This window comes from Fringilla coelebs, assembly GCF_963513975.1.
Source record: "Fringilla coelebs genome assembly, chromosome: 18".
NCBI classification, from domain to species: Eukaryota; Metazoa; Chordata; class Aves; order Passeriformes; family Fringillidae; genus Fringilla; species Fringilla coelebs.
The window spans coordinates 7400697-7537360 of NC_140044.1; the positions used below are offsets into that span (position 1 = coordinate 7400697).

At 53.0% G+C, this 136664-nt stretch overlaps 9 protein-coding genes across 13 annotated transcripts in view; 7 read left to right on the plus strand and 2 right to left on the minus strand.

Moving 5' to 3' along the window:
• Nucleotides 1–943: 943 nt before the first annotated feature.
• Nucleotides 944–7918, plus strand: XKR7 (XK related 7; the record flags this gene model as incomplete). Its single annotated transcript, XM_084218027.1, has 3 exons — nt 944–1368; nt 6684–6883; nt 6966–7918. The coding sequence occupies 3 exons, from the start codon at nt 944–946 to the stop codon at nt 7916–7918; spliced, it is 1578 nt and encodes a 525-aa protein (XP_084074153.1).
• Nucleotides 7919–11681: 3763 nt separating this feature from the next.
• On the plus strand, nt 11682–15484 carry CCM2L (CCM2 like scaffold protein). The gene is made up of 10 exons (XM_084217887.1): nt 11682–11845; nt 12108–12275; nt 12562–12645; nt 12736–12919; nt 13233–13684; nt 13766–13901; nt 14025–14088; nt 14301–14448; nt 14630–14768; nt 14960–15484. The coding sequence occupies exons 1-10, from the start codon at nt 11816–11818 to the stop codon at nt 15238–15240; spliced, it is 1686 nt and encodes a 561-aa protein (XP_084074013.1). The 5' UTR covers nt 11682–11815; the 3' UTR covers nt 15241–15484.
• Nucleotides 15485–16884: 1400 nt separating this feature from the next.
• HCK (HCK proto-oncogene, Src family tyrosine kinase) lies at nt 16885–26632 on the plus strand. Its single transcript, XM_084217725.1, has 13 exons — nt 16885–16969; nt 18376–18505; nt 18892–18934; nt 19206–19305; nt 19449–19547; nt 19686–19789; nt 20180–20329; nt 20620–20772; nt 21096–21278; nt 21692–21768; nt 24064–24217; nt 24429–24560; nt 25157–26632. Exons 2-13 carry the CDS (start codon nt 18377–18379, stop codon nt 25357–25359), a joined length of 1527 nt encoding a protein of 508 aa, XP_084073851.1. The 5' UTR covers nt 16885–16969; nt 18376; the 3' UTR covers nt 25360–26632.
• Nucleotides 26633–26811: 179 nt separating this feature from the next.
• TM9SF4 (transmembrane 9 superfamily member 4) lies at nt 26812–42610 on the plus strand (the record flags this gene model as incomplete). Its single annotated transcript, XM_084217906.1, has 18 exons — nt 26812–26901; nt 31940–32053; nt 33501–33600; nt 33972–34140; nt 34219–34348; nt 34742–34865; nt 35688–35806; nt 35919–36030; nt 36451–36521; nt 36960–37092; nt 37598–37679; nt 37756–37831; nt 38169–38252; nt 38433–38608; nt 38921–38984; nt 39528–39647; nt 40161–40250; nt 40571–42610. 18 exons carry the CDS (start codon nt 26812–26814, stop codon nt 40718–40720), a joined length of 2004 nt encoding a protein of 667 aa, XP_084074032.1. The 3' UTR covers nt 40721–42610.
• A 5109-nt stretch (nt 42611–47719) lies between these two features.
• PLAGL2 (PLAG1 like zinc finger 2) lies at nt 47720–54623 on the minus strand. The gene is made up of 4 exons (XM_084218009.1): nt 54557–54623; nt 53985–54094; nt 52199–52587; nt 47720–51406 (listed from the first exon to the last, which is right to left on the minus strand). Exons 3-4 carry the CDS (start codon nt 52459–52461, stop codon nt 50185–50187), a joined length of 1485 nt encoding a protein of 494 aa, XP_084074135.1. The 5' UTR covers nt 52462–52587; nt 53985–54094; nt 54557–54623; the 3' UTR covers nt 47720–50184.
• Nucleotides 54624–54663: 40 nt separating this feature from the next.
• POFUT1 (protein O-fucosyltransferase 1) lies at nt 54664–59568 on the plus strand. The gene is made up of 7 exons (XM_084217917.1): nt 54664–54847; nt 55069–55190; nt 55303–55485; nt 56058–56170; nt 56785–56977; nt 57193–57435; nt 57869–59568. The coding sequence occupies exons 1-7, from the start codon at nt 54688–54690 to the stop codon at nt 58055–58057; spliced, it is 1203 nt and encodes a 400-aa protein (XP_084074043.1). The 5' UTR covers nt 54664–54687; the 3' UTR covers nt 58058–59568.
• Nucleotides 59569–60012: 444 nt separating this feature from the next.
• On the plus strand, nt 60013–71902 carry KIF3B (kinesin family member 3B). Its single transcript, XM_084217856.1, has 9 exons — nt 60013–60054; nt 63300–64738; nt 65310–65411; nt 66072–66194; nt 66307–66425; nt 66654–66767; nt 67240–67345; nt 67553–67731; nt 68309–71902. The coding sequence occupies exons 2-9, from the start codon at nt 63356–63358 to the stop codon at nt 68403–68405; spliced, it is 2223 nt and encodes a 740-aa protein (XP_084073982.1). The 5' UTR covers nt 60013–60054; nt 63300–63355; the 3' UTR covers nt 68406–71902.
• A 1529-nt stretch (nt 71903–73431) lies between these two features.
• On the plus strand, nt 73432–91386 carry ASXL1 (ASXL transcriptional regulator 1). Its single transcript, XM_084217774.1, has 12 exons — nt 73432–73533; nt 78156–78238; nt 81289–81397; nt 82472–82592; nt 82667–82761; nt 83098–83191; nt 83471–83623; nt 84014–84177; nt 84275–84371; nt 84800–84905; nt 85317–85932; nt 86645–91386. Exons 1-12 carry the CDS (start codon nt 73474–73476, stop codon nt 89516–89518), a joined length of 4572 nt encoding a protein of 1523 aa, XP_084073900.1. The 5' UTR covers nt 73432–73473; the 3' UTR covers nt 89519–91386.
• A 5890-nt stretch (nt 91387–97276) lies between these two features.
• NOL4L (nucleolar protein 4 like) overlaps nt 97277–136664 on the minus strand; it is a gene marked incomplete at its 5' end in the record, with an annotated part of 58969 nt that continues 19581 nt past the window's right edge. Inside the window, 9 exons of one of the 5 annotated variants that reach the window (XM_084217958.1) lie at nt 97277–98157; nt 100938–101139; nt 101400–101522; nt 101610–101801; nt 101881–102066; nt 102469–102740; nt 113984–114125; nt 130299–130408; nt 134750–134861. In XM_084217958.1, the coding sequence (XP_084074084.1) occupies nt 97958–98157; nt 100938–101139; nt 101400–101522; nt 101610–101801; nt 101881–102066; nt 102469–102740; nt 113984–114125; nt 130299–130408; nt 134750–134861 (1539 nt within the window). In that variant the 3' untranslated portion in view covers nt 97277–97957. Of the gene's footprint in view, nt 98158–100937; nt 101140–101399; nt 101523–101609; nt 101802–101880; nt 102067–102468; nt 102741–113983; nt 114126–114918; nt 115016–117134; nt 117173–119634; nt 119864–120083; nt 120184–130298; nt 130409–134749; nt 134862–136664 lie in introns of those variants that run through there. The other 4 variants (XM_084217961.1, XM_084217959.1, XM_084217962.1 and 1 more) reach the window with 4 other exon arrangements.

The window sequence follows — 136664 nt, forward strand, 5'->3', positions numbered from 1 at the left end:
AGCGGCAGAGCCGGGCAGCGTCAGGGCTCTTGTGCGCCCAGTACCAGTGGCCTTGGTACTTCACTTTCAGGGACATTCCCAAGGCTGGGGAATAACATCTGTAACTCTTTCACGAGTTCATTTCGGGAACAACAATAGCCTGCTACCAAACCCCATCATTGGTCTTCTCAAAGAGGATACAGCTTCTTTGAGCAGCCTGGTCGAGTGGAAGATGTCCCTGCCCTTGGCAAGGCGGTGGCACAAATTCCTCTTTGAGGTGCCTTCTAACCCAAACCATCCTATGATGATTCTGTGACTCTCCCTCAAAGCAGGGCTCAGGTCCAGCCCAGCCAGTCCCTGCTGGGACCCTCTCTGGCTGCGTCGGGCAGGGTTTTGGTGGTCTGTGGTCTGTCTCAGCCCAAGGGGAGAAGAAGCACCCACACCTCCACCCACCCGGACCTCCGCCCAAGCCTGGACTCATGGGCACGGTCTTGCCGGGACTGAGCCTCGGGGCTGGGGGGCCGCGGGGCTACCCAGGAGCTTCCCGGGAAGCTCCGGTACTCGGTGGGCTGGGAAGGGGCGGTCGGACAGCATGGACAAGGCGGTTTCGGCCGGGACGGGGTGGGGTGCACCGTGCGGGGCTCGGCGGGTCCGGGCGGTCCCTGCCGGCGGGGACCCGGGGGTGGGGGCCGGCCGGGGGAGGGGCCGGTTGCCCTTCCCAGCGCGGGGCGGCGCCCGGCGGCACCGAGCGCTCCTCCGGGACCCCGCGGCGCCGGCGGGGGGGCGGCTGCCCCTTCCGGCGGGGGAGCGGCGGGACCCGCCGCGGGCTCCCGGCGCCGGGCGGGGGGGAGCCGGTGTCGGCGGGCGCGGGGCGAGGCCGGCGGGGGCGGGCGCTGCCGGGGCGGGCTCCATCCCTCCGGAAGTCTCTCCCGCTCCCTCCTTTCTCCTCCTTTCCCCCGACAACATGGCCGCGAAGTCGGACGGCGGCGGCGGCGGCCCGGCCGTGCTGCTGGAGAGCCCCGAGGGCGGCGGCGGGCGGCAGGAGGCGGGCGCGGAGCCCCCGGCGCGGCGGTACCGGCTGCGGGACGGGTGCTGGGTGTTCTGCGCGCTCCTCGTCTGCTTCGCGGACGGTGCCTCGGACCTGTGGCTGGCGGCCCATTACTACGTGCGGGGGCAGCGCTGGTGGTTCGGGCTGACGCTGCTGTTCGTGCTGCTGCCCTCGCTCGTGGTGCAGATGCTCAGCCTCAGGTGGTTCGTCTACGACTTCGCCGCCAGCACCAAGGACAGCGGCGGCGGCACCAAGGACAGCGGCCCCCGCGGCTGCTGCCGCCTCTGCGTCTGGCTGCTGCAGGGCCTGATCCACCTGCTGCAGCTGGGGCAGGTCTGGAGGTACGGGGGTACCCGGGGCGTGGGGGTGCCTGGGGGGTGGGGCCACAGCGGGGATGGGGCGGCTGCAGGGCCTGATTCACCTGCTGCAGCTGGGGCAGATCTGGCTGTATGGGAGGTATGGGAGAACGGCGGGCATGGGGGTATTGGGGTAATAAGGGTGCTGAGGGGATGGGGATGCTTCTGGGCTTGACGCACCTGCTGCAGCTGGGGCAGGTCTGGAGGTATGAGGGCACCTGGGGGTGAGGGTGCAGGGGGCTGGGATGGGGCTGCTGCAGGGCCTGATCCTCCTGCTAAAGCTTGTGCAGGGCTGGGGGTATGTAGGGACGGGGGCACATGGGGGTCATGGAGCCAGGCGGGGCCTGGAGGGAGCGGCACAGTGCAGCAGGGACATGGGTGGGGATAACGGCATGGAGACTTCAGGAGGAGTTGGCAAGGCATGGGAAAATGGGTGGGGATGGAGAGGTGAAAGCAGGGGCCCAGGCAGCTGGGGAGGCACAGGGATCAATGACTCTGCGGCCCCAGAAAGATGGGTGTTGGAGAAGAGCTCTCATCCATGGGCACAGGGGGGTGTGGGTAGCAGCTGTGGGTGTGGGTAGCAGCTGTGGGTGTGGGTGAGGAGCCGCAGCCCAGCTCGATGCCACAGCCCTGCCATCCCTGCTGCCAGGTGGTGCTGGGCCTGTTGGGGACTTGCCTGGCCGTGGCAGTGTGATTCTGGGGGTATGAAGTGACTATGCTGGGCCCTGAACACCTCAAGGCTCCTGTCCTGATCTCACTGGATATGTGGGGTGGTGGGCAAGGAGGTGCTGGTGGTTCCCAGCCTGTCCAGGCTCTGCTGCTGCCCCATCCCAGTTCTGGAGACAGGCTGGTGGTGTGGGCATTGCAAGCAGCAGACAGACAGGCTGGGGGAGCTCAAGGCCCTTCATCCGCCTCTCTGCAGACCCCCCAGCTGCACAAGGTGATGTTTTCTTGGCACCTTCCCCCGCTGTGCCGTGGGCCCAGCCCCACGCCCTCCCAGCCCCAGCCCCACGCTGGGGAAGAGCCGGGCCGGGCGCCGGGCGGCTCTGGAGGAGCCGGTGCCGGGAGGGCAGACAAAGGCAATGCCCGGAACAATGCCTGGAGCCGGCAGCACTCCCTGCTCGGGTTTCCATCCTGCTTCCCCTCCCGAGTGCTGTAGTAGAGGCTCTTTGCTCGTTCCCTCTTGGTGTCTGCATGTTCATTCCTCTGCTGCTCCTTCTGGGATGCTCCGGGGTGTTTAACTTTGTTTGACAGTGCAGTGTGTGCCGTGCTCAGCACACCTGCCAGCCCACCTGCCCTCCCCCATGCCCCTGACAACGGGACCACTCTCAGGGTAATCTGGCTGCAGGGTGGGTGCAAAACCTGCTTTGGTGTGTGAGGGGAGCTGCTGAGGGAAAGGACAGGAGCTCTCTGGCCCTGCCTGCAGCTGGCGTGAGCCTGACACACCTGATCCCGGCCCAAGCTGGAGCTGAGCCGCAGCCGGGGGCTTTGCTCCTGGGGGTGTCAGTCCTGCTCTTGGATCGGCTGTGCCATGGAGACTCCTAAGCCAATTAAAGCGGTAACTCTCAGCACTCACCCTCCAGGACATGTTGGTCTCAAGTAGCAGCTGAGGCTCTTTCTAATCTCTGGATTTGGGATTAGTTGGGGTGACCAGTTAAATGCAGTTCGTTAAACCCATTAGTGGGGTTGGATCCGGTGCAGGAGGAAGTGGCAGTTAAAGAAGTGTTGGATAAATGCTGTAGGTGAAAGAAAGGATTTTCTCTGGTCAGAGCACTCTGCCCCTTGCCAAACATCTCCCCCTTCCTGATTTACCTGCCTTCTCCCTCACCTCTGCAGATGTCACCTCTACCAACCTCACTGCACAGCCCCAAGCCACACCTGTGATAAAGACCTCCAGTCCCCAAAAAGAAAGCTGCTTCCCACCTGCAAAATCAGCTCTGAGCCCTGGCTCTGTGGTTATTCCTAATGAAATCTGTTGAAGTTAGCATTCATTGGTATGTTCATGGTGCACATGCATAAGCTCCATCACGGGTGTCTCCAGAGATGCTGCTGACCATGTGCCCGTGTAAGCAGCAGCAGCAAGGGCCTGTCCCCAGCTGGTCCCACACCACCAATGTGCTTGTGGGCCATGCTTGGATGGTTTTGCAGCTCAGGAATTGTTATCCACTCACAAAGTCCCCAGCTTCTTCACCAAAGCAGCTCTGCAGGGCAGGGATGCTGCTCATGCCAGTGTCCTCCTGCCTGGAAGTGTGCCAGGGTCCCCTGCCACCTCCCTGGGCTGGCAGCTGGCCAGGGTGTGCTGCAGGTCCCACTGGGCTGGGGACAGCCCTATCAGTGCCTGTGTCTGTGTTAGCCCAGGGTCACATATGGTTTGGCTGCCTGGGGTCACTGGGGCCAGACTGGCAGTTCCCTCTCTTCCTGAAAGCCCCCATCAGAGTGTGTACCCCCATCCTCTGCTGGCCTGGGGACCCAGTGCCACCCCTCAGTCCTGGTGCCAGTCTGGTAGCAGTCCAGGAGGGCAAGGCCATCCTGGCCAGACTCATGAGGGGTGGCAGAACTGTGACCTGCAGGTTTCCCCACCACTCTGCTCCCTAGATCATTGATCTGTCTGTGTGGGGGCAGGAGCCCTCCCAGCCCTTGGGGCCCCCAGCTTTGGGATGTCAGCTTGTCCTCCTGCAGGACCCAGTGCTGGCAGTCCCCACCTGGCCCTGGTGCAAAGGACAAGGGGTTTTTAGGGCCAGACAAAGCCTTTCCCTGAGCACAGGTGCCCTCAGGTACTCCCATCTGCCCTGAGTAGCCAGGGTGTCATGGTTTGATGCCAGGGCATCTTGGGGTGTGGGGCTGGTAGGGCACAGTGGGTGCGGTGACATGGGCACATGTGCAGCTCTCCCTGATGACCTGACTTGGTAGGATGTGTAAGGGATTAAAACAGCTGTAACTGAGAAGCAATTTTCTCCTGGTTTAAATACAGGATTAAGGGATGAGATCCCAAATTATCTTCCCAGAAAATCACACTTCCCTTTGCTCACTCTGGGACCAGAGGGTCCCTCATCCTTTTCCATCTGAGGATGATGATTAGGGGATTTGTTTGTAACCAGAGCTGGGCTTTTCTCCTCATTCATTTTTTCCAACACTTGAGAACTGGGCTCAGTAGTTGGGAGTTGGGGGCAAGCAGTGACACTGGTGACAAATCCAGCTGTAGTGGGGCTCTGACAAAACCAGTGCCCAACCAAGCCACCACCTTCCTGCTGCAGGGTTTTTGTTGGATCACTCTTTGCAATACAAAGGAGGGAGCAATTAGCCCTGAGAGCTCTTGCTGTCGGTTTCTGCCTCATCATCAGTTTTTTTGAAAATTAAATGATTTTTTTTCAAGTGATTGATTCTGTGTTTCCCGTGCAGCTGCCGTGGCGCAGGGCTGGGGAGCGCCCGCCGTGCTGGCAGCGCCGGGATCGCTCGCTGGGCTGAAACACCATGGCATGATCAAATGCAGAACAAATAAGAATCAACATTTCATTCGGGAGAGTTGATGGGAGATGAAATCTCATTTTAATGAGACCTATGGAGCTGGCAGACAGAGGGATAATTGCGCCCTTGCTGAAAGCTGGGGAGGCCACGGGTCACTTGTTGAACAGTGCAGGACCCAGGGCTGGGGCTCTGTAGTGTGTGTGCTCTGTGCCGTGGACAGTGGGATCACTGATGAGCCCAATTATCAAGACTAATTACAGGGACAGGATGAGGTCACCAGCTCCCAAGCCTGGTTCATGCATGGGCACCCTGAGACAACAGTGGCACCCTACAGCAGCCAGGGCTTTACGTTGCTTACCCTGTTGTTTCCCCCTGTGCTGTGCCTTCCACCCCTGGGCTGCCCACTGCTTTGCTCCCCACCAGAGAGGAGGGTCCTTCACTGGACCCTTCTGAGGGGCCGTGGCCCTGGTGGCACCACAGTGACAGCGCTGGCCTGGCTGCCGTGAGCAGGTGGCACTGGGATGCAGATCTGTGCCAGGGGCCAGGAGCCAGGTGGCCACAGCCTCTCCCCACCCCAAGCAGGGAGGGACAGGCTGCAGCAAAGGCTAAAATTAGGTGCTGCCCCGGAGGTGGAGGTTAAAACGTCACTTTGACACCAGCACAGAGAAGGCAGTGGGGGCTGGGAGTGGGGCTGGCAGGACAGAGCAGATGGCAGCAGGGTGTCCTGAGGGCTCGGTGGCCCCAGCTGATGGCCCTCACTGTGCTCTCCGGGCTGTGCAGCCCCGGGGGTGGGAGCACTCTGCTGTCCCTGCAGCGGGAGCAGGGCTGGCTCCTGCCTCCTCCTGCTGACGGATGAGCTGAAAGTGCTGTGATCAGGCTTTCTCCCATGCTCTGGGCTGATGGAGTTGTCTGGCAGCACATTCTGGAGCTGATGGAGAAGCCATTGCTCTGCCAGAGGATTTTATTCTCTGGGAGGAATCTGTGGCCTGATGTCCTCCTGCTGCACCTGTTTTCCTTCTCACCCGGCTCCCTTCTCCTCCTCGCCAGCAGAGCCCTGGCCGTGGTGCAGGCAGGACTGCCTGGGGAAGCCCTGCCTGGCCAGCCCTGCGTCCCCTCCCGTGGTGCCAGATCTGGCCCGGTGCCGTGGGGAGGGTCCCTGGTGGCGGTGACTCAGCCGAGCGTGCGTCGGTGCCACGCACAGCTCCGCTTACCCCCGGCCGACCACCAGATGGCCGGGGCCAGCGTGTGGCTGAGCCCGCAGCCCTGCCAAGAGCCCAGGCAATGCCGGCATGAGCGCCAGGAGCTTCCTGTGGGCAGCACGGCACAACCAGCTGGTTCCTCCATCCTGACCAGGGCAGGAGGAAGCAGGGTGGGCTCTGCGCCAGCTGGGACCAAAATATCCCTTTTGAGAAGCAGCCGGATGTGGTGCTGGGTTGGGGCAGCCTGAATCCATGGGTGGCTGGAAAGTGAAGCTGGGGATGGGATCCCTGTGGAGGAAGCCAGAGCCTGCATGGGTGGTCAAGGATTGGGGTGATGGGTGGCTAGGAACTCTATGGCTGGGTGGGCAGCGTGGTGATGTGGTGGGGCTGTGGGGTGCTGAGCTGGATTTGCACAATCTGCCCCTTCCCAAATTGGAGCCCGAGCCTGGGACAGGGATGCATTCTTCATTGCTGCTGCCCTGCAGCTCCTGGCACGCCTGGCCTAGGGGCCTTTCTGCGGTCCCAAATCAGCAGGAAGAGGTTGGCAGTAGTCACAGGGCACTCCTGGTGTGGACAGAGTGGGGTGAGATCACATGGCAGTGTGGGCTCACCTCACCCTTGGCCTGCCTCGCACAGGTACCTCCGCACACTGTACCTGGGGCTGCAGAGCCGGTGGCAGGCCGAGCACCGCCGCCGCCACTTCTACTGGCGGATGATGTTCGAGAGCGCGGACATCAGCATGCTGCGGCTGCTCGAGGCCTTCCTCAAGAGCGCGCCCCAGCTGGTGCTGCAGCTCAGCATCATGGTGCAGCAGAACAGCATCGAGCCGCTGCAGGGTAAGGGACAGCGCTGGCAGGGGACAGGGTGTGGGGAGGGAGGTCCCTGGCTTCTGTGGGCTCTCATGGCCGCTCCCTGCAGGACTCTCAGCCTCGGCCTCGCTGGTCTCGCTGGCCTGGATGATCGCGTCCTACCAGAAAGTGCTGCGGGACTCGCGGGAGGACAAGATGCCCATGTCCTACAAGGGCGCCGTGGTGCAGATCCTCTGGCACCTCTTCACCATCGCCGCTCGTGCCATCGCCTTTGCTCTCTTCGCCTCCGTGTTCCAGCTCTATTTCGGCATCTTCATCGTCACCCACTGGTGCATCATGACCTTCTGGATCATCCAGGGCGAGACGGATTTCTGCATGTCCAAGTGGGAGGAGATCATCTACAACATGGTGGTGGGCATCATCTACATCTTCTGCTGGTTCAACGTCAAGGAGGGTCGGAGCCGCTACCGCATGTGCATCTACTACATCATCACGCTGTCAGAGAACGCCGCCCTCACCATCCTCTGGTTCCTGTACTACGACCGTAAGGCCACGTCCGACTTCAACGCCTTAATCCTCGTCTGCGTGGTCAGCTCCAGCTTCGCCCTCGGCATCTTCTTCATGTTCATCTACTACTGCCTCTTGCACCCCAACGGGCCCATCTTCAGCCACCGCTCCGTGGGCTGCATCTTCCGGCAGGAGCCCCCCCCGGTGCCGGGGTCCCCCGTGGAAGCCGTCACCAGCCCCCCTCGCTCGCTGCCGCGGACTACAGGGGGCGAGCGGGACGGGGCGCCGGGGGAGCGGGACAGCTGCGTGCCCGTCTTCCAGGTGAGACCCTGTGCCCCGCCGGCGCCGGCCGCCCGCGCCCCGCGGACAGAGGGGCCCGTCATCCGCATTGACCTGCCCAGGAAGAAGTACCCGGCCTGGGATGCCCACTTCATCGACCGGCGCCTGCGGAAGACCATCCTGGCGCTGGAGTACGCGTCGCCCACCACCCCCCGCCTGCAGTACCGCACCCCCGGCGCCCCGCAGGAGGTGCTGGAGTACGAGACCACCGTGTAGGTTGCGGGGCGTGAGGCTGCGGTGGGAGCGCCGGTGCCACCTAGGCCACCCTGCGTCTCCAGAGCTGTTTGCCTTCCTTTGGGTTTGCCGGCGCTGCCGTGTCGCCATGCCAAGCATCTCGTGGGCGGTGGCCGGGGAGGTCTCTTGGTGCTATCCCCTCCCCGTGCTGCCTTCCCGCAGCCCAGACCCGACCCACCCGACGGCGGCCACCCCACGCCCTCCAGGGCTCGTCCTTGCCAAAATACCTCACCGGTGCCTGAGCCCAGGCGGTGGGTGCTGTGGCCCATATCAGCGGTGCAGGATGGGGACCGGGGGCACCCTGGGATGGGGGCCGGCAGCTGCCAGGGGCACGGTGGGGCACGGTGGGGCACGGTGGGGCACGGTGGGGCACAGTGGGCAGCACACAGGTGCCTGTGCCACGGCAGAGCCGTGGGGATGGAACATGGCTGCACTGGAGTGTGCATGCGGCTTGTGGCCCCCAGGGAGCTGGGTCAGGGACAGCCGGGATCCATCCAGTCCCCCCCCATGTCTCCCACTTCCCCCAACTCTGCCACACCAACCCAAAGTGAGCCCCTCCACATCCATCCTCAGTCCCCCTGGCTCAGGGTTGAGCCATGTCCCCGACTCCATGGGGTCTCCACTATCCTGTGGGGAATAGACCCTGGCCTGGGGGGGGCCCTCGTGGGGGGGCACGAACCTTGCACCCCTGTTTTGGAGCTGGGTCCCCAGCTGAGGCTAGGATGGCTGCACCCCATCCTCCCCCCATCCCCACAGGAACTGCTTCATCTCATTGGGTTTGTTTTCACCGGAATGGTGACATTTTGTGTGACATTTTCTACCTCCGCTGGGGCTGGGGGTGGCAGGGCCTGGCTGGCACCACTGAGGGGTTTGTGCGGGGCCGCCGGCGTTCCCCGGATTCCCCAAAGTGGGATTCACCCCCAGCCGTTCTCCTCTCCTGGGCTGGCATCCCTTCCCACCCGGGAGCATTTCCATCCACTCCTTCATCAGTATCACCCCCCTCCAGCTCTGCAGTATAAACCTGAGCTGGGACCCTCCGTCCCCTGACCTCACCCGGCGTCCCCCTGCCTGTCCCCTGCCTGTCCCCAGCCCCTGCCCCGCCTGCCCCCGTCTGCTCCTGCCTCCCCAGAGCAGTGGGGCTGCTCGGGCTCTGGATTTGAATGTCCCTGGTCCTGCCCAGATCCACCGGCCCCCACCGAGGGGCTGTGCTGAATGTACCCTGTGACCCCTGAGCCAGGACAGTCCCGGGGCGGTGTGTGTGTGTGTGTGTGTGTGTGTGTGTGTGTGTGGGCAGGGGCTGGCAGGGGTTTGCAGGGCAGGGGAGCTGTTGGAACCCCCAGCCTCGTGCTGCCCCCCTTGCCCCCCACACTCACGGCCCCTGTGCCTTCCCTGCATCCCCTGTGCCCCTGCCATGGCTCCAAAGGGTTCTGGCTCTGGCTGCCCCGAGCCACAGTGCCAAGCCCTGCCCGGGCTGGGGAGCGTGGGAGCACTGAGAGCCCCTCTGTGCCATGGGGCACCATGTGGGGCACTGGAGGTTAGGAGGAGTGGGATGGGAGAACTGCACCTGGAAGCTGTTGGGATGTGGGGTCCCTGAGGGCCAGTGTGGGTGCCCGGCCCTGTGACACAGCCGGGCTGGGAGGGTGTGCGGTGGCAGTGGCGGTGGCATCACTTTGCTTTTGTTTCCCATTTCTTGGTAGCTGGGGTGACATCAGGCTGGGCTGGCCATCGCTGGGTTCACTGGTGCTAACTGGTGCTAACTGGAAGCCTTGGAAACCCTTTAGGAGGAGGGTGCAGAGCATGGCTGGGGCTGGGCAGTGGGCTGAGCCCCTGCCACCTGCACGGCTCCTCCACTGCCGTCACGGCAGCCCCGGGGGTGTGCGCTGCTCGGGCTGGGGCAGCCCCCGGGGGTGTGCGCTGCTCGGGCTGGGGCAGCCCCCGGGGGTGTGCGCTGCTCGGGCTGGGGCAGCCCCGACATGGGGCGGCTCTAGGGCGGGGTCTCTTTTCCTCAGGGAAGGTAGGGGCAGCAGACAGGGGTGCCAGGCTGCTCCGGGAGATCACCGCTGCAGGCATCAAGCAGTGTCACCGCAGCGCCTGAGCGGTGCCCAGGTGGTGGCAGCTCCTCCCTGGGTCCGGCTCGCAGGGGATCTGGGGAAGGGCCATATGGGGACTGTGTGCCAGCACGGGGCGGCTCCTCTGGGCTCCCCCTGCCCCTACCCCCGTCCACCCCAGGGCAGAGACGCCATTTGGGAGTGCCCTTCACGCCGGGGTTTGTGTGGGGGACCCCAGGGCCACGCTGGTGGGTCAGAGGGACACTTTTCTATGCACTCAAGCCACGGTACCCTCAGCCCTGGGCTGCTCTGGGCAGAGGAGTCTGGCCACGTGTGGGGTTCGGGGGGACCCCTCAGTCTCACTCCTGCCCCAGGCCACCCCCCTGTCCCCACCCAGCCTGTGCCACAGCAGCAGCCAAACCCAGAGCCCTGTCCCCCCCCTGCCTGCCAGGGCGGCAGCGCCTGCCCGCTGGAATGACAGGGGACACGACCGGGGGCCAGGATGGGCACAGCTCCAGGGGTGCTCGAGCTCCCACTGGGGATGGCGGGGTTCTGGTCCCTGAGGGTGTCACCCAGGGGTGGCAGCAGGGCTGCTCCAGCTTCAGGGAGTGAGAGAAGTTCGTTCTGGCAGGGGCTGCCGCGGGGTCTCAGCCACATCCCTGCACCCCCTGGCGCTGGGACCCGGCGGCTGCTGTCACGTACTGTAAATACTCTGTGTGCCACCTTCTTCTCTGGGACCCTCGGCGCGGGCGGGGGCGAGCGGGAGGCCGGGGTCCGTCCCGAGACTTTTTTGTATACCACAAACTTTTTGTATATTTTTAATTTTGCTGCAACATGAGATATTAAATTCATTTCAATAAGCCCTGCCTGTGGGATCCTGTCCTTGTCGGCACCTCCAGCTCACAGCTGGGGCTCCAAAGCCGGGCAGGATGATTCCTCTCTGTCCCGGACTGCTCGGGGACATCATTAGCAGAGCAGGATGGCTGTAGCAGCGCTGCCTGCCTGGTGTCGGTGGCCCTGGCCGGTTCCTGTCCCTGGCGTGGTGGCCGGCAGGGAAGGGGTGCACAGGCAGGATGCCGCATCTCGGGGAGGAAGCTGACGGACATGGCCACTGCCGGGCCAGCCTCCTCCCTGCCCCTGCCGGAGGCCCCGATCCCCCGGCCAACCCCCAGAACTCACGGTGGGTTCAGACCCCGCGGGCAGCTGTGGGGATGGAGTGCTGGAGGCTGTGGGCTCCTGCCAGTGCCGTTCCCAGTGCCAGGGCCCCCTGTAAGCAGGACAGGATGTGGGCAGCGAGGTCTGGGAGCCCCCAGGGCTGCCCCATGAGGATGAGGCTGATGTGGGGCCATAGGAAAGCAGCCCCAGCCCCAGGAAAGAACCCCGCAGTGAGGGGCAGGAGGGGCTGCTCCACAGCAGAGTCCCACAGGCACCATCAGCACCTGCTCTGGTCCCAGCACCTGCTCAGTCCCGTCTCAGCCCACTTCAATCCCAGTGTGCCAAATCCTACCCCCAGTCTCGGTATAAATGTGAACCCCAGCCCCTGTGCCAGCACCAGCACCAGTCCAGGTCCCTGTTCCAGTCCCATCTCAGCCAGCTTCAGCCCCTGCTTCTGCCCAATTAACACCTCAGCCCCTATCCCAGTCCCGGTCCTGTCCCAGTCCCAGTGCCAGCCCAGTCCCAGTCTCAGTGCCAGCCCAGCGCAGCCCAGTCCCAGCACCCCCCAGGAGAGGCAGGAACTCACATCCCGACTATCCTGGTGGAGTTTCCGACACAGGAAAGCGCCGCGGCGCCGAGCGGGGCAGAGAGGGCGGCCGCAGCACCGCGTCCCGCCATGGACAGCGAGGCCAAGAAGGGGAAGAAGGTGCGTGGGGCTGGGGCTGGGGTGCGGGGGGCTGGCAGGAGGGTGGGAGCGGGTGAGATGCACAGGTTTGAGAGGCCCCGCACCCCTCCCACAGCACGGCGGGGTGAACTGGAGTCACCCAAATAGTGCGAAGGGCCAGCAGAGCGGTGCTCAGCTGTTGTCCCCCCCACTCCCTCGGGTGCTGGGGGCCACGGACCCCGTGTGTGGGGGCCGGGGTTGGGTGTCCTGTGCTGACCCGTCCCCGTGCCCGTTCCCCCGCCAGGGTTTCGTGTCGCCCATCAAGCGGCTGGTTTTCCCGAAGGCTGCGCGGAGGGCAGCGCTCCGCAGCAGCGTCTATCGGCGCCCGCTGCACTCCGTGCCCCTCTACCCCCCCGACTACCTGATCGACCCCCAGATCCTACTGCACGACTACGTGGAGAAGGAGGTGAAGGTAAAGGGATCCCCAAAAGTTCCCGGAGTCGCTGCTTTCTTGGGGTGGGGTCATGAGGCCACCACACCATGCTGAGAGCTACACACAGAGTGGCCAGAAGGGTCCAGGTCCCCTCTCTGCCCAGACACCCAGGGAGGAGGGTGGTGCGCCGGCTGTGCAGGGAGGACCCCCTAACTGCAGCGTCTCCCCGAACCCCACGGAGATGTGTTCTGACCTTGGGGCCGTGGGCCAGAGGGAGGGTGCATGCCCCAGCCTCCCCAAGCTGCCCTGGCCTTTCCCTCCCCAGTTTCTAGGTCATCTGACATGGGTGACATCGTCCCTGAACCCCTCCAGCCGGGATGAGGTGCTGCAGCTCCTGGACACAGCCAGGGTAAGAGGGGTCCCCAGCCCCCAGAGGGTGGGCACCGTGTACCCCACCCTGCCGGGTGCCCCACACAGCCCCCGCTCTCTGTCCGTGCAGCAGCTGAAGGAGCTGCCGCTGCAGACGACGCCGGAGCAGGACAGCATCCTCAGCCTCTCGGCGCGCTGCCTGCTGCTCACCTGGCGCGACAACGAGGAACTGATCCTGCGAATCCCCACACACGAGATCGCAGCGGCCTCCTACCTGCGCGACGATGCCCTGCACCTCCTCATCCTCAAAACCGGTGCGGGGGTCCGGCCGGGGGCCACCAGCCGAGCCCCGAGTGGCTGTGAGGGGCTGGAGCACAGCGGGTGATGGGTGTCAGAGTCTATCAGGGCGGCAAAATCCCGCATTGTCCCTGTCTTGGCGTGTCCGATCCTCTCCTACATACAGAGTCCCGGAGGGGTGACCCCAACCCACTGGAGCTCCCACATCCCCATCCCTCTGCATCCCACAGCGCTGGAGGGACAGGGAGGCCAGGCCAGGGGCTGGGGACCAGGCAGGGTGGGCAGCGCAGCCCCCCGCCCTGACGCCCTGTCTTGTCCCCGCTCCCCCAGGCCTGGGAGTGGACCCGGTCCCCGCCGGGACACACCCCGAGGTGGCCCCTGCCGGCTTGCCCGAGGCGTTTCCCGCAGAGAAGCGTGCGGGGGGCTCGTGGCCGGAGGGGCGGCTCGGGGGCCCGATGGAGCGGCGGCACACCATCTGCAGCCTGGACTGGCGGGCGGCGCGGGGCGGGCAGGAGGGCCGGCAGGGCGGCAGCCTGGAGCGGCGGCGGGGCGGTAGCTGGGAGCGGCGGCAGCGCGGGCGGCCCTCGGGCAGCTGGGAGCGGCGGCAGCCGTGCGGCGGCAGCTGGGAGCGGCGGCGGGCCGGCACCGCCGGCGGCAGCTGGGAGCGCGGCACCGGCTTCGGCAGCTGGGAGCGGCGGCACGCCGGGAGCAACCCCCTGGACCCCCAGGAGCCCTGCCCTGATGCTTACTCCAACCTCATTATCCTCGCCGTGCCCAACAGGGTGAGCGGTCCCGGCGTGTGCCACCCACCGGCCGCTCGCCCACCCAGCGGCACTCACTGCCCGCGTCCCTTCCCGCTGCAGGATGCCGGGGAGGAGTCCTGTGCGCTCATCTGCCAGGTGTTCCAGATCATCTACGGCGACCAGAGCATCGAGTGCGTGGACCGAGCCGGGTACCACTACACCTCCACCCCCACACGGCCTTGGCTCTCCAGCAGGAGTGAGTGGCTGCGGACAGGAGTGGGAGCATCAAGTGGGGTGTCATGGGGCTGACGGGTGGGGGTACATGGACACATCGTGGGGGGTTTGTCTCTGCTATGAGGCCTCAGCTCTCCCTCCTCAGGCGAGAGCTGCCGCACAGATGGGACATACGGATACGATGCTGACTACAGCTGCTGCAGCTCCTTGTGAGTCTGGCTCCCCCAGGGTGCCCTTGGACTGGAGTGGGTCCCACCAGACCACCAGGGTGCCCCTGGGTGGGTACCCCTGCCCTCGGTTGGGTGCCAGTCCCCACTGCAATGATGCCCCAGCCCTATGTGATGGCGTGTGCTGTGCAGTGGGGGGGGGCAGCTGGGCATACGGGGGGCACAGGGACCCACGGACCCGTGTCCTCCCCCAGCAATGGCTCCCACGAGACCTTTGAAGCGTATTACAGTGGCACCTCCTCACCCTCCTTCCACCGCTCCCACCACAGCCTGGCCACCGCTTGCAGTGGCAGTGACCAGAGCGGTGTAGGGCTGGAGCAGCTGCAGGACTACATGGTGACGGTGAGGGCACAGGGACAGGCACAGGGACAAGCAGCAGGCCAGCAGTGCCAGCAGCTGGGGCAGGGGAGGAGGCAGGTCTGAGCTCCCTGTGCCAGAGAGCAGCAGTGGGACACAGGGTGGGAGGCTGGGGGCTGTGTGCTGCTGGTGTCCCCAAGCCAAACCCGTCCCTGTGTCACCACAGCTGCGCAACAAGCTGTCACCACAGGAGATCCAGCAGTTTGCCATCCTGCTCCGTGAGTACCGGCTGGGCACGCCGGTGCAGGAATACTGCACGGAGCTCCTGCGCCTCTATGGGGACCGCAGGAAGTTCCTCCTCCTGGGTGAGTGTCTGCAGCCACCCTGGTGTCACCCTGGTGATGTCTGTGCATCCCCTGGGGACATGGGGCTGGCTCTGGGTGTGCTTCAGGGGATGTCAGGACCCTGTTGCTTACTGGGGGCAGGACGGGACAAACCAGTAGGGCTGGCATTGCACTCCCGGGCAGCGTCCCGAGGCTTACGGTGCCTCTGACAGGAATGAGGCCCTTCATCCCTGACCAAGACATCGGGTACTTTGAGACCTTCCTGGAGAGCATCGGGATCCGGGAGGGCGGGATCCTCACCGACAGCTTCGGCCGCATCAAGCGCAGCATGAGCAACACGTCGGCCTCGGCCGTGCGCAGCTATGACAGCTGGTCCCTGCGCTCCGAGTCCGAGTCCTTCAACCGCATCATCACCGACATCACCCACGACATCGAGGCGCTGGCACGGGATGAGGAAGAGGAGGAGGAGGAGGAAGAGGACAACTACCTGTGAGCCAGTGCCAAACCCCAGCTGTGCTCTCTCTGCGAGCTGATGTGGAGATGCACCTCCAGGACCAGGCTCAGCGGGTGCCCAGCTCTGCCCCAGAACCAGGGAGGGTGAATTTGTCACCGTGAGAGGGGACAGGCTCTGCACTGTCCTGTCAGCTCTTGTCAAGGCTGTCGGAATCACAGGGCAGCTGTGGCTGTGGGGGAGACACATGTGCTGTAATTTCTGCAGATTTCAATTAATTAAATGCTGGGGCTGGGAGCAGAGCAAGTTCTTCCGTGGGGAAAGGCCCTGCCGGAGTGCAGGGGTTGCTGCGGTGTGGGGGTGAGCTGAGACAGGGGGCTGCTGGGCTGGGCTGGGCATCTGCCCACTCCAGTGTCACCTGGAGGTCACCACCAGTGTCAGGGCGCTGCCGGCTGTTCCTGGCTGGCTCCAGGGGATGCTCAGAGCAATGGAGGGGGTCAGCAAGAATGCGCTGGGAGAGGAAAGGGCTGGTGGCCGCAGCTGGCCCGCTGCTGCCTGCGACGTTTGTGCGACACTCGTCCGGCCGCGGGCTCCGGGTGTTTCACAAAAGGAAGTTCCTGCCCCGGACCCGGCTTCCTGCGGTCCCGCCCTGCAGCCCCTCCGCCGCCGGGGGACCGGGCCGTGCTCCCCGCCGCCCGATGGACCTCAGCTGATGTTCCCTGGTCACCGTACCCGAGCCGATCCCCCCATGCCACTGTACCCCAATATCCCACGGCCGCTGACCCTTGGCTGATGGCCTCGAGCCAACATTCCCTGGCCCAATGTTCCTTGGTGGGGGCTACGGGTCGGCGCTGCAGCCCCAGGGTGGTGTGCGGGCAGCAGATGCTGGGGCTACCGGAGCAATTTATTTTTTCTACAAAAAAAAATTTACATATGCAAACCCTCATGAGGTGTGACGCTCTCCCACCCTAGCTGCTTCCTCTGAACGCGAGCAGCCCATGGTCAGGGTCACACAGGACCGTGGGTCTCCTTGCTGATGCTGCCTCCATCCCGAATTCGGGGGTGGTCCGGGCAATCCAGAAGAAAGGCTGGAACACTGCGGGGCTGTAGGGCGCCGAGAGGAGCTTCGGCACGGGAATAGCAGGGCCGGCAGGGACACCACAAAGCCAGGAATACCTGGACCTCTCTGAGCTGTGCTTCACAAAGCCAGTCCCATGGACCCCAATGTGTCCTGGACTCCCTCATGTCCTGCAACCCCCCACGGTTGTGCAGGGCTTTCTTTTCTCCTTCCTGGGGACAGAGATCCAGGCTGATGCCGTGTCCTGTGCTCCCCCCGTGCCCCCACCCTTCATGGCCCTGCACCAGGCGGGGAAACATCCTGGGGGCTGCTCCGGGGAGCGGAACCCAAACCCGTCCGGTGTCCCGGGGACGGCAGATGGACAGACGGGCTCCGGCATTCGTCGGGGGTCCCTAAGGGCAGTGGGGTCACGCAGGGCTGGGATGTCCTCGCGGGTGCGGTTCGTGGGATGGTGGTCTCCGTTCCCAGCCCGGCACGGGAGGCACCGGCCGCACCTGCCCCGTCGGACTCTGAGTCGGGGGCGGGACCTCACCGGGAGGGGCGTGGCCGTACCGGGCAGGCGGCGGGAGAGCAGCCGGGCAGAGAGGAGCGGCAGCGGCGGTGGCAGCGGCGGTGGCAGCGGCAGCCTGGGCTCCGCGACGGGGACTGGGAGCAGGACCGGCGACGGGGACGTGCCCCGGGGCGACAGCGAAGGTGAGAGCTCCGGGGTCGGAACCGTGAGCGGAGCCCCGAGGGCAGCGAGGGAGCCCCGCAGCCGGTCCCGGGCAGCCCGGTGGGTCCGATCCCGCCCCGGGCCGGTCGCGGTGAGAGCGGCGGACCCTGGGTGACCGGGATGAGGCGATGGCGGGAATCTCACGGGTCCCGGTGCAGCCCCGGCTGGGCACAGTGTAGCCCCGACGAGGGGGTCCCTGCCGGTGGCTTTGCAGGGGCTGTCGGGGAGCGAAGGCACGGGCAAGGGCAGCAAGGGCAGGGGGCTGCGGGCAGCCTTGCTTCGGGAACGAGGGCATCCTCATCCAACCTGGTCCTCATGGCTGGGAACAACGCATGAGCCCTGGGACCTGGCTCTCCAGGGTGGGACACATCGGGAATGCCAGCTATGCCACAGGAGCCAGGGGGAATGACCCTTGGACTGCCCGGGGTATTTGTGCTCTGTAGGGCTGGATGGAATGGGACGGGAACATCAAATACCGGCAGGGGTGATGGTGTGAGCCACGGCTGAGTTTCAGCTGGGCACCAATGGGTTTGCCAGGATGGATCTGGTACAGTCCCCAGCCTGTGCCCAGCGAGGGTGCCACTGCTGCTCCTGCTCTGCCCTCGGGAGCAGGGCTGACCCAGGCTTTGGCAAGCAGGGAAAGACAAGGAATGACCATGGGCTGTTGTGGAGGTGACAGTGATGTTCCTCAAGAGCTGTGCTGTGCACATCGAGGGTTCAGCCCTGGGTTTCCTCCTTCACTGGCACCTTCTGCTTTCTCTGCACCTAGGTCTCCCTGGCCAAGGGAAGTACATTTGCAAGGGGTTTACCACTCTTGCTGCTTCTTGCAGCTTTTTTTCCCACTGAATTTCTTGGGGTGCTGGAGAAAGTTGAGCATTTGTCTGCCCTGGACTGGCTGTTTGGGGCAGCTCCCACCCAGCAGAGATCAGGGAAGCAGAGTGTGGAGTGCTGACCTGTCGTGATGGGGGGGGCATGGGCACCAGAGATGCTGTGTGGGGACCCCCAAGCTGCAGCAGAGCTCACCATGATCAGGGCCCCTCTTTGCAGAAGATGCTGAGTGTGCCTCTCTGCTGCCATGGTGCCCAGTGCTTGCATCCTGTCCGGCACCCCCCAAGGGCAAGGAAGCTGCTCCATGGCTGCTGCTGTTGTCTCCCCAAACTTCACCTCCAATAACATCTCCAGGAGTTCCCTTTTCCCCTGGCGTGTCACTGGGCACCCCAGTGCTCTGTAGCTGTGAGAGGAGCAAGGTTTCCCTGTCACAGCAGAGCACTGGGGTGGGCACTGGGGCCCTGTGCTGTGGGAGCTGATGGGAACAGGGCTGGACTGGGGCTGGAGCGGGGCTTTCACCTCTGTTGCAATGGCCTCACTTCCCCTTCCTTGTCTGCAGCATGGGTTGTGTGAGGTCAAAGGAAGCTGGTGTCCAAGAGAAGATGATAAAAACTGACCCTGACCCTGATCCTGGCCCCACCATCCAGCAGGGCCACTATGTGAGGGACCCCACGGCCACCAACAAGAGGGTGAGTGAGGAGAGATTTCAGGGCTGAGCTGTCACAGGGGGTTCAGCCCCTCTCCTCAGCAGTGCCACCAGCACTGAGAGTGGAGCCAGGTGAGGGCACTGGCAGCGCCCTGGGACAGGGACTTGGCTATGGGGTGGGAGCCCAGGCCACACTGAGACAAAGCACAGAGTGGAGCTGATGGGAATCCAGGTATTATGGAGAAAGGGAGAAAAAAGGAAGGTGCTGGGAGGGGGTGGAGATGCTGGTGCTGGGCAGGTTGTCGTGTCAGGCGGTGCTGGTGCTGCCCCTCGGGTGCCCTCCTGCTCCTGCCATTGCTGTTGGAGACCCCATGGAAACGGGTCTCTGCCACCTGTGATGTCACTCTGTGGTTTTGTTGCACTTTCCAGATCAACAATGTCCCCAGCATGGCTGTGCCCCTGCCCGAGGATGGTAGGTACAAGGGGGCTGCAAGTGGGTGCAGGGGGTTGGAGTGTGTGGGGGCAGAGTGGCCAGATCCTCTCTGACCTAGGGGTGAGCACTGCCAGCCCTGGAGGGAAGGGAGCTCTGGGCTCCCCTGCGGGGCCAGACGTGACACGATGAAGATGGAGGTGCTGGGTGCTGTGGGGGTCCTGGCCAATGTCCTGGCCAGTGTTCATGGCAGGAGTGGCTGGGCACCCCCTCCCAGCATGGGGAGGGTGCCCAGGGAGCTCCCTCGCTGCAGGTCAGGGGGACAGCGTGGTGCTGGCGCTCTACGACTACGAGGCCATGAACGCTGGGGACCTCAGCTTCCAGAAGGGCGAGCGGATGAAGGTCCTGGAGAAGTAAGTGCTGCCGGCAGACCCTTGCCCTGGGTCTCCTGATGGCTGGCTTGTGTGGCCCTGTTGGGATTGTTCCTGGAATTTGCCCTGGAGGAGCTGCTGGTACCCAGGTGCCAGGAGCCAACACAATGCCACTTCTGCCACAGGTCAGGGGAATGGTGGCAAGCACGGTCGCTGGTGACAGGACGTGAAGGCTTCATCCCCAGCAACTACGTTGCCCAAGACAACTCGCTGGAGACAGAGGAGTGAGTCCATCCCTGCATCCCAGATCCTGGCCCCATGCTGTCCCGCACTTCTCCGCTGCTGTCCCCACTTCTGCCTCCTGTCCTGCCCCCAGCCCTGCCCCACTCCAGCATTCCTGGGTTTCCTTGGCTCTGCTGCAGGTGGTTTTTCAAGGACACCAGCCGGAAGGATGCGGAGCGGCAGCTCCTTGGCCCTGGGAACATGATTGGGTCCTTCATGATAAGGGACAGCGAGACAACGAAAGGTGTGGAGGGGTGTCCATAGCACAGTGGTGGGGAACAGCTGCCCAAAGGACTTCCCTCATCCACCTCTGCCTGAAAGAGGAGCTTCTCCCCAGCCCTGGAGATCTGCTGTGCTGCAGGGAGGGACTGGGGAGCCCATGCTCTGGCTGGAAGTGCCCCTGCAATGGCCCGTGGTGCTGGCACATGTCCAAATCCCAGGGCAGGGACAGGGGGATGTGTCCCTTTGGGGCTGCTTTGGGTGTTTGGGTGCTGGCCTGGGGCTGAAGCAGTGGTGGCCGTACAGTGGGATGGGCACTGCTGGCTCTGTTGGGCGATGGCTCTGTGCAGCCAGGATGGCCTGGAGCAGCAGGAATGTGCTCCCGTGGGAGGTGCCAGCTCTCCCCTCCCTGCAGGCTCTTACTCGCTCTCGGTGCGGGACGGGGACGAGCTGCGGGGCGGGGCAGTGAAGCATTACAAGATCCGAACTCTGGACAGCGGCGGCTTCTACATCTCCCCACGGAACAACTTCAACACGCTGCAGGAGCTGGTCCAGCACTACAAGGGTGAGCCCTGGGGTGCCCGGCCCCCCTTCCCAAATGGGACTTTGTCTCTGAGCCAAGAAGCCGGGCAGCTGGGGGTGTGCAGAGGCTGAGGGGGTCCTGCCCATCACCCCTGGGCTCTGACTGCAACATGCAGTGACTTCCAGACCTTTCCCCTATTGCCATGGCTGGCCTGCTGGCTGTCACAGCTGTAGTGCTGGTGTCCCTGAACACCCACAGTGGCCAGAACTCCCCCTTGAAGCACAGTGTGGCCGGTGAGACAGGCTGGCTGATGGCCCCGGATGCTCCCTCAGGTCAGAGCGATGGGCTGTGCCAGAAGCTCACCCACCCCTGCCGAGTACCCAAACCACAGAAGCCCTGGGAGAAAGATGCCTGGGAGATCCCTCGGGAGTCGCTGAGCCTGGAGAGGAAGCTGGGAGCCGGGCAGTTTGGAGAAGTGTGGATGGGTGAGAGTCAAGGGGAGCTGGCTGGGAGGATGATGAAGATGATGGTGAAGGAGGAAGGGTGGGGGATGTGTGAGAAGGTAAAGGGATGGTGGGGTGGAAAAGGAAGGGAGGGAGTGACCTGAAGGAGAGAAGCAGAGGGACATGGAGGTGACCCTCCCTACCTTAATGCAGGGCCTGTTTGGGGCTGGGCATGTGGGGACAGTCCTGGGCTGTGTGTGGCCTCCAACCTTCCCACAGCAGCTCTGTCTGCAGGGCTGGGACTTTGGCTGCAAAGCCCAGTTCTCCCAGCACAGTGGGGGAATGATGTGTTGTGCCACCCCCAGCCACCTACAACAAGCACACCAAGGTGGCAGTGAAGACCATGAAGCCGGGCAGCATGTCCGTGGAAGCCTTCCTGGCGGAGGCAAACCTGATGAAGACTCTGCAGCACGACAAGCTGGTGAAGCTGCACGCAGTGGTCACCAGGGAGGAGCCCATCTTCATCATCACCGAATTCATGGAGAAAGGTGCAATCTGCATCCTGAGGGATGTCTGCAGGCACTCACATTCCCTGGGACGGTGCAGGATCAATCCTTTCCACATCCCCAGGCTGGGCTGTGGGTTCTGCACCAGCTCCCCGGACTCTGGGAGCAGCTCTGGCTCCTGCTACAGCTCTGGAGCAGGGTGCTGTGAGGGGATGTGGTGACAGCCCCGGGAGAGGAGGGACACCTAAGAGGGGACAGAGGAGTAGAAGCACTCTGCAAGGCAGGAGGGAGCCTGCACTGATGCTCTCCCCTCAGCCTATCCATGGGAGTGGGATGGGGGATCAAGTGTGTTTCCAGAGTCCCCTTGTCCTCCTTGGCTCCTCAGGACCCTGTGCCACCCTAAGGGTGGGTGCAGCCTCCAGCTAAACCAACAGCCCTGGCACCTTTCCCTGCAGGGAGCTTGCTGGATTTCCTGAAGAGCAATGAGGGGAACAAGCTGCCTCTCCCGAAGCTGATCGACTTCTCTGCCCAGGTAAGGAAGGAGCAGACCTTCCCTAGCTCTGAGTAGCCCTTGCTCCTCTAAAAAGGATGAGTGAGGAGCCTGGGAACTTACCTGGAGCTTGTGCAGGGCCAGCCAGGAGCCTGGTCTGAGCAGTGCTGGGGATGCAGTGAGGTTTTCCTGTGGGCAGCCACTGCCTGCTCACCATCCCCATCCCGCTGACCTCACAGGAGCAGGGCTGTGAGAAAGGAGAAGTGGCAGCTTCCCCCTCACCACACCAGTATCTGCAGCACTCAGCTAGCCCACCTGCACCTGAGCAGTGCACAGCAGAGCTGCACAGATCCTGGAGAGGATTGGCTATTGACTTCTATGTCTGCCACGGTTCCTGTAGCCCTCACAGCCCATGGGCAACTCTGCTTTGGGGAGAAAGTGGGGATAAGGATGGGTCTTAATTCCACAGCTCACATTTGCACCTGTTCCTTCTCTGGAATGTGCTGGTGCTCGTTGGTGTGGCCCAAGCAAGCCCAGGGCAATGTTATCAATTTCTATAATTGATAAATATTGATACTGGTAACTATAATTTCTAATTTGCTGCTGCTGTGTCAGTTACCTGCAAACCTTACCTGCACACTTGGCCAAAGCCCCACAAACCCAGCATGGCCACACACCCAGCCCATCCCACCCCACCCCAGCACTGCTTCAGGACAGCACCCACGGGGGTGTGAAACCCTGTGGGTTTAACAGGAATCCTGCAGCATGATCCTGTGTGCTCCCTGTACCCGAGGGGCTGAGCCAGGCACGATTCCCAGTCTCCTGGAGGGAGCATAGCAGGCTGTGTTGCCCCAGGGGAATGCCTCTGGGAGGGCTGTGGTGCAATAAAGTCACCAGAGGGCTGTCACAGCAGGGGAAGGCAGCTGGAGAGGCAGGAGGACTCAGAGATAATTATTTCAGGGACATTTTCAGGAGCTGACTTGGAGTACAGCAGAAGGGGCTGTTAAACACCTCACTCCATGTGCAACCATTTGCAGAACCACTGAGTCCCTGCTGCTTCTGCAGTGCCCCTGGGTGAGGACTGAGCCCAGGGACCCTTTGTGCTGAGCTCAAATATTACATAGAGGCACCTGAGCAATGGGAAAGCCAGGATGGGAGCCCTGTGGGCTGAGACCAGGTCAGTGGCTGCTGGAGCTTGCTGTGCTGGGGTCTGTGCATCAGCTGTGCACTCCTGCACCATCTGTTTCAGCAAGCTGCCTCGTGCCAACCCCAGCTCAGCCCACAGCTCCGAGGGGCTGCTCGAGGAGCTCTGGGGAGCAAAGGCTGAAGGGCTGTCATGGGCAGACAGCAGCCTGGCCCCTGTGCTGGGGCTGAGTCACTGCGGGCAGAAATGCATCTGTGGTCATGGAAATGATCCTTCCGCTCTTGCCTGCTTACTTCTGTATTTAGTGGGGAGAGCTCTGTGAGAGCTGCACCTCACCCACAGCTTGTGTGGGAGTGATAAGGAGGGGAGGGTCTCCCCTCCGGCTGCTCCAGCCCCTTCCCATTCTGGATTCTGGTCACATCCAGGCGTGGTTAACAGGACAGCTTTGGGGTGTGGTTGTGCACACACCGGGTCTGAGACTGAGTGCAGCACTGAGTGCAGGGACTTCAGAAGGCACAGTGGTGAGGGGGGATCGTCAGGGGCCATCACAGCCATCCTGTCCACAGGCAGAGGTGACTTTTCCAAAACTAGTCTGGAAGAACTCAAACATCTTCCCCTATGCTTTTCTGCCAAGGCTAAGGAAGCTCTGGAATGCTGACCCTCGCTGCAGCAATTAGCAAGCCACTGTCGGGGGTATTTGGAGACTGATCTCATGTCTTCCCTGAGTAGAGAATTATTTGCTTCTCCTCCACAACCTCATGGCTGTGGATGAAGCACTTACACCTTGCCCTGCAAACACTCACAGACTCTGGTGATCACATGATTTTCTCACAGCAGCTTAAAGGTGTCATGTTGGGCTGGTCACCCAAACCTCAGCCTCTTCTGTAAGGGATTTCCTGCTTGGAGAGGAGTTTCCATACAGGAAAGTCACAGAATGGTTTGGGTTGGAAGGAACCTTAAAGCTCATCTCATTCCAACCCCTTGCCACAGGCAGGGACACTTTCCACTAGACCAGGTTGCTCCAAGCCTGACCTTGAACACTTCCAGGGATGGGACATCAATCTCCTGCCATGGCTCAGCCTCCTTTCACCCTTTTCTGAGTGCTGACCAGAAGCAGTTGACTTCTTTGGTGCTGAGAGGGTGTGTGTTATTTCAAGCAGCCTGTTTGCATTTGCCTTGTTCCCCTGGGGCAGATTGCAGAAGGAATGGCTTTTATTGAGAAGAGGAACTACATCCACAGAGACCTGAGAGCCGCCAACATCCTGGTGTCAGCAGTGCTGGTGTGCAAGATTGCAGACTTTGGGCTGGCCAGGGTCATCGAGGACAGCGAGTACACGGCCCGGGAAGGTGCTGGGGGCAAAAGGTTGGGGGGTCCCTTAGGGCCACTTGCCACCATGGTGGTCCTGACCCTGGGAGGGATGTGCTGGGTACATGGGCTCTCTCATTTGCATCACTTCACTTGTTCCTCTTCTGTTTGTTTCTTGTTCCCCATATTTCACCACCCCTTTCTCAGCAGTTGGGGTTGGGCTCATGATTCCCATTGGATCTCTTTGCCCAGGTGCCAAGTTCCCCATTAAATGGACTGCACCAGAAGCCATCAACTACGGATCTTTCACTATAAAATCAGATGTCTGGTCCTTTGGGATCCTCCTGACTGAGATCATTACCTATGGACGCATTCCCTACCCAGGTAAGGAGGTGAAATACCTCCTCTAATCTGATTCCAAAAGATACATTCCACCTCCAGGGCCCCATGCATGTGACCTGAGCTTCTCCAGCTCCATGAGAAAACCCTGTAAATCCTTATCATTAGGGACCACCCTGCATTTTATACTAATAATTATTTTGGTACCTTTTTTCAATAAGGAATGACTCTGTAAATGCTACCACAAATGGACCATGAACGATCTGGGCTGGCACAACAGGCTGTTCTGAGGAGCAGCTCTGCCCTCACACTGACTTTTCATTGGAAGCAATGGCTCATCACAGACTTAGCATTTTAATTTATACAAAGTGATTTTAATTTATACAAAGTGATTATAAACCCCATCTGACCTGGGGCACAAAACTCCATCCTACAATAACACAGCATCTCCTTTGTCCACATGTTTCCCTGACCAGGAACAGCAGTTCCCCCTTTCCATAAACCACTTTTAGCCCCTCTAACCACTTTTCCCTTCCTGAAGACATTGCCCAAACGGAGAGAAGTTTAGTGTTTGGGGATTTTATGACTTTTAAAGACACCAGTGATAAAGCAGGTGATGTTCTCCTGTCCCTGTTTCCCAGGGATGTCCAGTGTGGAGGTGATCAGGGCGCTGGAGCGTGGGTACCGGATGCCCCGCACGGATAACTGCCCCGAGGAGCTCTACGACATCATGATGAGGTGCTGGAAGATCAGACCCGAGGATCGCCCCACTTTTGAGTACATGCAGAGTGTTTTGGAGGATTTCTTCACTGCCACAGAGAGCCAGTACCAGCAGGAGCCCTAGCACGGGATGCTTGGGGCGGACACTGCCAGCTCTTCCCTGTCTCACCTGTGCCCTGCTTCTCCTGCCAGCCTGGCTCAGGAAGCACAGCCTTCCTGGACTGGCTGGGCTGGAGGAAGCACATGATGGAGGGAGAAGAGACGTGGCCATACCTTGTGCCTTTCCCAGGAGCCTCAATGTCCATGGGGCAGTGGCTCCAGGAGGTGCTGGCTGGACATTGGATGCCCAGACCCCAGGAGGATGGACAGGGATGGGGCCAGGCCTGCTTTTGCTGCAAGGAAAAACCCAGATCAGTATTTTTTTAATCCTTCTGAGATTTTATCACATTGTTCTGCAGAAGTAGGTGCCTTAGCGTGCAGTGCCTGTGCTCCCTGTGTGATTGATCCCGGGGGACTCCCCTAAGGCACGCTGCAGTGCAGCCCCTGGGCTCATCATCAGCACAGGATCCTGGGGTTTGGATGTTGAGTACCACGGAGCCTTGTCCTCCTCTCTCCCTCCTGGGTTTCCTTCCCCAGTATTTTCATGGCAGCCCCTGTGCAGAGGGCAGGTTTCCTGAGGCTGTGCTGCAGGGGCAGATGGACAGAGACAAGGCTTTTCCAGGCCATGCCTGCATGGATCCGATCCCCCTCCACTTGCCTTGGGAGGCACCTCTGGAGCCCAAAGCCACTGTGAAAGGGGCCCTCTCCCTCACAGCAAAGCTTACAGGTGGGACTTCTTGTCTGCTGGGGCGTTTGCAGTGTCAGCAAGGGCCAGGTGCTCCCTGCACACTCACTTGATGTTATTGTTTATTTTTAGTATTTCATTAGGTTATTTGGGGAAAACGAGTAAACAGGATTTTTTAAGATAGCCGTGTACCTCTTACAACAGGGAGAGACTGGTGCCTGTGATTATATTTTTGATACCAAGAGGAAAATGCCGGCACTTCTGCTTCGGGGATTTTTTTTTTTTTTTTTTTTTTTTTTTTTTTTTTTGTAATCAATAAAATATTTATCAACCTTTCCTCTCCTGGCCGTTCCTGCTGCTCCGCAGCCCGGGCGGGGGAGACGCGGATAAGCTGGGGCCCGCAGCCGGGCAGACCCGCAGCGCCCTCTCAGCATGCCCCGAGCCGCGGACCGCCCGGGTGGGCCCAGAGGGACCGGGAGGAACCGGGAGGAACCGGGAGGTTCGGAAGGGTCCGGACGCCTCCCGGCCCCGCCGCCCTCACCCAACATGGCGGCCGCAGCGTCGCGCTCGCCCTCCATGCAAAGCCCGCCGCCCTCAGCAAAGATGGTGGTGCGGATCGCCCCTTGCCCGGCCGGCTTCGCGGGGCCGGAGACCCTCTGGGGACCGGAGCGGAGACTCCCGCCCCGGCTCGCCCGGCAGGAAGGCTGTGCCGATCCGGGGCTGAGGTGGACCCGGCCTCGGCAGCGCGGAGCGTGCCCGTCCAGCCCGGTCCTGCCGGCCGCCGCGGTCGCCATGGCGATCGGCCCAGCAGCCAACCGCGCGCCGCTTCCGGTGACGTCAGCGCCGACACGTGGATCCAAGATGGCGGCGTCGGCGGCGATGGTGAGTGCGGCGGGGCCCGGCCCGGCCCCGCGTCCCGCCCGCTGTGCCCGGCCCGGCGCCGCTCCCGGCGCGGGGCTCGCTTCGGGGGCTGCGGTCGGATCTGCACCACGCTGGGAGGGATGCGGGCCCGGCCCCTTGGCGGAGGAAGCTCCCCTGTCCCGCCCGGGGCCTTGCTGCTGCCCCGCGTCTCCCGGCGGTGTCACCTGTGGAGGGCAGGGCTCGGGCCGCCGCTCGGTGCCCAGGGAACCGGGAGAGCTCAGCGAGCTCCTGTCCCGCCTGCCCCGCGCTCCCTCGGCAGCAAAGTTGGCTCCCTTGTGCGGTTCACGACGGTGTCGGGGCAGGAGGGGCCGGGCGGGGGCTCGGAGCTGTGTGGGTTGCAGGGAGCACCGGCACGTCCTTTGCCTTCCCTTCCGAGCTGTCAGCCTGGGCCCGGGGCTGGTGCCAAGCACGGAGGCTGTTGTTCTGTGTGGTTTTAACAAATGTTTGGTGGTGGTTGTCGGGTCCGGGTTTGAGCAGCTGCTTCAGCTTCCCGCGTCCCAGCGTCCCTGTTATTACTATTGAATTATTCCTTGAATCCTCAGAGAACTGAAGGTGTTCCTGGTGAGCATCAGTGCCACCTCACAGAGCAGAAAACGAGCTGCTGAGACATTTGTTATCTGCCTTGAAGTCCTGTAAGAGTCAAACGGATTTCCTCCCTGCTTTCATAGGAGGGTATTTTTGTGGCAATGCATTGCAGGAATAGCGGTGTGGATAAAGGATGTGTGCTGATACAAAGGTCGCTGCTGGCTGGGCTGTGAGGTGACTCATGGAGAGACTGGGAGAGCCAAGGTTTTCCTTTAATTTGCTTTAAGCATCTCCTTACCCTGCTGGCTTTCCCCCAGGCAGGGGGGAGGGAGTGCTCAGCTGGCTCTGAGAGCTGGGGATGGTCCTACTGGGAATTTCCTCGTGGCTCTCCGTTGTGTGAAGGGCAGAGGAGGCTTCCAGCAGCTCTCCTGGTGTCAAAGGAGCTCTGAAGTCAATGTGAATGCAGCACTTGTCTCCTTCTGAAGGGCTCTCGTGGCTCCTCCAGTGCAGAGTGAGCAGGGCAGGGATGTAATAAAGATGAGCTTATCCAAACAGGTGTGAGGATCATGCAAGGAGGCAGCCCTTGGAAAAGGGGATGAGTGTCAGGGTGCCATTAGCACTGTTCTCTTCTGCTAACGTGCCTGAGGGCAGAATGAAGGTTACAAGTGTGAGAGAGCTTGTTGGTTTTTATTTTTTTGCTCCCACAGAGTAGTGGGTTGTGGCTTTCCTCCCTTACTGACACCATTTTTAAAAAGTTTCAGGAAGTGGAATGGAATGGGAGAGCTGTGTGAATCCATTTGGACAAACAAATGGGTCTGCACAGGTTGTTTTCCCTGTTTTTCTTCAAAGCTATCTTTGAAAGTTAACAGCTCTTGATTATGGCTCTTTGATGTCCCTCCTGCCTTTCTCTGCCAAAAAGAGATGGGACAATTCATGATATCCATCACTGTCACTTCCTACTTCCTTTTCATCTCTTTGAACAAATCCTATGTTCTGTTCTTCAGTTCCTATGTGGATTGTGAAACTCTTAAGACCTAAACCAGCCCTGGTACACCACTGGCTCAGTTCTGATGCTTGAAATTACTGCTGCTTGAGGGTTTCTTCAAATTGTTGGCAGTAACCTGGGCATGGATGTTCTGGGTGCACATGGCCAGGCCATGGACCCTCTGGAGCACATTGGAGCTGTTGCAGAGTGCCCCAGGGAAGAGCTGCTGTTTCCCCTTTCCCTTAAATAAATGTCAGACTCAGGCAGTGGTAGCTGGAGCGACCACAAGTCCTAGGGAGGGACAAGTGTGGTAATAACTGTTTTAGGGCCTCTTCATGCTGGGTCAGACTGGGGTTTAGAGAACAAATCCTCTGTTTTGGCAGCATGGTTTGTGAGCCTTCTGTGAATTCGCAGAAAGTGGCAATGCTGTTTTAAGTCTTTCTGAATAGGATAAACCTGGGGTTGTCTGCAAACCCCAAGACTGGTGATAATTATCCAGAAGGGCCTTCTTGGAGAGGGTTTGTGTGTGAACTTTTGATCTGAGGGACAGCAATGGGTGATTGTGCTCCTGCAGTTACTTCTTTTATTGAGATCATATTCTCCTAAGACAGGGTGTCTCTGCATGTCTGCATATAGGAAAATATCAGGCTTAGGCAATGTGAACTATTTTTCCTACTTGCAGCTAGGTTTTTCTCAGTCTGGGGTTGTGCATATTTGTTGTGCTACTTGTTGCACCATTACACGATTTCCTGGCACCTCAGATGCAAGATTGTCATTTGAGGGGTTTTTTTGCATGTTTTTGAAATGTAAATGGAAAAGGCTGTGAAGCTCTGTGTCCTGTTTACTGGAAGTCTGGGCCTTGCCAGGGCTCTGTGACTGAACCAAAACAGAGCTCCCTCCTGGAAGTTCTGACCTGGCACAGGAGAGCACTCAGCTTGCAGGCATCCCTTGTGTGAGATAATCACCTGGCCAGGCCCATGAGTTACACAGATGGTCCATGTTGCCATTTCTAACCTGCTGTCTTTGTTTGGAGAAGATGAGGCACATTGGTCAGTACAAGAACAAAGGTCCTGATGAGTAAGGCCACTGGCTTCAGCTTCTCTGTGCTCTGCCAGCTCAGAAACCTGCAATGGGCATTTCCTTCATATTTCACTTCCAAAGCTTTCCCCACCTGTTGCATAGCAGCTTCCCCCTTTCTTGCTACCAACTGTTCTTTCCTGGCAGGGCTTTACAGAGTCACCCTCTTGTCTTTCCTGTTGCTGCCTGAGTCATCATCATCTGTATGCAAAGACAGCCTGATTTCTGCCAAAATTGTCATCAAGAATTTCATCTTCTGCATGCTCATATGTCTTCTGAGTGTCTGCCAAAGTTCTGTCCTGGTCTTTTCACCTCCCAGCCTGCTGGGGCACAGGTGACAGTGGTGTGGTTCTGGTTTTTGAGTAACATTGTGTAGGTTTGTCACTTCAGTGACAAATGAGATAAGGGCTGCAGGTTGTTGGGAGTGCAGTGGGGGACAAGAGTGCAGGTTCCTTCCACTGCTTCCCCTGTGCAGGAGACATTTTCCTACTCTATGGAGAGCCACTGAGCACTCCCTTTAAAATTGGAAAGGCAAAATTTAGCGGAGCACAGAAAATAAGCCCCATTTTGCCTGAAGGCAGATCAGTATTGAATGTCAGGCAGTTTTAACAAGAGTGTTTCCAAGCTGGGGCTTTATGCCTGCTCCAAGTGTATTTGGCTATGCTTAGAATAGGTCTGCAAATCCCCTTTGTAAGCAAGACAGATCACAGAATCACAGTGTGGTTTGGGTTAGCAGGGTCCTTAAAACTCATCTTGTTCCATGGGCAGGGAAACCTTCCACTATCCCAGGCTGCTCCAAACTCCATCCAACCTGGTCTTGAGCAATTCCAGGGATGGGGCAGCCACAGCTTCACTGGACAGCCTGTGCCAATGCCTCACCATCCTCACAAGGAAGAATTTTTTCCTACTATACAATCTAACCCTACTCTGTCAGTTTAAAGCTGTTCCCCCTTGTCCTGCACTCCATGGTCTTGTGAATAGTCTCTCTCAGTTTTTCTTGTAGGCTCCCTTCAGGTACTGCAAGGCCACATGTATTTGATGATTCAGTATTCATATTTTCTGTAGGTGCCTAGCATTTACATCTTAAATACATTTTAGACTTTCAACCCCCTGATACTTCTGCCTTTTTTTTTTCCCCATCCTGCTCAATTCCACTAATTCTGGATGCTCTGGTTGACCCTTACAGGTGTCTGGGCCCAGGTACTTTCCTTGCCTTAGAATGAGACAGGAGGAAGGTAATGAAGAAGGGGTGTGGGAGCAATAAACACAAATATTTTTATTTTGTTTTTTTCCCCCAGCCTGAGGAAGGATCTCCATGATAGAGCTGCTGTTTGTCACACCTGGCCTGTGGAGTGTTCCCTCTGGTGCTGTCAGACTGACTGATGGCACTGAGGACGCACAGGGACAGTAGGGACTTGGTTTCTTACATCTGCAGCATTAGCTCAAGAGTTGTCCCAAACCAAACCAGGTTTTGTATGGTTTTCCAGTGGTGCCATACACACGGGGAGTTCAGGAGAAGGGACTGAAGCCAGCAGTGCTGTGAGATTATACCAGAGCTGATGTCCTAATCCAGGCAAGCTGCTGCTGGCTAATACTCTTTAAAGCTCAGTTTTCATTTCACAGCCTTCCTGCCCATGCTCAGCTGGGTTACCTGAGGTAATGGGAGGGGCTGAGGAGGCAGCAAGGTGTGTTAAATAAAGGTTTGCTGTGGCTCTGTTAGGGTGTAGGTTCTCCTGGAGCCCCCATAGAGCTGATTGAACCTTCCAGCCTGACTTGTCACCCTGCTCCCTAAAAAAGGGCTGAAAAAGTGATTTGCCGCATTACTGAGCTGTGCTGTGGTCTGGAGGGGTGAGGAAAGCAGAGTGGTGATGGAGCAGGAGGGAGTGGTGATGTGACTGTCCCTTTGGGTGCAGTTACTGGGGTCACACCTGACTCCACAGTAACTGATCTTCTGCAGGTAGTGGCCTGTGAGCATCCATCTGTAATCAGCTCCGGGGCAGCTGCTGCTGTGCAGCGCTAACACACATCCAGAGCTAGGGCTACAACCCTCTTCTCTACTAATCCTTGGGAGTTTTCTAGCACAGGGAGCTCAGTGGGGGTGAGCAGAAAAGTAAAGGGATGGCCTGCTCAATGCCCCATGGTGCAGATAAAAATGGCATTTTTCTTGGGGTTGAGCAAAGCCAAAGTTTTCCTAATTGCAGATGAAGAGGCAGAGACACGCTGAGTGGAAAGTGACTTGATGAGGGTCACAAAACAAAGCTAAGAACAGCTTGTGTGAATTAAATTTCTATTTAATCACCTGACTGTGCGGCCTCTCTGATGTCTGGGATGAACATTTCCAGTGCTGTTATCCATCTCTAATATTGTTCTAGTGTTTCTGTTGTATTTTACTGTTCCTTCTCCTTTTTACAGGAAAGGCTGAGATATGTGCTGGGCCTGCTGTTGATGCTACACGGCACAGACTCATTCTATGTACCCGGGGTGGCTCCCATCAACTTCCACCGCAATGATCCCGTAGAAATAAAGGTAGGAGAAACTCAGTGCTGTTAGTCTGTTTGGTTTGGGGGGTTTTTTGTCTCTTGGGTTTTTCCTTTTTTATACCATAGCAGCTAAGATGGGCTGCAGAGTTAAATTTGGGGATCCTGTTGCTCTAATTTTGTGTTCAGATATGTCCTCTGCTTCACAACATTTGGGTCCCAACATGATTCCTGTTCTTGCCCCTGATCTCTTGTACTAAATTCCTTCAGTAGTCGCACCAAAGTCCTCAAGCTGTTGCTCTGTTTGGGAAAAGGGTGCCTTTCTCACTGTGGCTTTGAAATTAATTTAATTTCTCCAGCATTATACTGATTCTAAAAGTGCCTTTGGGTGGAAGGTGAATAGTGGAATAAGGTCTGAATCAGACCTTCTCAGTACCCAGTTTGCTCATGTGCTCTGAGGGAAATTCATGAGAAGCTCTTCCCCAGTGGAGGTGTTTGTCCTTGAGCCTTGCAGATCTTTCAGCCCAGCCTTGCTGAGAGCTGTTCCTGTGCAGCATTGCTGATACTCAATGATAGAGTTGCTGCAACTATCCACGAGGAAGGCAGGCTTTGCTTTCAGACATCAGTGATTTATAGCCCATTTCATTTATTTTTCTTAAGCTGTGGCCTCTGTCTCAGCAAATCCAGCACCCTTGGGGCTGCTGAGGTTGGCTGCTCTCACGTGAAGCACCATGGCACAGTTTTCTCTTTGGCCACAGGCTGCCAGACATAGGCTATTTTTAAGCAAATGAGACTTGCCTGTGGGTACAGTAAGCTTCCCAGAAGAAGAGGGTTTTGGAATAGCTGTTCTCAAAGGGATTTCAGGAGCTAAATGCTTCCTCAAGTGCTTAGGCAAGTCAGTGTGTTTGCCAGCACTTTTCCAATAAACAAGCTTGGCTGTGTTACAAAACACTTCTGTTTTTCAGAGCAACTGTGGTCTTGGCTGTTGTAGTATGTCTCTGCACTTCCCTTGTACCCTGTGATTTGTGGAAATTCTCCAGGAATGTTTGTGGTTGGTCACCTTGTCTTCCCAGACTGATGGCTCTCTGGCTTTCCTTTCTGAGATTAAAATTGCTGAACTCTCCATAGCACTGGAGGCCAGACCTCTAGGTCCAGTGGGATATGAATTTTTGTTTGAGGAAATCTTGTATGAAATGTGACTCTTGAATCTCTTTTGAGCTCTTTGTTGTTTCCTAGGACTCCACTGAGACATAAATTTGTGAAACCAACATGTTTTGTTCTTTGAGTGTTTCTCTGTGAATGAGTTGCTACTGGAAGTCTCTCAGGAACATCTGTCTCTGTTACTATTTTTAATATTAGTAGTAGTAGTAGTATCTTCTGGAAGTGAGCTTTATGGAAGGTGTCTTGAAGTAAGAATCAGCTTCTGGATGATGCTGAGAGGAGAGGAAATTATCTGGAGTTTTTCTCTGGGGATAATCCTTCCATTCTTCCTGCAGGCTGTGAAGCTGACGAGCTCCCGGACCCAGCTGCCCTATGAGTACTACTCACTGCCCTTCTGCCAGCCCAGCAAGATCACCTACAAGGCTGAGAACCTCGGTGTGTACCTGTCAGACAGTGGGGAGGGGGGGTGGTGTTTATAGGGGTAAAAGCAATTGCAAGTGTCACTTCTGCTGAGCTGAGAGAAGCTGCTTGCTCTGATTCACTGCATGCTGGCTGGCTGAAAACGGCAGTGTCCATGTGTTGGACAGAGGAACTGCCTGTCCTGATGGAGAGCATGTAACCTGCTTCATAAGCAGGGCTTGATGCTTCCAACAAAGTAGCTGTACTGACTTGCAATCTTATCCTTGCACCTGGGCTAGCAAAGGAGACTTGCTGTGGTCCCTCCAGCTGCACAATACCTGGCAGCAGGATCAGCAGCAAGGAAGCGTGTCAGTCTCCAACCCTGCCCGTATTTTCCTGTTTTCCAGGTGAGGTTCTTCGAGGGGACCGAATTGTAAATACACCTTTCCAGGTTTCCATGAATGTGGAGAAGAAATGTGAAGTTCTGTGCAACTTTCCCAACAAGCCAGTGACTCTGACAGTGGAGCAGAGCAAGCTCATCGCCGAGCGCATCAGGGAGGATTACTATGTCCACCTGTGAGTCACTCAAGCATGGGTTTATGTTGGGGGGATTTGGTGCTGTGGACAAATTTGATCTGAAATCTGTGTTTTCAGCATTGCTGATAACCTCCCTGTGGCAACACGGCTGGAGTTTTATTCCAATCGTGAGGAAGAGGAGAAGAAGAAGGAGAAGGATGTGCAGTTTGAGCATGGATACAGGCTTGGGTTTATGGACGGTAACAAGGTAGAGAACTGAGGTGCTATGTGAGGGTGCCTGGAGGAGATCTGGGTGACCTCTGTTAGAGGTCTGCCAGAGAGTATCAGAATTGGGAATGCAACCAAAAGGTTTTATTCATAGTGGAAATATGAGAGAGGGGTTTCTTGTGGGCAGAAGAGGGTGGCTGGGAAGGTGGGAAAGCCAGGAGTCCTTGCTTTTATTCACTGTGTAACTTTGGACAGGCTCATGCAGTGGCTTCCCCTCAGCAGAGCGAAGGCACTGTGCCCCCAAGCCTGGCTGATCTCAGTGTTGGAGTCTTTAGTTTTCCCTCACTGAAGCTGTTTTCTGTAGTTGTTGCTTCTCAGCCTTGCCTCTTCCTCCCACAGGGTGCTGATGTTTTATTTTATGTCACTCTTTCAGTTCTACCTGCACAACCACCTCTCCTTCATCCTTTACTACCACAGAGAGGATGTGGAAGAGAGCCAGGAGCACACCTACAGGGTGGTGCGCTTTGAGGTGATTCCCCAAAGCATTAAACTGGAAGGTAAGAGACCCTTGAGGAGGGGAGCAAGGGGGAAGAATCTCCTGTATGGACAAAAGGCAGATGCCTGTGATGTTTCAGGGTGCCAGTTGTTGCTTCACAGGACACAGAAATGAGTCTAAATTACAAGAATAATAAACCACTTTGTTATTAAGGAAGTACCAACAATAGAGACGTATCCATGAACTGCAATCCATGGAAAATCAATTCCTGTAAAAAGATCTGAATTTGAGGTTTTGGGGTTGGATTTTTTTGCACTGTGTCATCTGGTATGAGGCATGTCTGGCATTCTAGCTCTTGCTGTGGCACAGATCTCCCTGACTGGGACACTCTGTGCTGGTTCATGGACACACAGGATGTTTGGAACTGTTTCTGGGGGACTGAAATTTAAAAATAATGCTTAGGGGAAAGCACTCCTACCTCAGTGAGCCCAATGGAAAAGGGTGTTTAGAAGGGCAGTTGCTCATGGTGTGGATCACCCCACGCAGCTCCCATCTGGCAGGGCAGGCGCTGCTACAGAGGTCTTGTTTCTCACCATATCATGTGGAATAGAGGATTTTTTCATGGTCTAGATCCTTGGCTTCAGAACCTCTGGCTTTTATCCTTCCAGTTAAGGAGAGCCCTGTGCATAGCTTTCCTGAAAGCTTGTTAATGGTGCTCCACTGCTGGTCAGGAGAATAGTTTTGCAAACTGCAGAGCAGGTGAGCAAGGAGCAAGTGCTTCCCCACCTGGAAGTACTGCAACCCAATGCCCGCAGGGTGATGCTCAGTGGGAGAGGTGGTGCATGAGGGAAGGGCTCACTGTGTGCTCTGCTTTCCCCTACAGACTTGAAGGCTGATGAGAAGAGCATGTGCACCCTGCCTGAAGCCACGGGCTCTGCCCCTCAGGAAATAGATCCTACTAAAGAGAACCAGTTGCTCTTCACCTACTCTGTGCATTGGGAGGTGAGGCAGTACTGGGGAGCTGGCTGGCAGTGATGCTCCAAGTGTCTGTCACTAGGGTTGTGGAATACATTGGGAATGTGCTGGTGTGAGAAGAACTCTCCTGTTCTTTCAGGAAAGTGACATTAAGTGGGCTTCCCGATGGGACACGTACCTGACCATGAGTGACGTGCAGATCCACTGGTTTTCTATCATTAACTCGGTTGTGGTCGTCTTTTTCCTTTCAGGTGAGTGGATGTGTGGCGAGAGGAAGGCTTTACCATTATCTGCAGGGAATTTTCTTTAAGCCTTAGCTGCAGGTGGCTCAAGGAGCACGTGGCCATATCTGAACCTGGTCAGAAGGAGGAGGAAACCAGTTTAAAACCTCTCAGTTCAAACAGTGTCCTGTGGGATCAGGCAGTTACCAGCCTTTCTCATACTGGGGTCATTGAGGGAGTACAAAAACCCACAAGAAAGCCACAATGCCCCATTTTCTGCTGGAAAACTGTCTTCCCTGCTCCTTGGGGTTTTGTTTCTGTCTTTGCTGATGACTCAAGACCTCCTCTCCCAGCCAGAACAGAGTGTTGGTGGGAGCCATGTAGTTGCACAGCATGAGAGCAGCACAGCCATGTGGGAGCCTCTGAGCTGAACTCTGTGCTTGTTTTCAGGGATTCTCAGCATGATCATCATCCGGACTCTGCGGAAGGACATTGCCAACTACAACAAAGAAGATGACATTGTATGTGTTTGTTCCTTGGGCTGGGATTAGAGAGAGGGAAGCACAGGCCAGGAGGGATCCAGTGTGCAGACTTGGCTCTGTTGTCTCTTCCCTTGCCCCTGTTTTCCTTTGAGCCCTGGCCATGGGATGGGCAGTTGTGTTCTGCTGTCACACACCTTTTTCTGCCTGAACAATCACATATTAGTTAGAATGTCCTCAGACCTAAGGAATGACTGCAAATGTAAATGTAAAAGCTCTGTAAATGTGTGTCCTGGCACTGACAATTCAGGTCTCAGCTGTTTTTAGCCCAAGAGGAAAGAAGTTTCTTGGCTAGAGTGGTAAAATGCAGTAGAAAAACTGGATCCAGGAAAGTTAACCTCTTAGGCTGGCTGTGGTAGGACCTTAATTTCCACTAGTGTATCACATCTAAATAACCTCCTTTTTCTGTTGTTGCTATAGGAAGATACTATGGAGGAATCTGGTTGGAAACTTGTGCATGGAGATGTCTTCAGGCCTCCACAGTACCCTATGATCCTCAGCTCTCTCCTGGGTTCTGGAATTCAGCTCTTCTGTATGATCCTGATTGTCATCTGTAAGTGGCACGTGTTGCACAGGGTGGCTGTAACACAAATGATGCTCAAGGATGTTTGACTTCACCCTGTGCTCACCTTAGCTGGAGTGAGACCCATGAAGCTGCTTCCTGTTGCCATCAGCCTGGGCTCGGCACTGCAGAACTGCCGGATGACATTGCCCAGCTGAACGCAGCTTTGTGTGATTTTATTTCCTTTGCCAAGCTGTGAGCCCTGGCTGATAGTGGGCTGGGGGACTTTTGCACAGGTGTGCCTTGCCTGCTGAGCTGCACCTGCTCCCATCCCTGGGGAAGCTAAGGCTGAAGCATGGTCTGTAGCTGAGATCAAAGCTGTGCCTTCCTCTCTGGCCGGTGCTGGAGGCTGTGGATATGTTATGCTGTGAAGGAAATCAAGCTGTGCAGGGATAGCAGGCAGCTGTGGGCTGCAGATGGGACAGGCCCCTGTCCTCGAGCTGCTGCAGCACATGTCCCTCAGAGCTGCTGTTCCTTGTCCTATTTCCCTCTGCAGTTGTTGCTATGCTGGGGATGCTGTCGCCTTCGAGCCGGGGCGCACTGATGACAACTGCCTGCTTCCTCTTCATGTTCATGGGGTAGGTGCCTCCACAGCTTCCCCCTGCGCTGTCCTGGCCCCCCCAGCATTTCATTGACTTCGCTGTTTCTGTCCAGGGTTTTTGGTGGATTCTTTGCTGGCCGCTTATACCGGACTCTGAAAGGCCATCGATGGAAGAAGGGAGCCTTTTGTGTGAGTCTTGGATGTTCTGTGCTGTTTATCCAGGTTTGCTGATGGAAAAATCTGTGGCTAAGCTCCACACGTTTGTGGTAGGTGGACACAATCTGGCTGAGGTGCACATTTGCTGTGGGTTGAGTCCTTGTAGCTGTACAGAAAAAGCGCCACCAGAGCATGTACTAGAGCAAAGAGGATTGTCCAAGATCCTCCCCACAGCCCAGCTCTGTGTCCTTGTCCTGTAACAAAAGGGACACTTCTCCACATGTGCCTTGTGTCAGGGATGGACTTGTTCCGTAGGAACATCTGGCTGATGAATCAGGTGCCTTCTCTTATGCTGTGGTTCCTCTTGCAGACAGCGACGCTGTACCCAGGCGTTGTCTTTGGCATCTGCTTTGTCCTCAACTGCTTCATCTGGGGGAAACACTCCTCTGGTGCGGTAGGTGTCACCCTCAGCCTGGGCCTGCTATGTGGGAGAGGGTCACTGGGCTGATAGGGACCCACTTGGCTTCCCAGACCTTTCCAAGTGGTGGCTGGAGGGTTGGCTTAGCCAATGACATCAGCCCCCAGGGTAGGAGAGCTGTCAGCCTCACTTCTGTGGCTCTTGGTGTGATTCCAGGTGCCTTTCCCTACCATGGTGGCCTTGCTCTGCATGTGGTTTGGGATCTCCTTGCCCTTGGTCTACCTGGGTTACTACTTTGGATTTCGCAAGCAGCCCTATGACAATCCTGTACGGACAAATCAGATTCCCAGGCAGATCCCGGAGCAGAGGTGGTATATGAACAAATTTGTGGGGTGAGTGATGACTGTCTGGGAAATTCGGTGAGTTAAGTCCCTCTCCCTTGGGCTGCTGAGTGTCACCTGCTGCTCTCTGGACGTGGACAGATGGCAGATGGGGTTCCTTGAGACCACATTGATCATTTGGATGTGGTATGAGGGGTACTTGTGGTAGTGCTCAACAGTGGGAGCAGCTGTGCCATTGCCTGCGAAATTTAGTAATCTGGAAATGTAGAGCCTTTGCTTGGTGTGTTCTGTGTGCTTACAAGGAATTTTTAATGTCCAGACAGTTATATTGTGCTGCTTATGGTTTTTGTTTCTGCTCTGTAGGATCCTCATGGCTGGTATTCTGCCTTTTGGAGCCATGTTCATTGAACTGTTCTTCATTTTCAGTGTAAGCATTTAACCCACTTTCCTCCTCAATGGGATTCTTTTCATGCCAAAACTTTTGAAAGCTGGGGCGGGGGGGGGGCTTCCACTGGAGCAGTCTCCTATTCCTGTGTTCTCTAAAGGGGGGAGCTGGTTTCTTCCAGGCCATTCAGCAGTTTCCAGGGAGAGCTATGGGACTCTCCTGGTGGTTTTGTGGTAAAGACAAAATTTGCCGTAACATTACATCAAGGAAGGGTCCTGGTCTTGAGACAGTCACTGTTCTGGTGCTACCCATTTTTCATCTTGTATGGATGAGGAAGAATTTGCTGTTCCATTGCTTGGGAGATGCAGGGGAATGAATAAGCTGTCTCAGAGGTGTCCTTGTGCACCTTTTTGCAACCTGAATCCTCTGAAGTGACGTTGTGAAATGCATTAGATCTGTGGTTTCATCTAGGTGAGGCTGAGGGGGCTCCTCATTTTCCCCTGGCTGGCTGCCAGAAGTTAGTCCTATATTCACTGACTGATCACAGTAACATGGAAATCAATTCCTGCTGTGTGTTTATTTCAGGCAATCTGGGAAAACCAGTTCTATTACCTTTTTGGCTTCCTCTTCCTGGTGTTTATAATTCTGGTGGTATCCTGCTCCCAGATCAGCATTGTCATGGTGTATTTCCAGCTCTGTGCTGAGGTGAGATTTCCATGTTTGTAATTTGGGTAGCAGAGAGTACTTGCTTCTGGAAAAGCACAGATCACATTATTGCTGCTGGTCAGCAAAGATTAGTGTGGTCCAGCTTCACAGGTGTGATTGTCCCCACTGTCTCTTCACTCTAAAGGGAATTAAAGCTCCTTGGTTATCTGTTAGGCTGGGAACTGTGGTTTCATACCAGGAATTTTGCTGGGCACAGGGTGTTTTGAGCTGTTCCCAAACTGTTCCGTTCCATCCACGTACAAAACAAAATGCAGGACCAAAGGTGAGCCACGTCCTTGGGGCAGCAAGTGCTTTGAGCCTGACTGTCAGCATCACATCTCTTGGTTTGGAAACATGTTTGTGACAGAAAAAATTCCCCAGTCCCAAATTGTGGATTTCCTTTGAAGGAAGATGGGTGGTGTTCTCCCTGTCCATGAATGGTCACAGCTTCCCTGAGGCAGTGCCTGGGGAGAAGAAAGTCAGGGGGATAATGAGGCTCTTTTATCCTGACAGGATTACCGCTGGTGGTGGAGGACCTTCCTGGTGTCTGGAGGATCTGCTTTCTATGTGCTGATCTATGCTGTCTTCTACTTTGTGAACAAGGTATTCCTCCTGGGTGGAAGTGCCTTGTTTTTGGGGGTGACTGTGGGATTTGGGAAAGGAGATGGTGGGCCTGCTGAGTCCCAGTCTGCCCATGCCGGCCCAAGGCAGTGCTCAGAGCCCTTCCAGACAGGAGAGGGTGTAGGTGCCCCAGGACTTGCACAGAGCAGCATTCCCTGACCCCACCTCAAAGGGGATCTCCTTTCAGCTGCACAAAAATGAGTTTTCCTCCCTTTGCCAGAGCTCTCCTTGCAGAGGTCACTGGTTGGTTTGTCATCTGTGTGTGTTATTTTGCTGACTTTTCTCGTCCTCTTCTGTTTCAGCTGGATATTGTTGAGTTCATTCCCTCCTTACTGTACTTTGGCTACACTGCCCTCATGGTCCTGTCCTTCTGGCTCCTGACGGGCACCATTGGCTTCTACGCAGCCTACATGTTCGTGAGGAAGATCTACGCCGCCGTGAAAATCGACTGAAGCTGGAATCCCCCAGCAGGAATCAGACACCTCTGAACACGTGTCCTCCCGGGGGGGACAGGGACATCTTCTCCCAGCTCTTTTTAAGGAAACAAAAATCCAGTGGGAGAGTCACAAGAGAAATAATTAACTCCTCGATTTGGAATGTAACTTTGGCACAGTGTACATGGATTCTGGGCTACTCTGCGGGGAAAAGGGGTCTGTAGATACCTTACATTTTAACTTTATTATCCTGTTCCATATTTGAGGGAGTTTTTTAGCAGAGAAATATCCCTCTGTATAAGTAAACCCCCTTTTTGCTAATCCATCCTTTTTTTTATGTTGATGATGAACGGATTTGAGACAGCAGTGGAAACACTTGTGAAAACGTTTTCTTCCAGCCCCTGGGGTGCTCTAGGATTCAGGGAGACTCTTCAGACAAGTATCAGACTGGGTTTTTCTCCTGCCTTCGTGTCTGCACGGAAGAGGGAGCTTGACTATGGCAGAATAAGCGGAGCCTCAAGGCTCACCCAGCGGGAGTCCGGCGCACTCCGATCCAGAAGTCCCGGCTTTGGCTTGTTTACAATTTGCTGGAGGTGCCATTCAGAGCCTGGGAAGTGCAATTTCACCCTGAGAGAGCTTGAGCAACCTTCGGCATCGCTCCTCCCTCCCTCCAGCCTCGGACAGCACAGGCCTCTGTGGGAGGGTGGGATTGCCTCTCCTGCAGAAGGCAGGACAAAAGGTCCTGGTGGAAGTGACGTGGTTGTGCTGGAATACAGGACTGGAAGGATGTGTGAGGTAACTACCAGAGTTTGTTCTGTCAGTAGCTCTGCTCTGGATGAGTGAGGAATCAGGGCAGGCTTCTTCCTGGGAATGCACTGGGATCCTGAAGAGCCCGCAGGGGATGGCTGTGGTGCCGTGGTGTTAGTGCCAAGTGATCTGAGGCAGTGTTGGGCCCGAGCTGCCCAAAGGCAGTGCAGGCCATGCTGAAGGGGCTGGCACAGGCAGGTGGCCCCATGAGCTGTCCCATGGCTGGGAGTGGGGCTCTCTCGCTGGCCCTATGCTCTGACTGCCCTTGCTGCTCTCTGCTCCTCCTCTGAAATTCTCTACCTCCAGGGAACAGGAAAAGTGTACACCCTATAGCTGTATTTTGTTCTTCTCCACAAAAAACAGTCCCAGCTCTCCTGGATAGCTGACATGGGCTCTTCTTTTCCCATGGCTTGATGCCTGAATCGGACCATGGGAATCTCTTTTTGAAAGAGGTTGAAGTTGGGTTGTGGTTTGTTTGGTTTTTTTTATTTTGGTCACTTCAGTGATGTTTATCAGTAAAAAGGTTCCACGTTGCAGTGAAGGCTCCCTCCATCCCCAGACTCACCGGATTCAGCCAGAACTACAGAGGAGAGGTTTTTTTTAGTGAGATCTATGAAAATTTTTCTTCTTGGAGTAAGGTCTTCCAATGACCAGCTGCCACAGGTCACATCATTCCAACCCAAAGCTGTCCAAAGCCCACCTTGCTCCCAGGAAGGGCTTTGGGGCCTTTTTAAACCCCAATTGCCATAAGTTTCCACCAGGTCCATGCAAGGGCCTGTGTCCGTTCCCATTGGCCCTGCCCATCATGCCAAAGTCTAATCAGCCAGGAATCATGGATGGATAAAAGGAGGAGGGGATGTGTGAGCCAACTGTGCTGTGGAATCCTGTGTCAGTTCTGATTTGAGGCCCCTCTCTGAGATTTTCATTGATTTTTTTTTTTTCTTTTCCTTTTTTTCTTCTGCCCCTGCCCCAGTGGAGAGGCTCAGCCAGCATTGATTTCTCTCCCTTTCCTGAAGTGTTTTCTCTGTATTCTTTGTAATTTTTAATTAATGTATGTATTCTTTGTGTCCTATTGTAAATAAATCTGCCATTGTCCTGTCATCCTGCTCTCTTGGGTTCTCCTAAGCCACTTCTGGACAATTTCTTTTTGTAACACTTGGCCTGTTCAACACCGTGTGGTCTGTGATGTGTGGCTTCAGCCAGAAGCAGAGCTTGAAATACTCTGCCTTTCTTTGTAATATTTTTCTCCTGGTAAACTAATTTTCTCCCAGTGTGGCATGCCCTGAATGCTGCCTTGTATTGTGATCATGCCACCAGTTGAGGCATTTGAATCTGCTGCTGTGCTGCTGGGTAAGATCACTCGAGCAACTCGTGTCTGGTGTGGGATATGTTGTTTGATGTGTGGCATGATGGGCAGAGTGGCAGAACTGTTGGATGGCAGTGCTGGGCAGGGCTTTAGGGCTGCAGAGGGGAAAGGACAGCTCAGAAGGGAGTTTGAGGAGTGCTGCTGCTGCAGAAGCTGAGCCCTCAGTGTTGGCTTCCAGCTCCCTTGGCTTCCCAGAGCTTGTGTGTTTCTGCTGGGGGAGCGTGTGTGGCAGGAGATCAGTGAGCTTCTGCTGGAGTGCTGGCTGAGGGAGGCAAAGTGAATTCCCTTTTCCTGGGCTGGTTTGCCCAGCAGAGCAATGGATGTGATCCCTCCAGATTACAGAGTCCAGTGTTGGGGGCTGCTGAGTGTGAGTGAGACCAGAGCTGGCAAATACTTGAATCAAAACTCAGAAATCATCAGAATAATCCCTTTTCCCTTTAAAAAGGCAAAGGAAGCTTCAGCTCCAGCACCAGGACAATCCATGCTGAAGTTATTTCTCATTTTTGGCAGATGAGTGTATTCATGTTCTGTCACAGTCCCCAATGCCAGGGGAAAGCTGCTGAAGAAAGGTCATGTTTTAATGGTGGCTGAATTAGGAATGAAAACTAGAACTGAAAAGTAGTTCATTCTTAGACAAGCACCTAACACGGATCGTGGCTGTCAGCTTTTAATCCATGTTCTGAAGGAGAATCCCAAGAGGGCCCCGTGTGCTTTGCCATGTTTCATCTTCAAATGCTGCTGGTGCCTGCAGCCAGTTGTAGCTTAAGCTGAGGTTTGGTCCTGGTTCTCCTGCCTCTGGGGAGCAGAGCATGTTGGGGTTATTGGAGGGGGAGTGGGCTGAACTTGTCTGAAATGCTGCCACATGGGCTGGAAATTTTAGTGAAACCAAGCGACCAGAACTTTCTGTCTAACAAACATTATTCTCCTTGACAGGGGATAATGGTGCCTGCTGTGGCTGCCTCCCCAGTGGGGTGCTGGGGTTTTTTTCTTGTGGGTCTAGTTCTTTGCTTGGCAGAAATTTAAAAACCTCTGTGGCTTCATGTAGGGAACTGTGTCTTTGACCTGTCTTATGATTCCATCCTGTCTTAATCCAACCAAAACCCAAACCCCCCAAGAAGACACCTGGGGTAGATCCAAATGCTTTTAATAAACAACTTCATTATAAAAGATGCTTTCAATTTGAACTTCATTTTGCAGGAGCTAATTTTAGCAATGAACCATACATTTCCTAATGGCACTTAATTACAATTTAAAAACCTTGTTTACAGCCCCCAAAACACTCCTTTAAAAGAGGTTATTCACTCTCTAAAAGTGCTAGAAAGTTTGTTTTTAGAAAACCGGTTGAGCTGTAACAATGGGAAGTTTCTGGCTTTGGCAGCTGTAGCTGCAGGGAGGGAGGTCAGGCACGGGGCCTGTCCAGAACCAGCACAAGAAGAGACAGTGTGAAAGAAGGGACACTGGCTTTCCCATCCCCTCCCATGGCTGATCCCAAACCCTTCACCTTCCAGTGGGATGTGTATAGGCTCCTGTGGGAGATGGCAGAGCTTGTGCTGGGAGAGGGTTCTTGGCATGACTTGTGGCTGCAAAGGCCACTCAGTAGCTTTTCTTCCAGCAGTAGTTTTGGAGCTTGGCTGCTCCCAGGGGTTCCACAGGTTCTTCTTTGTCTTTCTTGTAGCCACCCCAGGTCTCAAGAGTACATCAGCTGACAGCTCTGTGTTCTTCAATATCCTCATTCAAGGCAAACGCTGGTTCAAATGTTACAAAACAGTCTTTCTAAAAATTGCTCCTAGATATCAGGAATCACTAAAGTGGGAAAGCTCCACACAGCATCAAGGCTGAGGCACTCAGAAGGGTGAGGAGATCTCAAACTCCAGAAAGGCTTCTAGCAGAAGTTCAGGCTTCTGCACCCTGAAGTGGGTTCTGAGGGCTGTGAGCCAAGCTCGTGTTACCTTCTTGCAAGATACTGACCACAGAGGAGAAGGGCTGCAGGCAGGTCCCTGGCATGTTCACCTGGACACTCAGCCAGCCTGGCCTGTCCCAGGTGTTGGAGGCTGTCCCTGTCCTACAGGCTCTGAGCTGGCCCCAGTCCACTCAGTACATTCCATGCTAAGCTGGTTATCCCCTTGCACAGTAGTTCAAAACAAAGACACAAAAGCGAGGGATGGTTGGTTTGTAACAAGACACTTCAATGTTGAGGATTCTTCCCCCAGCTGAAGAGCTGACCTATTTATAGTAATAAAAAAATTAATTCCAAATTCCCTGGTTATCTTTTGCAATGCTTTTAACTTCCCTTGTCAGTGTGATCTGATCCAGAGAAGCTCCCTGTGTCATGTATACTCTATTTTCAGGCTGCTATTTAGGCACTGGTGGAAAGGACCACACAGAGTGAGGAAGGTGCTTCAACCACAAGCACAGAGTGAGGAAGGTGCTTCAGGCTCCTCCTGCAGCCCACCTTTGCACATGGAAATAAAATGCACTTTGAACAGGAAAGTCAAGCTCATCTCCTGCTGTGGGTGTGTGAGAAGGAGAATGTGATCTGTTTTCTGGTCTCATTTCTGAGCACCAGTTCTGGTTTTGCTCGACCTGTTTGCATGCTAGTGTGATTAGTGGTGTGTGGCCTGTGGGAAGATGTAGAGCTGGCTCCAGGTAGAGATTGCAGACTGTACCCCAGGAGAAAACTCCTTACCTGCAGCCACAAGAATAGCTGAAACGTGTAGGATTCCTAGGGGATCCCAGTTATTCACTAGAAGGAAATAAGTCCATCACTGGGAATAGCCAGAGGTGAGTCTAAATCTGAGTGAGTGGGAGTGTGGCATGGATTGTGCAGCAGGGACAACAGAACCTGAGAGGTGGTGGGGAACAGGAAGAGTGGTACTCCAAGGCAGCTGGAAATGGCATCTCCCTGGCAGCTTCCAGCTGCTTTCCAGGAGAGGCTCATTATAGCTGTAGTATGTTATGGTAAACAGGCATGGAAAGGGTGAGAGGTGCCAGAGCTGGGATTGGGGTGAAAAGAATCTGGGCTTCCCAGATCCAGCAGACCAGACTAAACCAAACCACCTTCTCCTACTGCACAGGGGTCAGCCAGGAGGGGATTCAGAGCTTCAGGTGGCAGCTCCCATCTCTAGGAACTGGGAAAAATATCAGAAGTTATGAAAAAGACACAAATTTTGGATGAGGATGGAAAACTGAAGTGGTTCTGTTCAAGTCATTCATCCACTTCACAGCTCAGTGGCAGAATAGCTCCAGGGCTTGGGCAGGCAATTAACTAAAAATAGTCACCTGAGGGAGAATTCAGTCAGCCTGACTAACTGGGATTAGAGGATAAGCAAGAAGGTAGGGTGATGGGAAGCACATCTTTGAAGATTTATTTGTGGAAATTTTAATTGCAGGCAGCAGAAAATGCCTCTGTGGGCTTGTTCTGTCCAGAGAGCAAAGGTGGTACAATGGTAGAGAAAGGAAAAGGGGATTTTTTCAGTAAACTGCAGGAAATCTTCCCAGCAGCTGCTGTTCACCTGCCAGCAAGGAAGGAATTAAAGAACAAAGAGCTGAGCTCAACAAAAGTACTGAAATCATCAATCTAGCAGAGGTGAAAAAAGGATTCCAGTTGAAGTGACACCATTTTTCAACACTGAGGCTAAAGAGCAGCAATGTTGTGAGACAGAGAACGGGGTCTGTCACAACATGGTGTGTGAGTATTCTGTCATGTGAAATTCAGTGGAAGCAAATGCAAGATAACATGTTGTTCCTTCCTACAAATGGATTTTGAGTGAGGTGTAATCCCAGGGGAAAAAGAATCTTCAGCCCTTCACAGGGTTCTGGTGATCTGAGCCTGGAAGGATGGGCAAGAGTTAACCCTCTGGTGCCAGGGAGTGGCTTGGCTCTTTGTTAGCTCTTATTTCTAGGGGATATTAGGTCCTTGGCTGAGAATCCAGAGTCTGATTTATAAGGGATGACAAGTTCATGTCCTGTCCTTTTACTAACTGGAGGTCTATGGGTTTCTATCTTAGTTGACTGCACTGTTCATACTACTTTGGACCCCCACCAAGCCAGCCCTTTATTTAATTAAACCCTCCTGAACAATTATGTGCTGTACTTGCTGCCCTTGAGCTCTGGTGCAATCCTCATGGTACAGGTGTGCCAGGAACAGAGGGATCACAGTGGAATGGTTTCCTGGGCTCTGCCTGCCTGACTCACAGCCATGTCCTGGACCTGCAGCTCCAAACTCGTGGTCCAAAACAAAAACTAAACCCAAACTCTTTCTGAGATGATTTTTTTATATCACATAACCAGCACAGTGGCTGCCACAAAGCCCTGTACATACACCACAGAAGAGACTGCAGGCTGTGCTGCAGCAATCCCCCTCACAGCATGCCAGAGTTACCCTTGTCCCTCACCTCCAGCTGCAGTAGCAGGAGCTTGGCTAAGATGATTTCCACTGACTTGCTACATATGTCCTAGTGGACTGGGATTCCAAAGTGCTGTAAGCTTGGATGCTCCAAGTATTTTCTTATAAACAGGTAAAAGTTTTTCACTGTAATTTGTTCTGTGAATTGCATATTTCAAATGGAATTATTCTCATTAGTTTTAGACTGACTGGTAAAATACCTTCAGATTACAAGCTGTTGTGGTAGAGGAACTTTGAATCCATTTTCCTGTGCAAACATCTGGAATCAGCTCCAGTGCTGTCTCTGACCATGCTGCCCTTGCTGGGTTAGATTTTCCTTGCATTGACAAAAGTTACTGCAGTTCTGCTTGTTAAAGTAGCTGTGGAAAGCAAATCACACATGCAAATCATAGCAAAATGAATTCCATTTATTCTTTGACAGACTACTGGTAGGAAAAAGATGCCTGGCTCTAAGTTTAGCTACCACTGCTAAAGGAATTCCAGTGATGACATCTGTTCAGAGTACAATGCAGGCAGGAAGCAAAAAAGCTGAATGTTCTGCAGTGGGAGAAGGTGTGTGATGGCATTGCATAAATCTGATAATCCTCACTGGCAGTGAGTGATCAGTTCTGACCATTTATTTCTCAAAAAATAATAATCCTCTCAACTGAAGACAGGGATAAGGCTTGCATATAATTGATAACAGTGTGAAACTCTTTAACTTGCAAAGAGCAAAGCAATAGAAGACAGGCCTGAGGTATTCAATGCTGGTAAACAGACTGGCTGCAATGCCCTGTTTACCTTTGCTAGGTTAGAGAACAAGAAGGCACTCGTTGGACTTGGAAAGGCAACATTTTCCAGTGGAGAAAAGGAAAAAGTACTGCATTCAACTCGGGGAGATCATTGCCACAGGATATTGCTGAGGTAAATAAATCTTATATTACATTTTGATACAAAAGTCTTATTTGCAGCATTGCTGGCTAACCTAAAACAACCGATCTATGTTCTGGAGAATCAATGGATTGCTAAAGAGTCATTCTGGGAAGAATTACTAAGCTAAATTAAAAATAAAATTCTGGAGTAAAATGGAAGGGGGACAAGCCTGTGACCAAAAGAGGCACAGCTGATGTCACACAGTGGGATCATGGCTCAGCAGGAAGGAATCTGCATCAACTGAGGTGGATGTGCTCTGGGGAGACAAGGGAGGACAGCATCTGGCTTCACCCAAGGAGCTGAGATAACAGAGTAGAGGTAGATTTTGCATATCCTAGATTTATGGAGAACAATATTGACAGATTTCCTGGTTTATATTGGCCTACAATGGTTCCTCCATGCTGAGGTATGAAGATCTGCCCGTCCATAGTCACAAACATGCACCAGTGCAGAGTGACCTCCGTATGTCCCCATCTGCAGTATAAGTGCCCAGGAGAACAGGAGCAGGAGACAATACAGGTGCTAAATGACACCAGCAGCTGGCTGCCTCTTCCCAATATAACCCTTCCACCCTGGTAGGTAGACAGCCCATGGAAGAGTTGAAGAGGTAGGGCAGGGAGCAAGGGAAGCAGGACTTTAACTTCAGGAGGCAAGGCTTGAGCAGGAGAGAACAAAAAACGCCAGTGCAACCAAATCCAAAGTGAAAAGTTGACTGCAGGCCCCAAACCTCAGCATTTGTTAGAACTATTGGTGTTGGGAGAAGTGCTTCAAATACACTGACAGTGTGTACATGAAGCTGGGATCAATTTTTCCCTGATTCTTGCATGTTATCACCATTGAGGTTAAAATATACCTTTGAGACTCCTTCCTGGATAAGCCAAAAAGGGTGCTGACCTCAAAAAGTGGTTAAAAAAACCCCTAACCCCAGAAACTCATACTCTGTTCCTCATCACAAGGGAAGCTATGGAGCAGGGCCTGCAGCCTGTTCTCACCCACGCCTGGTACGCCAGTGCTCGATCTCCTGAGCTCCTCACCCAGCTCTCTCACGTGCTTTGGTTTCCAGATCTGTTTGCCTGGGGGAGATATTTCAAAGGGCTCTGTCCATACACCACACACCAAGCTAAGCTGTGAGAGCTGCTCCATCCCCTTCACTCGGGACAGCCAGCAAGAAAAGGCAGGAAGCTGCTGCCTACAGGGGCAGAGGCTGAAGTGGTCCAAAAGCAGTGTATTTCCCCATGGGGGAAGAACATGATAAGTGAAGAGAAATCAGTGCAACCTGACTTCGTTGTGTAAACAGTGTTCTAGCTACACCAGACATGAACCCAGTGTATTCTGGTGCCTCCTATTTTTGCAATGGCAGAAACAGATTTGTGTTGTGTAAACAATGTTCACCATAACGAGTTTATCCTAACAGCTCCAAAGAGGCGACGTTGAATTCACTATGTAAACGGGCTTGTTGCTTAACACTGATGTGGAGTAAGCTGTGTTGGGTGATGGGATGAGAGGTAGCAGGGAAGGACAGCCTCTTCCCCATTGGCTTCATACAGAGTGGTATCATGACTTCTTCTCCATGTGGAGTTGTTGGCTGGTTTGCCAGAATTGCAGTGTGTGGTAACATGAAATGGAAGCTGGACTCTTCAAAAGTTTAGCCCAGGATGAAAGAGTCTCAACTCCTTCTGAGGGACAGTCCCTTCCCAGAGAGGAATACAGCTCCAGCATTCTCAGGGAAGGTCAGTGCTAAGCGCGGCTCCTGATTCACAGATTAAAAATTAGATAAAATATATCCAGTCTATCAGCTGAAATCTTTCTGCTGTACAGGACTGGGACTTGCACGGGTTCCAGTCTACAAGTGCTCCCTCCGAGATCAGAAACCTCCTGTCTGACCCAGCTCTGCCAGAGCTTTCACACCCCCAAGGAAGGAAGAGTTGTGCGTTTTTAAGGCTCTCCACAAAAGGGTGACTGAAAGATCTGTTCTCCAGTGCTATTTCCAGCTTATTGGAATGCCTGGTGGAACCGTGGCAGCGTGGTTGTGCTCAAGCTGGAGGTGAAGACGGGGGGCAACGAATGAAGGGGCCCAAAGTTCAGCGAGGCCCCGGCTCCGGGAGACTCTTGAGGTTGATGTTGCAAAGTGGTGAGCAGTGGCTGCGCCTCCCCCTGCGAGTAGCCCATGACCAATCCCCCCGACGAGACAGGTGGATTGCAAGGAGGAAGGTTTAGGGGAAGGAAGCCAAGAAGATGAGAAAAGTCCATGTTAGCAGCACAGAGAGCCTCTGAGAGGTTAGCAGGGCTCTTGGAAAGCAAAGCCTCATCCAGGGCAGGTGGCTGAGGCGAAGAGGACTGAGGATCACCAGATGAGAGAGACAGACTGCCAGGGAAGTCTGACAAAAAGCTGTCCACCTCTACTTTGGGTAGTTTCTCAGGCAAATATGAGGTAGATCCAAGCTGATACTTTGGAGGAGGTTGCGGTGGGGAGGAGATGGGAGAAGAAGACTCCAGAGGATAGCTCATTCCCATAGGAAGAGAATTAGGAACCAAAGAATGGGGCATCCCTGAGCTTGGCATGGTTTGGAGATGTGTGCTGTACATGCCCACGGGCAGCATGCCAGGGAAGCTCTTACTACCCATCATGTCTCTGGATGCCATACACAGGACAGGACTCAGCTCTTCCTTCACTGCCACAGAGGAGCTGCAGCTGAGCAGACCCAACATGTCCACTGGCTCCGTCTTAATCTTCAGCAGTTCCTGGGAGTGGCTTTTCTTCATGTGCCTGGTCAGGTGGTCTTTCCTCCCAAACCTCTGAGCACAGTACTGGCACAGGAAGTCCTTCCGCCCCGTGTGCACCACCAGGTGCCTGCGCACGTCCTTGCGGGTGTAGAAGCGCCGATCGCAGTGGTCACACGGATGCTTCTTCTCCTTTGCCCCGCCAGAAGCCCGCCTGGAATGGGCTTTGAGGTGCTCCAGCAGGACCTGGGTGCTCTCAAAGGTCTGGAGGCACACCTTGCAGCTGAGGTCACCGCTGGCAGCCGCATGCATGGCCAGGTGTCGCCTGAAGCCCAGTTTGGTGTTGTAGTTCTTGCCGCACTCGGGACAGTGCAGAGCCTCCTTGTTGGGATCGTGGGTCTGCAGGTGGTTCCGAAGGTGATCCTTCCTGTGGAACATCTTCTCGCAGTACATGCACTGGTGGGGCTTCTGAGCAGAGTGCGTGGCCATATGCCTTAGGGAAGAAAAGCAGGAAAGGTCAGACAAACATCCAGCCCCTGAGGGAACACAAGCTAGTTTTCCAAAATTTTCCTTGTGTCCTACACTTTACACCACAAAAATCCCAGATGGCATTTTATCTCCATTAAACAAGGAGCACAGGAGCACAACGCTTCAGGCAAAACCTACAGTCTGTCCCAGCAGCTGTCTCTCCTCAGCTTCTGCTCTCTGCTGAGGCTGCCAAAGAAAACCTCCCTAGTTTGTGACACTAGGTGAGAACACTTTATCAGGAGGGCCAGGCTGTGCCCAAGTCTGCTGACAGCCACTGTGGTCTGATTTCACCTTGGTATCTCACACTCTCCCCCACTGTGGTTCACTTGGTTTCAAGTTCTCAGCCATCTCTGTTTAACTATTTTGTGTTGTACTTCATAAATGGGAACTCTACTTCTCCATACTGGAGCAACAGCTGCCATGGAATTATCCCTGTGGTTAGAAGCAGGATTTATGAATACAAACGCTGTTCTTGCTTTTCATTTTGCTTTTCAATCTGTGAACTTCACTTTCTGTTTCTATTTCTCCTCAGTGAAACATAAAACAGCTTGAGCTCAGGATACAGCATTAGCTGAAGTTCTCTGGAAGGCACCTAAAGAGATGCCAAGTATGGTAATGTCTGGGACTCAACTGCTTTGCAAGGTAAAAGGGCATTTCCCCTCCTCCAGCTTCTCAGAAATTCAAGCAAAGACACACGAGGGAGGGGGTTTCCCCTCTCTCCTGGCACTGCTGGGCAGAGGCACTTGCAGATACCTACCTGTAGAGCTTGTACTTGGAGGCAAAGGCCTTGCCACAGTGCAGCTGGGGGCAGTTGTAGGGCCTCTGCTCCGAATGGGAAAGTGTGTGAGTTCTCAGCTTGTCCACGTGAGGGAAGGAGGGCTCCGATAGTTCACACTGGCATTTTCCCTGACTTTCGGTTTCTTCACCTCTTGGTCTGGGGACTACTTTCCAGCCTGTCTCTTCCTCCTCCTGCTTTGCATCTTGAATCCAGTTGGGAACACTGGGGAAAAATGCCGTCATGGCAGGTCTAGTAGAACATGGCCATGTCAAGCAGAACTCAAGCCTGTGGGCTGTGATGTTGTCCTGGTGCCGTTTTCTGTTGGAGCCCCCTGTGACCAAACTGCTTTAATAGCAAAACTTCTTCATCTGAAATCAAAAAAAGGCTGGTGTTAATTCACTGCAACCTTCACCCACGTACACAGTGAACATGTGAAGATGTGTGTTCCCAGTCATGGCAACCTCCAATCAATAATATTTTTCTGTCTCTTCCCCCTTAACCTGTTACCTGAATAAAATTATGTTAAACTTTTTCTGAATTGCATTTTTTGCCACTATTAAGAGCCAGTGTTACGTGTTGGATGTATTTTCTCCTGAAATATCATAAAGGGTGTCTATTTGTAGCTCTAAATACCTTTCCTTGTGTCTCTTGCGGATCACTTCTCATCCCATTTTTTTATATTCATACTTGCTCTTGGTCTCTGCCTACATGGAATTCCCTCTCAGAGATTCTCAGAGTTCTCTCGTATTTTCTTTTCCCATCCTTTCTGCTACCAACCTGGTGCAATGGGCAAAACAATCTCCAGAACAAATCAATCTGAACAGGGCTGAGGAAGAAAACTCTCAATTATCATCAACATCACACCTTTTTCTGGAAGGCAACGGATGCTGCTCCTCTTCAGGGTGGGATTACTCACTGTATTTTCACTTTTCGACTGTGAGGCAGATTCTGCCTCTCTGGATCAGCAAGTTTTCTACTGTAATGAGCAATTTTTAACTCTTTTTTTTTTTCTTTGACACTCTCATCCATTAATAATGGAAGCTCAAACTGTTTCCTGTTCAAAAAAAATACACCTCCTGTAAGCTCTTCTGGCTTTCACTTTGATGAGGCTCTACATAAATCTCTCTTAGCAGGTTGTTCTTGAGTTGTGTGTTAGTTTTTTACAGGGTTCTACTGCCAGCTCGACTGGTAAACGGTCAGCTGAAATAAAACCAACCTCTTTCACTCAATTTGGCTGCCTGAGAAACCCTACTTAAAATAGCATCAAACCCCCACTCCATGATTGCTTCAGAGGAGGAACTTCCTGCTGCACATCAACACAAGTGCGAGTTGTGGGCAGGATGTGCAACTGCGAGGGAACAAACCAACCCCCAAGAAAGTGCTCAAGGAACGTTATAAAGAGCTGAAATGACAATTACTGTGACTGCACCATCACTTCAAATAGCATGGATGGTTCCCTCAGGGTGGAAAACACTGGGAAACAGCATGACTCCAAGAAAATATATCACTGTGAGCTTTGGGAATGCCTGTTGAAAATAAAACTTGGTTTTGTGCAGGCTAAATCTACGTGGTCAGAGCAGAACAATAAAGGAACAGAACTGCTGAGGTGCCACTTTGGGACAAACCAGCATGATGTGACAGCTGCTCTGACCCCTCAGGGTGCAGGAGGCCTGTGGTTCAGAGCAATCTGTCTTACTGGGTGCTAAACACGTGACTATTTCACCTCTCTATGAAGTATGTCCCAGAAAAGATGAGTATTCTCTACCTCTTGCTCCAGAGCTGTGCAGGTGTCCCGAGAGTCTCCACCACTTTCACCAGGGAACTGGTCCTTTCCCTCCGAAAAAGCCTGGCCATCTGGGCCAGTTTCAAAGCTACCTGGAAGAAGACAAGAGTTTGAATTTTGGTGTGTTTAACAGTAAGGTGCATAAACGATCACACTGGAATTTTAGGGAATTCAGAAGTGCTGTTGCAACCGCCTTGCAAACGGCGGAGGTGCCGGGGGGGGGGGGGGGGGGGGTGCCCGCGAGGGGCAACTCGCTCCTCCCTCCGGCACCTCCGCCGCTTGCCTCGGAAGCCAACCGGGAGACCCCCACCCCCGGGAGCGCTCCGTGGACAATGCAGCCCCGGTGGAGCGGAATCACACATCCCACCCCCGCCCCGCAGCCCCGAGGGGAGGGAGGCGGGCCCGGCCTACGCCCCCCCCCTCCGCCCCGCATCCTCCTCCTCCTCACACGCCCCCCTGTCCCCTGAGGGGACCCCGCCACCGAGGGGAGGGTACGGCCGTGCCACCGCCCCTTGCTGCGGTGCCGCCCCCCTCCCTCGCCCCCCCGCGCTCACCCCGTTCCCCCGGGCCCCGCCAAGCGCGGCTCCGCTCCCGGCCCCGGCGGCGCCATTGCGCGGGGCCTTGTGGGAGTGACGTCACGGCTCGGTGGTGGCCGCCAGAGCGGCGCGCCGCAGGGCATGCCGGGATGGTGGCGCCGGGCTCTGGCCGCCGACGAACTGCCATGGCGGTGCCGCCGGCTCCGCTGCTCCTCGTCCTCCTCCTGCTCCTCCCGGTGATGGCGGCGGGAGACGGCGCGGCACCCGCCTGGGACGAGGCCGGGTACCTACTCTACTGTCCCTGCATGGGTGAGGCTTTCCCGGTGCAGACCCCCTATGCATCTCCCGGTTGCATCCCCCGCTGCAGAGCCCGGTGCTGCAGAGCCCGGTGCTGCAGAGCCCGGTTCATCCCCCAGCGCGGTCCGCGCTCCGTGCCCCGCTGCATCCCCCGCTCCGTGCCCCGCTGCATCCCCCGCTCCGTGCCCGGTCCGTCCCCGGTGCGGTCCCCGCCTGAGCCCCGTCTCCCGCAGGCCGCTTCGGTAACCAAGCCGAGCACTTCCTGGGAGCCCTGGCCTTCGCCCGCGCCCTCAACCGGACCCTGGCCGTGCCGCCCTGGATCGAGTACCGGCACCACCGCCCGCCCTACACCAACGTGAGCCTCGGCGGGCGCGGGAGGGGGCGGCGGGCAGGGCTGGGAGCTCTCCGGGGATGAGCTGCGGGCCCCGGGTGACTGGACCCCGGCTCACGGCTCTGCTCCCCGGCAGCTGCACGTCCCCTACTCGGAGCACTTCAGGCTGGAGCCGCTGCGGCGGTACCACCGCGTGATCAGCCTGGAGCGGTTCATGGAGCAGCTGGCGCCCCGGCACTGGCCGCCCGGCAGCAGGGTGGCGTATTGCTTCGAGGCTGCTGCCCAGAGAAGCGCGGACAAAAGCACGTGTCCCATGAAGGTGAGCTCCTCCTCAGCCCCGCGGGCACGGCTTTATTCCAAAGGCTACGGCTGACTCATTCGGGTTGCCATTGATTCGCAAATTTAGGAGTTCCCCGCCGCAAATCGGTCTGTGTGGCGTTGCTTTCAGCACTTGTGGAGTGGCGTGCTGTGCCATCATCAGTTTTCTTTGTCTACAAGTGCTTGGGGATCAGGGACACAGTCTGTGCAAGTTGATTTTATCACCTCAGATTTAACTGTGACTGTAGCTTATCTCCTGCTCTCTGTTTCCCAGCTGGTGTTAAAGCAACTTCTCTTAACTACAAGTTTGAAAGCTGTGGTGTCCTTGTTCTTTAAGACAACCTTCTCAGTGAACTTCCCTGTATACTCTGGGTGGCAAAGATTGAAGCTAAATATATAAATGTATAAATATATAAATTTGCTGTCTCCTTCCTGTGGGGCTGGTGTGTCAAACAGGCTATTCCAGCTGCTTCCATCCTGGAGCAGGCTCCTACTTTGCGCCTCAAGATCTTGCTAGGTCCACCTTTCAGGCTTTATGGGTGCACTAAATGAACACTTACCTTTTATTTGCAGGATGGAAATCCGTTTGGTCCCTTCTGGGATCAGTTCCAAGTGGATTTTGATAAGTCTGAGCTCTTCAAGGGAATTTCCTTCAGTCCTGCATACAAGGACCATTGGATCCGAAGGTAGCAAGAAGATGCAAGAGTGCTGGCAGGTCCCTGTGGGCATTTAGAGTCACTCATGAAAGCAGCTGTGACTGTGTATTGTGACTTTACATTTTCAGAGAGAGATTGAAGTGGTTAGTTAGTAATATAGTTAAAAATATTAATGCTTTTTCCATTAAATATTTGCTGAGCACTTCATGTGGGCATTATTTTAGGTATGAACTCTGTTAGGCTGATTGATTCTGAGCCAGCAATATTTAATTTATTAAGTATTTATTAAATATGTAATTAATTGTCAAAAATAATTTGGTTCTCATTTGGGGATTATGAACTGTATTTTGCTGCTGTTTGGGTGACAGAATTGGTCTAGTCTGAGGTGAAAATGTAACATCCTATTGCTTGGTAGCTCCTCGATGCATGTTTGAAGTTCTTCTCTTATTGTCTATCAGATAAGAGGTCTGAGGTAAAATACAGCCCCTGAAATCTCTTCAGTTCAGATGGCAAACCAGATAAAATTATCTCAGTTTGGAGCAATAAATGCTGCATATTTTGGGGCATTCCTGGTTTCTGCTCTAACCTTCACAGCAGCCTTTGTGCAGGTCACGTTTCAGCCTGCTGGGTTTGGTTTTCTGTAGGTTTCCAGCCTCTGAGCACCCTGTTCTCGCCTTACCTGGAGCTCCAGCCCAGTTTCCTGTCCTGGAGGAGCACCGGCCCCTGCAGAAGTACATGGAGTGGTCGGATGCAATGGTGGAGAAGGGAGAAGCCTACATCCAGTCCCTGCTGCTCCGGCCCTACGTGGGAATTCACCTGAGGATCGGCTCCGACTGGGTACGGCACAGTGGGGTGTGGGCAAAGCTGCTCAAAAAGGAGCCGTGCTGGCACGGCCACCTGATCCCTGCTGGCATCCAGGAGCTCCCTGTGTGTTAGCAGTGGTGCTGGGATTCTTTCAGACAGGCAGAGGTGGGGAACGTGGTGGTGTTTTCTCATTTGAGTGCGGTACTTGGAAAACAAAATTCTGTGATTCTCTTTTCCTCTTCCAATAGAAAAATGCCTGCAACATGTTAAAGGATGGGACAGCTGGGCCACACTTCATGGCTTCACCACAGTGTGTGGGCTACGACCGCAGTGCTGCAGTGCCTCTCACCATGGACATGTGCCTGCCAGACCTCCGAGAGATCAAACGGGCTCTCAAGCTCTGGGTGGCAAAGATTGAAGCTAAATCTATTTATATTGCTACTGATTCTGAGCCCTACACAACAGAAATACAGCAGTTCTTCCAGGAAAAGGTGAGTCTTCCAGAAACCTCTTCTGGCAGGAGTGCTTGGATAAAAACCTTCCTTGGCTTCTGGCCCGAGGCTGTCATGGATATCAGACAGGCAGTTGTGGAATAGGTTATTCACAGCCAAATATTGGCATCTCAAAATGAATTTGGCTCATAGCAATAAAAATTATCCTCTAAAATTCTTTTTCTTTTCCGGGAGATTGAAGAGCACTGTCTGGCATGGTAGTAAATATTTCCATGAAAAGAGTTTAAATTAAATAAACCTAAGTGATTTTCAGAAGTGCTCTGACATTGATCTAATCATAAATGAGTTATAGGGCAGCGAAAGACAAAACTCACTCTCTTTCTGTTGTGTATTCCATTTCTAACATTATGCCAAGACATTGGATTGTGATAATAGCTGACTGGATTCATCTGCTCTCCTCGTTTCTCTGCAGCTCAAGGTTGTCAGCTTGCAGCCAGAAGTGCCTCAGATTGATTTGTACATCCTTGGCCAGTCCGACCACTTCATCGGGAACTGTGTCTCTTCCTTCACTGCCTTTGTGAAAAGAGAACGTGACATCCATGGGAAACCCTCCTCATTTTTTGGCATGGACCACCCACCGAGGCTGCGGGATGAGTTCTGATCAGAGGAGGAGGAGGAGGCTCCCTGGTTCCAGGGCTCTGAGCTGGGTCCTTGGTGCTGCAGCATTCCCTGTGGGCAGTCATTGCTGGGCTGTGGGAGAGTTCCTGTACTCCAGTGCTCCTCACAGTCCCTTCCAGACTGTTCTGTCTGATCTCTCCTGGGTTTCCAGTGTGAGCTCACATAGAAATTTAAATCACGTGGTTTATGGGAAACTGTAAACTATGTATAGTTTTTTAAGATGTAGCTTTTATAGTTCTCCATTCTCACTACTTGGGATTCACCATCAATCATGATGAAGCAGCTGCTCAGATTTCTTCCTCTTTTCTTTCCCTGTTAATTCTTAACTCTCACCTGGAGGTGTTTTGAAGCTTCATGTCCAAAACTGACCATAATTGGTTCTCTTTGAGTGTAAGACTTCTGTCAGGCATATCAGGTTCCCTGGAAAGGGCATGAAAGGTGAAGCTCAGGACTGAAAAAGCTCTGGGGTTTATCAAGGACCACAGTTGTCTTACCAGACCTGTGTCACCACAGTGCCTCAGTGTCCCTTCTCCTGTCCAAAGAGATTCCATACCCTGTGCTGTGGGGCCCTGGATCTCTTTGGTGGTGCTGGAGGAGTGCAGTGGGACTTGGTGTGACATGGCAGCTGCCTGTTCAGCCTCTCTGCATCAGCCTGGGGCAAGGTGTGTGCAGGACATGAGAGGAGATCTGTCACAGCCAGGCCAGAACTGGAGATTGAGCTCGTAGCTTTGTAGCTGATGTCAGTGAGGTCTGTGGTAAAAGAGAAACTTAAAATAGCTGTAGTGGGGTTATATATGTCATACCTGGGTCTATGGTATTGTTTTGTTTTTGTACTTTATGAGATAACCCCTCTGAGAGCATTACCCTTGTCTGGGGCAGCTCCCAGTAGAGGTAACTCTGGAAAATTATTCATTGATGGGGAAGCAACAGCCCAAACCTCTCTGTTTGCCCTGGTGTGGTTTGATGCTGGTAACACTGCTCATCCCAACATGGTGAGACTCAACTTGAACAATGCCTTGTGGTGCTTCTGTGACTTCATTTTCTGGTCCAAAGACGGAGTACAGAACGGTTCATTTTTCAGAAGTGTCTCTTGGGTGAGTCTGTGGTACCAGAGCTGCTGCCTCCAGTGCACTGCTGCAGGCCAGGCAAGGCTGTTATGAGCAGTTAACTCCAAATGTCTCCCTTTATGGTGGTCTTTTCTGAGCTTTGAAGGCCTTTGAGGGCTCAGCTAAATGAGAAGGTCCCCCAGGTGTCAAGGTGGCAAAAACTCATCTCTTGTTTCCTCAGGGCTGGCTTCAAAAATCATGGGATTTGGGGGAAAATGATCCGTTTTAGGGCCTTTGAAAGCTGGGCTTTTGAAGACTGAACCTCCTTGTGTCATACAGTTTACTGTTATTGGGTGATGCCCTTGGGGCTGCCTTGCCTTGCTGTGGAGCAGGGGAAGCCTTTCCCCGCACTGTTGGGAAGGCAAAGTATTAAAACAAAATGTTGGGATGGGGTGTTTCTTTTCTGTTTTTTTTAAATAAGGTATTTTTTGTACTAATAAAAACTTGATTTTGTATTCACTCGTAGTGCACCAGCATTCCTTCCTCCATTGCAGGAGTCTCTGGTACCAGAGCTGCAGCCTGCACTGCACCGCTGCGATCCAGAAGGCTCCGATTAAGGGGCTTTAACTCAGAAATGCCTTCTTTACGATGGTCTTTTTCTCCCCGGAAATACTCCCGAGCTTTGGAGGATTTAAAAAGCCCCAGCCTGGCTGCGGCAGAGACCCGCCCGGCTGGGGCAAACCCCGGCATTCGCGGTGTTGGCGGCGTGCGGGATGCCCGCGGCGGGGCCCCTTTGTCCGGGCCGCAGCCGGGAGCGGCGGCGCGGGGCGGGCGCGCCCGTTGCCAGGGAAGCGCGTCACGGGCGGGCGGAGCGGCCGCGCCGCTTCCGGGGCCGCGGGAGGAGCGCCCGAGCGGCTCCATGGTGACGGCGCAGGTGAGTCCGGCCCGGCCCCGCACCGCGCCCGCACCCCGCCCCGAGCATCCCCGACCCCCCCTCCCCGGGCTGGCACACCGCGGGCCGCTGCCAGCCCGGTGTCCCCGGTGCTCCCCGTGCCAGCCGTGGGCACGGCCGGGACAGCGGGCGCGGGAGGCGGCGGGACCCGCCCGCGGCCGGGCTGCGGGGGCGATGCCGCGGGCGGGTGGCCCCGTTCGGGTGGGTGTCCCCCGCTCCCGGTGCTTCTCCCCCGCGGTCCTTTCCCCTCTCCACGGGCGCTCCCCGCTGTCCCCGGGCTCCGCTCCCTGCAGCGCCCGGTGCCGCAGCCGCGAGGGCGGTGGGTGATGCTCGGGTGAATCCGCGGCTCCCCGGGGGAGGGAGCGCCCGTGGGGTGCCGTGCTGAGGCGACAGCGGTGACAGGTGACCACAGGTGACCCCAGACACCGAGTGGAGTCAGGGCTCGCAGGTGGCACCGCCGGCCCAGCTCCAGCACCGGGATGTCCTGCCCGGCCTGCGGAGCGTTTGGCAGGGAGAGGAAAGGAAAACAGCAGCGCCAAGGATGGTTTGGCTTGGGACGGAGGGAAGGACACAATTCAAGCGTGACATTATGAAACCACAAATATTTGAAAGATTTGAATGGCGAGAAGCAATGGAATGTTTTGAATGGTACCTCGGGATGCACGGAGATGCAAGGGAAGGGGTTGGGCAGTTCCAAGAAAATCTTTCAGAGATGTTTAAGGTAGGAGACAGAGCAGCTTCAGGATGTCACCTGTCAGGGCAGGTGGCTGGGGTGAGCACAATGCCTGGGGCACAGATGTCCAAGACAGCACCTCTCAATCCTGGAAGTTTCTGAGGAAAAGTGGTAGCCCCACCTTGTATTCAGGTTGTGGCATTGCTCATTTTTTTCAGGCATAACCTTGTGTTGACTGAAATAAATAAAAATGCTTCAATTTCTACCCATCCTCCCCTCTGGGTCACCAGGGGTGCATTTGCAAGTGCATCTATCTCAACATTGACCTTGAGCTTGAGTTGTAGAGACCTGGCCCAGGTCACTTTAGGCTGAACTAATTTCATGAAAAAATTCCCATCTTTGATGGAGAAGAGTGGGTGGCACAGCAGCATTCCCAGCTTTCTGACCATTCATGTCCAGCCACTCTGGCAGTTCAAACATTGCCCAGGAGTTTCTGGGGAATACAAACACTGCCTGCTAATTGGTTTTATTTTCCAGTTACACACTTGGATAAATCTGAGAAGAACCATAATTTGTTATGCTTCCAGTAAACTTCACCGCAGTAGCTAAAATAATTGGAGATGATTCAGGATGGGTTGTTATGAAAATAGCCCACATCAGGGGTAAAATCAGTTGTTTGTGACTATAAAAAGAGACTTGCAAGTGAAGTGGGGAAAGGTGTCAAAAGCTGGTGGTGAGGAGGTACACCCAGAGGAGCAGCAAATGTGCAACATAATTTTTGTTCAAGGTGTACCTCTGGCAAGACTAACTTAACTCTGATCATTTAATATTTGTCATAGTTGCTTACAAAAGCGTCATTTCTCATCAGAATAGTATTTTAGATATTCAATATATAAAATAAATCCATGCTCTCCTTGTCAGAACTTGTGCCTAATTCGAGTATTTGCCAGTGTGAGCATGCAGATACGTGACACAGTGGTTGTCATGTGACCTTGTCAGAAAATTGTCTCTTGTGAACTTGAATTACTGGAATGTCTCTCGGAGCTGTGGAAGGGGAAGCGTGTGTTAATGTATACAACTCCTCAGGATGAACACAGGGAGAGTTGTTCTTTGTGATTCTGCCAAGATTTGTCCTCATTTTACTTATTCTTTCTGTGTTTGCGCTCCAGAATTCGTGTTTGCTGTGGGTCAGACAGGAAGGTCTCCTTTATCCGGAGCTGTCAATTAGGAGGGAAATGGTTTTATTCAGTAGCCACCCAAAATTCCTGTAACAGGGTGTGGAGTGAGTTCTGAATAAATGTCCAGTTCAGTTCTTTTATGGGAAGAGTGAGAAGCAAAGAGTTTCCCCCTACAGACCCAAGGAAATTCCCAAGGCCATATTGAGGTTTCTGTACAATTCTTAACCATGTTTATCTGTTACTTCTTTTTTACTTTCTGCCAGTCTGACTGTCTGTATATTGGGCTGGAATTGTGCTTCCTTTTCCATCCAATAGCTCTGGCCCTGCAGTTCTCTGCCACCTTGTTGGAGAAGCTCTCCTGAGACATGCAATTATCAAATGAAAAGCAATTAGACAAAAATCCCTGTTTCCTGCTGATCCGGCTGGGAAGGGAACAGTGAACGCATCCCAAGGAGGCCACACCTGAACCTGTGCCAGCACTGCCTGGGCTTCCCTGTGTGTATTAGTTTTACACTTAGTTCTAGTTGGCAGAGGCACCTCAGGGCTCTTCCTGGAAGATATTTTGGAAATTAAAAGGGTTATTAGAAATTGCATGGCATTCCCCAAGTTGTGCCATTGAGATCTGCTGTGTGAGGCTTTAGCAATGGCTGCTTTAGCAGTTCAGGAACACAGGCTTCTGGCTCCATTTTCCAAGGCAGCTCATCTTGCTGATGTCTGGAGGATGCACCAGTGTATCCTCCCTCTCTACCCAGAGTCATGAATGAGTTGGATCTGTGATCTGGGATTATGCAACACGATTTTAGGTTGATGGGGAATCCTGTAAACCTGATGCAGCTGGAACACCAGAGCAGGAGTGATGTCAGTAGGTCAGTGTAGCTGAGCGGGGCTGGCTTTTGTGGGGAATCCTGATAAAAGTATATTGCCAAAATAAAAGATAATAGCAGCCTTTTGCTCCAGAGAGAGCAAGGCTGTACTAGATTTTCAAAATGGGAGATTTAAAACAAAAGACCTGACTGCAAAGAAAATTATTGGCAAATTATTATTTTCATAAATAGTTTAAAAAGGTTCATTATCATTTTTAAGGGTCAAGAAAAGGATCTTTACCAACTGTAAAGATGTGGTCTCATGATGAGTTTTTGCAGCAGAGCTCGTAAAAATGATTCCATTTGATGCACAGCCTTTGGTAAAATAATTCTGTCTCAGTTCAAGCCTTTACAGGTTTTTCATGTTGTACATTATTTTAATACTTCAAAATCCCTTGCAACTTAATGAACGCAAAAAGCTGCTCAAATTGATGAGGCGAGACTTTGGCTTTGTGAAAAGCTGTCCCCTGCAGAAAACTGCCTTCAGACATTCCTGCTTTGTTTTTGTTTCAGGTGTGCAGCAGGGGATCATCCATCAGCAGGATCGCAGCAGGCACAGCCCCGCCGTCATGTCTAAGGCAAAGAGCTCCGAGTCCGTGCGGGTGATCGTGCGCTGCCGGCCCATGAACAGCAAGGAGCAAACTGCTTCCTACGAGAAGGTTGTCAACGTGGATGTCAAGTTAGGGCAGGTCTCAGTGAAGAATCCACGGGGATCAGCTCATGAACTGCCTAAAACGTTCACCTTTGATGCTGTGTATGACTGGAATTCCAAACAGGTCGAACTCTACGATGAGACCTTCAGGCCTCTCGTGGACTCTGTTCTGCAAGGGTTTAATGGGACAATCTTTGCCTACGGGCAGACTGGGACAGGGAAAACATACACGATGGAAGGGGTGCGTGGTGATCCCGAAAAGAGAGGGGTCATCCCCAATTCATTTGAGCACATCTTCACCCACATCTCTAGATCTCAAAATCAGCAATACTTAGTTAGAGCATCTTATTTGGAAATATACCAAGAAGAAATCAGAGACTTGTTATCAAAGGATCAGTCCAAGCGGCTGGAGCTGAAGGAGAGACCAGACACAGGGGTTTTTGTTAAGGATTTGACCACCATTGTCACGAAAAGCGTCAAAGAGATAGAGCACATCATGAATTTGGGAAACCAGAACCGCTCCGTGGGTGCCACCAACATGAACGAGCACAGCTCTCGATCTCACGCCATCTTCCAGATCACGATCGAGTGCAGCGAGCTGGGGCTGGATGGAGAGAACCACATCCGTGTGGGGAAGCTCAACCTGGTGGACCTGGCAGGCAGCGAGCGGCAGGCAAAGACTGGAGCGCAGGGGGAAAGGCTGAAGGAAGCCACTAAAATCAACCTGTCCCTCTCAGCTTTGGGCAATGTTATCTCTGCCCTGGTAGATGGCAAAAGCACGCACATACCCTACCGGGACTCCAAGCTGACCAGGCTACTTCAGGACTCATTAGGTGGCAATGCCAAAACTGTGATGGTGGCCAATATAGGCCCTGCCTCTTACAATGTAGAGGAGACCCTGACCACGCTGAGATACGCCAACCGTGCCAAAAACATCAAGAACAAGCCACAGGTGAACGAGGATCCAAAGGAGGCTCTGCTGCGGGAATTCCAGGAAGAGATTGCTCGACTCAAGGCACAGTTGGAAAAACGGTCTATTGGCAAAAGAAAGAGGAGGGAAAGGAGGAGGGAGGGTGGGGAAGAGGAGGAGGACACTGAAGAGGGTGAGGATGAAGGAGATGACAAAGATGACTATTGGAGGGAGCAACAAGAAAAGCTGGAGATTGAGAAGAAAGCTATAGTCGAGGATCACAGCTTGGTAGCAGAAGAAAAGATGAGGCTGCTGAAAGAGAAGGAGAAGAAAATGGAGGACCTGAAGCGAGAGAAAGAAGCAACAGAGATGTTGAGTGCTAAAATCAAGGTAGAATTCTTCCTGGTGATACGCTTTGAAAGCACTTTCCTTAGGCTGGGGGGAAAAGAAAGGATTTCCCAATTTGGAAAGATATTTCATTGAAGGTTTCCAGAATAGTGGTTTGTGTTTACATTGGAAGATTTTAAAATAAACCATTTCTAGCCAGAAGCTGAAATTTCTGCCATTAATCACATATTTCAATATTCATGAGTTTTTTCATTGTTCTTATGGGCTGATCTTAAGCAATTGGCACAGTAAAAGACAATGCATCTTTTCACAAGCTGCGGCACTAAAAATGTTTCCTTCTGTCACAGATCATTAACAAGTTATTTACAAGGAAGCACATATTTTGATTCTCCAGCTTTGCCACACATTGCAGTGGTACCTTATTCTAAACAAGTTACTGTTGCATTAATCCCACACTTTTATAGGAATTTTAAGAAATAGTGATTCCTGTAGCAGCTGCCTTGAAAGAGAGGGTTAAATAAGGGAGCTGCCCTTAAGAAGTTGTATCCATAGGAGAGAAAGTTACCCTCTGTAGTCACTGAGAGAAACTTCTGACCCTGTTTTTTCTTTTCAGACAATGGAAAGCAAGCTGCTGGTGGGAGGGAAAAATATTGTGGATCACACAAATGAGCAGCAGAAAATCCTGGAACAGAAACGACAGGAAATTGCAGAACAGGTACAAGGAAAGGGATTTGTTATTTTGTATAAAATGCCTTGCTGCTGAACTTTTGTAAAACATTGTGTCAGGGAAATTACCAGAAAATTTCCCAGGGTTAACCCTAGAATTGGTTTAATGACAATAATTTATTGAAAAGAAGGGGGAAGGGCTTGTGTCATATTTGTCATTATTAGAAATATGTAATGAAGGTTTATAAAAGTTTTCTTCTAGCTTTTCATGGTAAAGATTTATCTCCTGTCTTGATTGGAGCTGTTTGTAAGTGAAGAAATATTTGTAAAACTTCTAAGAGTACCAGTTTAGTCTTTAGCTCAAGGGAGTGGTCTTTACTCTGTGCTAAAAGTTTATTTTCTGTTATGCAAATTCTGTTGGTGATTCTTAAACAGTACATAATAACCAGTACGAACTGATAAAAAGGAAAGAAAAAAAATTCTAAAAATGACATTTGATTCCTTTAGTTGAAGCTTGAGCCTTGTTCGCATTACCTGATTTTAATAGCCAAATAAGAACAAATAAGGTGTTTCTGGTATTTCTGTGGCAAGAGATATGAAGAACTGGAAGGCAGGGAAGGAAACCCCTCCTGAGCATTGGTTTCATGTGTGTCAGCTGGAGGTGACAAGGTAGTTGAGGCTTTTAATGCCATATTTTCACATTCTTCAGAAACGTCGGGAGCGAGAAATCCAGCAACAGATGGAGAGTCAGGATGAGGAAACACTAGAGCTGAAGGAGACCTACAGTTCTCTTCAGCAAGAGGTGGACATAAAGACCAAAAAACTTAAAAAGGTAAAAAGAAAATGATTCCCTGTCTACCAGGCTGGGAATAAAATCCACTTGTGTGTGAAAGTGAGAGGAGCTTTGGCAAGTGATGGATTTTGGCTCTTGTTGTGTGCTCCAGTTATTTTCCAAGCTGCAAGCTGTGAAGGCAGAGATCCATGATCTCCAAGAAGAGCACATCAAGGGGCGCCAGGAAATGGAACAGACCCAGAATGAACTCACCAGGGAACTAAAGCTAAAGTAAGTCACATCACTTAAGTAAGCTATTAACTGTAACAGAGAGGGCTTCTTGGGGCAGGGAGTGGAGGGACTGCCTTGCACATACTTGTGGAATAAGATTTAACCATGAGAAAACAAAACCATTCCTCCTTTTCCTGGCTCTTATTACATCAGTGGGAGAGGAGCAGTGAGGAAAGTCATTGCTAATTATGTTTCTTGTATATTTCTCATTTTTGTGGTTGCATGTAGGCACCTGATTATTGAAAACTTTATTCCCTTGGAAGAAAAGAATAAGATCATGAACAGAGCATTCCTTGATGAAGAGGAAGACAACTGGAAACTACATCCCATAACCCGTCTGGAGTGAGTGTGCTTCTGCTCTTGGGATGGAATTACAGGTCACAGGAAACCCTCTAGCTGTCAGGAACAAAAGAGGGATTGAATTGGGGATTTAAACTGACCCTCTAGAGTTTGCAGCTTCTTGATGTGTAATAAACTAAAATAAATCAATTTATTCCTCTTAATAGGATAAAATATGAATGTACAGTTAGGGGAATTCTTGAGAGATTATGATTTTTCGAATAGGCAAACCCAATAATTACATGTAAAATACATGTAATAGTGCATTCACCCTTAAAATATCAGTGCATTCCTATCATATTTCTTTCCTGCTCCTACAAATGCAGCCTGGGTGGTTTCTGCTGTGTTGAAACAGATTTCTGCATGGAATTTGCAGATGTTGTAGCTCATAAACTCCAAGAGGATTTGTAGCTCATAAACTCCAAGAGGAGCTTTTGGTTTTAGGGTATAACAGCCTGAGTCTGTTTTTCTCTAGTAACCAGCAGATGATGAAAAGACCAGTATCTGCTGTGGGGTACAAGAGGCCCCTGAGCCAACACGCCAGGACGTCCATGATGAATTACACAGCTGCTCGGTACAGGGTAAGCCCAGATGTGGTTGAACCTTTGCCTCTTCACCCTGTGATCAGGGGAATGCGAATTCCAGAGGGGATTGTGTGTTCTTCTTTGAGATGTAAATTTGTAATGCCCGGCATACATTTATAAAGTACTTCAGATTAAGTTTCTGGAGGGCAAAGTAACAGTTTGTGTGAAAACATGGAGACTTTGATTCTGCTTTTCCCCTCTCAGGCAGAGAACATCGTGTTACTGGAATTGGATGCGCCCAGCCGGACAACGAGGAACTATGAGGGTCCAGCCATCGCTCCCAAGGTTCAGGCAGCTCTGGAAGCAGCTCTGCAGGATGAAGATGAGATTCAAGTGGATGCCTCAACCTTTGAGAGTTCTTTAAATAAAAAATCAAAACCCAGGTGAGTTGGACTTTCCCTGAGCAGACTGGCCCACAGGAGGGGGCAACTCTACAGTTGCTGTCGGTCAGAATTTGTCATCAGTGAAGTGAAGCTGAGCTTCCTAGTAAAGCAGAGAGAAAAATGAACATAGAGTCATTAAGGCTGGAAAAAACCTTTAAGATTTGAGTCCAACCTCCAGCTGAATCCCCACCATGCTACTAAAGCTTATCTTGAAGTGCCACATCTACTCATTTTTTTGATGGAGCTTCCACCCCTACCCTGAGCAGCCTGTGCCAGAGCTCAAGCACTCTTGCAGTGAAGAAATTTTTCCTAATATCCAGCCTCAACCTCCCTTTGTAGAGCCTGAGGCTGTTTCACCATGGTCTGTGACTTGCTACTTGGAAGAAGAGGCCAGCCCCCACCTTGCCACAAACCTTCTTTCAGGGGGTAGGACATAGGACAGGAGAAAAAGCTGAAACTGTTTATTAGAGAATAACTCCAGTAAAAAAAAATTAGCTTTTTGCAGATTAATTTTGGAAAGTAACAGGTGACATTGTTAGAAGTTTTCTTGTTTATATTTTCATTTTTGCTTCTTCAGACCGAAAACTGGAAGGAAATCAGTGGGATCTGCATCAGGATCAGGCACCCCCACTTCTCAGCTCTACCCACAGTCACGAGGGCTGGTTCCAAAATAAAACCAGCAACTCCTCTCCAGGGAGGGAACAGCCTTTACCTTCTGGGAGCAGAGACAAGGACAAACCTGCAGAGAGAGCTCCTGGCCAGCCTCCAGCCCCTTTCCCTGGAGATGGCCTTGTTGCTGTTTAACTGACTCGGGCCAGTCCAGGGGCACTGAGCCATGGGAAGATCCGTGCTTGCAATTCAGCATTTGGCCTCTGTGGGAAATGGATTTTAGTTAGGGAATCAAAAATGCATGAGGTACGTTACAGTGTGTTAGGAGCAATGGGAAGCATGGGGATCACCTCACAGCATCACCGTCCTCCTCCTGCACCAGCCCTTCTGCTGCACGGCGCTTTTTTGGCTGTTGGGCGCTGAGAAGACAGAGTTGAAAGTCATCTCCACAGAACCACCACTCTGCAGCTCCACAGTGAGAGCCAAAAGAGGCTCCAAAGCAGAGGATCTGTTCAAACTCGACAAGGTGCATGGTTCTTCCTCTTCCTGCTTGAGAGGCTGGCATCACCACCTGAGGTTCAGGCATGGTCTGAACAGGCAGGATGGCAGTGGCCAGCGTGTCCTCACCACCACACAGCTCTGCCTCCCCACAGGGCTGTAGGACAGAAAAGGGTCTCAAATACAACTCTCTAGAGTGGTCTCTAGAAAGGAAGCAGTAGAAGTCGTTTCTTTGTTTACAGGCATAAGTGAGAGCTCCTCTGAGCTGACCTACAGACCTCACCCCTACCAACAGGAACCACCTTGTCAAGGAACACCTCTGCATGCCAGTGTCAGCTCCACAGCTTTCCTCCTCTCTCTTGCCTCCATCTTTGCCCCTGGCATTTAAAACCAGCGTCCATATGACATCTTTAATGGCTTATGGCCACTTTTCTCATGCCTCCCACTGTTGATGAAAAACGTAGCACAAGCTCAGAGCTCTCTCTGCCAGGCTCAGACTCTCAGCTGGGCAGAGCACTGGAACTTGGAGCTGCCTTTGAGTGAATTCTTGGGAGTTTGGGAGACACCCTTGGGAGTTTTGGAGACACCCTTCCCTTGGTGTCTGAAGAGGTTTAGCATTCAGTGCCTCTTGTGCCTCACTTGTTCCATGTTAAGCAGCTTTCTCTGTGCACCTCCCAGCCCACTCAGAGCCTGCTGGGAGTGAACCTGACCTAACTGAGGCTGGTGATGGAAGCTGGTGTTAATTCCAGGGGTTTTACTTCGAAAACAAGGGAGGGAGAACTCCTACTTTTGACAGTCTCATTGCAAAGCTGCCCTATGACTAAAGCAGGCTCGTGTAGCAGGGTAGAGGGAGGTGGAACTCCACACTAAGGACAGAGTAAGGTGTCCCTGTCTAGTGTCCCACAGCTCATTTGTAAGTTTTAGTTCACTGTATATTGAGACTTGGGATGTTACTTTTTCTGGTTGCTCTTGGCTGTCATCCTGTGAACATTTTTACCTGTTTTCCCTCACTGATGACTCCCTCCAGACTGACACGTGTGAGTGTGTGAGGACTTGCCTGGCTGCAGACATGCTCTGATGTGTGGACTCTGCCTTGTGCTCGTTAAGTGTCCACGGAGTGACTTCATCCAGGCTGGAGATCTTTCTACTGACCCCCCTGAGCAGGAGGAACTGAGTGCTCAGCACAGCTCACCTGTGCATCCTGCAGGCACGGTGCCCAGGTGAGCCAGGTGGGCCCCCTAAACACCAACTTGGCTGCTGCATTCCATGGACTGCTTTCCTGGGCCACAAGGGTAATATATGTATACACATGTATGCACACTTACATATATGTAATAGTTTTGGTGGAGGAAGGAGGGATTTGCTTATAACTGAGAGAACAGGCACATGACCAATTTCTTTTAACCTGACTATGGAAAATCCAGCATAATCTTTGTTTTCACAAGGCACTGTTTATATCCAGACAGCCTTTTAACTGGCTTTTGTTGCATATAACATCACCTTCTCTTCCCTCTCTTCCTTCTTTCTCTCCAGCACATCATCTGTACTAAGACATTGTAAAAGATGATTGTATGGTTTAAGTGCTCAGAGAATTGAAATTAAATGGGGGGTGGGGGAGGTTTAAAACCCTGAAACAGCAGCACAATATATAACCACGTGTATGTACATACCTATGTACACATGTTTTATGTGAATAATGCATACACAGACACATCTGTGTCTGCACATGTGCACACTTTTCCTCAGTTGCTACTATTCCATAGGGAATTCTATTCTATATTTAACTCATATGCTGGAAACTGCCTTCGTGGCAGGGCTGGTACCATGGAGCTCTGCAGTGCAAACCTGTTTTCATGTTGATGAGCCAGTGTCAGAAAGGCTCTGCTTTTAACTCTGTAGAAATTCATTAGCGAGGTGAAAGAAACTCAGTAGAGTGGAAAAGAATAAATCTGCATATTTAGTCATTGTATGTAAATTGGGGCTTGGTGGAGATTTGGTCAGTGTATTCATGGGCAATCTCGGGCTTGTTACAGAAGTCTTTGGATTCTCATTCCAAAGGACTTAACCCTCACCAGATGCTCAGTGGCACTGATGTTAAGATACATTGTCTTAAGCTGTACAAAACATACTGAGCTCTGGGTTGAAGCTTTTAAGAAACATTCCTGCCGAGTTTGCCCTTCTTTGGTGTTATCTGAACCATCTGGGCTTCCTGCTGGTTAACCAAAGGCAGGAAATCCAGCTGGACTCCTGGAAGAGGCCCTGGGACAGCCTTGCACCATCACCTTTTCTTCATAGGAATGTTTAACGTTCAACATAATTGCTCTGATCTGTATAATGGGATCTTTTTTTAAAAAAGTGGCATAGAGCAGGAGTTGGGCAGTGGGAGCACCAGACACTGAAGCATAGGAATTAAAGCACTTTCTTAAATCCTTAGGTCTAACGCCTTTTTAAAAATATTTGCATGCTGCTTGAATCTAAAACACATACCTCTGCCAGGCACCTGGTGCCTTATACAGATCAGAGCAGGCAGTGCTCACTCAGCCTGGGCTGTGTAAGTCTGCCCTGGCTGAACACGCAGCGCTGGAGCTTCAGTGAGCCACCTGTGTCCCTGGACCTGTCCTCTCTCCTGTCTGTGCTGGGAAACGTGCACCAGTCTTTAAAGAGTTCAGTGGAATTCCTGGGGGGTCTGTTCCTGCTGTGCTCAAACACAGACTGGAAAAGAGAACCTGCAAAAGCCATAATTAGCTACAGAGATGGAAGTGAAATGAGAACGCTGGTGCTGCCTGCTGCACTGTGCAGTGGGGGGTTGACTCTCTGGGATCCAGGTGCTCACTGCCTTCTCCAGCCCCCTTTCTTTTTGAAGAGGTGACCCAGGATCCTTCTATGGGCACAGCTGTCGACGGCAACTCTCAGCTCCTTGGAGATACACTCACCTCCACCTTCTCTTAGGTGATCTGTAGAAAAAGAACCTGTCCATAGTTCTGTCCATAGTTTTACAGCTTATATTTATTTGTATCATCTCTTTTGTCTAGGAATGTAAAGTGATCCTAAAATACAATGTGTAATAAAGTCAATAAGATTTATTGCATCTATCAAAACACGTGTTTTTCATTGTTAATTTGGGGCAGGGTTCAGTGACTTCATGTTTTACAATGCCTCCTGTTATTTTTCTTTCATTAAAAAAATGTCTGTGCAAAGCAAGTGGAAAAATGTAAATATGAGTAGAACTGCAATGAGTATTGTAATGTGTGTGTATATGTGTGTGCATATATATACATATATATCTATATTATATATATAATATAGCTATATATACACATATATACACACATGTGTATATATATACATGTGTGTGTATATATATATATATATATACACACACATATATCTATATTTTTATATCTATATCTATCTATCTATCTATCTATCTATCTATCTATCTATCTATCTATCTATCTATCTATCTATGAGTAGAAGGTGCTGATTGCCTGCATGTGGCACCTTAGGTACCAGAAGTGCTGGTGAAACCCTGCCAGAGTCCCAGTACAGGGTGGACCCCTGCAATGGGTGGTGCTCATTTTGATTTAAACCAGTTTTTTATCCTTTTATCGGCACCGTGGGGAGAAGAAGCCTCATAGTATAACCATGATGTCCAGAAAAGGGAAATAAAGGTGGGGAGGAGTCTGCAGCATATGTCCTGTGAAGGAGCTGGGAGTGTTTACCCTGGAGGAGGCTCCAGGGTGACCTTACCACCCTCTCCACCTCCGTGAAAGGAGGTTATAGCCAGATGGGAGTCGGGCTCTTCTGCCCACCAGTGACAAGAGGACACAAACTGTGCCAGGGGAGGTTTAGTTTGGACACCAGAAGGAATTTCCTAACAGAAAAGGTCATTAGGTATTGGAAGGTGCTGCCCAGGGAGGTGATGGGGTCACCGTCCCCGGAGGTGTTTAAGGAAAGGCTGGACGTGGCGCCCAGCGCCCTGCTCTGGTGGACTTGGTGCTGTTGGGTCAGAGGTTGGACCCGCTGATCTCAGAGGTCTTTTCCAGCCTAACTGATTCTGTGCTAACCGGGATGCTGAACCCCAATCGCCGCAGCCCTCAGCCGCGGGGGCTCTCAGCCCTCAGCTCCAGCTCGGTCCCGCGGCCGCCCCCGGCCCGGGCGGCGCCACTTCCCCGCCGCGGCCATGCGGCGGCGGCGGCCTCTCCCGCCATGCGGCGCAGCGACCGCCGGGACTTGTAGTCCGCGGGCTGCACGGTGCTGCGGTGGGGTCACTCACGAAAACTACAACTCCCGGCGGTCCTTGAGGTTTGTTTTCCTTCAAACCAGCCCCAGGCCCGCCCCTCCGGCCCCTCCTCTCCGGTCCCTCCGTGTCCCGCCGCGGCCACCGTCGCCGGGCCCCGCCGCCCCGCCCCGCTCCCGGCCCTTTGACCCCGTTGTTATGCCGGGCCCGAGCCGCCGCCGCCGCCGCCGTCTCCCGTAGCGCCCGGAGTCGCCCCCGCCTCGCGCCCCGCCTGCCGCGCCCGCCGCGCCCAGCCCGCCCCAGTCGCCGCCGCCCGCCTGCCGCCCGCGCGCCCAACGGTCCGCGCCCGCCGCGCCCGCCCGCGCGGGAGGAGGAGGAGGAGGAGGAGGAGGAGGATGAAGGAGATGAAGCAGAGGAGGAAGAAGGAGCGCACGTGGGCCGAGGCCGCCCGCCTGGTGAGGCCGGGGGGGCGTCCAGGGCGGGGGCGCGGGGGCTCCGCCGTGCCTCAGGGCCTCCCCGCCGCGTCCGGCCCCTCCCCGAGTAACGGGGCCGGCGGCGCCGCCATCGCTCCTGAGGGGGTAAAAGCGGGGGCCGGGTCCGCCTGGAGGGCGCGGGCGGTGTTGCCGGTTCCCCGCCCGGTCCCGCGGCTTCCCGCGGTTCCCCCACCGGCCGCTGTGGCCGGGCTCTCCTGCGCGGTTGTTTTTCTTCCTCTGCCCGGTGCGAAGGAGCTGCGCCCCGGGGCGGTGCGAGCGCGGCCCCCGGCCCTCAGTGGCGAGCTGCCCCCGCCCGGGGTCCCAGCGGCCTCCGCCGCCTCCCGCCGGGCGGGGCTGCAGCGGCTCCCGGCATGGGACGCGGGATGTGCCGCCGTCCCGCTGCGGTTCCGTGCGCGCCGGGCAGGGCTGCGGGGACGGTTCCGCTCATTATCTTCCTTTCAGATGGTTTTAAAGCTCCGTGGGAGGAACCGGAGCCTCCGGAGAGGGCACGGCCGCTGTCAAAAGTTTCTGGTTTAATTACCGAGGGTGCAGGTCCTTCTGTGCACCAGCAGCGCCCGAGGGCCCGTGGCGTGTGCTGGGCTGCTGTAGCAGCAGCTGGACTGAACATCCCTGAATCAGCCCGTATTTGGTCATTTTTGGATTAGGAGATGTGGCCATTGGGATGTCTCAGTCCTTTTGTCTTAAAGAATCTCCTTGTTGAAGGCTTCAACTTCCAAGCCCAGCTCTGCCCTGATGATGTCTGTGGGAATGCCATTGTCATTGCACCGTTGCACTTGGGAGGAAGGTGACTTCCCTCTGTGAAGCCTTTGAGCTGGATCTGTCTTCAACATCAGTTATGAAGTCGGAAATCTAAAAAAGATGAATAACTTCGGTGGCTTTCAGGGAGTTAGTCAGAGGTTTGATTTAAGGGCTGCATGCCGAGATGTTTGGGCTGGCTGGCTGGCATTTGGGTGGAAGGAGCTGGCTCTCTCCTGGTGACCCAGTGACACAGGTACAGCAGTGCCAGGGATGGAGTGAGGGATGATCCAGCTACTTGAATGTGAATGGATCCCACAGTTCCTCTCCACAGCCCTGTCAGTGGTGTACAATTCATGAGGATACATGTGTTCCTTCTGTGTAGCCCCTGGACTTCGGCAGAAATGGAGTTATAGAGCTTGAGGGTGGTTTGTTTCCTTGTTTTTTCTGTTGTATATGTGTGTTTTGGTTTTGCCAGCCCAGGTTATGTATTGAAGCGTGTAAACATTCAGAAGGAACAGTGTGGGTGAGTCCAATGAGGCTCATGTCTTGTACTGAGGATGTTCAGGATAACTCTTGGTGTTTCTGAGTAAGATTTTTTTGGCTATTGGAGTGTTTTCTTACTGCTTGCCAGGAGAAAACCTAATCAGACAAGCATCTGACTTCCAGCAACTTGCATCATCTTTTGTGTGTAAATGATAATATTTTAGACCCATGTGGCTTTGCTTGAAAGATTGGAGAAGGGCATAAAGCAGCTACTGTGGAACTTCACAGCAGGAGCCTGGTGATCTCGTTGTCCATCCTGCATTTCTCCTTGGGATCCAGGTTCTTTGAACCAGGTGTGTCACTGCAGATGGCAGGGATGCTTTCCTGGCAGGTGACCCTGGGGGCAGAGGCTGTGCTATGTGACCTTGCACAAAGTCAGGTCATTCAAACATCCTGAACTCTGACAGGTGAAAAAAAACCCAGTATTTCTAGGCTGCCCAAAGCAGCATGTGAGACTGTAACTCTAAAGCAGTCACCTAATACACCTCATCACCCTTGTGTGATGGGGAAGGCATTTCTTCACACAGTTCCTCTCACCTGTCTTCTGGCCAGGACCTCGGGCACAGTGGGTGCATGAGATGTCTAAGCCTCAACAACACCTTAGAGCTATTGATGAACCAGAAATAGAACGATCTCATACTAGATTATCCACTTAAAGAGACCTACAGTTGCGTAGCTGCACTTCCAGCTTGCAGGACTGATTGTAAATCCTCTAAAAATAGATCTTTATTTCACACTAGGCTTACACATGCTCCCTGTCAAAATGCTTTTAATTTCCCTCTCTGACGTGTGCTGGTGTATTTTGTATTCTGCTCAACGTTTCTGAGAATCACAGGCAAAAATGTTCTTCAGTGTTGCTCCTCCTACAGAGCCAAAACTCTGCATGTTCCATAAAATAAACTTTAAAGGTTCATCTGGATGGCCAAAGCCATGGCAGGATCCCACAAGTGCTGTCAGAGCTAGATGACCAGTAAATTGAGGAAGTGCTGTAAATTTCCATAATTAGGGGCACAGGAACCCTCAGCTAGCACTGCTGTAAATAATGGAGGGGGGGAAATTCTGTTTTGGGGGTAAGGAATAGCCATTATTGAAGTTGTAGCTCTGGGTGGAAGGCTGTTGTGGTACTGGGAGTGTCAGGTTGGGGAGGGATAGAAGGGGCAGTGCTGGGGACTGGGATTTGGTGTCTGAAGCTTGCAGGATCCTCTCCTCCAGTTCTTCCATTAAGTGCTCTGTATACTTAATACAGCTCTTGATTGGAAATTGTTCCCCTGAGCACAGATTCTTTTATCCGTATGTAAATGCTCCTTTGTGCTCAGTTTTAGGCCACATACTTCACTTGCTGTGTCTGTCACTGGAGAGAGGTTTGAATAATTCCCTGATTTTTTGGAATAGACATGTTGTATTTTGCAGATCTCACTGGGCTCGGGAGCAGTGAGTTTCCCCGTGTCAGCTGTCTGCAGCCTCTGAATGATGGGGTGACAGCTCAGGAGGGAGGCATGGAGACCTTGTAACCTAAGGAGGGAGGAAAAAGTGTGATGGAGCTGTATGGAATTTAATTAGTTTACTCTCTCTGAATATGGCTCATCACTTTGATTTTTCTGTACACTCTTTGTTTTTCATTGGGTTTTAACCCAAGTTAGTTCTCTAATTCTCTTCCCCATGATGTTCTTACCTCATTCTCAGAAGCTTGTGAGCTTCAAGCATCTGCAGAATACCTGTTGGGTGGATATGATTAGAGAAATTCCATTTGTAGAATCAAGGTTTAGATTGCAAGGGCCTTTAAACATCATCTTGTTCCACCCCCTGCCGCAGTCAGGGACAGCTTCCACTAGTCCAGGCTGCTCCAAGCCCCATCCAGCCCAGCCATATCACAGCATACAGCTGAAGTGCAGAACTGCACTTGGGTTTTTTCGTTGCTTGTGGAGGGTGGAGATGGTCTGAGGTGCAAACGTTGGCCTGCACAGCTTCGGGGTCATTTTGCTCATGTCCCATTGGTGTGGCTGCTGCAGTGACTCACTTCTAGATGTTACTGATGAAAACAGGGCATCTGGGTCCTTCCTCTGGCTTCCCACACCAGTCAGACTGAGAGACAGCGCCGTGTTGCTGACTCCTAAAACGTGGGGACAGATGACACCAGGGCTGTGCATCGTGTGGCTGTGATGCTGGGGGAATTTAGACCATGGTTATGAAAAAGTTCCTGAATGAATTCCTGTTGCTGCTTTCCATGCCTGTTCCAGGCCATGGCCTGTGCCTGTCTCAGCCTCTTTTTGCTCGTGGCCCCAGGTCTGTGGAGCTTGGTGCCTCTGCATTCCAAGAGCAGCACTGTCTGCTGCTGGGGAAGGCGCAGGAGCCGGCGCGTGGTCAGCAGCTGTAGGGTAATCTGCTCCCAAAGAAACTGAGTGGTTTACATCTACTGCAGCTTATTTTTGCTCATTGTTTCCTGTTTATGTGGATAATCTTCTTATCCACAGAAATGTCCGGTCCTCTCTTTGAATCCTTGAGTTTTTGCTTCTAGACATTTCGGAGCAGTAAGTTCCACAGGCTTAAAAAAAATAAAGTAATAACCTCTTTACTTCTTTGTATACAAGTGACAATTCTTTTCTTGATATAATATGTGAAAGCATGAGTTGTTTTTTGTTGTGTTGCCTTTTAGTATCTGATTTTCTTCATTTTATGTCAAAGGCAAGCACTCTTAAGTCTTTTTAGTGTCTCTAGCCAAATTTTTTTTCCCAAATCCATTGCTGTTTTTTTGTCCTTTTCTGAATTCTGTCCTTCTCTGACACGAATTCTGACTCTTAACTTGTGGTTCCCTTCCTGGCATGCAGTGAAGATGAAATGAATGCAGTAATCTGAGGAAGGTACAGTATTGGATTGTATGGCTGCACAGTAATACTTTTAGTGACAAAAACCCACTGAATGCTTTGTGGAGAGGTAGGAAAAGGTTTTACATTGTTACAAGTCACCACTGTTCAATTTGGAACGTTTATGTGGCAGCAGCTCCATCTAATGTATAGTGAAGTCTGGTAAAGCTTCCGTTGGGTGGGGTCAAGGCCAAATTCTGCTGCTTTTTCTCCTCCATGTTTGTGTTTCAGTTAGTTGGGGAAGAGATGAAGGTGAAGCCTTTTGTGGTTTTGATCCATGTTCAGCAGGATCTTGAGGTAGCCTGAAATTTTACTGTGTGTCTTTGCCGGTGAATCAAGTTTGAAGGGGCACATTATTGGGTCTGGGCCACAGCTGACGGAGTAGTTCTGGGAATGCAAAAGCCAGTTCTGTAATGACACTTGGTCTTTCTGTCTTTTCAGGTGCTGGAAAATTACTCAGATGCTCCTATGACCCCAAAACAGATTCTGCAGGTCATAGAGGCTGAAGGTCTAAAGGAAATGAGGTTAGTATTGATGATTTTGTCTAAACCAGTGTGCAGCATGGGGGAGGCAGTATATGAAGGCTGGTGTTGCTTCATACAGTTCTGCCTCATCTCCAGCCCACTTTGCTTCCCTTTTTCTCTTTTCAGCCTGGTAATTTCAGATGACAGTACAGACATTTATACACAGATTGTGAGGGTTTCTTTTTCACTGATAATAACTGGGAGATGTTCCCCCCTTCATCCATCTATTGTGAAGTTAATGCCTCTTGCAGATCAGGCCCCTGCGTTGTGCTGTACTTACCACTCACTCCCATGGTTCTCACATAAGTAGCTCCTAGCAGTTTCTGCTATTGTGACTTGAGTTTGAGAACAGTTTAAGTTTTATCTCCTCTGATGCTTCATTTCTAGAGCAGACATTATGTTTTAGAAGAGATCTCTATGTCACTGGCTCGTGCTCAGATTCTTGAGCACCAGGAGAGCACAGCTCACATCACACGGTTGTGGTTCTTGACATTGTAGGAGGAGACGCCCATCTCAGAGTGGATTTCATGTGGAAAAGAACCTGATACAAAGCCTTGGAAAGGGCAGAAGTGGGAGACTGCTTTCCTTGGTTAAGTTCCTGTGAGCTTCCATCTGTTTCCATGACAGTAGTAGAAATACAGTGTCTTGCAGCTCAAAGAAAGTGGGTAACTGTGATAGTCCAAATGCCTCAGTTGCTGCTGCCTGGCAAAAAAAAAAAAAAAAAAAAAAAAAGGAAGTTTGACTTCCAGACACACAAAAATCTGCTGTCCAGGGATGGACTCCAGACAAATCCAGATGCAAGGACTGTTTCTAGTCTTGCTGCTCCTTTCCTTTGTTTCTGTGGGCTGTTTTTCACTGTGGTGTTTGCATTTCCTGCACCTGTACTTTACCCAACTACAGAAGGTAAACTGATTTCTTCTGGGACCTAGATGTTAGCTTGTTTCTGCTCCTTGTTTGTGTGAAATCAGGAAACAGCTGGGGTGTTTTGAATAGTGAAAATCAGTGACGTGTACAGAGGTGTTGGGTGTGGGACCTGCTGTTGTTTGGAGACGCATGAGGCTGGTGTGTGCTGCTGCATCAGATTTGGAACACCCACCTTCCATGGGCTTACAAGAAGGCTGGGGAGGGACTTTTCACAGGGGCACGTAGTGGTAGAACAAGGAGCAATGGACTTCAGGAAGGACAGTAGATTTAGATTGGATATTAGGAAGAAATTCTTTGCTGTGAGGGTGGTGAGGTCATGGCACAAGTTGCCCAGAGAACCTGGGGCTACTCCATCCTTGGAAGTCTCTGAGGCCAGGCTGGACAGGGCTTGGAGCAACCTGGTCTGGTGAAAGGTGTCTCTGCCCATGGCAGGGGATTTGGAACAAGGTAGTCTTTAAGGTCCCTTCCAACCCAGACTGTTCTGTGATTCTGTGATGCTTTCTGAGTTCTTGTCTGGTTTGGATACGGGCAGTGATTTCAGTAGAATTCAGACAGATTTTAACGAGGATCTTCATAAGAGGGGCTTTGCTTTAATCAGTCTCGTACAACTCTCTCACATAAGTCCTGTTACCTCAGCAGGCAGTTGAAGATCTCTGTGCACAGGCAGTTGAAGATCTCTGTGCACAGGCTGTCCCCTGCCAAAGATAATAGCAAGGCTCTTCACACACATAAATTATCCTGTGCTTTCCCAGTTTTTACAAGTGACCTGTCACACTGTGTAAGTAAAGACCAGACTTTGGAACATGTGTCATGTTAAATCCCACAAACCTAACTCATTCCTTTAAAGGTCGATGGTTTCCCTTGGGATATCTGCCTTTCCTTCCCTGGTCATTAATTCTCTGCTTTAAGAAAAGATTGTTTTCTTCAGAGCATGATTGTTTGCAGAATAAAGGCAGTGAGCCTGCCTGGCTGAATGTGCAGAAGGCTTTGCTAGTGCTTGTATAGTAGCTCTTCCTGAAACTCCATTTCCTGAAGGAAATAGCTCAGTGCCTTGAGATGTTTTTCCTTCTGAATCAGTTCTGAGGTGGGGCTCCCTGGTTGGGGGGTCATGCTGCTCTGCTGGGAGGGCTCTCTTCCATACCAGGCACTGACATTCCCATGAGCCAGTGCCATGCTGAGTTTAGCTCCTGGTAGAGTTTTAACTGCTTGGTTTTTTTCTTGTTTTGGGGAAAATTACTTAGTTTGCTGTTTTAAGAGTGCTCTGTGGCTGGTGACTGTGCTTGGAGTGTCTGGTAAACCCAGAGGGGAAAACATTGTCTAAGAGGACAGAAGGCTGGAAATTTTGTTCACATGATATGAAAGTGATACAGGGTAACTTTGCCTGTTGCAGTGGAATGTGAAGAAATGTCCAAAACCCAGGCACATACAGGGTGGAAACAGAAATTCTATGTTTTCAATTTGACAATGATTTTCTTTGAAATGTTTTATCTCAGTCCAGTTTTCAGTTTCACTTTTACTAGGAATGCAGTCAATAGTGCTGTAATGTGTCTTCCAGACAACTTTCTGCCCGTACATGCGGGACTGACTGGAAAACACCGTATTACGTGGCAAAGCAGTTCCATCAGTGTGAGTGTAGGATGGGGCTTTAACCAGGAAGTTATGTAGGAATTAACAAATTGAGAGCATCAGAGCCTTTTTATTGAGGTCTGCTCAAGTAGTTTGGTCAGTGACATATCAGGGAGACATTCCAGTAACATGTGTGTCTATATGTTACATCTTTTTGCTGCTGAATAAATCTGGGGGTTTTATAAAATCAATCCAACACTGAAGGATTCCAGGAGAGGAGGGGAGGAAACAGATAATAAAAATTAGAAATGTCTAAAACCAGATGAGGATAGCTTTAAAATTGGTGTCACATTTACTGTTGGCTGTGATGTGCAAGGCGGATGTACAGGTCAGAATGAAACCAGTGACACTGTTCTGACTGAAGTGCCTGTCCCATAAAATTAATAGCATCACCTCTCTTCCCCTCATCAGCTAAAGGATGCCCATTTAATTACCTCTTTCAGGCTGTTTTCTTGATAATCTATTTCTTAAGCTCTCTCTTTTCTCTGTCTCTGCTGCAGTGGCACATCTCCCCTGGCCTGCCTCAACGCCATGCTCCACTCCAATTCCCGGGGAGGGGATGGGCTCTTCTACAAACTGCCTGGACGCATCAGCCTTTTCACACTCAAGGTAAATGCTGAGCTCTGCTCCCAGCTGAGGGCCCAGGGGTGAGTTCTGCTCCTTGTGCAGGGCTGACTGTTACCCTGTCACTGAGCATCATGAGCAGTGAGATCATCATGTGAGAGAGGGTCTGGAATTCATTATTTCCTTGGAGCTTGTACCTTTCAGCTGTATTCAGCCATCTATGATAAATTCTTTTAAAAAACCCCAACTGTTATTTCTTAAATCCTCTTACTTCTGTATCTGGTGTCCAGCTCAGGTGGCTGTTCATCAGAACAGATCTGTGCACTCCCTTGCTGCCAGCCAAAAGGGAAAACAGCCAACCAAGGAATTGGTCCGAGAGCTTGTAGCGACACGTAAAATCTTGATAGGAAAATGTATATTCATTCTTCTGGCTGCTTGTTCTGTGTTCCACTACATTCTGTGTTATTTAGCATCAGTATTTTCCTCAGATCTTGAAATCTCTCTGGAATACTTTTTTATTTTTAGTTTATTGTTCTGGTAATATTAAATATTGAAAATATTTCTGGTCCTGAGGTTTTCTTTTGCATTGTTTTATACTGTTGGATTCCCTGATAAATATCAACTTGAAAGATCTCAGCTATTTCATTTCCATCTTTTTTCTGCTGTTAAAAAATCCTGTTGAATTGACACATTTTGCTGAAAATAGATGGCATTGAAATTGCTTTTTTTGTACAAGTAGGAAATAAATCTCCTAAGCTTGCTGTCTTAGTGTTTGGCCACTCTGATGCTACTTGTTCTTTCATAGTGTGATGCTTCTCTTTAATACGAGCTCATTACTTACAGAAAATTATAACATATTACAAATCTTTCTATTAAATTCATTATTATTAACCTGGTATTTTGGGTATGTGTTACTTGTCTAGGAAGGGGCTATGAAGTGCTCTTAGTTTAGGTGACTTCTGTTCTGCTATGAGCCCAAATGTACTTTAAAATCCCTTTCTGCATCAAGGATTAAAATAGGGGAAAAATTGAAGTTTAAAGTATATCCAGTTAACTGTCTGGTCCCATTGGTGTAGATTTGGGAGGGCTGTAGCCACCCCAGTTCTGTTCCCCCTCTAGAAAGATGCCTTGCAGTGGTCCCGGAACCTGTCAGTGCCAGAAGGGGAGGAGCTGGAGGACACAGCAGATGCAGAAAGCTGTGGGTCCAACGAAGCCAGCACTGTGAGTGGTGACAATGATGGTAAGTGTCTGGTGACATTAACCTTAAACTCTAGGACCTACTTCTGTGTCTGACTGAGAGCTCATCTCTTTCAGTGTCTCTTGATGAAACTTCTTCTAACGCCTCGTGTTCCACTGAATCTCAGAGCAAAGGACCTGCTACCAGGGAGAGCTACAGAACTGCTTCCCAGGTAGGAAAAAGTGGAACTAATGGGAAGGATGAAGCCTCTCAAGGGGAGCTTTCATTACTGTTGGGGTGATATGACAGGGACTGTTTGTGCATAAGTGCCTCAGAGATAGTTATGAGTCTGTCTCCTTGGGCAAGAAGTGGCAGGATGGTGAGGGATCATGTATGGGAAGGCAGTTTTGTATTCTCTGCTAGTCCTACATGTAGTGTTGCCTGAAGATTCAGCTAGGAGGAGCCAGGCAGCTCTTAAACTGAGGAACATGCTGCTTAGAAGATTACTATACTCTTCCATAATGCCTTCATTCCTTTGTTTTGTTTTTGGTTTCTCTCTGGTCTGCAGACAACCAAACAGAAGAAAAAGACAGGTGTCATGCTGCCACGGGTGGTGTTAACCCCACTGAAAGTAAACGGGGCACACATGGAGTCTGCCTCAGGTGAGCATGGCTTTGGGGGGGGTCCTGATGACCTCACAGATCTCTCTCAGACAGTCCCCAGTCATCAGTGTTTGCTTGGGGATTTCTGTAACACCTGCTGAGAATGAGTGAGACTGCAGAGTTGTGCGTGTGTTTAACTCACTCAAAATAGTTGGTACCTGGGCAGTACCCTGTAATAGCAGATTTGTCAGTAAAAGAGAATTCCTGTATGATAAACCACTCTCCCAGTTGGGCTTTGATTGTTCTTTGCATATTTTTATGATGTTGTTTTGCATTTAGGCTTCACAGGAAGGCACGCTGATGGGGAGAGCAGCAGCACATCCAGCAGCAGCAGCAGCTCCTTGGCCCTGTGCAAAACCAGCCTGCGCAGTAGGACAGAGATAAACAGGGATCCTCCACAGCTGCTGAGGGGCATCCGAAAGCCCACAGCTGGTATGTGCTCCTGGGCAAAGGCAGAAGAATAACTGGTGATGCTGAAGTCCACATGTATCTGAGAAAAAAACACCAGGAGGCATTTGATGACCTGAGGTCACAAGCCAGGTTTTCCACCTTGAGTGCTAGTGATAAAATTGTGTAAAAGATTGGCTGGTCTGAAGAGCAGCATTGAGAATGGTACCTGAATATGGCAGAACTGTGACCTCATGTCAGAATTCCAGATGTGGGTTTATTAATTATTGTGCTGGGGAGTCATTCTTCACATTTGAATACTGCAGTCTTTATCATGTCCCTTGCTCGTTTTGTTATTGCAGTTTGACATAAATTTCATGCCGAAATGCTTCTGTACAACAATGTTAATTTTATTTGCCTGTCCTTAAAATCCAGGGCAAATGAAACGTAACAGGGGTGAGGATATTGACTTTGAAACCCCAGGCTCCATCCTTGTCAACACAAACCTGCGAGCGCTGATCAACTCCAGGACCTTTAACGCGCTTCCATCACACTTCCAGCAGCAGCTGCTTTACCTCCTGCCTGAAGTGGATAGACAGGTATGAGCACTCAGGTGTTTTCCCTTCCCTGATTACCTCTTCAGTGTGGAACAGCTGGAGCAGATGTGTTCTATTTGTCCTGCCTCTGTCCTGCTAGGTGGGAGCTGATGGGCTGATGCGCCTCAGTGGCAGCGCTCTGAACAACGAGTTCTTCACCCACGCTGCACAGAGCTGGAGGGAGCGGCTCGCTGATGGTGAGTAGCTTTGCTTTCCCGAGTGCCTGGGGAATAGCTGCTCATTTTGTAGGATTTTTGGTTTACTTTTGCAGTTAATGAGTGGGAACTTAGTACAGCTTTGCTGCGTGTTGCCCCCAACTTTTTCCTTTTCTGTGTTTAAAATCAAAGATACAATTTCTTTTGGTGCCATGAGACCTTCAGCATTAACTGGTGAAGGTGTAAAGTAGTGTCAGGCTTATTTTTTCTTAAAAGGTGGCCTGTCTGTTAAAACATGATTTTTCCTGGAGCTACAGGCAGGATGTGGATCCAGAGTGGATGGGAAGCAGGGTGTTAACAGCAGGTCTGCCTTTCATATATTCAGCTGCTGTACAGTTCAAACACTAGAGGTTGCATTTACAGAATGAGTTTTGTTTGGAACTGAATTCCAGTCTCTTGCTTCCATGTAGGTGAATTCACTCATGAGATGCAAGTTCGAATCCGGCAGGAGATGGAGAAGGAAAAGAGAGTGGAGCAATGGAAAGAGAAGTTCTTTGAGGACTACTATGGGCAAAAGTGAGAAGTTTTACTGTCTCTGTCCTGTTTTATCTATGTTTATGCAGGTGGCAGAGTGTGTTTCTGTTCACCTGAGCAGATGCATCATATAAACTCCTTGAAAAACATAGGTTGTGGGATGAATTGCTCCAACTGTTGTTCTGGGAAAATCCTTGGTGGAATTGGCTGGATTCAGAACAATTTTGTAGCCCATCTCTTCAGTTTCCAAGAAAAGTTGATGGTATTTTCCATCACAAATTTTTGGTTTTTTTTTTCTCATTCCATGTGATAGCAGTGTGGAATGTGTGGGTTCTCCCTTGCAGGATGAGTTAATGAGTCTTTGATGACTCTCTGCCTGTGTTGGCAGTATTCGGTAACACTGAAATTGGGGTGAGCTTTAACTTTCAGCTGGCTTTTGTGTTTGCCTTATAGGTTGGGTTTGACCCAGGAAGAATCCCAGGCGCAGAATTCAGTGCAGGAGGACGCTGAGAACAGGACAGAGCTGTCTGTTAAAGGAGAAGCGAGGCTGCCGCGCGGGCCAACCACGCGCCAGAGGGATGGGCGCTTCCGGAAACGCTCCCGGGCCGACCTGCGGTGCCGCGCCAGGAGGAGCCTGTACAGACTGCGGGAACCTGAGCACACGGAGACTCCCAAAGAGCCTGCTCCCGTGGGGCCAGATCCCTCACTTCATAAAGAGCCAAAGCCTGAGACAGACCTGAAGAAAGATGATCTGACCAGCCCCTCGGCTGCAGGATTGAAGGCAGAGAGTAGCGAACTGCACCTCTCTCCAGAGGCTTCCAAATCAAACAGCAAATCAGAAGATCCATCATTGGCAGCTACCAGCAGAATTCCCAGTTTGCCCCAGGAGAACTCTGCTCAGGAGTCCAAGGAGCAGAAGAGGAAAAGCTTTGAGGAGGCTGCCTCTGCGTCCTTCCCCGAAAAGAAGCCCCGGCTTGAAGATCGTCAGTCCTTTCGTAACACAATTGAAAGTGTTCACCCAGAAAAGCCACAGCCTACTAAAGAGGAGCCAAAAGTCCCACCCATCCGGGTAAGAAAGAGCTTTAGAGCTGCTGAATCTCAGGGCTGCCGTGCTCAGTAGTATCAAAACATTATTAAAATGTCAAGTGTTGCCGTCTTAAGGGAAGGAGTCGAAGGGTTTCAGTGGTAGAGCTGGTGAAGTGCCTCTGACTGCCACGATTTGCTGTCGTATTTAGACAGGCAAAGAATGGAAAATCATCCCAAGGTCTTTGCACAAGAGCACAGGGTAACCTTGACTTACTCCCTTCATTTGCATTTCTGTGGCTACAGAAACACTGCCTGAAATGAGCTGACTGACTGCAAAAAGACCTTGAAATCATGTTCTTTATCCTGTCTAGTTTCTGAGTTATTTTCCTTTGCTTTTGGACAGAATCTCAGTGTTCCTCCTGACTTTTTCCATTTTGACCAGGATACCCATTTTGGTAGCTTCAGGGCAGTCATCCTGGTGTAGAGAAGACCAGTTTGATCTCTGAAGACGTGAATATAGATAACTTATTTCATATTTGCCTGCAGCCTCTGGTAAAACAATATTAGTGTGAACTGAGCTTTACAGATTACAGAGCAGAGGTTGTGGGACCGTGCTACTTCTCTGCCTAAATTAGTTTCTAAGTTGAAATTTTTGTTGAATTTTGTGCTAAAAATTGTGATGAGCAATTGACAGTAAAATGCATTTTGCTGGAGATTGTCGGTGTTAGAACTTACCGCATTTCCCTTTCTTTCAGATTCAACTTTCACGTATTAAACCACCCTGGGTGGTTAAAGGTCAGCCCACTTACCAGATCTGCCCCCGGATCATCCCCAGCACGGAGCCCTCCGGCCGGGGCCGCCCCGGGGCCCGGACCCTCGCAGACATTAAGGCCCGTGCTCTGCAAGCCCGAGCCCAGCGCGAAGCCGCCACCGCCGCCATCGGAGGAGGGGGTGGCCCTGGTGGGGGGAGAGGCACTGATGAAGGAGGCGGTGGAGGAGAATCCAGCGGCCGTTCCCAACACAGGAGATCCAAGAGAGCTCATGGAAAACGTGCGTCAGATCTACAGCGAGCACAACTACAGTTGTCTGTTCATCTGAGCGGAGGGAAGGCTGACTCCAAAGGGGCTGCTCAGGAAGCCAGCGTGAATTCCTGCCTCTCTTCCAGACAAGATCACTCTTCCTCAAAAAGTGAAAGGAACAGCATTCCGGGTTGTGCCACAGGGTCAGGGGACACTCAGTCTGGTGATGGGTCACCCAGGACACCGTTCTGTGGTTCTCTGACTGTGTCATCCTTGGACAATGCAACTCCTGAGAGGCAGGAGGAGAGTCCTGAGCAGCTCCTCCATGACCCAAGGACCGAGCTCCCATCTTGTGCTGCATCACAGGAGAGCACAAAGCTGGGATGTGTGGTTCCTGTGGTGACCGGTCTGTCGTGTTCTGGGGGGCAGGGAGCTGGGGTCAGTTCCAAGGGACACAGGGCTGTGGTGGAACTTGGAGATGTTAGTGCTCCCATCGTACAGCTGGATTATCCTTCTGATGTAAAGCAAAATTCCTCCAGTTGTCCTTTTCCACCAGAATTGTCATCGGGTGTCACAGAACGCCATGATCCAGAGAAGGTGTCTGGTTTTAGATATAACAGCTCCCAAACATTTCTGGAAAAATGTGTTGCTGATAATACCTCCAAAACGGTGACTGTTGGAGTGAAGAAATCAATCCCTGCAGTGTGTGACACTGCACAGATGCAGACAGGGAAAGGCAGTGATGGCAAACTGAGTAATGAGGAACAAAAGGCAGAGGCTCTACTGCAGCCCTCTGTGCATGGTGACTTTATTTCTCAGAATAGGATAGATACCTCTGAAAAACTCCTGCAGCCAAGGGAGAGGTGCCCCAGAACCGAACCAGAAAATGCACATCAGCCCCTGGGAGAGACTCAGGAGTTGAAGAGAAGTGGAGATGAAGAAATACAGAGTACACACAGTGAAACAACAGACACTGCTTCCGATTGGGAAGGGGACATGGTTGATGAGAATGTGGAGGTGGAGATGTATTTCAGAAGTGTCAGCTGTAGGGAGGTGGCTGGGAAAGGCTCTTCCTGTCACAGCAGCAGTGAGAAGTGCAATGGGATTAGGTCAAAATTGTCTGTGGAGACAGAGAGTCCAGCCTCTTCTGGGGACTTGGTTGCACCCCCACCTCAGAGGTGGGGACCCCAGAAAACTGAGCATCCAGCCAGTTCTGCTCGGCCCTTGTCCTCCATTGAGACAAACAACCCTTTGGTGATGCAGTTGCTGAAGGGGAAGCTTCCACTGGAAGAAGTTCTCCCAGTGTCTCATGTCAACATCAAGCTGGAAATTGCACAGCCAGTGCTGCAGAAGCAGTCAGAAAGCCTCTCCCTGCAACTGGACAGAGGCAGTGGTCACTATTTTGGCAAAGACTCTCCAGATGTAGGAATAAAGACGAGTGCCCAAAGCAGGAGCGATGATGTTTGCTCGGTGAGATCTTCCATAGATCCCCAGGAAAAAACCTGTGGTTCAGGAGCAGCATTGTTTAGAGCAGAGGGTGCAGAGGATCAGGCTGTCCCAGAAAAACATTCCAAAGTTGGTTCGACTTTAGGCTGCCAAGACCAACTGGCAAACGTGGCAAGTGCCTCTCTGAAGTCTGAAGATGTGGACCCTCGGGAAAGAACATTTTCTTCCTGTAGCTTTGAGGAGCAGAAGGAGTTGCCCAAGGTCCACCGGATGCCACAGCACAACCCATTAGCCAGTGTCACAGCAGGTAAAAGCCCAGAGAAGCTGAATGCCTCTACAGAGCCTCAGTTTTTATCTCCAGGTGTAACTTCTCTTGGACCAAATCAGACAGGAGGTGCACTGGTCAATAAAAATTACAGCGGGGTGCAAGGCAAAAAGCTCTTTGGTTCTGGTTTTCCTTCCAGCCCCAGTGTGAGGCTGCATCACTCCAGGGCTTTGGAACACAGTTCAGCCATGGAAACCTTGTCCCCCAGCAAACAGATTCCCTTGGACAAGGGCTGTGCATTGGGAGAAGGAATCCCAGCTGCCAGGGAGGAATGGACTTCAAAGCAGCACAGCAGCACCTCGGGAGGGATCAGAAGTGAGAAGGTGCTGGTCTGTGGCAGCCCAGCCAAGAGTAATGCAGAGAACCGGGGGGATGTAGCCCAGCAGCCCACGGACCTGGCCGGGCACACACAGAGAGAGCCACTGGTCATGGACTGGCCCTTCTTTAAGTTTTCAAGGGATCCAGGAAAAGGACAGTGTCATCCTTTGGAGCCTTCATCCATCCCCTCTCAGCTCAATATCAAGCAAGCGTTTTATGGGAAGCTTTCAAAGCTGCAGCTTAATTCCACCAGCTTTAATTATTCATCCAACACTCCAGCTTTCCCCCGAGGCCTTGCTGGGAGCGTGGTGCAGCTCACCCACAAAGCAAACTTTGCTGCGAACCGGAACACGGCCCTGGCTGTGCAGATGTTTGCCGACAGCAGCAGCGTCGACGAGATCTCGTTCCAGTGCTCGTGCAGCCTCAAAGCCATGATCATGTGCAAAGGCTGCGGCGCCTTCTGCCACGACGACTGTATAGGACCCTCTAAGCTCTGTGTATTGTGCCTTGTGGTGAGATAATAAATTATGGCCATGGGACAGGTTGTATATTCAGTGTGTGTATTTTGATAACGACTGATCCTAACGCCTGTACACAAAGTACACAAAGTACTCTCTGTTCATAGTAGAAACGCTGTTACACTTTGTTTTGGTGAGGAACGTTGAGCTGCCTTCCCACGGAGGTTGACGGTGCAGAGCTCATTCCTGCTGATGGGGACACCCTGCTCTGGGTGGGCTGTGCCCCATGGGAGCGATCCTGCTGCTTCCTGCTGTCATGGAAATTCCAGCTGTGCTCTGAGGCTGACGCTGGGGGGAGAGGCCGTTCGCTGTGGCAATCCCTGGACCTTCTGTGGAGGAAATCCTTCCATCCAAAGGAACTGGAAGATGGTGTTTGCTATTTCAGGGCTGCACAAGGTGAGCCCTACAGTCTTCCACTCTCCCCTTCTGCCATCTCCATTCCCAGTTTGTGTGGGAAGTGCTGCTGTGCAGTGAGTGTAAGCAGAAGAGCTGCCCTGCAGGGATGGTCCCATGCAGTCTTTGGATGCTACAGCAGGATGTCGTGCCCAGGGATGTGCTCTGCAGGTGGTTGTGGAGCCATGTACAGCCCACCGTGTGCCACATGGAACCCACGTGGAGGATGCAAGAAGAGGAAAAAAAATTTCGGGGCGAGTGCCAAGCAAATGCCTTCTGCTGGCCTGCAGGAAGCTGTGTGGCCAGGGAACTGTTCCTGGCTGAACTGGCCCAGTGGCTGTGCCTGCCTCATTTGGCCAACTTCCACAAACTGCTGTGGAGCACTGGAGGTTCCCTGGAGCTCTGTGATAGGGTCAGTGAGCTCTGCACTGCAGCTTTGTGGTGAGGACCTGAAAACCCCACAGCAGCTGAGCACCTGCGAGCATTGAGCTGTGCATCTGTGTGACCATCACCTAACATTTAAAGCAGTGTTCTTTCCTCTTTTTTATTTTCCTTTTTTTTTTATATTTTCATTCTTGGATGTATAAAGTGAGTTATTTGGCTCCTGTAAGTATCCTCTCTGCATCTGTTTGATCATATATTTATATGTTGTACACAGTACTGGCCAACTCTGTAAATGGATGTAATGTACATAGAGCATAAAGGGGTCTTTTTTTTTTTCCTTGGATTTCCAGGCTCTACAGCAGTATTGCATTAAAGTGGTGTTAGTTATTGTCAGAGCCACTGTATTCCGTCTTGCCTGACGTGAGGCTCACCACTGGGGTCTTGGTTCCGACAGCCTCCCCATGCCCATGGTGCCTGGGTGGACTGTGCTGTGCAGGCTCAAGGATGACCAGGTGGGATTTGCTGAGCTGAGCTCACTCCCCGGTTGCTCATTTATGCTCTTGCCAGTTGTTGCTGCACCTGAGCTCCCAGGGCATGGCTGTACCTGCACTGCAAGGAGGTGAATGAACATCCACGTGCATCCAGAGAGGGAGAGCAAAACTGCAATTCTCTTCCTCTTTGGAGCAATTCCTAATCAAGAGTTAATTGCTTCAGTGAGGGGGAGAAGCCGCTGGCTATTCAAGCGGGCAGTAGCAAGAATTTTAGGGAGTTTATTTTCATTTTTTTCTTCTCGTCCCTTTTCCAGCTCCATCCTACCTCCCTTCACCATGCACTTTCTTTCAGCCGTGCAAGTTCCTCTTTCAGCCACAATCGTGAGGGGTGGAACAAGTTCAGTCCCTGAGATGGTTTTATCCTCAATGCATCCACCAGCCTCATCCCACGAGGAGAGCCCGGTGCCCCGGCCTGGGCAGGGCTGCGGTGCCCCTGGGGGCGAGCGGAGGTGTGGAACCTGCTTACCAAAGATGGGGAGTGGAGCAGGGGGCTGGCTCTGCCTCCTGGGGGGCCACTGCAGTGTTCAGCTCGGACTGGTCTGGGGGGCAGAGCCCCCGGGGGGGCCTGCTCGTGTCTGTCCCTTGTGCTATTGGAAAAATAAACACTGTAAAATCTGCTTGTGTGGTTTTAGTCCTTTTTCTGAAATCCTCCTCTATTCTAAGGCAATGTTGCTTTTCCTTTCCTCTCTTTTTAACTGCAGCTGTTCCAGAGCTCTGCTCAAGTCACTAAGGGGAGGGGCTGTGTTGCTGCTTGGCTTTTTTAAATCTGGTTTTATGCACTTAGAGAGCACTGAAGATGGTGCAGCTCCTGCAGAGCTGCCATGTGGCTCTTGAGGAAGAGATTCCCTGGAGGCTCTGAGAGCTATGGGAGGCTGTGGGACACTGCAGGGGCCCCCCACAGTCACAGGGGCTCCCTGCCCTGCTGGGGTGATGCCTGTGGGCAGCAGCACTGAGACTTTTCCCAGTGTCAGGGCAGGTCCTGCTGTTACTGCCGTCACTGTTGGATAAATGGATCTAAAAATGTTTCTCAAGAGCATAAATGTGATACCAATTACAGTTTATTGAAACTACTTGGAAACTCACTTTATGGCCAAGTCCTTTCTCTTTTTTGGGCAGTAAGGAAATAACATGAATTATGATGTTATGTGTCTGGGTTCTGCAGGGTGAGCAGGGATCTCTTGCCTGGAGCTGTGGGAGTGCTGAGATCTGTGTGGTGACACAATCCCTGACTTCCTGGCATTCCACAGCTCTGCCATTGCAGAACAGCGCTGGGGCTGGGGCAGCAGATGGTCCAGCACCAGCATTTGGGGTGAAAAAAGGCTTCTGTGGTTTTTGGTGGTTCATTGATGTTCTGACTCTGGCAGGCTGTCTGCACACAGAATACCTGAATAATCTAAATAAGCTAAATACAGGCAATGCAGAAAATGAGTAGAGTTGTAACGTAGCCAAGCTTTAAAACACTATTTAATCCTTCCCTGTTTTATTGGGATGGGAGGTGGTGGCGTCAGGATTAGCTACCTCTGGAATAGGGGAGCTTGGGGGTTTCAAGAGTAAAACCCATTAACATCAGGATTTCACAAAGAGCTATACACTTTTTGCCTTTTTTTTTTTCTCTCTGTGATATTTGTGTGCCAAGTAACAGATTTTCTCTCTCGCAGCCCGGCTGCTGTTTGGCTCTGGCTCGTCCGTGCTTGGCGGGGCCATCTACAGCCATGGGGACATCCTGAACCAGTCTGGCCAGGGGGCTGTGGAAGCCTCAGCAGGTGATGCCAACCGGTTTGCAGCTGGTGTGGCCCAGCACTGCTTATCCCTGTGCCTAGCCCTCTCCCATGCTCCCTTGGAAATCTGGAAGCAGTCGCAGACCCGATGGTGTCAGGGACACAGGGCCACTGCTGCTGCGCTGCCAGAGATGAATGAACTCTGTGGCTGCTCGGTTTGGGATGTGCTGTCCCAGGTGATCGTTTACAAGCACAAACATTCAGATGGCTCCTCTTGGCCTTGCTCCCGGCTGCAGCCACAGCAAATCCCGGGAAGGGGCAGCCCACCCCTCTGCCCAGCCAGCATTCCCACTCCCCCGGGCAGCTGCATTGCCATGGAAGCTGCAAACCCCTTGGACCCTCTGGGTCTTCTGATGATCAAACCAGGAGATGGTATCTATACAGCGCTTGAAGAGGAACGTTTATGGATGCAAAGGTTTATTATACTTAGTGAATAAAGCTGATAACGAAAAATCAGTATTTTCCATGAGGGAGAACTTTGCACAAACTTCAATGAAAACTTTTTTTTTCTTTTTTTCTTTTTTTTTCTCACAAAAACCAGACACTTCACAAAATTAATTTTGTCAAAATATAAGTTAAGCATAAAACTGGTGCCTTGCCCCCTTGGTGAGTGCTGCCACTGCTCTCTCTGGTACCCACGCTGTCCGTTACGGAATGGAAAGCACAGCTTATGTCAACAGGAATGAGAGATGTTTTGGTTTGGTTTTTTTTTCTTCCTTTAAACACCTAAATTTAGATCCCACTCTGGTGACTGATGGCACCAACCTCTCGCACAGGGCCTGGGGCGAGGGGCAGCGCTGGGGCCAGCAGCACCCAGCGGGGCTCGACAGTGGAGGAGAAAGCCCTTTTTGTTATACAGTGTTTATTAAGTAGATTCAGTCTTATATATGATATACAGATTCAAAAGAAAAAAAAAAAAGGATTCCACATACTTATGAAATCAGTGCATTTAGCAAGTAATACCATGGAGATAACAGCTCGATTAACAGCTCATTGGTCTTTGTTAAGTGAGGGGACAGGGAGTTGGCCTGTGCTAATCATTCCACAAACAGAACTGAATTAAGTTGCATCACATATATAATAGACACACATTCTAAGAATTAAAATATTAAGCCACATTTACTGGAAAAATCCACAGTATATAACACAAATAACTCTTATCAAGCTCGTTGAGGAGGAAGTGCTCATCTGCTTAAGAGCCACATGAAGTTGCATAGGTGCCTATCTGCAAAAATATCATTTCCAAAGGAATCAATTGATTAAGCAATAAAGTGTCACCTTAGAAGCTGGATTAAGTGCCTTACACTTTCTGTCTGAGCCCTCGGGAAAGCACCAGCTTCCCAAAGAGCCTCTTCTGCCTCGCTGGGAGCCTCCCGTGGGACCGCGCTCCCACCTCCACCCCAAGCCAGCAGCCGGCTTGGGCGAGCTCTCCCCCTTCCCTAAAGTATTCCCAATTCTGCTCAGGAGTGTCTTCCCCCTGCTCCCCTACATCAGCTGGACCCTACGGGCAGCACCGCCTCCCACCCCTGTGGGAGGAGGAGGAGGAGGATGGGGAGGCAGCAGCACTGCCCAGATCTGGTGCTTCAGAGCCCCGGATCAGCTCCCGACTGGAATTGCAACCGATCTGTGAAACTACCGGGGGGAAATAAAATACAGCAGCTTGTGCAAAACCCAAAATTGCTTAAAGGGTGCGTGGGTTCGGTGGGGTGTCCCTGGGGCAGGCGCGTGGCAGTGGGTGGGTGAGGCTGTGGCTGGGTTAAGCAGATGAACTGGGTGAGGGGCAGCTTCCTCTTCAACAGCAGGTCTGGCAGAACACACGGGGTCGGGAGTTCTGTACATGTAAACAGTACACTTTCACTGAGTCCAAAATTAGGAGCAAAAATACAAAGGTTCACATTGGTCTTAGGTAGATACAGGCGAAGAACTGAGCTGTGCAGCTCCGAAACAACCGAACAAAAGTTTCTAAAGCACCACTAAATTATATAAAAATCAGACCATGGACGGATTGTAGTTGGTGTCTGGTGAAATACTATGCTACCTTGTAAAAAGTTTTACAAAAAATTACAAATCAAAAGTATATTAACCCTCTGAGTTCAAAGCAGCATTTTTTTTTTTCATGAACTGGTACTAAATCCAACGGCCGCTCCGGGAGGGAAGTGGCCCTTGGGATCGGGGAGGTACAAGTTACATCTGCTCACAACCCCGGGAACGCTCTCCCATAGAGAAACAGCATCATGGGAACCGCACATCCAGGGCAGGATGGGTGTGTTGAAATAAAATAAAATTTAAAAAAAAAAAAAAAATCACTTTTTTTTCGACCAGTGATCAGCTTTTCTTAACCAAACCCAAGACCATCCAGACCATTTGCCAACCCAGCATTCTCCTTCCACCTCTCAGATATCTGGAAAGCCGGTGTATTCTGCTCCTGCTTGTTCCTTCTTGTTGAGAACCTGGACTAGCAATTCCTGACCCCGTCCTGCCCAGTGAGAGCGCAGGAATGTGGCTGTGAACAGTCCTGGAGCACAGGGAGCCGTGGTGGAGCACGGAGCAGCTGCAGAGCATGGAGATGTCTGTGGAGCTCATGCCAAAGGAACCAGAACGCTGTGGCTCACCAAAAAAAAAATAAAAAAAAAAAAAAAAAAGAAGGGGAAAAAAAAAGAAGGGGAAAGGAAAATAAAAAGATCCCTGACAGAAATTCGGAGTCAATCCCGTTTGTTTTAAAACTTGTCCCAGATGTGGCTGTCACCAGGGCTTTGGGAATCTGAGTCTGTACCATTCAGCTGCAGGTATGAACATCAGGTGCTGGGACAGGGTGGTGTTGGGCACCCTCCTTCACGACGCGGCCTCGGTGTCCTCTACAGCAGTTTGACCACGTGTGAGAGCTCCTGAACTTCCACATGTGCCGAGACAGGTTCAGAGGTGATCAGGAATGACCTGGATAAATAAAACTTAACCCAACTGTGGCTGTTGGTGGTCTGTCCATGTGCCCCCAGGTTAACCTCTGTTTCAGTACAAACTGATGGCAAACTTATGGCTAAAGGTTCCTCTGCCTCTGCCGAGGAGGGAGGCACCGGCGTGGGTGGGAGACCACGGAGAGGGAGAATCCCGGGACAGCGATTGTCTCTGCCTCTCCTGCCTGAACGGTAAGACTTTCACAAATGGCTGCAGTTACAGATTTTGTCAAAGGTTTGTTACTTCATGGTATTCACACAAAAATAAATATTTACATAAATTCCAAGTATGGGAGGATGCAGTGGACAAACCAAGCAGGCTTCTGAAGTGCTGGGGAAAGCGTTAAGCCTGAGCCCTGGCTGGGGGCTGGCGTGCCCGGGGCCCCCTCCCCACGCTCCCCTGCTGCGGGCAGGAGGGGACGGGTGTGGCCAAGATGCTCCTGGTTCCAGCATCAGGTCAGGTCTAAGAGCCACCATCACCTCGTCTCTGCACTGACCCCTCAGCTGCACCCTGCAGCGAGGGGCTGGGTCCCTTTTCTCCAAATGCTATGGAAAGTTTAAGGTTTGGGGAAAACAGTCAATGCAATGGTTGATCCCTTCTGCTGTGGGGCCAGGCACACCTGGCCTCAGGAGCCAGCAGGTTTTTCTGTTCTGAGACTAAAAGCAGGTTTTTTGTTTTTCTTCCAGTGTGTGGAGCATCATGGGGTACAGAAGGTACAGGGGAACTGCCCGGGCCCACTCCTGGCCGGACCAGCGGCTGCTCAAGCCTGTGCCAGCAGAGTTGGCCCCTGGAGCAGCAGCCCCCGGCCGCTGGCTCCGAGTGGCCAAAAAATAAGATAAAAACTGGCTTCAAACCAAGAAAGTTCCTACCTACAAAACAGCTTTACACTTATCAGATTTCTATCTCATGGTGTGGACTTCAGCCAAGTGAGGGGGCTGCGGGGGACAGGGAGCAGCGGGACCCTCGCTGGTTTCTGCACAGCTCCAGAGCACGTTGCATTGCTGGGCTGGGCTCAGCACCCCTGGCCGGAGCGAGGTCCCTGGGTTAGCAGCACTGGCAGTAGGTATTGCACTGAGCAAAACGAAGTGCATCGTTGTGGGGGGGTGGAAACAGGGCAGAATGGTCATTGGACTACGGTTCTTCCACACTTTGGGAACTGTGGGCTTGTTCCAGGACTGTGAGCAGGGAGGGGGAAGGATCCTGGGCCCCGGAGAGGACTTTGTCAGTTCTGCTGCTCAGTGCTGCCCAGAAGCGGGCGGCCACCACTCCAGCTCACCTCTGGGGCGAGCCCTGGGGCTGCCCTGCCTCACACCCCGCGGGACCGGGCGGTTCATCTCCCGTGCTCCCCGGGGCTGGCTGCAGACGGAGCGGAGCACACGGCCGGGCGCAGCAGGACCCAGCCGGAGGTTCCAGCCTCCTCGGCACGATCCCCATGTCTGCAGCGCTCACTGACCCCCAGGACCGGCGCTGCCAGTCCTGGAAGAAGCCCACAATGGAGTGTGAGGTAGAGTACGGATGGTGACCGCAAGACAGTGTTTCTCAGGTATCTCCCTCCTTTCTTCCTTCCTTCTCTTAACTGCAATGACTTTAATGAGTGCGAGATGTCCTTCCAGCCGGAGGTCTGCTGAGCTTGCCGAGTCTCTGCAGGAGGTTCAGACCCCACTGCTGCTACGGGACCTCTTAGAACAAAGGCCTAAGCAGGACGCTTGCGCTGCTGTTCAGCTCCCACCTACGCTCACTGGAGGCTGAGCAGCCTCGATGTCAAGGGCTGGATGGCAAACTTGCTCCCTGTGGGACAAGGGTTCACCAGAGAAACAGGCAGAGCTGCCTGGAAATTAGTAGTGTAGTGATATGGAATGTGTTATTTCACAGGAATAAATTCCTTCTGATCAGACAGACAAAAAACTGGCAATCTTTACAAACTCAAAAGAATCCATTTTCAGAAAAATAAATTACTAAGGGAGAGGAGGGTCCATTTCTCAATAAATATGTGATTCAGCTCACCTAAGACTTGGAAATTATCCAGGGATGGGAATCTAACATTTGGGTCCACAAAGGTTATTCTAAATACATCTGCAGCCCCAAACCTCCCCAGGCTCCCTTCTGCCCTTCAAAGTCCCACATCCTTCCAAGCTGCAGGGTTGGCTTCTGGTCGGCCAGAGGCACGGCTGTTGGTACGGTTCCAAAACGTGTCCTTGTGCCTGAAGTCCCAGGTGCTTGGAGTGTAAAAGAAAACAGGTCTTTTGGATCCCACCTTCTAAAACTACATGTGCCCACCACGTGGCGGGAGGACGATGGTGGTCCTGAGCAGGACACCGCCGGGAGCCTCTTTCTAGCAGGTATAAATTGTCTTGTCGACCGAGGAGCGATGCAGACACGGGGAGTCAGTTCTGCTGTAAAATGAGGTTTTCCAGTTCGTCTGCAGAGCGGAGCAGGAACGCCGCCGACTCCCGGTAGCCGGCGATGAGCTGCCGCACGGCGCTGATCTCCGTGGGGCTGAGCTGCGCCGCCTGCATGCCCCGGCTGGTGCTGTTGGACGGGGCTGTGCTGGAGGCCCCACCTTTCATGCTGAGATCCGTCGGACCTGCCAAGGAAAAGTGAGAGGGAAGCTCAGGCACAGCAACCTTTCCCATGCTCATCCTGCTGTGATTCCAGACCTCTGCAGCACTTGGAAGGTCCCCACAGTGCCCGGATAACGTGAGGAACTCCCGCTCCCACGGACATCAGAGCAGCCACTCAGTGCCTCTGCAACTGAAACAGAGCTCCAGAGGAGCCCACAGAGATGCTGCAAAGGTTGGAGCACCTCGGCTAGGGGGGCAGGCTGAGGGAATTGGGGTTGTTCAGCCTGGAGAAGAGAAGGCTTTGCAGAGAACTCAGTGCTCCTTTCAGTACCTAAAGGGGCTCCAAGAGAGCTGGAGAGGGACATTGGACAAGGGTATGGCATGACAGAACAAGGGGCAATGGCTTCAACCTCACAGAGGGCAGGATTAGATGGAATACTGGGAAGAAATTCTTCCCTGTGAGATTGGTGAGTTTCTGGCACAGGTTGCCCAGAGAAGCTGTGGCTGCCCCATCCCTGGAAGTGTTCAAGGCCAGGTTGGACAGGGTTTGGAGCAATCTGCTCTAGTGGAAAGTGTCCCTGCCTGTGGCAAGGGATTGAAATGAAGTCAGCCTCAAGGGTTCTTCCAAACCAAACAATTCTGCAATTCTATAAAGAGGTCTCAGAGCCAATATGACAAAAATCCCATCCTGCAGCCTGGCTCACAGCTCTGTGAAGAGAGGGTCTGCTGGGAGTTAAGCCAGCTCCTGTTGGCACCTGCACCATCAAAATCACCCTCAACATTCTGGTTTTCCCTCTGCATATGGGGAGTAACATCCCACATGGGCTGTGCTTCCCTCGTTTATCTTGATGAGTGACCCCAGAAAGTAAAGGCAAGGGAAAGTAAAGGCAGCTCCATGTTGGACTAAGTAAGAAAAGCAAAACAAAGAGCAAAACCCACACAATCAATTGGAAATGAGGAGAGAAGTGCCAAGAGATGTACTAGAGATGTGATAGTAGTCAGGGAGAGGAGGCTGCTGAGGCTGCAACCTGGAGGGAAGGAGAGAAGACACTGAACTAATCCCTGGGCTGTGAGCTGAAGTGCTGCAGGTGGAATGAGCTGGAGAAAGGCTTTGGGATAGCTGAGCCCCTGCTGGGTGGCCTGACTCAGCCATGGGACACCAGGGATACAGAGCAAGGGCTGGGTGTTGTGGCAGTTTGCAAAACAGGATGGGAGAATTCAGGTGCGTGAGTCCAGGTGGGTGGCACTGCTGATGGTGACAGGGAGGGAAGCTCATTGCCCCGGGCAGAATGGAAAGCATTCAAGGAAAGCAATGCTGGAGCTGCAGGAGGAGCAGCACCAGAAGTGTTCCATGCCAAGAGAACCAGAGCTTCAAAGCGGGGGAGGAGGAGGAGAAGGAGGAGGCTCTCATGCGAAAGCAATTTCACTGGGCAGAAAAGGCAGCAGTAAACTGAGCCCGAGCTTGTTTCCCGGCTCGCCAAGGGGGAAGGAGCTGGGAGCAGGGATGTGGGCTCGAGCAAGAATTGCCTGAGGTGGGGGATGGAGGGTGAAGACACTTCTGGGCAGCAAAGCCCTGCGGGGCCTCTGCTCAGAGGGAGGAGAAGATGCAGCTCCTTGCAGAGTGCTTTTCCCTCTGAAGGACTGGGCAAGAGCTTGGGAAAAAGACAACTGCAAAACAGAGGTTTAAAAATCCCCTAGAAAGAAAGAAGGGGAGGTGCTGCTGGGTGCTGCACACAAGGCCTGTTTGCTCCTCCTGGGGCTGCTCGGGGACCTTCCTGCATGTTCACTGTCTCACATGGAGGAGCCAAAGGAGAGTGACTGGCAGTGGGGACCGGGTGGCTGTGCTGTTCTGGGGAGGAACCATTGCTGTGAGGATTAGGTCTCAGCAGCTGGAGGCCGGGACAGGATCTTTATTCAGGGTTAAGAAGCATTAGGAAGGGATGATAAGAGTTAATCCCAGACAGGCATCTCTCAGGCCTCCGGAAATCACATCCTTCCAAATCCTGGCTCCCGTCGGGGTGGGCTGGGGCAGGAGCCCAGAGCGCACCAGGACAGGCAATGGCAACCCAGGGACTACAGGAGGACTGGACAAGGACTGGCAAGGGATCCAGCCCCTCCTGCCATCACTGCTGCAGGACAGAGCCAGAGGGAGCACTTGGTCTCATGCCACACCTCTTGCTCCAGGTGTGGGCAAGTCACCAGGTACCTCAGAGCCTTCCTGTGTGCCCTGCTCTGTTCGTTTGCTCCTAATCTCAAGCTCTGCCTACACTCTCCTTCCACCTTCCTGCCCTGCAGCATCAGTCCTGTTTTCTCAACTGTTCCCAGGCAGTTCCCAGCCCCTCAGAGCCCTCCTGAGCTGTGGCTGTACCCCCCACCCTGTCCCCATCCCCGAGAGCAGAACTGCTCATACCAGCAGGAGATCAGGGCAGCGATAGGCGCCCGCCCCTGTTAATAATTAACAGAGAATCTGGTACGAATTCTCCTTTTTTTTTAGTGACACTCCTTCCCTCCACCACTGCAACCCAAACTGTCCTTCCAAGTGCACTTCAACAATTAACCACCTGCTGATGACGTGAGCAGAGCCACCAGACAGAAAGGACAAGAGGGGATTTCGGAGCAGCTCTGTGCAGCAGTGGGAGAGGTGCTGCCAGGACTGGGAGCTCTGTGGAAGCTGTGGGAGCAGCCCCTGCCTCTCCTCCAGCAACCAGTTCAACCCCACAGCGGGGATGCCAGCAGCCCCTGGTGCACTGGGGCAGAAGTGATGCCAGGGTGGGCTCCCCATGCCCCTGGCACAGCCACTCACCATTACTGTGGTTGCCCGTCTGGAGGGATGCGGGGGGCTGCAGGCTGCCCCCCAGGGACCCGTAGCCACGGTAACTGTAGTTCAGGCTTCCATTGATGTAGACTGGGTCTTGGGAGTAAGATGAAGCTGGCAGTGAGTAGGAGGAGTGGGTGATGGCTGTGGAGTCTCTGGAGTGCTGCTTGTCTAGAGCAATCGGTTCGTCCTGCACAGGGGAAACACAGACCTAGTCCGGCGAGGAGCCTGGCTGTCCTCTGTGGCCAGCAGGATGGACAGTGCAGGGATGCCTGGGGTCCTGAGGCTGCAGTGTGTCCAATCCAAACCAGCATTCCCATCCCCACTGGCCTCAGGACACACCACAGGGCTCTGCTCTGCAGCCCCTCAGACTTTCAGAAAGACTTTTGACCCCACCACAGGACACTGCCAGATCGGCTCCCCGCCCACCTCCACCTGCCAGCAGTGTACCTGGGAGGTCTGGTAGATCTCCAGCCGCATCCTCTTGGCTGCTTTCCGCGTTTCACTCTCGCAGGCGGCGGCCAGGATGTTCTCTGCCATGGCTGAGGTCAGGTGAGGCGGCGTGGGCCTGGTCTGCAGGGACACAAGCAGAGAGGCTGCTCAAGGACGTGCTGCTCTGGGCACTGGGACTGGGGGCAGGGCACTGGGGCAGCCACTCACCATCTCCATCCCGTTCTTCTTCATGCGGCGGCAGGACTTGAGGTAGGTGCGGATGCGCTTGCGTGCCCGCTCCTGGAACTCGGGGAACTGCCGGCTGCAGGACTCGATGATGGCCTGGATCTTCTCCTTGGGCTGCTTGGAGATGGGAACCATCCTGTCCAGGTTCTCATCCACAAAAAGGCGCACAAACATCTGCAAATGAGAAGGCAGGTGGTGGGAACCCTGAGATGGAAGGCAGGCGGGCTCACCCTCCCTGTGGAGCTCTCCTTACATTGAAGGCCTTTAGCCTCTCTGGGTCCATCCCCTCTGAGTCATTGATCTTATCATTGTCTTCATGGTCGTCGTGGTCATCGTCATCTTCATCAGCTGTGGGGGCCCTGCCGACAGTCAGGTCCTCGGGGCAGCCGCTCACCTCTGTCTTGATGGAGTCATAGCTGCCAGAGCTGTACGGCGGGGACTAAGAGGAGACAGGGGTTACCACCAGCAGCCCTCACCTCATGCACCTGCCCTTTCTCCTTGTCTTGCTATGTCTGATCCCTCCCCTGCAGCCCAGGGAGATGAACCCATGGCCAGGCTCCCCTGCATGTCACCTCCTGCCTGCTTTTGGCAGGGGAGAGCATGGTGGCCTCAGCAAGCCTGTGAAAACCTGGTGGCCCCGTGACAGTTCTGGCTGGTGGGGACATGGCTCTGCCTGATTCTGTGGGAAACATTGCCTGACACAGCATGAATGAGCTCTTTGTCACATGGTGGCTGTGGCACAGCTGGTCAGGGGTGAGGTGAGCCCACTGTGGTGCCCAGCCCTGGGGTAGCTGGGGTGTGGGGCACATCCCTGGCTCTCCCAGAACATCCCAGGCCGTACCTCTGCTGTGGTCTTCACCCCGTACTTGACCCTGCTGCGCAGCCCATCGGCACTGCAGCCGTCAGACTGGTAGGAAGGGGTGATGTGGGCAGGCGTGAGCTTGTCACAGAGGTTGATGGGCTGGTCGTCAGCAGAGGCAGTGAAGTCCATGGGGGCTGCGGTGCCATTGCCGTTCATTTCGGGGAAGGCGCTGTCGCCCTGCGTGCTGCTGGAGGTGGAGGGGTTCAGGGTGGAGGAGCCATTCCCGCTGCAGCTCTCTGACGAGGAGTCATCTGCAAGGAAGGATGTTTGTCACCCCCTTGGCACCCTACGACCACCGTCCCGAAGCTGCTCTGGGCTCACTTGGTGGCTGAGCTGTCACCGGGAGCCAGGCTGGCACTGCTGCACTTTGCACCCTGGGATGCAGCAGATGCTGATGTCCATGCCTGCCAGGCCATTGTCACAGGGATCCACTCCCTCATCCCTCAAAGCACAGCAGGTGCTGCCCTGCCCCATGCCCGAGCCACCCATCCCTCGGGAGGTGACAGTCCCCACGCCTCCGCCCTTGGCCATGGTGCCTGGGCTTGAATAAGAACTTTGGAATTTGGTCCTTTTCAGTTTCTGTTTGCATTGCAGGGAGGAGAAAGGGGCACTGCCTCTCCCTGCCAGGTCCCCTGCCATCCTCCTGGCCCAGTTTGGGGCTGGGTGCAATGGGAAGTGACAAGTTCCAGCACTGGTGGTTAAGGAACACGCAGTTCTGCAGAGTGCTGGGCCATGGGGATGACACACAAGGACAGGCTCACTTAGGTGGGAAAACCCTGAATCAATGGTGCCTGGAAGCAGCATCAGGAGCTCTGCTCACAGCTGGCATCACCCAGTAAGGCTCCTCCTCGGCATGCTGCTGCAGGGAAGGGACAGGGGCTGCACGATGTCCTTCCTGTCTCACTCAAAGCCCAAGTGACCTACACCCTATATGGACACTCCTGTTCCCAGTTTCCACATGCCCTAGAGCCATCCCCACAGCACAAGCAAGGCCTTTTTCCCACCACACAAACAGGTCAGGGCCCTGGCAATGGTGGTGCCAAGCACACCCAGTGCACAGATCTTGGCTACATTCACACCCCAGGCCCTGGCACCATCCCCCAGCCTGTGCCTGCTCCCACCACGGCGGCTCCCAAAGGACAGCCTAGCAGCGGCAGAGAGCCCAGCACTGCCTGCACCCACCCTGCCTGCACCTGGCCAGGGAGCCCAGCCCTGGGGCCAGGCACGACATTTCAAACTGCTCAGCCTGTTCCCTTCCCTCCCCCTCGCCGCAGTAAATCCTTTATTTCATTAGGTGCCTGTGCGAGAGGGAAAGGGCGAAGCACGTGGGAGCCGCTTCCTGCGCCAGCGTGCGCCGGGCGGTGAACAAAGAAGCTGTCGGCAGCGAGGAGCAGATGGCCGTCCCCGCGCCCGGCCCGGCCACCCTGGGACAATGGGCCGGGGCTGTGGGGCGGCCGCAGCCCCGGCCGATGGCTCCTGGCACATGGGCGCCAGGTCCAAAGGTGTGCGGGCGCAGGGCGGCGGGCTGGTGCCCAGCTGCTGCCATCCACCCTCCTCCTCCTCCCCCTGCCAGCACCTGCGGGAAACTTTCCTGCGAGGCAGGGCGAGTGCTGCCGTGACCCGGCGGTGGCCCAGGACTTTGTATCCCTTAAAATAAACATACTTGAGGACACTCAGGCATCCCAGCCGACCGTGGGGCCAGCCGGGGCTGCCGCAGCGTGTCCCCAGTCACCCCGCCACGGGTGCCAGCGCTCGCTGCCCAGCCTCGCGCCTGCGCCAAGGCGGCTCCTGGCCCCATGAGCCCCTAAATTAAAAGGTCCCTACTGGAGCTCCCCGCTCAGCAGAGCTCCCTCCCCCTCCTTTCCCTTGTGCTGATCCACTTATTCGTCTGAGCGATGACCAGAGCTGACCTAATCCCGGGGTGGTGTTTATGTGCCGGGTACTCCGGGCCGGTGGCAGGCGTCACCCGCCCCACTACGGGGCTGGGTCCTGGTAAAAGCCCTTGGTGCCAGCTCTCTGTGCCAGGGAGTGCAGGGCTCCAGACGGGCTCAGCAGCCAGCACTTATCCAGGGGCATCCTCCAAGCCACCTCTCCAAATCGAGCTCCAGTCTCCTGTCCCAGTGTTTGCAATGGTGGGGCTGCAGTGGGCGGCTGCATCCCAGACCATGTCCACAGGTTCCTGCTGCATCTGGAGGGGCAGGGTGCTGGGGACACTGCCACCTCCCGCTCCCCACACCCCTCCTGGCCCAGGGCACTGCTCTGGCGCTGAGTCCCCCAGGGTTTTGCTGTCCCTCAGCACGGGTGCAGGAGCAATGCTGGCTTGGCTGTGGCCCCAGCAGGAGCAGGCAGGTGGCCGGGGGCACAGAGGCCTCCCTGCCCAGGATGGCGGCTGTCCCTCCCCCAGCACTGCTTTCTGCGCCAGGGGAGATGGGGCTCCCAGAGGGAGGCTCCAGTCTCATCCAGCGATGCCTCTCGGAAGGATTAAGGAGAATTATTCCCATGCACGGAGGCACGAGCTGTAGGCCAGGCCCTGCCATCGGCCCGGGCACAGCCACAGCAACAGCGCCGGGCCAATCGGCGCCGTGGCCAGGGTGATGGTGGGGACCTCCTCCCTCAGCTCCCCTGGCATGGCTGCCTGCACAGCAGAGCTGGGGGCCCACCATGGCACAAAATCCCTGACAGGCAAGAGCACCAAGAGAGGCCTTTGCCTCTCTGGTCACCTGGGAGAACAATGTGCAGGTGCCCTGCGCATCCCCAAACCTGTCCTGGGCATCCCCAACCTCCTGTGGGCACCCCTGCAGGGATGAAAGCATCCTCAACCTGCTATGAGCAACCCCAGACATCCCCAGTCTGCCTTAACTACCCCCACTCCCCCTGGGCAACCCACTCTGCCCTTGCCCCTCCACCTCCAGCCTCCTCACAGCCCCCAACTCTGGCCCCCCGTTCCTGCAGGCAGTGACAGTCCTGCACTGGCTGCTGACACCAGACAGGATCCTGGGGGTGACACCTGGACCGCCCCGATTCCTCCACGTCTCAGGTTTTCTTTTGTGTCACACAAAACACACACAGCAGCAGCTGCATGTCAGGTTTCCACCCGATGCTGCTGCATTTACGAACCCTGGGTTTGCTACAGGCAAAAGATATTGCAAACAAAGAAGAAGATGTCTCTAGGAACCTGCCAGGTGGGATAAGGAAATGAAATGGGAATCTAATATCAATAGCCAGCACCTATTAAAAGAACAATTTAGTTTATGCAAGGATGGATGTACGTGAATAATGAGGTTTTTAAACCCACGAGCTACAGATATTTTCTTATTTCTGTATTTTTACATGTTACACTCTCCAAGAAGCTCCACACACAAAGTGGTGAGTTAATCTCACTACAGCAAGCAGAAAAATGGCTACAAATTCAAACTGGTGAGTCCTTGGGTCCAAGTGAGAATGGCCTCAGCCAGCTTGAAAATGCAGACAAGCTCAGGAGGGAGCTGCAGTCTCCTTGTTGGGATGGATGGGCCAGGGATGGGGATGGGAAAGGGGATGAAGCTGCTCCCTGGGCAGCTTCACTGGGGTATCTCCAGCCCACAGTCATTCCTGAGAGGAGCTGGGAAGCAGGACCCAGGAAGCAGTAGCATTCCCACCTTGGGTGCTGGGATCAGATTTAGGTTCCTGCCTTGATTTGGCAGCCGTGTCAGGACTCTGAGCAGGGGTGGGGCTGTGTTGACCACACTCCACTTTGGCAAAACCCACCAAGCTCCAGAGCTTGGAGAGGTTTTCCTCATCTCCCAGCAGTGCCCAAAGCACATGTCAGGAGCGGGGCTCCAGCAGCAGCAGGCGAGCAAGGCCAGGCTGCGCAGCCATGAATATATTCATTATCAACCAGCACGAGCCTGGTGAGCTCCCTGCTCACGGCTGGAGCTTGGCTGCACGAGGAGCCCCTCTAATGAGGATAATTGGGAGCCCCCCTGCTCCACCCCCGTGCCCTAATTGAAGCAGATGGAACTGCAAAAACAATGTCACTTCTAACCGGTTTGATCTTTCGCTTGGAAAAGGGGACTATTTCGTTCTCCTGTTTAATCCCCTCGAGCTGGGGCTCCTTGGGCTGCGTGGAGGTGGAGCAGCCCCTGGCACTGTGCAGTAGAGGTGAGGCTGGAGAGCCCAACAGAGGCAGCTGGCCCTGAGGTCCATGGAGTGCTGCCCTCCTTGGCCCCTCTGCAGAGGCCAGACCACGACAAGACACGTGGTGAGGCTGGTGAGGAGGCTGTGGGGGAGCAGCCTTGTCCCTCTGCTGCAGCCCCGGCATCTCCCCAGCATCAGCCCAGGAGAGCAAGAAGCAAAATGGCTTCTTGGGCCGCCGTGCTGGGGGAGGAGGGGATCAGTCACTTATTAAATGAATTAATCAGGGCTCAGCGTTTTCATTTTGAAGAGGCTGCTGGATTATCCTTGATTTCTGTGGCGCTGGATTTGAGGAGATCAGGAGGGGAAGGGGCGATTTCCAACACCTGCTCCCCGGGAGATTTTATGGCGGGGAAGTGGTTGGGTTTAACGTCTCTGCCGGCGCAGGGCACCGCACCACTCTCCAGAGCAGAGTTAAAGATGAATGGGGCAAATTGTTCCTCCTCCTGTCACATCTCCAGAGTGGAGACAAAACCTCTTTTGACTCAGGAAACAATGAGCTTATGTAAGAGCCAGCGGCCCACGGAAACCTCGCTGCAGCCCCGCACCATGCAGTGGGCCAGGGTCCACCCGACTCTGCCCCCATCCCGCTGCCATGGGACCCCTGGCCGGCCTTGGGGCAGCCCTCCCCTGGCTGCTGCCCACCTGGCTGGGCGCTTGTGGGTGTCACAGCCATGCCAGGTCCCACCAGTGACCCTTGGTGCCCCATGGGACATCATGGATCCACCAGTCATTGCCCTGCCTGCCATGGCTCCACAGGTGATGGCAGTGGTTCTGCCACACCTGAGTCCTCCTGTGGCTCCCGGGTGGGTCTGTCCCATTTCCAGCCTGCCGTGGCACCGGAAAAGGATGGAGCTGCACACCCAGCCTGGGAGTGGCCATCAGGAGGGCATAGAGCATCCCACCGCCGCCCGCCTGGAACAACAGCCAGGAAGATGAAAAGTGCCATAAATTATTCACTCACAAAAGAGACAAGAAGGGAGAAGAAGGGGAGGAGGAAAGCCTGTGAGGAAGAGATACTTAATACAAATTAGAGAGACCGAGTGGGAACGGGGGCCCTGTGGGGGGATCACTGCTGGGCGTTAGAGCCACACTCATTAGCGTCAAGGGACCACCACTGCAGGGATCCTGCACCCATGGCTGGGTGGTGGGTGGCAGGAGAGGCCCTGGCCCCACACTGCTCACACAGTCAGAGCACGGAGCCCATTTTCTCCAGGTCCTGCCCAGCGTTTGCCTCCAAGATGCATAAGAAAGAAAAAAGCAACGTGGCTGAGGGCCGCAGCACACTGGGGCTGGCCAGGTTCCAGTTAAGACGCTCTATTTCCTGTCTTCCTTCGCTAAGGCAAACCTCGTTATGTCCCAGACAAAGTGTCCACCCTCCACACTCCCTCCCTGGGTCCCTGCCTCGACCAGAGCCCTTGACGAGCCAGACATCTGGCAGGGCCGGACACAATGCCTGTCTGCAGGGAGAGCTGGGCCGGACAAGGCAGCGCTGTGCGGCCGCCTCCCTGTCCCCTGCCATGAAAGGTGCCCCCCAGTGCCGTCTCCCCCCGGCTCCACTGCCCAGCCAGAGGGAGCAGCTCCCTCCAGCACCGGGATCTCACCGCGCCAGCCCCGTGCTGGACGTCTTCCCAAGCGCCAAAGCTCGTCAGCTCCCGCCGCACAGAGCAGCCTTGTCACAAACACTCTCTGTCCCTCAGTTTTCCCTTCTCCTCCCAAACACTGTTCCTTCCCTCCCACTGCTGCTCCTCCAGCCACCTTGCAGCTCAAGGAATGCTTGAGCAAGGAGCTGGCCCTTGCTCACACTGAGGAAGGAGGTGGCACAGACCAAGCCTCTCCTTGTGCCACCGCTGCTGGCAGCCACCCGGATCCTGCTGCAGGGAGGGGACATGCTGTGGCCCCATGCTGCCTGGGCACTGCCTCTCCCCATGCCAAACAAACGAGTTTGGTGGGTTTGGGCTGGACTCATGCCAAGCTGGTGCCTCCAACAGAGACCTACCACCAGAGCGACCCTGCTGTGCACCCCCAATCCTTTAGGGACTGTCCTTTAGCACTGTGGGGCTCACCCCACTCTCCCCACTTACCCCTCTGGTTAGGGGTACTCAATCTGGGGAGGAAGGGAGGGGCACGGGTGGTGCTGGCTGTCCACAGCCTGGTGATCCTTTCTGCTCCAGATCAAGGAATAGAACCCCAAAACCCTGCTCCATGCACCAGCAGGATGAACCGACTGACTGGGCAGTGCCTGCACCAGCCGTGAGAGAACTGGAGCTGAGCTCAGTGTAGCAGGCTGGGAAAGCCACCACAGCCCTCACAGCGTCCCTGCTGCACTCTCCAGCCTGGCAGCAGGCAAGGACAACTTTCAAAGGACACCGAAAAGAGGGTGTTTATCACAGGCCAGGGCCTTTGCTCGGGAGGAGCAGATGTGCCCCTGGAAGAGGTGACGGGAATGGAGTCACCAGCCCAGACTGCTCAGGCGAGGCAGGTACACGTTTGTTGACTCCTGCTGGGGAGCCAGCACAGCATGGGGACAGCCTGAAGAAAGAGGAAATAGATCCCTAATGAAAATGAGATAAGGTTGTGTCCAGCTGTAGTAAGGCCTGGCTACTGGTCCTAGTCTTGTTTAGAGCTAAGGCTTCAGGGGGCCAAAATTCAACACTGGCACAAGAAGCCCTGGGAAGAGTAAGGATTTTGCAGCTAGGGCTAAGCAAGTGTCTTGAGGCCCACAGGCCACCTCCTGCACTAGCCAGGTGGCTGGACTCCCCCTGTGGCTTACAAAGGGTGTTTGTATTCACCTGGAGCAGGGCTAGGCTGGCTGGGAGCTGTGTGACACCCAGCGCTGCAGCAGTGACCCTGTGAGGGCACAGTGAGGTGGGCACCACTGCTCTACAGTCGGGTGCCAGCTGTCAGAAGTGCAGCTGGGGCATGGGACATCACCTGGGGATGGAGCCTGGCTTTTGGTCAGCACTTGGCAAGAGGCTGCTCCTCCCCAGAAAGCTCTGCCAAACCAGCGGTTCAGGGGGGCTGGTGATGTGCAGCACATCGTGGGCATCTCATCAAGTGCCAGCAGTGTGACCCAGAGCTGTGGGACATGTGCCATACCAGCAGAGAGACTGCTGTGCTGGGCACAGCTCTATGCCATCCCTGACATCCCAGGGCAAGGCGTCCTGGGGAGTGACACACCTGACCCGCCCCTGGGACAGAATGTGGAAATGATGCTTGCCCACATGTCCTTGAGGTCCCTCCTTGCAGAACTCCTGAGGAATGTCCCCAGCACCCAGAAGCCTCCCCAGCCAGCTGCCTCAAGGGATGCCCCCAAGAAGCGTGTGCCTTCACAGTTAAGTAGGTTAAGAAAGTCCTTTCTCCAAGGTCTGGATTAGCCACTGCTGCTCCGGGCAGAACAGACTCAGCGGGGACGCTGCCAGTCAAGCGAGGACGGCACGTGGGGATCTCAGCAGAAGGGGATCAGTCCAACATGGTGTCTTGAAGCAGCCCCATATTCCCCAGACAGAGTAAGCACACCATACGCCCAGGAGTTTCCCCTGCTCTTCCAAAGAGGCTGGGGAGCAGCAAGCCCTGCCTGTGGGCTGAGTGCTGCTCCTAGGTAGCGGGGCAGGATGTACAGAAGGATGCACAGGGACAAGGCAAGGTGGATCTCGTTAGTGGGCAAGACAGAGGCTCTTCCATATGAGTCAAGCACTTTGCCATGTCACACACTGAGGGTTGGGGTCTGACTCCTGCTTTACTTTCAAGCGCATTGCCCTTGGCAGAAAGTCCCAGCAGGCCTGGGGTGGAATATCCAGCACCCCTGTGGTGGGATACCCCGCTCAAACCCTCACACCAGACCAAACTGGGAGGTTTGTAGTGCAGTGCTCGCCTGTGGAAGCAGAGAGGCTCAGAAGATGGACAGAGCCCAGCTCAAACTGCCACAGTAACACAGCACCAGGGCCTGGGACCTGCGCTCAGCTGGGACTGGGCATGGGATGCCTTCAGCAATGGAGATGGGCTCAGAGAGCAGGATGGTGCAGCATTCAGGTCCCTTGGCTCCCAGCATGTGCTGGCCCCCGCAGATGTGTCCCTCCAGGATGTCCGGCACAATAGCTGCGCTCCAGCAGCAGAGTTTGTGTTGATGTTGCTGTTGCTTTGGGCAGCCCTCGGCTTCCTGCGGGCACGTACGCCGTGAGCAACATCCGACTGGGAAGGGATGTTGCTGGGAGCTTCATGTTTTCCGTGCTGGGGGCCGCAGGATGAGTAACAAAGGAAAATGGAAGGAGCGAGTGTGCGTTCAGTGTCCCTGCTCAGGGCTGGCCGGGGTGTGCTACGCCCCACAGTGGGTCCCCCACTGACCCAGCAGGGACCACGGCTCTCCTGACAGTGCCTGCTCTGTCCATGACCTTCCCAAGTCTTTATTTTGCTCTCCCTGCAGTTCCAGGGCTGACAGCAGCTGTAGCATGGCTGTACTGGGCCAAGGCTTCTGGGCACCCAGGACAATGAAGGTGTTGGTTTTTCCTCCAGCTGCTTTTTAGGCCTCTGATGATTTAGCAGGTACCTGCTTATCAAAGCATGGGATAACAATTCCCTGCTCTCCCGCCTCTCTGGATTTCAAACAGCTCTACCCCATGCCACAGAAGAGCATTTGCCACTCCCAGGCCTTGAAAAGACCCGGAGCTGGTGCTTTGGTCCTTTAAACAAGACTTTTAACAAGCGTGTCAGACGATACTGCTCTCCTACTAGGCAACTCTTCATTAAAACTTTATACTTTAGCAAGCCTTTCACTGCAGACACACTCCAAGCATCACACCCGTCAAACAGCAGCAGGCAGGACCAATTTAGTAACTCAGAAGGTTTTCCTGAAGGCGGAGAGTATCCAGTCCTGAACAAGCTCCCAACTGAAGGATGTGGTGTGCAACCAGATCCCTCTGCAGCTCCAGGATGCCCGGAGCTGAGCCCAGCCTGGCTGCAGGGGATGTGTGGGGATCACTTTAGTGCTGGCTGGAGCTCTGCAGGACTCCTCAGAGCATAGGAGATGTGGGCAAACTTCCAGCTTGGGAGTGCTTGGGCTGCCCCAGTGCAGGCACTCTCCTCTGGCAGTTTGGCCAGCTGGGCTCCAAGGAAGCTCCACAGCTTATGTGGGCTGGTTATTCACACTTTTTGCACAGCCTTAGCAAGCTTGTGTGAACCCGGAAAACACATTTGTTTCCAAAAAAAAAAAGAGCTTTCATAGGTCGGGAGAAGAGGAAACTGAAGAGTGGTTGAGACTTTGATTGTGCACGTTCCCTTCCCCACAGCAGTAATCTGCTTTTCCTCTCAGCTGCTCCTCTGCTCCATGCTCCTCTCGTTTAACCACCCACTGCTCCTGGGTTACTCCATTGTCCTTCTTCCCTCCCCACTCTTGAGTGTGCTCCATTCCTGGGTGGGAGCATTGGTTTGGCAGAGGGAGTGACATCAGGCAGCATCAGTTTGTATTTAGAGCTCTGATACAGATCATGGACACTCCTATAGGCACAAAACTTCAGTCCACAAAATGCTTCTGAAGTGTGACAGCCTGGTGAAAATCATAATTCCTAGGGGTTTTTTGTATGGGTCTCATTTGTCACCCTGGGCTTGGCTTGCTTATTTTTTTGACACCATCCCTTCTGATCCACCAAAGTCTACCCAGTTCAGCTGATGCTGACACCAGGGACACTTGCATTGCTATGGGACTATTTCTGTTTTATTTCTCATCACTGAACCTTACAAAAGAAATTAAAGGAGCCAAGAAGAGCCCCAAAGAGGACACCTGCTTCTGAAGAAAAACCACAGGGCATGAAAAATTGGAAGCAATTCCTAAGAGGGGGCAGAGAGAGAGAGGATTTCGATTTAGTGAGAACATCTTGATTTGCCTAAATATGTGAGTCCCTTATTAAATTACTGTCCTGTTGAATAATAACGTTCAGCAAAGGGTTCAAAACTGTGTCATTCTAGATTGTAAATGAGACTTGGGAATTCAGTGGTGAGGGCTAAGTCACAAGCCTGAAATGTCCCAGTGGGAGAATGGCAAAGTTCAGGGGGTACAGAGAGACCCGCTCAGGCTGCAGGGATCAGAGGCTGCGCTTGTTGGGGCGGAGGCTGCAGCCTACTCCCAAAGAGCCAAAAGCCACCTCCAAAACACTCTTCCTCCTGCCAAGACACAGCCCTCTGGGGCCCTGGGCAAGCAGAAGTGCCCATCCCACCATGGGGATGTAGTGCTGTGCAGTCAGGTTTCACATCCTCACCAAGGCTGCCTGGCTCTGGGGCTGGGGCTGCCTAGGGAAAACCAGCAGCTTCCCAAAACTGCAGATTTGCAATGGAAACTGAAGTGCCACAACTCACTGGACTGAAGAGTGCAGTGGCCTTGCTGTCCCTGGCACTGAAGAGAGCCATGTCCCTCTTGTCCCTTCTGTCTCTACCATGCCTGCCACTGGCCACACCAGCAGCTAAAAGCCACCCCAGGGAGACCTGCCAGCACAAAAGCCTTTTCTTCCTTTAGGAGTGGTTTTCCAGTCCCCTTTCTTAAAGCAGGACCAACCCAGCTCAGTTGTTCCTCAGATTCCTCTGCTCCTCCCAGCAGCAGCCAGGCTGGGACAATGAGGGATTCAATCTCTTGAGCAAAAGCCAGTAACAGTCCAACCACCAAATCCTCCCAAGCATCACGGTGATGAACTCTGACCTGAACTTGTACTTCTACCACTTATTTACTTGCTCTTGTATTTTAAGCTTGCATGTTTCACAGACGCAACACACCACCTCCCTTCACAAAACTCTTCCTCCCACCCAGCCCATGTGTGCTGCTTTCAGCCCTTCCAGCCACTCGCCCCGAGGGAGGAGACACCCACGTTCACCCCACACAGCAGCGCTGTGGCTGCTGCACATTATTCACAATTTCTTGCCTGGGGGATGCAAGACCTGTCAAAGGTGCAGCTTTCCAAACACAGAAACCTGTGATTGTGCTGCAAAGCCTTGGCCTCCTCCCTGTGTTCAGAACTAACAGCGCTTTCCTCATCACCTGGGAAGAGGATATGGGGAACAAAGTCCTCCCCTCAGAAGGGGATTTAGTGACCTTTTTCTGGAGGAGCTAGGAGACAGCTCCAAGCAGAAGGACCATCAGCTACGAGCTGGACAGGGCCCTGGCTGAGCAGGAACCCAGAGGCTAAATTGGAAGGACTGGAAGCCAGCTCTGAGCTGATATGAAATCCATCCCACAGGTGGGGACACCTGATCAGAAAGGACTGGTTAATGTTTAATCAGTCACAAAAACATCCTGTGGCAGAGGCTGGGGCTCTTCCCGCCTGCCGGGGGGACTCACCGTCCTCGTGGCCGTGCAGGTTCTGCGGGCTGCGCATGCTCTCGTCCTGGCTGGGGCTCAGGCTGGAGTTCAGGTGCTGGTCAGCTGAGATCCATGTGGAGTCATTCATATCAAAGTCCTCGCTGCTCACCGATGTCTCATCCTGGAGGCAAGCAGGAAAGGGTTAACTCATGGAGCTATTTCCTTTCCTCCTTTCTCTGGCTTTAACATCTCCTCACCACACTCCTTCCTAAAAACAATTGGGTGGGCAGCTCCTGTTCCCCGCCCTGAGAAGCCTGGCTGGCCCCTTGGGCTTCCCAAGGCCACAGTAAGCAGCCCTTCCCTGTGCAGGGCGAGGTGGCTACCCCAGCAGGGACCAGGGCTCTGCTTCCTGCCTGAAGACTTGCCTGAGCAATGGCACTGTCTCTAATTGAGGACAATTAGAAAGAGCTCACATCCTGTAGGAGCGGATGGCTGAGCCCTGGAGTTTACCCTTTAATCTCCATCCACCCCAGTGTGCTCCTGGCGAGGCAGCGGCGTGGGGGAGCTGAGGACAGGCAAGAAATGGCTCCATAAAACAACTTGGACTTTTCTGAGATCAAATCATCAGCTACACGAGGAATCACCAGAGCACTGGCAGCAGCAGGAGCAGCTTCTGGGGCCTATCTGCACACAGGTATGGATCCCCAAAGATCTGCACTGCCTGATGCTGCAGAGGAGGCTCCTCCAGACCTCTCCAGAGGGATATTGCCTCTGTACCCTGATCAAAAATGACAGCACACACCTTGGGAAGGGGCTGGGGGAGTGAGGTCCCCAGTGAGACAAGGACACCCCAGCTCGGGCCAGGGACCCCAGCCAGCTGCCTGTTCCCTGACGATGGCATAGATGACATTCCTCTCTCCCACTTCTGCAGCTCAAAGGACATTTTCTCTCTCCCTCTCTCCCTTCTCACTAACCTTTACAGTACTTCGAGACACAGCCCTTGGATCGCTTCCAGTGCCGGAAAGGTCAGCCACAGGATTTCAAAACCATCATCATAAAGGCAGCACGGAGATCCTGAATGAGAGGAGGGGCTGTGGGACCTCCCCAGGCTGAACTCTCCCAATGCAAAGCTTGGGAGGAAGCAGATACGTGTTCCCGTATGGACACGGTCCTGCTGGTGATCCCTTTATCTGCCTTCCTCTCCCTGCTTCCCTCCCAAAGCCAGGGGCACAGACAGCCCTGGGGTGCAGGGGAACACCGAAAATGTTTCCAGAACCGCTTTCAACTCTGCTTTCCTTTGATTGAAACATTTCAAAGGCTTGTAAACCTCTCTGCTCTTGTTTTTTTTACCCTCCCCCTGGTCCTGAGATAAAATACAATCCCCGCTCCCTTTCCGTGTAAGCAGTAATTGGCAGCACCCCTCCAACCTACGCCTGCTCCTCATAAAAACGGCCCTGTCTGGCTGCCGCTGGCTGATAGTTTTTATTGTGAACAAACAAATGTCTTTAAAGACAGGTTTGTGCTTTTTCCTCCCAGCTCCTCGTCCCTGCGGACACATCTGCTGGCTCAGGGCTCGTGCTGGCCCCAGCCTGCTCCCTCCATGTGCCTCCCGGGGAGTTTCCTGGAATTTACAGCTTGTGAAACCCTGCACGCACCAAGAGACGGACTGATGGACGGACGGACAGGGCTCAGCAGCCCCATGCATGTCTCCCCACAGGGACACCCTGACCCCAGACCTACCAGGTGTCCCTGAGCAGCCCCCCTGTGCCCAGGTGGAGCTGAGCAGGAAGGCAGAAGGTAGGGACAGGCACATTGTCCCTGGCTCAGCACAGCTCCACTGCCACACCAGCCACAAAGCAATCCTGCCTCTCCAGAAACTCCATCTTGTACGTACAGGAACAGAACTGCAAAGGTCTCCCTGTTGCAAACTATAAATAGTCTCTTTATTGTAAGCATTTGCAGGGAAGCAGCCACCCTAATATGTGGCCTTCTTCACAAGGCTTACTCAAGATTACTGTCAGGCTTAAGAGACAAATGCAAATACCAAGGTCCTTGCTGCCCACAGTCTCTCACCTGTCCGGTGAGGAGGAGGAGCCCAGGGACTGACCCACGATGTTTTCAGGTTGTTTGGGCTCAGGTGCCGAGGACATCCTGCCTCAGCACCCAAACTGCAACTCAGGAGGCATCATCCTTCTCCATGCACTCACACATGGGGGAGAAGCAGTGACACAAAGGATGCCTCATGCACATGCAATAGAAAGTGCTTCATAAATGTGTACAGTTCTCTCAAGGTGCAATAACATTCACCTATTATTAGAAATACTCGGGCTATCAAACCAGAAACTGATAAGCTATAAATGACTCAAGTTAAACAAGGCTGTCACACGTCCACCAGTCCAGGATTCAGCCACCAGCAGAAAGTCACCCCCTGCTTTCCAGCCAGAGCTTTCTGCCTTCTAGCACTAATACCCTTGGCCAAAATGCCAACAGGATGAACTTCCCGGCATCTCAGAGCTCCCACTGCACAGCCCACCCCAACAGAATGCAAAGCCAAACGTGCAGGTGGCAGCAGGAGAACCCTTCCTGGCAGTGGGAACTGTGCAGAGAGCATCCACTGCCTGCTGAGTCTGGGCAGCCACCAGGCTCTGCCCACTCCACAGTGCCCCAGGAACTCCTCACACCTTTGTGCCTCTTTAGTAAAGAAAGAGAAAAGCCCCAGCCTCAAGTGTGGCTCTGGCCGTCCCCATCACCCCCACTCTGGCATCCTGCACTTGCCCTTGGCTGCATTCCTCACTGCTTGTAGGGACACCAGAGGCCACCAGCAAACTCCTGCCTCAGCACACCCCTCAGAGACCAAAGGCTGAACACTGTGACCTCCAAGAGCTGCCCATGAACTGCTGGCACTGCCTCCTCATACCAGGGACAATCCCAGGGACAGGAGGCCCCAGCAGCACCATCTGCCCAGCCACAGCCAGGAGCAGAGAGACAGCAGCACAGCACAGCACAGCACAAATCCAACCAGAGCAGGACCAAAATTTCTGGCTAGGTGGGAGCTCTGAATCTCCCTGGATGCCAGTAACCTGGCTGAAGGCTGAGCCTTGCAGGGGGCTCCCCATCCAGCCGAACAAGGAAGCGTTTCTCAACAGCAGCAACAGCCACGACTCGGAGCAATACGGTAAATGTAATCTACCCTTCCACCCTCTTTTGGCTTGCAAGTCAGGCAGCTCATTCTTTTTCCTCTCTGGGTTCTCAGGAGAATTCCCTCTGCTAATTTCTTCTTTCCTGTAAACAAACTTCAAATGAAACTTTCATTAGAAAACAGAATGCAATCCATTACCAGTGCCTGTCTCAGGACCTGCTGCCTTTTCCCCAGTTCCACACCACTCGTGGCAGAGATGGAAGTGCCGGTGGCGCCCCAAGCAGCCAGCCCAGAGCCAAACCCTGAACCCCGGCACTGCTGCTGCCGCCCTCCTCCTTCCTGCCTTTCCCAGCTCTCCGGAGAGATCTCCTCACCCCGCAGTAAAGTCCCATCGCTTTGTTTCCAATGTTCAAGGGACCGAGCGATCAAGGGTCAGGCAGCAGAGCTCCTCTCTGCAAGGGGAAGTCAGATCCTGCTGCTGCACTCACGGGGCACACCCAAACATTGGAGCAGGGTTCCCGGCACCACTCAGGGTTTGGAAAACAAAATCCTTGCTTCTCTCCTTATCTACAGTCCAACATTCACAGCTGCTCTACAGACATTCACAGCCAATATTTTCTACCCAGCAGAAGCAGACACTCACATGTGCAGGGCTCACACTCCACATTTCTGTCCCACTTTCCATTCACGATCTTCAAGCACTGTGCCTGCAAGTGTCCGCTGAGCTTCCCAACTTCGCTGCGAGTTAGACAACTCCTCCTCGTATTATAAATCTGGAAACCCCGGGTACCGACAGCCACCCTGGCTGGTCCAAGAACACAACGAGTCGCTGGCAGATCCAGAAACCTAATCAAGCCCCCCGGACTGCAAGGCTGTAATTGCTAGACAATGTTTCTTCACCAAAGCTCTTCCTCCTGGAGAGCAACCTCCCACACTACGGGCTGGAGCAGGGCAGGGGGGGAAGCTACTCTTATAACCTCGTAAATATATGCAAGACTATCGGTAACCTGCTTATTTTACAGCCAGGCTCAGTTTCTCGGGGACTGCCTTCCAATCTCTCTCCAGTCATTTACATGCTGTGCCTCACGTTTAATATGCCAAGCTCCGAGTCTCAGGACGGTTTATTTTCTCTCTTTAAGTCCTTTTATTTTAAAGCATGTCCTTTCACGCCACAGCCTACTATCCCGATGGGATTTCCTTCCGCGGAGCAGGAACCGAGGCTGTGCGCCGTGCAACCTCCCCAGCACACAGCCACGCTCAGCTTCCCACCACAACCAGACGTGTTTTTAGAATCAACAAAAGGCAACGCGTGACTGCCAGCCCCCAGAGCTGCTCCGCTGCCACGGTGCCTTGCACGACCTGCCCGGCACAGGCAGCCCCCGGACCTGCCAAACCTGGCCAGGGCAGAGCTCCCCGCGCCCTGACCCCCGGCAGCGGCGCGCAGGGACGAGCTCTCAGGAAGGCAGCCTCATCTCCGTCTCAGCCACTGTTTAAACCCAGCCCTCTGAGCATGCCAAGAAGGTATTGAACCAGATTTGACCCTAACTTAACCAGTTCCGCGCAGAGAAAGGCTTACTAATGGAAGATAAAACACTCCGGGTCAAAGATTGGTACTGCAGCCGCAAATACTGTGGTGGACATCGCCTCAAAGAGCCGAGCAGCCGAGCAGCACACGGGTGTACGCGGGCTGTGGCGGCGGTGAGCTGTGACTGCGCTGCCTACTCGTGTGTACAATTCCCACACCAAAGAGAACATCCCCGGCGCTCTTTGTCAGGTCACTTACGTCCTTATTTACCGCGACTGCCGCCGATTTCTACGGGACCCGGCAAAACCCGAGTAATTTCCTAGTTCCCGAAAACGGGCAAAACAGTTAATTTTAACGGCAAACGGCAAATGGAAGAGGAAGGGAAGCTCATCCCCTTCGCCCCCTCCCCCTTCTCTAAGAGCTCTTCTGGGAACCCCCCGAGCATTCCCACAGCCCCGAGGCGCGGGGAGCTGCCAGGGCGGGGGGCGGCCAAGCAGCCCCTTCCCGGAGCCGCTGCCCCGTTCCTGCTGTTCAGCGGGGAGGTGCTGAACGCAGGGCAGGGGGGACCGGGCTGAACGATTCCCACCACCACCACCCCGGAGCCCCGCACCTGCCTCCCCCGCACCTGAACTTGCTCACAGGCGTTTGCTTTTCCATGCGAGGTGGGGACGGTGACTGATACCGCGCGGTGTGAAAGGGCACTTTGCTCTTCCACCAGCACCGGGAAGCGAGTGTCGGGGGAGGGGGGGGGACGGACCCGCTTTTGGAGGCGGTGGCCAAGAGGAGCAGCGCTGTGGGCTGAGCGGCCGGGGGTCCCCCTGTCCCCACCCTCCCCGACGGCCACGGGACCCGCTGGGACGCGGTTCCCACGCGTGTGTCCCCGCGGCAGCGAGGTGCGAGGCGCCGGGCGAGAGTCCCCGTCCTACCCCCGCCCGCAGGTAAATAGATACACCCGCGATGGAGCCCTGCCCGCGCGTGTGCGGGGCTCAGCGTGCGGCGAGGATTGACACGTAAGTAGGGCTTTACCTCCAGGGAGGCGGCTATTTCCAGCACAATCCCCTCCCGGGGTCGGGGCTGGTGGTGATGGCGGCGCGGGGCCGGTGCCCGGGGATGGCCGGGGACGGAGCGCTCCCGCCGCCGCCTCCTCCCACTTTCTTCGGCGCTTTTGTGCTCTTCCGGGCGCGGGGGAGCCGCGCCGGGCGCGGGGAAGGACGCGCCGCCCTCCCCCCCCCGCCGCCGGGCAGCCGGGCGGGCGACCCGCAACTTCCCGGGGCCGCGGGGCGGCCGCTCCCCCCGGAGTTGGGGCCGGGCCCCGCGGCCACCGCCCCCCCCCGCCCCGCCCCGCCCCGCCCGCCGGTGGCCCCCCCCCCTCCTCCCCAGCCCCGCAGCGCCGCGGCCGCGTGGAGCCCCCGCGCATCTCCCCCCGCCCGCCGCCCCGGGGCCGGTACCGGAGCCCCCCGCGGGCGGGCGCCTACCTGGAGCGGAGCCCGGGGCCTGCCGGCCTGCGCCAGCCCGGCGGCGCGGCGGGGAGCGCGGGGCGGAGGGACGGAGGGACGGAGGGAGGGGGCCCGGGCTGGCGGCGCTCCGGAGAGGCTGACAGCCAGCTGCTGCCCGGGGAGAGGGGCCGGCGCTGCGGAGCGCGTCACTCCCGGCTCCCGGAGGGGGGGCCGGGGAGGCGGAGGGGGGCGAGCGGGGCCCGGCCGCGGGCGGAGGGGGCGGGGGCGGCGGGGGAAGGGGAGCGGGGCCGCGGGGGGCGGGCGCACCGGGCCGGGCGCGGCGGGGGGCGCGGAGCCGCGCCTGGAAGAGCACATTGTGGAGGGCCGGGAGGGCCCTTCCCCGGGAGGAGACAATGTCCAGGGCCGGGCGCCTGCTGGAGAGCGCGAGAATGCGCGGCCGGGGCACGGTACAGATCGGTTCGGATCGGCCGGGAGGGCCGCTACCCGCCCGGGCATCCTCCGCTCCGCACGGCCTGGGGGGCTGCAGCCGATCCGGGGACCCTCCGCTCACCACAGCACCGGGGGCTGCCGCCCGTCACGGCCCGGCCCGGGGACCTTGTGCCCGTCCGGCTCGGTGCGGCCCCGGGAGCTCCGTCCCTGGGTCCGGCCGTGCGCGGGTGTAAGTGCGGGGCCCCTGCAGTGAGCCCCGGGCGCGGTGGGTCCCGCAGCCCCTTCCCCGCGCACTGGGTGCCGCGGTGCCGAATCCTTTTGTTCCCGAGGATTCTCCCTCGCTCCGCGGGAGCAGAAGGACCCCGCGCTGCCGGCAGCACCATCAGCCACCGCCGCAGCCTCCGAAGGCTGGAGCAGGGCTGTTGGGAAACCAGCGGCTTGCCCAGCAGAGCTCTGGGCAGGGCACCGGCTGCCAGATCCCCCGGAGGATGGGGATGCTGCGCCTCAGCTCTGGCAGGGCAGCGCTGGGGGTCCCGGCATCCCCCAGGCTGGGACCCGCTCCCAGGCTGGGCTCCGAGGGCAGTGGGTCAATGACCTCTGTCTTATTTGGGATCACCATGATGGGATGGTGATCCCCACCACAGTGATGGGTGCCAGAACTGCAGCATCCCCCTCCCCAGCCCACTTCATGTTTCACTATTTAATGGTTACAAAGGAAATGGTTTATGAAATAAACCCAGTGTAGCAGTTCAGTGTCAAGCCTGCAATAGGCTGGTACCAGAAATGGTGCCAGAGCCGGGATGGGAACTGCCAGGTTTGGGTTAGTGGGGATGTCCAATTGTGGTGTTATCTGTTCTAACGTTAACCACCTCACTGCCAGGGAAAAAGCAAGGCAAGAGGGTGGCTTAGGAAGATCTGAGGCCAGAGGTGAAAATGGGCATCACTCACTACTACATTTCCATCTCCTCCAGGCTGGTCACGGAGCCAGAGGCTGAAATGCAAGAGCAGGAGCCCTGGGGGCCTTCTGCAGCAGGCGGATGGCTGGGAGGCCAGCAGGCTGTGAGCCCCCAGCCACAGGGACTTCTCTACACTCCCTTCCAGCTCCATGGCTGCTGCTCCTCCCTGAAGCTAAAATAAAATCCTGACCATTTAAGGTGAACAGGAGCCTTGCCGAGAACCTCAGCGGAGCGGGCTTTAACCCCTTCCCATTGCTGGGCTTTGTTTACTCCTTGCACTTCCTTTGGCTTCAAGCTAGACCGGCTTAAAGCCATTTGAGAGAGCACATCCCGTGGGAGCACAGTGCCTGTCCCTCCATTTGGTGAGCTTGCAGAGGACACAAACTGGCCAGGATGCGAGTTTGAAGCACAGTCACTATTCCGTGCTGCCTCACCATGTGGACACTCTTATTTTATACTAAGTGCCTTTGTGTGGGTTAGCTTAATCCACTTTGGAAATGGATTAACCTAAATTTCACATCGGCAAACTTAGTGCGGAACAGCCGGGTCCACACAGGGAGTGAGGGAGGAAGAGCCATTCAGCAAGAGCTGCTGGGCAGGAGCTGTTCCTTGTGCAGGAGAGGGGTCCTGACCCCAAGGGGGGTCACCGCCGTTACAAGTGGGGTCATGAGCCCGACAGAAATGCAATTGTTTGTGCCAGCACACGGGGTCACGAGGCTGGCAGAAGTGGGGCTCACCAGCGGAAGAGGGGCTGCCTCCAGAAAGAGCCAGGGAGGCTCTGGGAAACAGCCCTCCAAGCGCCTTTCCAGTGGGTACTTTTCGGATTCAAATTGTCTAGGGGGAAATAATTGGCAATTAGATATAGAATTGCTAATAATAATTTATCGAGTTGTCAGGAACAGGGGTAAGTGCCTTACGAGATTACACATTTTAAAAAAATGCACACCATAACAAACCAGTGCTGCTGTTACTATATCATATATATAATATACATCAAATATATTATTTATAAGTCACTTCCTTCCCTCTCTCTTCACAATGTGTTCATTACCTCTGGTACCTGCCAGCCCCCTCACATGGACACAGATCTGCCCATGCAGAGAGCCTGGGGCTCCCTGTCTGACTGTGTTGGTCCAGCAGAGTCCTGCTGGATTCCCCCAGAGCTAAGCTGCAGGTCCTGGGAAGAGCCACGTCCCAGCTGTGACAGCACCCACACCACAGAGCCTGCCCAAGCACCAGGCAGTGATGCTTCCAAGGGCATCGCTAACAATGACCTGACCTCATCTGTTGTCATTTCCTAAGGCAAGGCTCCACAAGAATGCCAGGACTGCTGTCAAACCCAGGAATACACGACATTTAAGGCGCTGCAGGAGCTTAATTGAATGGTTGTGGTGCTATGGATTGTGGGCACAGGGATCTAGTGGTGGGAGCAGGGACTGCAGGCTCTGGCCATCACACCAGAGGAGTCACTGACTCATGGACGACCTTGTGCGAGTCACTTGATGTTCTTGTGCCTCTGAAAAGTAGGTTAAATAACAAACGGGACCTCCTGCACTGGGTCCTCCGTGACCATCAAACCCTGCTGAGGAATAAGCAGTGAAATGCGATTTTCTTGGGGGCGAGGCCAGGAAGGAAATGGGCAGGAGGGACTGAGGGAGGGCATGGCATGAGGGGCAGACACAGCTTTTATCCACACTGTAACTTATCTGCCGTCCAGAGCAGAGTCAGGGTAAAAATGGAGGGTAAAGATGTGGGAAACTTCATTACAGACCAGGTTCCTTGTGGGCTTAGGGCTGTATTCCCACTTCATCCTGATCACTCCTTCCTTAGAAGCAGCAGTAGTTAGCATCTGGCATGGGCATGAATAAAAGGGGTTTTCTCCTCCCAGGAGCCAAGACCAAGACAAGGAAAGGAAACACAGCTCTGTACTTCACAGGGTGCAACAGTCACTGCCAAATACAGGAGCAGGAAAAGAGTTGTTCTGTGGATAGAATTTTCTTCTGGAGTACAGGGAATGGGTGTTTGACGGGACAGGTCCCTTACAGTCAAATTTCCCCTAACATTCCTTTCCACTGCCCAAATCCACAGACCCAGCAGCAATGTCTGCACTGCTATATACAGTGAGGACAGCTCTCACAGCTTATCTCTTGGCCCCCCAAATCAGAATTGAGTAACCATACACAGAACCCCCACTAAACCCATTTTTGGCCATTCTCAAACATTCTACACAATTTAGAATCCATCCTTGTGAGTAAAACTGACTCCTCAGCTCCTTCTGAGCACACACAACTCCTGGTGTGGGTCTGGGGGGTGTGTGCCAGCAGACAAGGTGCAAACCTGCCTGTGCAGGTTGAGCAGCAGCAGAAACAAAAGCAAGCGCACAATTCAAGGTTAAAAAGCTGAACCACACAGCTTCATCTTCTGTAATAACGGAAATCATTAATAACAGTTTGCACTCTCAAAGTAGTTGCCATCCAAGCTCTTGAAGAGCTTTATTAGTGAGCAAGACCTCAGAAGTCTCTCTAAGGTATTATCCCCTTTTTAAAGGGAGAAGGCAATTAAGAAACAGCCATTTGTGTGACTTGATCAAAGTCAGCGTACAGCACATCAGCACCTGAGCTTTGAGATGATGCAGAACAGCCCACCATGCACAGCTTTCCACAGGAACAGGACAGATCCAACTGGATCCATGAGACTACTCCATGGATGTTGCAATTGTGTTTTCCTCACTCTGAGGCTGACACCTTTACTTTTTCCCCTGGAAATATTTCCCAGCCCCACTTTACAGGCCCTGAACCAAAACCTTGTTTCCAGTTCTACTGGGAACAGCTGCCTTTGATGCTGCTTAACACACAAGGGAATGGGCAGAGGCTCTCCTTACCAAACAGGGAATGTACTGGGAAGAAATGAGCAATTAAAGAGAGGTAGAGTGGCTTCTGGCCCTGCTTATTCAGGGTTCCCAGACACAAGCTCCTGCAGCTTGGCTGTAGCAGGCTTCTACAGGTAACAGGTAACAGGCACCAGGAAAGGTGTGTTTGGTGGAGAGTGATCACTCCCAATTTCCCATGGGTGGATCTGCATGACAACCACAGCTCCACCAAGAGCCAAAGAAACTTCTAAACACCCCCCAGCCACTTCTCCAGGATCTTAGCTGAGCTGAACAACATCATAGGGAAGTGAAGAGAGAGTGGGGAAGGGACCACTGGTGCATGAGAACAGACTGGAGTCATCACATTGAGCAACTAAATACACCTGAGGACTTCAGGGGCGTGAATTATCTCCAGCACCACTACAAACAGACAATGCCACCTCCTTTCTTATAGAAAATACCACGATTAGCCCCAAAACAGCAAAGAGTCAGAGCCTTGGCATCACTTCTCCCTGGAAGACAAGAGCTGCAGGGGCAGGACCGACCCCAGCCAGCCCACATCGGTCTCACTCTATTTGCTCCCAGCACACGTCACTCTGAACAAACACAGAGCTCACCTGGAGCACTGGGAAAAGTACTGACACCTCCACACAGTGGGAAATAAAAGCTGCCGAGTTTTTACTAGCTGGGAATCCCAGCGTTAATTCCCAGTAAAAAAAAAAAAATAGTTGCCCTTCACTGAAAGCCGCCCATTCACACCAGGGTGAAACCAGGCTAAATGGATCGGTCATCTGACCTCCTGCATCTCATGAGCCTTTAGGCCAAGGATGAAAGTTTTGCTAAAGCATCTTTGCCAGTAAAGAACGCTGGTGTGACAGCTGGACCTGGCTTTGCCTGGACTAACTCTGTGGTTAAGAGCAGATCCGAAGTTTCCCAGGTGAAGCCGGCTCCCGGCGGCAGAAGCTCTGTCCCCACTAGAGGGCTGTGCAGCCGAGCAGCGAGGAAATCTGTTCCTAGCTCGGTGTCTCCCCGTGCCGACGGCCGGTGCTCCCTTCTGTGCCTAAGGGTGTGTTTAAGGAACTTCCCTAGCGCTCAAAAATGACTTAAAAATTAGCATCAGGAAACAAAGATCTTCCCAAACCGTGATAAAACTTCTTGAATGAGAACTATCTAGAGCTCAAGTCAAGTTGATCTAGAGGTATTTATTGTCCCAGAGATGTTTAACACCCTCTTCAATGGACTGGGAAGTACCTTATCATCCTCATGTGATGTAAACCCATCATCCCACTTCCTGTCAAGTACTGCCTGCTTCTGCCTTCCTCACCTCTGTGAACACACATAGCTTTTCTTCAGGATGCCTTCATGAAACACTCAGCTAAATCCAGGTCCCAGGGCTTGTCCAGCAGCTGCCAGCTCTGCCAAATTTGCTCCTGGCTTCTGTACTATGTGGAATGAGATGTCTGCAATTCTCACTACTGAGCTTCCAGGCTGAAAATAAAAACCCAGTGTGCCTTCCTCTGTGGCTGCAGGCTCCCCTCCCTGCCTTCTGCACCCCCAGGACTGGCTGGAGATGGCTCCAAAGCAGAAGGAAGTGAGTGAGCTGCCAGGGGAAGATGCATCTTAGCTGCTCTTAGAGCCTCTGAGACACTGAAGTGAGCAAGCACGGTAATGGGTAGGCCAGGGAAAAAGGAGGAGGAATTCACATTGCCAACCAGCCTCTGGTCATGAGGCTCTGTGAGCTCTCAAATCCTGCAGAGGCTTGATCCTCACCAGCATCAGACAAGACCAACTCCATGCACACGGGTGGGATTTAAGCCCCTGCACCCCCCTCCAGGATTATCCAGCTGTCTGAGCTAAAGCATTGCTTGAAATAGTGCTCTGAAAACCACCTCACATCCACGCACCGCCACACACTCCAGGCTTACAGGGAAATCACTGGATGGATGGGATGTGTGATGGTGCAGGACAAGGCTCTGTCCCTCTCAAACACTTACAAGTCAGTGTAGCAAAGCCATAGCAACAAGGAAAACACTCTTCTTATTTCCCATCCAAGAGCAGCTCCTGCCATTCACTGATTGCGTGACCTTCTGCCAGCAGCCACTGAAGCAATCTTTGAAAACGTTTCTGTATCATTTAAACTTGGTTACTTGGCCCTGGACTGTTCCTGCCAAGGTAGCAGCAACAACTCTGGAGCAGAGAGAGAGAGACTGGCATTTCAGTGCTGAGATTTGTCCTCTTAAAATCTTTCTGTTCATCCCGTCACCAGTGGAAACCCTGACCAACAGCAGCATAAAAAATAAATCCAAGGCTGAGGCTGAGTAATACAGGAAAGCTTGTCTGAAAAAGGACTGCAATAGAATAACCAATCATTTAAAAATGCTAATATTTAGCATTTGAAAATGAGGTGGTAGGATCATTATAGATAAATATCAAATATCTTCTATTCATTCCTTTTTGCTGCTAGATTGGGAAGGTCAGGAGTTCAGGGATGCTTTAATGCCTTGGTAGATACCGTAAAACGGGGCTAATTCAGCACTCTGGAAAGGGTAAGGGGCCTGTTTTTTCACACATGAGAGAACTGGTGAAAAAATGGGGATAAAGGAAGATTGCCACCCCAGAAGAACCTGCATGTCCTACTGAAGCCAGTATAAGCAACACAGGTCTCTGCTGTTTTCCACTGTCCCAGAACAGATGTTCTGACTCCAAAGAATATATGGAAATATATTCTATGGGAACTCTTCCTTTTGTGAGCAACTATGTAAAGAGTCTCTTCTGACAGTTTTTTGTCCCTAAGCAGGGATAAAATGCTTTCCTTAAGGTTCTTCTGGCTATGCTTCTTTCTAGAGACACTGGTGTCCTAATACTGACGTGCTTAGCAGCACTAATAGATTAAACTTACATACACTATTTTTTTTTCCCTGAATAATGAAGTTAAAAGGCCACTTTGGCATAAATTCACTCATTGTTACCCCAAGTGAAGTGAGTTTCTCCTGGTGCTGCTGCATACAAATAATTGCTTTTGGCCAAAGCCAAGGGAAACACGAATCCATTGCTTAATTTATTTCTATTAACACCATCAAATGTTAGTGAGAGGGAGGCAGCAAAGTGGCAGCGCTCAGCGAGAGCAGCCTGGATATGCTGGTAGATAAAAACCCTGCAGGGGGTATCTGCATAGGGCAAATTTTAGAAGCAAGTTGTATTTTCTGCCTGTTTTGCATTTGCATAAAAGTCAGAATTATTTCTACTGTCTTTAGAGGGCTCTTTCAGTTGGCAAACACCTGGAACTCCAAAAGCTGCAACACCTGAACTGTGCAAGCCTAACCCTGGGGAAGGAAGGGACAACAGACTGTGTCACACAGCCCTTGTTCCATGGACCATGCTCCACACAGACTGCCAGGTTCCTCCAGGAGAAAAGGCTGGCACTGTTTTCTTTCCAGAGCAATGTATGAATAAATAGAATAAAATTGGCAGGGGAATGCTTGTGGAGGGAACTGACCCCTGTTATTTGCATTATTACACACATTATCTTCAGGTAGCCTCAGCATTAGCAGCTCCAGGTCCAGCCACAACTGCCTCAGGGGTGTGGCACTTGTTTTCATTCAAGTTACACCAGGGGAGGTTTAGGTTGAATCAGGAAAAATTTCTTCACCAAAGGGGTTGTCCAGCCCTGAAACAGGCTGCTCACCATCCCTGGAGGGATTTAAGCCATGTCAGTGGGGGACATGGTTTAGTGGTGGGCTTGGCAGTGCTGGGGGAATGGTTGAACTCAATGATCCTGAAGATCTTTTCAACCTAAATAATTCTATTGATTCCCTAGGGGAGGCCAGGGAATGTCCCATGTCAGAAGGGACTGCGCTCAAATTCTGCTGGATTTCCCCCAACCATCTGAATCCTCTCCAGACTTTTGTCATGATGGAAAATTTCAATGCTTCAGAAGTCTGAGCAATAGGACTTTGCTCTCAGGAATCAGTTTCAGTAACACAGTGAACAGCAATTTTTACTTCTTCCAAACAGGTTTTTCCCTCGGCTGCTGAGGCTTGAAAAGCTTCGAAAGCTGCGCTGCAGTGTAACGACAGGAGCACAGGAGAAGGAAAACTTTAGAGGCAGGGAATAACATCAAACCATTTGATTTATGATCTAAACCAACAACTGCTGGTTGCCTCAGCTGGTCCCTTTTTGTTCCTGCATGACAAACGCTTCTATTCCAATCTCTGCAAGCTTCAGGAGTATTCATGTTAGCAGCACGTTGTATCGATCTAGTGACAGTTCCAGTCCAAACTGCTGCACCAAAATTCAGGGTATGAACTCTAAATTACCAGCCAAACTTCTCAAAACAAGCATCCCTAAGCAGGCAGCTCAAAAACTCAAGATCCACTACTGAAGCCTCCCAGCTTCTGGGTGGTTTGCTATCCTGGGAGTAAGATCAAATTGCAAGGTCAGTTTGCTACCTGTATAAACTGTGTACAGGAGTTTAATGAAGCTTTGTAGCACACTTCCCTTAAGCAGCTTCAGAGCCAAGAGGAACTGGTTGAAAATGCAAAAATGGCTACAAGTCAAACCACTCAGTCCTCTGTATGCAGCAAACTAAACTTGAAGCAACCGCCTCAAATGCTGAAAAGCACAGCCAGCTTTCATGGCCCTGAGTCCCTGACCTCGGGGAGGAACAGGACTGCAGAGTCTGCCACACCAATGCCACTCTGCCAGGAGCTGCACCAAGACCCAGCACACAGTGCACAACCCAAAGGTGGCTGGAACATGCTGGCCTATTTATCCAGAAGTGGTCCCAAAGTAGCGATCAGATGGCACAAAGGGGCACATCCACCCACTCCACCTGCACAGCCCAGTTCAGCCCAGTCCAATTCAGCCCAGCTGCCCCCCAAATTGTCCACAGTTCTACTGCCTGACCCATCATGAGCACAAAACCTGGCACATCAGCCTTTCACCTTTCAAAACCTGAAACAAATCCTGAAAGTCACTCAAGTGTCAAACAAGTGCAAAGGAAAAAGCTCTGAGATGCAGAAGTGCTTCCCACCAGATGCCATTTTGTCCTCCAGCAAGAAGGTTTCACGACAGATGTGACAGAGGAGCTCAGTATCCCTCCAGCAAACTCACACTTGGCACTTTACACCCTGGCAGTGATGCTCTAACCCACGTCCCTTTAGGAAGCTGCTGGATAAAAGCCCCCATTGGGTGCTCAGGCTCCCAGCAATGTTTTCCACCACAGCACCATGCAAATGCTGTCACATCTTGCCACTGGCAGCAATGTGTGAAATCAGGTTCAGGTTTCAGTGTACTGGAAAGAAAAGCCAGCACTGGCTTCCAGTGCAGATTGTGGGGAGCAAGTAAAACATACTTTTCTTTTTATAGACTGTTTCCATGGTGCACAGAGGTTCCCATAGCTAATTCTGCAGCTGCAGAACTTCAGAAAATTGCACAGCCTGGGTATAATCCTGTGGCAGGGTGCCCCATACATTCCCAAAGCAAAATCCAGTGGCTTAACACTGTCACCAAACAACAGAGCCGTGTCCCACTTTGACGTGGGAGCGGAGCGGCTGCAGCTGAACCCCTCAAGTTGCTGAGCAGTTTAAGAGAGCCCCAGAGCAACCAAAGACAGGTCTGGGCTTCAGACCCCATCTGCTAAAGCTCCCAGACATCAGTGGGAGATAAACAAATTACTACTTGCCATATTTATTTTTAAAACAATTTCTTACAAGAACTGTATGTCTGAAGAACAAGCAGACTGTTATAAGCAACAACTTAATCAGCCCCATCTCTGCCTCTCTCCACTGGCACAACTCTGAAGCAGCTCAGCTTCCAGGAGATGCAGGATACACTGCCTCCCAACTTGCTGTGCTTGGTCAGAGCCTCACAAGCTCAGACAAACCAGGCATTCCCAAAAACATCCTCCTGGAATCCAAGTGCCCCTCCCCATCCTCCGTTCAGCCCCTCGGCACGGGCAGATCCCGGCGCGTCACTCACCTGCTCCTGGGAATTCATCACCCGCAGCTTCATCTGCTTCAGGTAGGTCGAGGTGAGGGGCATGTTGTAGTCAATGATCCCAGAAACCAAGGAGGAAGGTGGCTCGCTCTCTGAAGAACAGAGGAAAAGCTTTATTTAGATGAGGGACCTGCAGGTTCGTTCTCGTAACTCAAAGAACTTCAAATCCCTGGCAAGAGCCACCCGCTGAGAGAAGGTTCCTCTAAGAACATGACCCCACCAAAGACATAATTACAGAACAGATGTTGTCTTGGGGAAAATAAATAAATAAAGAAAGAAAAAGAGCATTGCTGTCACCTGTGAAAAAAAATTACACATAATGTGTATTTTCTCAGGGTCCCCCAAACCTGAGGAAGAAATTGAATCTTGCTGAAGCCTTAGAAGTGCTTCCATGCACATGGGATTTATGCAGGGGGTGCTGAACAAGGATCTATTTGCAGCTTGCTTCAGCATTGCTACGTCTTGCCAATTTTGCTGGGATTCCCTCAGGTAGGAGTTAACATTAAGGCAACGTATTAAGTATCTCTATCTGGTGATGAAGATTATTTTTAACATCCTCATTAAAACACAAACTTAATTTTAGAGATCTTTAATTTAAATTGTTCCTGTTGATTCCTCTGGCTGCATCACATTGAGCTCTAGAGATGGCTCCAGGTTTGGATGCTCCTGCAAATCACTCTGTCTGGCCAGGCCGAGTCCCCAAAGCAAATTCTCAGTGATTTCTCTGAATTTCCAAAGATTTTTCTGCTCTGCTACCACCACCACAGATCCTGCAGGACACAGAACATGAAGGCTGCTGGAATGATCTGTTATAAGACTGAATTTGCAGGCTCACACAGTGGGTTTGTCCAGGAGGAAAGCTGCCTTTGTCCACAGGGATGGCTGATGGCTACAAGCTAGATCTCTTTGCCCTCAGCACAGGCAGATGCAAGTGTGGAGAATTAATCCAGCATTCCAGCACATGCTGAAGGGATGTGTGGTACCCACTGGACAGGGAGCTTAAGCAGCAGCAGGGGAAGAAGGATTCCCAGGAGCTGAAGGTGAACTTATGGTGGGTGGTTTCCATTCCTGGTTCTGAATCTCCCTGGCTGGCTTGCATTTTCTGGGGTCAGTGGTTTCACAGGCATGTGTGACAGAGCCCCTTGAAAAAGAGCCTTCACAAAATGTTTTACAGCACCTCAGAAAAGCCATCAACCCAATCCTAATGGACCTGCTTCTCAGAAATGCTGAGTGTAAAAAAATCCTGTTGGAACTCAGCAGACCTGAAGATGCTCCACACCTCTGGAAACACCACATCTATCATGCCTGATTAGGAAATTACCTGACCCCAAAACTGCCTGTAATTGACTTAAACATCACAAAGGTCTTTGCAAATCTTCTCTATCAAGACATTGACTGGGTCCATGGAAATACAATGCTTTTTTCTCAGGTTCATCTGGTCCATTCCTGGGCAGATGGAGCATTCCTGCCTGCGGGTGCAGGAAAGGGTGGCCAGTGCCACTCAAGCCATCAACTTGCCCAAATATGAAGGTCCAAAGCTTTTAGAAACCTTGTAAACTGATTCCTCCATCTTTTCTCATGGCTGCATGTCAGCAGTCTCTGTCCCACTTTGACCTACAGATTAGGAGCACTTCCATGTCTCCATAACAGCCAAAATAAACCTTTATGGTGCTGTGATGAAAAGATGCTAACATCCCAGTGCGAGGGGAGCTTTGCACAGGAACTAAACCTGCCACCTTCCCCAGCTGGCTGAGTCCCTGAGAGTTTGGGAAAGCAGAACAGGGATAGAGCTGCTCTCTGCTGAGGCACAGGCACAGTGAGGGGAGTGCTTGGGATCTCTGAGGATGATAAGTTGCTCTCCTGCCATTCCCCACTCCACTGCTCAGCGCTGCAGAGACGAATGAAGCTGAACAGGAGCAGCTCAGCGACTTCAGATGGGGAGGGAGAGGGAGGTAAGTGATCTTTGAGTGCTTAGATTCTGCCTGAAACCATTCTGATGTAAATTTGGAGGCCACAAATTTAATGTGAATTTGTGCAACTGCACCACAGAAGGGCTTGAGCCCAAGAAACCAAACCCCCCCCCTTTTTTTTTTTTCCCTTTTTTCTAAGTTATCTGGGAAAGAAAGAAAACCTTTGTTTTAAAAGGCCTGGGGGGCTCCACGGGAACAATCCTCACATCCTATGCCACAAGAGGAAGCTCCTGGAATCCTTTAGCTCATTTTGCAGTTATCTCTATCACATGCCCCACATGTTGGACACACAGATGGAACAAGGAGAAATGGTTTTGATGCTGGCTCCACATTTTTATCACTCCACCAGCATTACTCCTAATTTAATAACACTGTAAAGAGATCCCAGTGAAGTCCAGTGACGTTCAAACTTTCCCACGAGCAAGACAATTTGCTTTTATGAATGATGTGGGTGCCCTGCAGGGTTTGATGTCAGATATGTTTAATTAGGGATTTTTGTGATCACAAATTAAATGTGTTCAGATTTCTTTCACAGACAAGAGAAGTAGAAAGAGATGGGAATTACTCAAATTTTGTCATCTTACTGAATTAAACTTTACCTGTATGTGCCTCTATGTGTGTATGCACGTGCATACACCTCAGTAATTCCTCTATGACCCCAGTGGTTTTTTTAGGTGATTTGCTCCTGATAAATTCCTGAATACGGGTTAGTGAAATCAGACACCCTTCCCCAGGAAAAGTAACCTTATCTAATCTACTCAATGCATTTTCACATGTACTTAGTCACTATTTAGGTGCTATTCAGGCAGAGAAGCACTTCTGTCCTTTCACTCATGGTGGGTGAGACTTTTTACCTGTGGGATCCTTTGTAGTCCTGATTGATTTATTTCTAAGAGAACTGCTAAGGGGAGAAGCTTTTTGAAAATAATCAACTGATATAACTTAATTTAAAAATTTGTTCTGGACAGATGGATGTCAGCCTTGATCATGATTCCCACAGGCAGGACCACACTGGGGGGGATATCCAGAACCAGGGGTTCCCTGAGCTGCCTCTGAACTGGGATGGGTGTGTGTTGCTGGGAGAGGCACAGGAGATGCAGGATGGTGGGTGGGTGGAAGCCCCTGAAGGAAAACCAGGTTGGACAGGGCTTTGATCAGCCTGATCTAAGGGAAGGTGTCCCTGCCCTTGGCAAGGGGTTGGAATGAGATGGACATTAAGGCTCCTTCCAAACCCAACCAGTCTGTGAATCTGCTCAGAACATCACCCACGATGGATGCAGTGCAATCCGTGTGAAGGTCAGGGCTGCTCCCAGAAGGGCCAAAGGCCAAAACTTTCCTGGATGTAATTGGAAAGAGGGATCGGGCCCTTAGCTGGCAGAGTGGGAAGTGCTGTGGTGATGGAACTTCAACTAATAGAATTCACATGGAGTTATTTGGGAGAGTTTTTGAGACTTTTAAAAAAAATATAATGAGTACAAAGCATTTCAGTCACTACCTTTGGAGAGATGGCACATAATCCACTTAAACAAAACCTCTGGGATGTCCACAGCTCTCCTCCCAGCAGTAAACAGTTGGCAATCGGTAGTTAATACAAGAAATTCTCTATTATTGGGCCTTTTGTTCCTTAAATTCTGCTTCTCTTCCTGATAAGAGCTGCCAAATGAGTCACTTTGCCTTGCCACTTTTGAAACAGACCAACTCCCTGCAGTTTGCTTAGGTTTTTTTTAAAGAAGCAATTTTAATGGCTGAAATCAACATCACTTTGCACTTGCTTTGCCCGTGATCATGAAAACAAGTTTGTAATTCAGAAAAGAGCCACACAAACAGTAAAACCAGCTACTCTGAAAGAGAACCTGGTCCCATCTTCTTCCCACTGCTGCTCTCTCTCAGACCTAAGAAGCTGCAGATTGGATCTGTCCACAAAAGAACCATAAGGAGTCAACCACCTCAGTGGCCACACTAATTGTGTGTGTGCACACAGGCACAGTGTAACTGTGATTGCCAAAACACTTGCCATTATCTAACTCAGGATCCCGTGCTTATCTATTAATTAAGTGTAAATTGCTTCTTTATCAGAAACTTCAGCTATTCAGACATATTCTGTGTCTTTCAATACAAAATTATCAGTTCCAGGGAAAAACTTTAGGTTATTTTTATAGACATTGAGGTTTCCACCCTCACATGATCATGGCTTGATTGCAGCCGTGTCTGTGGCATTTCTGACCCACGTTTTGGGTGCCACTGGGGAAGGCTCAGAAAGAAAGCCAGGCTGCTTCTGCTCCCTAAACTGAAACAAGCAGGTTTAAGCAATTCCTTCAGCTTGGCTATAAGATGTAAAATATCCCAAGTTAGGAAACCCTTAGGTTACGATGTATCTCCTGGGCAGGACAGTATCTGGCAGCTGTGGGTGTGCTGGTGCAAAATGCAGAGTCAGCTCTGCTGGCAGAAGCCACTCGCCTTTACCTTTGGGCTCCAGGCCGTTGGAGTTGAAATGCATCCTCTTCTGGCACTCAGTGCAACTCATCAGGAACCTGGTCACAGCCTCTCTCGGGAGGAAAGCGTAGGTCTCTGCAATCTGGGGAAACGACAGAGAGCTGTATGTCCTGGGAGGTGGAGAGCACGGGGACCACGGGCACAACTCATGGCCACACATTGTCCCCTCCAGCCCTAAATCCCTCCCTCCAGAGCAGCTCTTGGTGGGGGAACACTTTGGGAGGGTAATTGGTGTGCCAGTGAGGCACCAAGACACAAATGAACAGAACTTTGGTATCCCTGCATACCCATACCTTCCCAGAAACTCCTTCCCGCTCCGCCTTGGAGTCTGGGAAGAGCAAAGCTATGAAAGTGTAAGAATCAAATGTGAAAGCAAGGCCTCGTCAGCTCTGTTTGCATTGTTAATTACCATCACACCAGTAACCTGAAGAATCCATTAATCTTTTGTAAGGGCAGGTCACTTTTTCCCACAATGACAATCAATTACTGTTAATAATACTTTGCACTTCTGTGACATATTTTATCTAGGGAATTGAAAACATTTTTCCAAACAGTAATGAATTAAGTCTCCTGAACCTTTGTGGGGTATGTATTTTACAGATGAGGAAAAGCTAAGGATAAATATTTAAAACTTGAATGCTTGAAGTTAAATACTAGATCCAGACCTAAGCACCCACAGAAGGTGTCTGGCAATCCCTGTTATTGCAATTAATTCCAGCCAGCAGTAATTTTACGGTATTTCTAAGGACCAAGACTAGGTTATTTGGAGAAGGAATGAGTCAATTTTAATGTAGACTTCTTTAAGGCCATAAAAGACCATCAAATCTTGGAGTCTGACCTGTGCAGCACAAGTCATGAAACTTCACCCAGGTTCTCCTGCAGCCCAGTGGCCTGTGGTTTGCCTAAAACATCATCCAGGAAGACATCTGGTCTTAATTGGGAGGCATTAAAAGGTGGAGAGCCCACCTCTTACTTTGGGCTGGCTCCTACGGTTAATCACCCATCCTGTTTGGTCTAAGTGACTTGTCCCAGCACGGCGGTTCCCAAACCAGGGGCCGTGACCCCCACAGGGGTCACAGCACTTACAAGTGGGGTCATAAAGCAGACAGAAATTCAATTGTTTGTGCCGGTCCTCGGGGCTGTGAGCCCGGCAGAAGTGGGGCTCAGGACGGGAAGTGGGGCTGCAATCAGACACCTCGTGGGTGACGGGGCTGAGCTGGGAGGACGGCCCAGGACGTCCTGATTCCCCTCCTCTGGCCACATTGTCCTCCTACCTGACACAGTTTATAAATAATATCTAAATTCTGAGAGTCCACATTAAATACAAAAAGACCTAAATTCCGCGCATTTTTGTACCCTGAGGGGGTGCTGTTCTAGAAGCAGAGCAGCGGGGCAGGGGCTTGGCTGGATCATGGCTCAGGCAGCGCCGTGCCGGCTCTGCGGTGGGAGGGAGCCGCATCCCTCTCCACTGCGCGGCAGCAGAGCCCGGGCTTTCACACGCACAGAATGCCAGATGGGTGGAAAGTTCAGGCGGGGACCTTGTCCCAGCGCTCAAATGGAGGCTGCAGTGCCGGGTCCTCATGGGATTCTCCTCCTATTTAGCTGCAGCCCCAGCGAGCTCTGTTGTGGCCGAGCGAACGCCAGCTCAGTTTTTGCCTCTGTGTGATATTTATCGATGCACAAGCACAAGGGATTCCTGCAGAAACGCTGAAATGAGGGGCCTGGAAATTGCTGGTGGCAGCCGTGGTGGGGTGTCACAGGCAGGGAACTGTCCCCGCCTGCTGCCTGCCGGGCTCAGCCGTCTCCCTGCCTCTTTTGCTCCAGCAAGCCCACAGTCTCTGCTGCAAATGTTCAGCTAATTTTAGTGATACAGTTGTTATTTCTC

Coding starts and splice junctions, on each gene's coding strand:
- HCK (XM_084217725.1), top strand. CDS start 18,377: ATGGGTTGTGTGAGGTCAAAGGAAGCTGGTGTCCAAGAGAAGATGATA. Junction 20,330..20,619: donor GCTGGTCCAGCACTACAAGG/GTGAGCCCTGGG, acceptor ATGCTCCCTCAG/GTCAGAGCGATGGGCTGTGC. Junction 21,279..21,691: donor CACCGAATTCATGGAGAAAG/GTGCAATCTGCA, acceptor CTTTCCCTGCAG/GGAGCTTGCTGGATTTCCTG.
- CCM2L (XM_084217887.1), top strand. CDS start 11,816: ATGGACAGCGAGGCCAAGAAGGGGAAGAAG. Junction 13,685..13,765: donor TCCTCGCCGTGCCCAACAGG/GTGAGCGGTCCC, acceptor TTCCCGCTGCAG/GATGCCGGGGAGGAGTCCTG. Junction 14,449..14,629: donor TGCAGGACTACATGGTGACG/GTGAGGGCACAG, acceptor GTGTCACCACAG/CTGCGCAACAAGCTGTCACC.
- PLAGL2 (XM_084218009.1), bottom strand. CDS start 52,461: ATGACGGCATTTTTCCCCAGTGTTCCCAACTGGATTCAAGATGCAAAG. Junction 51,407..52,198: donor TCCAAGTACAAGCTCTACAG/GTAGGTATCTGC, acceptor TTCTTCCCTAAG/GCATATGGCCACGCACTCTG.
- POFUT1 (XM_084217917.1), top strand. CDS start 54,688: ATGGTGGCGCCGGGCTCTGGCCGCCGACGAACTGCCATGGCGGTGCCG. Junction 55,191..55,302: donor ACCGCCCGCCCTACACCAAC/GTGAGCCTCGGC, acceptor GCTCCCCGGCAG/CTGCACGTCCCCTACTCGGA. Junction 57,436..57,868: donor AGCAGTTCTTCCAGGAAAAG/GTGAGTCTTCCA, acceptor GTTTCTCTGCAG/CTCAAGGTTGTCAGCTTGCA.
- ASXL1 (XM_084217774.1), top strand. CDS start 73,474: ATGAAGGAGATGAAGCAGAGGAGGAAGAAGGAGCGCACGTGGGCCGAG. Junction 84,178..84,274: donor TGCCTGAAGTGGATAGACAG/GTATGAGCACTC, acceptor CTGTCCTGCTAG/GTGGGAGCTGATGGGCTGAT. Junction 85,933..86,644: donor CAAAAGTCCCACCCATCCGG/GTAAGAAAGAGC, acceptor CCTTTCTTTCAG/ATTCAACTTTCACGTATTAA.
- KIF3B (XM_084217856.1), top strand. CDS start 63,356: ATGTCTAAGGCAAAGAGCTCCGAGTCCGTGCGGGTGATCGTGCGCTGC. Junction 66,195..66,306: donor AGACCAAAAAACTTAAAAAG/GTAAAAAGAAAA, acceptor TGTGTGCTCCAG/TTATTTTCCAAGCTGCAAGC. Junction 66,768..67,239: donor CATCCCATAACCCGTCTGGA/GTGAGTGTGCTT, acceptor GTTTTTCTCTAG/TAACCAGCAGATGATGAAAA.